Source organism: Onychomys torridus, chromosome 17, assembly GCF_903995425.1.
Source record: "Onychomys torridus chromosome 17, mOncTor1.1, whole genome shotgun sequence".
NCBI classification, from domain to species: domain Eukaryota; kingdom Metazoa; phylum Chordata; class Mammalia; order Rodentia; family Cricetidae; genus Onychomys; species Onychomys torridus.
In genome coordinates this window covers 39,935,606-40,079,784 of record NC_050459.1, presented here as the reverse complement: position 1 = coordinate 40,079,784, position 144,179 = coordinate 39,935,606, and the positions used below count along the sequence as shown (strand labels likewise).

The following is a 144,179-nucleotide window of genomic DNA, read 5'->3' as shown; positions in this document are numbered from 1 at the left end:
TCTTTTCTAGCACGTGCGTTTTATATGCTTTCTTGCCTTGGTGTAATCATGAGGACCACTCACATCATATCGCTCATAAGTGGTGGGAATAGTCTTTGTTACCTTCTTCCTCTGACATTAAGAGAAAGCCGGTAGATATGATGCTAACTATGGGTTTTGTTGGTTTTGTTTTTTGTTTTTCAAATTCCTTTGTCAGGTTTAGGATTTTTCACTCTGTTGCCAGGTTTCTGAAAGTTATCGTGTATAAGGGCTAGGTTTTGTCAAATTCTTTATATTTTTCTTTTGCCATCTATTTGAAATGATGTTGTACTTTGGAGATCTTGCTTTGTTGATGCTGATATTGATTGACATGCTCAGGTATGCTGCTTGATTTTCCAGAGTTGGACCTGGTCTTGCATTCCTGGGTTGAACCCCAGGGAATGTTATTCTCCTAAAATGAATTAGAAGACTCTCCCTCTGCCTCTCTTTACTTTTGTAATTTATGTAGAACTTACATCATTCCTTTCCCCGTGGGTGCCAAACAAATCCTTTCTTCCCCAAGTTGGTTTTGGTCAATGTTTCATCACAGAACTAGAAACCTGATTATGACAGCTGCAAATCAATTTCTTTATTATTTACAGTAGTAATAATATTTGCTCTGTGTCAGCCTTGATAGTTTTTAGAGCTGGGCTGGGCATGGTGGGGTACATCTGTGGGAGGTAGAGATCAGATGCTCAACATCATCCTCAGGTTCATTGCAAATGCAAAGCCACCTTGAGCTGCATGAGACTCTATCTAAATCAAAGTAAACAAACAAACAAACAAAAACTTAGTTTCTTTTCAGAAATTTGTCCAGGTGCCAACAAGATGTCTGGGTCAGTAAGGGCACTTGCCACCAAACATGATGGAGTGAGTTCAATCCCAACAGGAGAAAACCAAGGTGTACACACACACATACACACACACACACACACACACACATATATGTACAATAAATAAATACTTTAAAAATAAAAAATGTCCACCAGGTGGTGGGGGCCGCACGCCTTTAATCCCAGCACTCAGGAAGCAGAGGCAGGTGGATCTCTGTGAGTTCGAGGCCAGCCTGGGCTACAAAGTGAGTTCCAGGAAAGGTGCAAAGCTACACAGAGAAACCCTGTCTCAAAAAACCAAAAAAGAAAAAATAATAAAATAAAATAAAAAATGTCCATTCATATGTGTTATAGAATATTTGGGTACAAAGGTGTTGTGTAGTGGTATTTGCTCTGCCCATGACCTTGGGCTATAAGGAGGTGGTGCTTCCTGCTCTTGTATGTGACCTCTTATATGGGTTGGAGAAGGGTCACATGTCTCTTCTCCCTGCTTCTCCTTGCGAGGTGGATTCGCTCCCAGTCAGATCAGAGGATGGCTTCTGCTGTCTACTCTGTTCTGCAATCATGAGTGTATTTCCTCAATTTATATCCTAATAAATTCTGTTACCCATTTAATAGACTCATGTGGATCGATTGTAACAGTGTTGCTATAGTCCCTTATTATCCTGCTAAAGTCTGTAAGTTCTGTAATAACATCTCATCTTTCATTCCTGATATAGATAGATTCTCTTTTCTCTTCTCCCCACCTGACTCGGGCTGGTCTTGACTAAGTTTTTATGAAATTTAGTGATTTCTTCAATAAGTCATTTTTCATTGAGTTGATTTTCTCATTTTCTTTCTAATACTATTTGCTGAACTTCTGGTCTCTGTACCCTCCTATTTGCTTTGGTTTAACTTTCCTAGTTTAAGTGGAAACATAGACTATTAGTTGAGAACCTTTCTTCTTTTCCAGTATAATCATTTAATATACAGGATAAATCTCCTTTTAGCATGTGCATGGAGTATCCCATGAACTTTGACACATTTTGTTTGCATGCTCATTCAACTGTCATATGTATATATTCAATATGCCTTATAAGTTCTTTGACTAATGAGTTATTGAAAGTATTTCCCTTGATTTATTAATGTCTTTCTTTGAACCATTATACATTTTAAAAATTATTTGCTACATAGATGTTTAGTTTATTCTAATTAATAGACTGTCTCCTTTGCCAAGTTATCAAGTATCAACCTGTCAACACTGACAGATTAAATCCTCAAGTGTTTCAAAGATTATTTGTGACATGTTCTGAAACCGTAAAGAAACGTTTGCATACGCTTTGCATCTGTCTTATCAAAGTTGCTCCATTTCTTCATAACTGTCAGACTTTCATTCCTTTGTGAGAAAACTTGTTTTTCTTCTAATTAAGTGTTTCAGGATTTTCCCCTTCATCCTCAGAATTTAAGCATTTGTGTGTGTGTGTGTGTGTGTGTGTGTGTGTGTGTGTGTGTGTGCAGGTATGCACATACCGTGGCATGACAACAGAGGTTTGAGAACTTTGTGGAGTCTATTCTCCCCGCCCCCCATCTTTCTCTTTCTCTCTGTCTCTGTCTCTCTCTCTCTGCCTTTATGGATTTCTGGAGATCAAATGCAGTCTTTGTGTTTGCGTACCAAGCACTTTTCCCACTGATCCATCACTCAGGCACAGACACAATATGAACAGCTTTAGCACTCCAGATCCTTCCTCAAAACTCCCAGTCAGTATCTGCAGTGGACCACTCTGCTGAGTGCCACCGCAGCAGATTAGTGTTGCTTGTCCTTGAACTTCATGGAATCAAAGAGCCTGTATTTAAGGGATTGCTTCTAGACGTGAGATTTTACATTTCATTCTTGTAATTCATTCATTTTCATGGCTAGGAAGCATTCTGTTGTATCAACATATCATAGTACCTTCCCCCATTTTATTCCTGATGGACATTTCATTTTATTTTGCATTTTCATTTATCTTAAATAAAGCTATGGCATTTGCCTATCCTTAATTCTTCACAGTTTCAAAAATGAAATTACTGAATTATAACAGAAAACTCCATTGATGATGTTCTTATTTTCCATTTTACTTACATTCCTCTTAAATTTCAACCAGCTCTAAGTTTTCCTTTGGAGATTAATACATATGGAGATGGCCAAATTTCATGTAAATTACTTCCACATGCTCTGTATTGAGTGGAAAATTCCTCACAGATTCTAACAAATGGTGGTTTTATGTTTTGTTTCTAAAGTTACAATGACCTTTCATCTTTTTGTGAATTTTCATTAGTATTTTAGTAGGGCTTTGGGATTTAACTAACCAGACCATCTTGAACCAGAAGCCAAAGTGTTTGTCTTCTTTCCCTTCCTCGTAAATGTTTGATTCCTGGTGTTTCCTCCTTGGCTTTCTTCTCTTGCTGTGTTTTATTCCTCTCCAGACAATCCCAGCCACTCCGCTGGGGAATATTTGTTTACACTGTAAAGATGTGTTGCTTCCTAAGGCACCTTCTGATTGGCTTAATAAAGAGCTAAATGGCCAATGGCTAGACTGGAGAGAATAGGCAGGACTTCCAGGCAGAGAGAGAGAGAGAGACTAGGAGGAGAATCTAGGTGAGGAGACTTGGAGCCAGTCAGACATGCTGAACTAAGAAGAGGTGACCTAGCCACATGACAGAATGTAGATTAAAAAAAAAAAACAAAACCCATGGGTTAATTAAGTTAGAAGAGCTAGTTGAAAAAGCCTATGCTAAGACCAAGGTTTCATAATAATAAGCCTCTGGGTCATTTTGGGGGGGCTGGTGGTCCAAAGATAGTCCAATAAGAAAGCTTTCTACATCACTCACTTGGCTTCTGATAAAAACTCAGAAGTTCCATTTCTGATTGTTTTGCCTGGATATCTACCTGCCATTGGCACTGAAAACAGTCTCCTATTACTACAGGTTCATCCTTCTTGGCTGACAAAGCCAGTTTTGTTAGCATCTACTCTTTCTGGGATCCACTGTGTCCTAAGAACTCTGACTCTTAAATGTTCTCTATGTCCTCCTTTTCCTCCCATCCTTCCCTTAGCTCAGAATCTAGCTTACACTATTGCATTATCCCATTTACTGGCCCTCCTACTTTATATGACCTCCAATTCTCAGCACCATCCCTGCCCAGGCACATCTCTAACCTCCCTGCCTCTCCCAACTACCACCGCCAGTCTTCAATACCTCACCTCCTAGGCCCAAGGTGCACTAAACTGACTACTAGCACTTCTTTGAGAAAATTATAACATTTAATGATTTCATGTCTGCTGTTCATGCTACACACCCTATCCCGAATTCCTCCCTCCCAATGCTCCTTGTTGCAAGTAGATTTATGTTCCTTCAGAATTCCTAACAGACTTAAGTTTCCTCATCTGTACTTCTGGAAAATTGTATTTCACTTAAATATCCACTGTGTGTCTTATCATTGCTAATCTGCAGGAGCATAATGTTTTAGTCAGTGATCAAACTCCAGTGGCTGGAATTTTAATTTAAAAGGATGCTTGCTATTACAACTGGGTTGTTAAAACTTAAATGTTCGCCGGGCAGTGGTGGCGCACACCTGTAATCCCAGCACTTGGGAGGCAGAGGCAGGTGGAGCTCTGAGTTTGAGGCCAGCCTGGTCTACAAAACGAGTTCCAGGACAGCCTCCAAAGCTACAGAGAAACCCTGTCTCGAAAAAAACAAGATAGGAAAGGAGAATAAAATGTATTTGGTGTCACTGTTTGTTCCTCAAAATAAAAATGTTAGTCACATGTTTCATAAGTTCATATAGTTTCTTACATGTGTCTTAACTTCAGGCACTTCTCATAAGTTTTAAAGTTAGAGATTATATTTCTCATATAAATGTCTTAATAAATTTTGATAAAAGACCTGCTTTTCCTTTTATTGAATAGAAGGATCTTACAGGACAGAAAATATACTAGTTAAATAAAATAGAATCAAATTAGTTTTGTTGCACCGGTGCTTTTAAGCTATTAATAATCTCTGCCAAAAACAAAGAGGCATGGATTCTAGCAAGGCAACCTTTGGGAATTTGAGTCTACAATCAAAACATATATAGTTAAAACCAAAGGATAAGGCTATTAGAGAACTTAGATAAACCCTAGAAAATCTGGGGCTTGGAAGATGGCTCAGTAGGTAACATCCCCGCTGTGTGAATAAAAACCCTGAGTTTGGATCCCCAGCAACCACATAAAAGCCAGGGAAGGTGGCATAGTATGCCTGAACCCCCAGGATTAGGGTACAAACACAGGTAGATCTCTAGAGCTCATTGGCTAGCAAGCCTAGCCAAACAGATGAACACCAAGTTCAGTGAGAGACCCTGCCTCAAAAAATAAGGTAGAGAGCAGTCAGGGAAGATACCCAATGTATTGGTGAAATTATTAAGGCCACTCCACGTAGTTAAAAGGGAGGTTTATTTTGTGGGGTAACTTACAAATGAAGGGATAGGTTGTAGGGTCTGGCAAAGGTATGGCGCAGTCCGGCGGTGTTCTCTGGAGAACTCTGCTTGGTCTACCTCCTGCATCCAGTGTCCCAGAGCCAAATGAGAGCTCTCCTCTCGATCCTGGTCTTCCACTTCCTCCTTCAGCCCTGCCTTGTGGGTGTGACCATTACCGAAGCCTCAATGGGGGTTGGAACTTCCAGGACAATGCTGGAATGGCTACCTACTACACCAATGTTGACTGCCAGCCTCTGTGCGCATACCCACACACCTCGGTGTACAACACACACACACACACACACACACACACACACACACACACACACCAAACCAAAATTCAAAGAAGGAAAACCTGGAAATCACTACAATTTAAGCATTAGCAAGTAAGCACATAGTGTAAAGCATTTGTGACTTTTATGTCTTATTTAAAATTTTTCTACTAGAGACTGGATCTATAACTCACTAGTAGAGTTTACCACTTATTAAGCCCTTCATTAAAAAAAGAGAGAACCAAAACTACAAAAAGTATATACCCATAAAATTTGAATACTAATATTATCGATATCCTTAATACTTTTTTATGTTAACTGTTTGGCTTAATTAGGTTACTATATCATTAAGTAAATAGTAGTACGTGATAGAAAAAATTAATAAGTATTAAAAAATAGAAGCAGTTAACTCTCAGTTATCTATATGTAGAGAGGAAAAGGCTGGGTTCAAATCATTTAGAATTATTAATCCCTCCAGTTAGGCAGAGGCTATGATCCCACATCTAGTGGCAATGGCCCCAGATGTCAACCAAACATCTGCACTGCAGAGAACAGGTGCAATTACAAATAAATTACCTAATGAAAAAGAAATTTTCAAATAAAAAGAATCACATTTTTCAAAAAAACTGTAGCCAAGTTTTGATCTAACATAGAAATTTTATCATAATGTCTTCTGCTTTGCCCAGCTCCACAGATGGGGAACATGCACGTGTTCTATGAATGCTATGGAAACATGACTCCCAACCAGTGCATGTCACACCCAGAGGATGACATGTGCAGATTAGTTTTTCTCAACTTGACACAAACTGGAGTCACCTGGGAAGAGGAAATGTCAGCTGAGGACTTGCATGTGATTGATCAGTGGTTGATGAGTGAGTGCCTTGCCAACTGTGGGCAGTACCACCTCTAGACAAGCAGTCTTAGGCTGTATAGGTGTGGTGGTTTGGATGAGAATGGCATCCATAGGCTCATATGTTTGAATAGGTGGTCCCCTGTTGGCAGAACTGTTTGGGAAGGATTAGGAGGTATGGCCTTGTTGGAGGAGGTGTGTCACTGGAGGCAAGCTGAGATGTCAAAAGACCATTCTCTGTGTCTCCTACTTGCACTGTTGAGATGTGAGTTCACAGCTCTTCCTGCACTGTGTCTTGCTCTGCCATCATTGACTCTAACCCTCTGAAACCATATGCCCAGTTAAATGCTTTCATTTATAAGTTGCCTTGGTCATGGTGTTTTATCACAGCAATAGAACAATAATGAATACAATAGGAAAACCAGCTGAGTAAGCCATGGAAAGCAATCGAATAAGCAGCATTTATCCATGGTTCCTACCTCTCTGCGTCTGTTTGAGTTCCTGCCCTAACTTCCCTGAGTGATGGACTATGACCAGTACATACAAGCTAAATAAACCTTTCTTCCACAAGTTGCTTTTGGGCAATGTCTTACCACTCAACAGAAAGCAAACTATAACCACAGATTGCTGCACAGGACCCCAAATCCCTCCTGGTGTGTGCGTGGATTTTCTCAGCTGTCAGATACTTAGACAGTAAGAATTATCCTTTTCACACGACTTTTTTAAAAAACGATTTTAAGAGGTCAATTTCTCAACTCTGTTGTGGATCACAGAAACAAATTGAGCACAGTCTCTGTCCCTGGAATCACATTATCTACTAATTTTTTCCTCTGAATATCATAATGATGTTCCATGGTAAGTGAATCAGGAAAGCCGACTCCAATTCAGTAGAATTAGGAGGAGTTCCAGGGAACTTAAAGAAGCCATGGCTGTCTGTGGAGCTGTCTCAGTTTCTTTCCCAGTGCTGTGATAAGACACCATGACCAGGGCAACTTATAAAAGGAAGAGTCTAATTGGGCCTAGGTACCAGAGGGTTAGCCTCTATGCGTGCACAATGAAGGCAGGGGGATGGGCACCTGGAGCAGCAGCTGAGAAATGACCTACAAGCAGGAGTCAAAGAGCACACTGTGATTAGCATGAGTCTTTTGCATCCTCAAAGCCTCCCTCCAGTGGAATATCCCCTCCAACAAGACCACACCTTCTAGTCCTTCCTAAATAGTTCCATTCCCCAGGTCCACACATATGTGTACATATGCACGAGAATATGTAGACATTCATACACCATACATGTGCACGCATGTACACACACACACACACACACACACACACACACACACACACACACAATTACTAAACTTTTCAACGAAAAAAAAAAAAAAATGCCGAGACTGAAAGACAACTTAGTATTTAAGAGTACTTGCTGCTCTTGCAGAGGACCCAGGTTCATTTCCCAGCACCCACACGGTGGCTCACAACCATCTGGTACTCCAATTCTAGAGAATCCAAAACTCTCTTCTGGCTTCTATGAGCAGTAGGCATGCATGTGGTACACATACACATACATGCATACATACATACATACATACATACATACATACACACATACATACATACATACATACATACATACATACACACATACACACATACACACATACACACATACATATAGGCAAACATTCATACCCATAAAATAAAAATAAATACACCTTTTTTAAAAATGCCAAACATTAAAGATAATACATATGAAGGTAATTTATGTAAAAAAAAGTTTCAGTAGAATCAAGTTAGCAGATCCATACAAAGAGAAAATAATTTGATTTTATCTATTAAAATATAAACATGGCAAATGAGTCTGCATCCATGTCTTTAGCCATAATGTTTACTATGTGTCCTAATTTTTACAACTCTGGTTTGATGAACTTTTATGATTAAACAACTAATTATCAGTATTGATCATACCAATTAAGTAAGTTTTCACTCTATCCTTTATAAAATTAAAAATAATCTTTTGGAATCAGAAATTCAGACAGTAGAGCCCCCTAAAGGAGACAGTGATGCTGATTCCTGTGTTAGAAGGTTTGCTTAACTGCCACTTCCATGCCTGATTTTGCAGGAGTACTTGTTTAGGGTGACTTCTAAATACATGACAACAACAAATGAAAAATCAGTCTCACTTTTCCAAACTCTGACATACTGTCATGCCTCCCTGAAAGAGCGTCAGAGAAAGAACTGAATATATTAATAAACCAAGAGCCAATGTGAGTTCAGATGAAATACTGCCTTCATTTCCATAATGCATTAGTTATAAAATCTCCAGAGTCCTATTCTAAAAGCCTACGCTTTACCTATATCGATGATCAAGCCCTTGAGAGGGACTGTTGGATCCTGTATGTAGGAAGACCCCCTGAAATACAACACATGGAAATGTAAGTTGTCTGGCACCTCACCTTCTCCAGCGGTTTGAAAAATGCACATCTGTGCAACAATGAATTATCATGTTGCTCCCATCAACAGTAAACTTTGAAAAGGACATGAAGCCCTCAGAGAGCTGGAATTGCAGAGAGATACTCTTGTACATTGGTAGTTGGACAGTTTATTGCTGTTGTTTTCCTTTTATCAGACAGAATCTCACTATGTAGCCCCGGCTGGCCTTGAACTCTCAGAGATCTCACCACCACTGCCTCCTGGATGCTGGGATTATAGGTGTGAACCACCACAACCAGCTGTTGGTACTGCTTTCCCGGAAATCTGGTGTGATATCAAAGCTATTGATAATCTTTAACTCAGAAATTGGTTCCCATTGTGCACTGAGGCACAAATAATGACTTCCATTGTTTCCTGGTAAAATCAAGAAGGCTGAAAACAATCTGAAACTCAGCCAAAGGAACACATGGACATGTCATGATGCCACGATGCACCAACTGAATGAAATGTGCTGCCACAATTACGGAGGATGACTTCTCTCTCTCTCTCTCTCTCTCTCTCTCTCTCTCTCTCTCTCTCTCTCTCTCACACACACACACACACACACACACACACACACACACAAACACACACACATACACTGGACAGGGAAAAGAATACCATGGGATAAAATTCATAGTAAGATGTTAGATAGTCCAGATGTTAAATCCCTACTCCAAAAGGTTCATCCAAGAAAGGCATGGTCCCCTGTAAATGGAAGTTTTCTGTCATAACTGCCTGTTCCCAAATACCCAACAGCCACTTCCCAAATTACCACACAGAGGCTTATATTACATATAAATGCTCAAGCTTGTTTCTAGCCAACTCTTACACTTAAATTAACCCTTTTTTCTTATGTTTAGCCATGTGGCTTGGTACTTTTTTTCAGTAAGGCATTCTCATCTTGCTCCCTCTGCATCTGCTGGCCACTCCTGACGCTGCCCTTCCTCTTCCCAGAATTCATTAAAATGAGGTCACTCTCAAGTAAGGTAGGTGTCTCATTCTTTTTTGATGGCTGTGCTAAGACACCATGATCAGCATAACTTATAGAAGAGTTTATTGTTTCACAGTTTCAGAGGGTGAGTCCATCCATGACCATCATGCTGGGGAGCATGGCAGCAGACAGGCAGGCATGGGGCTGAAGCAGTAGTTGAGAGTTTACATCTCTATCTACAAGCATAGCACAAGGCAGAGGGAGCACATTGGGAATGGTATGAGCTTCTGAAACCTCAAAGCCCACCTCCAGTGATGTGCCTCCTCCAACAAAACCACACACATTCCAACAAGACCACACCTCCTAATTTTTCCCAAACAGTCCCATACAGTCCCCTGGTATACACAGTACAGCTGAAGAAGCCTGTTCATTATATCTGACTGAAAATGAAGAGCAACTGAGGTGTTCTGTGCCCTGTCTCTGTTATGTGGTCAGTTCGACTAAGGAATCACCACCTCTCTGCTTTGAAATCAGTTTCCTTCCAAGGAATTTGGGGATGAACTGGCCTATGGTTTATTCATACTTGACCAAAACATAGACTGTAGAGAGGAAGTGGGTGGCAGATAAAACAATGCTCTGGAGAACTCTGGGAACTAGGTTTTGCTTAGCTTGAGGCAAGCATTGTCTAAGGAGTCCCTGGGTGTGGCTGTCTGCAGAGGTGCTGGCCACCTGATTACCTGGGAAATAGTTTGTCTTATCTGATTACCAGGAAATTGACAATGGGACTTTTTCTTTCCTGATTCCAGAGAAGGCCTGAGAAGACCTTTTGGCCGTTTCAAATATAAGACCAGATAGAACCAGCTGTCATGAGTGGGTAACACAAAAACACCTCATCTCAGTTTTCCTAATTTCACAAGCCTTTGAAATTCTCCATAAAAAAATAAAATCAGCTAGATGATGGCTAATATAAGAAAGAGTGATGGGCTGTGCCCCCCCCATACCCCTCCCAGTCTCTTAGATAATTCCTTTCTTATTTTGCTATACATATTGTAGTTAAAATCTGTCTTAGGACTGTTTCTCATCATATTTAAGTTGCCATACAGTGGATGATACAGGCAGAGCTACATGATGCTTGAAGTTCCAAAATTTCGTAATTAGTAAAATAATACTTACATATTTTCCTATGTACATACACTGGAAGCTAAAAAGAAAAACAAGCAAACAGAATCACTTCTCCGTTTAAGAGACATAAGGTGAAAATATAATCATTATAGTTGAGGTTGGTAAGTATTTTAAAGAACACATTTCAGGTTTATACACCTGGTTACAGCCCTTGTTTGCTTGAAATCCTTCGCTAGTTTTTCAGGACAAAGTGTAGTATTCCTTTGGAAAGTATACCAGGTCCCTTATGGCCAGAGTCCAGAGCCCATTTGCTACCCCACCGATAACCCTCATCACCACCTGTAACTATCCTCTCTCCAACTGTCCAGGACAATGTCCTGTTTCTTGGAGGCACTCTGCCTTTCCACCACTCTTATCTTGAGGCAGGCTTTGTTCATTTTCTAGAATGTTCTTGGAACACACACTCATCCCCCACACTACCCCCTCTTTCTCTACATTTTATCAGCCATTACTGTATGGATTTCCCAACTTCTTCAGTTGACTTTCTGTGTTCACATTACCTCTATTAAAATACTTACCAATATTAATTATAATTATTATACTTTTCACCTATATGTCTCTTAAATGGAGAAGTGATTTTGTTTGCCTGTTTTTCTTTTTAGCTCCCAGTGTACATACATAGGAAAATATATAAGTATCATTTAACAAAACCAGTGATTGAATAAGTGATTGAAGTTTCTGGGGCATTTTCAAACCTATTGTTTTCACCTATTCATGATCCAGTTTCATCTTTCTCATGTACTATTAGTGGCATCTTGAATCCTGTGCAAATGAGGAAGCTAAGGGTCATGGAGAACGAATCTCTTGGCTTCAGCTGTTCTGAGGGTTGTGGGCAAGCTGGGGATTCTATTCACTGCAGAGCCAAGAGAGAAGCAAGCACCATGTGCAAACCTGGACAGAGTGTCAAGTGCATCTGACTTGTATAGCCATAGGCCCAGCAGTGGAACTAGAGTTAAGATGTCTGACCTTGCTGGGTCTCAGCTATCCTGTCTATAACACAGCAAGGTGACACTAAGTAAGGATTTCAAACAGTTTAGATGTTGAACCCGCTAATCTTTTTAATCCAGGGCTCCCTGAACTTTCCCGACTCCTAGTATCCAACAAAGGCTGGTGTCTCAGACTTTAAAATAACACCAAGCAGGGTGGTGGTAGCACATGCCTTTACTCCCAGCACTTAGGAAGCAGAGGCAGGCAGATCTCTGAGTTCTAGGACAGCCAGGGCTACACTGAGAGACCTTGTCTCAAAAAAAATATAATTAATTAATTAATTAATTAATTAATTAATTAACTCACAGTGCCTCTGTAAGCTTGCTGTTCCACTCAGAATACTAGGGCCCACAATTTGAGATTCTCAGACCTGATTTAAGAAGCTTCCTCGACAATCACAGAAAAAGGAAAAAAAGAAAGATTTATATATCAAACTTGTTTATGCAAGTGTTGAAAGTTGAGAAATCGTAATGGTGCTGCTGAAAGTATGTGTTAATGCTGTCTTTGAAACTTGGATGTTTCGATGAATAATCTGAAATACTGGAAAGTGTTGCTGAGAATAGAGTTTGTAATCATAATAGAACACCAAATAAGTTCTGCTCGTATTTACCTAAAAATCATAGCTCTAGCTGATATATGGGCGGGTAAATATATACATATTGTGATGGCTATTCACTGTTCTCAACTTGACTACATCTGGGATCAACTAAAACCCAAGTGGCTAAGTCCACCTGTGAGGGAATTTTTCTCAATTAAATCATTTGAAGTGGGAAGACCCACCTTTAATCCAGATCCTCCTGAGGTGGGGAGATCCACCTTTAATCTAGGCTGCACCTTCTGCTAGCAGCCTGTAGCGAGGCCATGGAAGAAGGAAGCTTGCTCTCTTTGCCTGCTTGTTCTCACTGGCAAGTCCATTCCTTCACTGGCATTAGAGACTACTTCTTTGAGATTCTAGTGTGTGAATCTGAGACATCCAGCCTTGTGGACTGAACAACCACCAGATTCTGGAATCTTCCATTGGTAGACAGTCATTGTTGGACAAATTAGACCATAGTCTGTAAGCCATTGTAATAAATCCCCTCATGAATATAGATATCCTATATTAAATATATAATATATATTTTTCTATCAGTTCTATTCCTCTAGAGAACCCTAATATACATAATATAATCCATTCTATTAAAAGTTGAAATATGGCCAGGCGGTGGTGGCGCATGCCTGTAATCCCAGCACTCAGGAGGCAGAGGCAGGAGGATCTCTGTGAGTTCGAGGCCAGCCTGGTCTATAGAGTGAATTCCAGGATAGGCTCCAAAGCTACAGAGAAACCCTATCTTGAAAAACAAAACAAAACAAAACAAAGTTGAAATATGCTTATCATTGATATTCAAAGGGATTAGTTCTAGGACTCCCCCCTCAAATGCCAAAATCCTCATATGCTAACATATATAACATGATGTAGTGTGTGCACATTAAGTGCATTCACTCTTCTGTACAATTTAAATCATCTCTATATTATCTATAAATAATAGTTAATACAAGAGAAATACATAAGTAGTTGTCCTGGTAGGCTGTTTAAACAACAATGACAAGAAAGAATTCTTATGTATTCAGCCTGGGTGCAATTTTTCCCCCTAAATAGTTTCTATCCAAGATTGATTGAGTCTCGGGTTTGAAACCTGAACATACAGAGAGTAATAACAGCCTCACAGAACAAAGTGACTGACACTCATTTTACAGACCATTGTCAACTCCAAGACAGGAAAGAAATTCATCACCAGGAAGCATATTCCAGTTGTCTGAGCCTCCTGCCAGGGTCCTGTAGCTGTTTCACTGAGCAGCAGCCCGTCAGCTGGAATAAAGCTGAGCAGGAACCGGAAGGATAACTCCAAGGGCTTTCTTTTTGGAGCTGTCATGGCATAAAAGACGTCTCCCGGAGCGAGGCTGTTGGAGGCGGGCCAAGTGCCGCGATGGTTTCTCATTAAATGTTCCATGTTGTCACCACTTTCAGCCCAAGCAATTGCAAACACTTCCCAAGCTGTTGGAGTGCTGATCTGGTAGATCAATTGGTGAAATCCCTCTTCTTTAAAGTTCCAAGCCGCAAAACATTTGTTACAGTGCTCGTGGGGATGAATGGACATGAGTGATCTCCCCGAAGACTCTATTTCAAGATTATCCGCAAAGAGAAACATCAGTGTCTTGGTGTCTCTTATGTGTTAATGGTTACCAATGCTAAGATGTCACACTGTATATAGAGTAATATATAAAAACAGCTACTGGAGGAATACGGACAGAGGAAGCAGCAGACAGTGAAGTGTGCCCTGTGTCCTCTGCAGAATACAGACTCTAAGTGGAGGAAGATAATTAGAAGAAACAGTGCTCAGCCATGCCTATTTCTCTGAAGTAGCCAAAAGGCCATACATAGTGGACTCTGCAAACAGAAGGTTGGAACAGCCATAGCATATGGGTGTAGAGCTTAAAAGAGAATTAATGTTCGCTTCACTCAAAAAGTAGATTTCATTAACTTTTATGTGGTTCTAATTAACTTGAATTTTGTTTTGTTTCTTGTCTTTTTGTTTGTTTGCTTGTTTTTTGTTTTGCTTCTTTTTTGGTTTTCGAGTTAGGGTCTCACTGGGCTGCCTAGAACTCAGTATATAGACCAGGTAAGTTTTGAACTCATGGAAATCCATCTACCTCGTCCTCCCAAGTTCTAGGAATAAAGATGTAAGCCACCACACTAATCCTTAACTTTTTAAATGTTTAATTAAATAAAAAATTACTTTCTTATGGTAAAATATACATAATGTAAAACTAATCATTATGACCCTTTTTTAAGTGAGCTGCCTAGCGGCATTAAGTAAGACCACATTGCAGCAGAAGCAACACCAACATCCATCTCAGAAACTCTGTTCCTATTAACAGCACTCCTTGGCACCCTGGCTCCCAGGACACTTGCAGCATTCTACTTCTCCCTCTAAGAACTTGACTATCTGAGCTAACTCATATAAATAGACCCATACAGTAACTGTCTTTTGTATCTGACTCTGTCACCATAATGTCTAGGTTGGCCCATAATGATACATAAAAGCTGTACATAGTATGGGCTACCATGTGATGTTTTGATACATGAATACATTGTATAATATTCAAATCAGGACAAACATGTCTATGTTCTCAATTCAAGACTCCATGAAGAACCTATGGAACCATGTCACCCACTGTCTTACTTAGGGTTACTATTGCTGTAATGAAATACCATGACCAAAAGAAACTTGGAGAGGAAAGGGTTTATTTCCCTCACAGTTCCATGTAACTGTCCATCTTCAAAAGCAGTGAGGGCAGGAACTCAAGCAGGGCAGGAACCTGGAGGCAGGAGCTGATGCAGAGGCCCTGGAGGGATGCTGCTTACTGACTTGCTCCTCATGGCCTGTTCACCCTGCTTTCTTACAGAACTCCGGATCACCCGCCCAGGAGTGGCACCACTCACAATGGGCTGAGCCCTCCCACATCGATCACTAAGAAAATGCCCTACAGGCTTGCCTACAGCCTGATCTTCTGGAGGCATTTCCTCATCTGAGGCTCCCTCCTCTCTGATGACTTTAGCTTATATCAAGTTGATATAAAACTAGGCAGCACACAATTAGGGTGGGTCTTCCCACCTCAATGGACCCAATCTAGAAAATCTCTAGCTAACAATCAATGAATTGTCACTTCTGTCCATCATCCCTTTTTTCTTAGTTCAAGGCTGCAAAAATCAGAATATATGATAGAAGTTAACTTTTTGCCAACATCTGTATCATCTAAATAAATAGTTACATAAAATGTGCCCTATTCTTCCACTTTAACAAGTATGCCCCAGTCACCACCTACAAAGCTGAAGCTGAATTTGGAATTCTGTGCCTCCTTGGCACCTACTCGAGAACATGGTGATAGGCAGAGAACAAGCTCCCAACCCTTCTCCATGTAGACACCCTAGTTTCTATCCAAGTTCTGTCCACCCATCCTGATACCCTTCAGATGTTCTGCCCTGGTGCCTTTTGGCCAATCACAGTGTGCCCTAGTGGAGGTGAACCCAGAGAAGAAGGCATGCAGTAGGCCAGGCCATTGAAATAGAGTACTGATGATGTCTGGAGCATGGGTCAGAGGACACTGTAAACCATAGGGGGAAGGACACACAGAGCAGAGGGCTAGAGAGGCACCTTTGAAAAGCACAGGATCCAGAATAGGGTTCCCCCCTTCCTGGGTCTGTTAGTCAATTGCTCAGTCCTCTAGCCCGACCACAGACGTCGTTGGCTCAGCTTCAATGTCCAATCTCAGCCATAGTAGACAACAGTTCCCTAGAAGCTCAGACTCCTGTGTTGCCCGCATCCCAACTCAAGCTAAACTTTCTGCCTTGGGGCTAGATCCAACATTGTAGGACTATGTCTGCACTCAAGTACAGCTCAGAAATACACAGAAGTTGGAGTATCTGAAGAAATCTACCAGCATGGGATAGCGGTGGGGGGCAAAGAGTCATGGGTATTTTTCCTTCTTGGCTGTCTCATACTTCCTGTTTCCTCCCTCCTGATGTTAATTCCCCAATAAACTACCACTTCCAAGTGTTCACTTCAAGCCCTGCTTTTAAGGACCCTCAAAAGAATGAAGGGAAAGAACTGAGAACTTGGCTCAGTTGGTAGAGTACTTGCCAAGCATGCACAAAGCCCTGGATTCAGGCTTTAGAACCACATAAAAGCCACCATGATGGTACTTGCCTATGATCTTAGCACTCAAGTAATAGAGGCAGGATGATCAGAAGTTCAAGGTCATCCATGTCTACATAGTGAGTTCAAGGCCAGCTTGGACTACATGAGGCCAAAGACTGAAAGGACAAAGTCAAGCCTCTGGCAGTTTGAATGAGAATGGCCCCATAGGCTCATAGATTTGAGTACTTGAGTCACCAGTGAGTGGCACTATTTGAAAGGATTAGGAGGTGTGGCCTTGTTGGAGGAAGTGCATTACTTGTGGGTGGGCTTTAGAGTTTCAGAAGCTCAAGCCAGGCCCAGTGTTTCTCTTCCTGCTGCCTCCAGATCTGGATGTAGAACTCTCAGCTCCTTCTCCTGCACCCAGTTGAATACTCATCTTTATAAGAGTTGTCATGGTAATGGTGTCTCTTCACAGCAATAGAACAGTGGCTAAGACAAGACCTTTCATTATTTATTCCATAGTCTATCTAATTTTTTTATATAGATTCTCACTTTCATGGCTAAAACTGCCTGTCTGCTCATGAAAAGAAGCTGAACAAAGGGAGAACTGTTATTAATTTTGATATCAGAGATTCTAGTGAAGGTGGGAGTGCACATAGGCCCTTGTTACAGTTCACCATAGATCTAATGACACATAGAACAGATTTTTCTAGACCAAAGTTTCTCAACCTGTGAGTTGAGACCTTTTCTGGGGGAGAGTCAAATGACTTTCACAGGGGTCACCTAAGACCATGGGAAACCACAGATATTTACATTATGGTTTATAGCAGTAACAAAATTACAGTTATGAAGTAGCAACAAAATAATGTTATGGTTGGGGGTCACTACAACATGAGGAACTGTATTAAAGGGTCGCAGCATTAGGAAGGTTGACAACCACTGATTTAGACAGTCCAGATTTCGTTATTTTGGCCTGATATTTGTAAATACATTATTATACTAGTTGGACTTTCATCAGCATTTAAGCTTCATAACAATCACTATGAAAAGAGAGGCAGGGTAGGGTCCTGAGAGCTCTTCCCCACACTCTGTTTTTGCCTATGTGTATCACATCCGTCACTCCTGACCTGGAGATAAACCTGCTCATCTACTATGTACCTCCACGTTGTAAAAACTAAGGGCTGGAAGGTGTCAGAGAGTGATTAATGGGGCGGGGGGGGGGGGGGGGGGTGAGAACATCAGTTTCAAGGCGGTGGTGGCGCACACCTTTAATCCCAGCACTCGGGAGGCAGAGCCAGGAGGATCTCTGTGAGTTCGAGGCCAACTTGGACTACAGAGCGAGTTCCAGGAAAGGCGCAAAGCTACACAGAGAAACCCTGTCTCGAAAAACAAAAACAAAAACAAACAAGAAGAAAGAGAGAAAGAGAGAGAGAGAGGTAGGGAGGGAGGGAGGGACGGACGGAGGGAGGCAGGGAGGGAGGGAGGAAGGAAGGGAGGGAGGGAGGGAGGGAGGAAGGAAGGAAGGAAGGAAGGAAGGAAGGGAGGAAGGAAGGAAACTTAGGCCAAACCTTCAAATGAGGCCCTGTCATAGAGTTATAAACTAAGGTAATCTACTGGGTAATATACTTGGGAAATCCAATGCTAAAACTACCATGTATATCACAATTATTTGTTATTTAATAGTACCTTTAGTGTTTAATGTAAAGCAGTGAGTTTTTCCTATATATTGTGAACATGAGGCTGACGGATTTGATTTTCTTATCTGTGCTTCCCCCTAGTGGTGGGGAGAAGATGCACATCCAAGTGGACATGCCAGCCGTGACAGGCTGACAGTTACCATACATTATAATCAATTTAATAACTTTATAGAAGTGGCTTTTCTCTTTAGACATTAGAATGTTGTCTCTATAGTCATAACTAACATTTTTTGTATAAATACTAGAAAAATTTAACCTCCATGTACAAGGTTGCTAAAAATATATTTTAAACATAATTCAAATTATTTCAAGATTATTTATTGAAAGTAATCATGTTAACTATGACCATCATCCCAGGACCTTTGTGTGCAAGGACCAGCACCCTAAATTAACTAATAGGTCATTTGCAGTGTTATATAAAGTGTGTTGTAATATCATTTTGATGTTCTGTTCTTTTCTATCTGCCTTCCTCAGCCCCTCTCCAGATGATGTAGGTTCAAAAGTTCAGTCAGGGAGTGGTGCCTCCTGACTGAAACCCTACCTCTTAAGAGACAGAGGGAGGTGGGTTTAGAGTTCAAGGCCAACCTAGGCTTCATAGTAAGTTTTCAAGACAGCTTGGGCTCTACAGTGAGATCCTATCTCAAAAACATTTTTTTAGAAAGAAGTAATCAGTTTCAAGACACTCCATTCTTTCTTGTTACACCTAAACCAACACCAAGTCTGCCACAATTTCTTCCTCACCCTCCTCTTTTTGGATGCAAATGCGGTTCTCTCTGTTTGTGGGGAATGGTCCAGGACCTCCCACTCCAGTGCATCAGATCCTGGGCTGGGGAATGGTCCAGGACCTCCCTCTCCAGTGCATCAGATCCTGGCTTGGCCAGGTCCCTTACATAAAATGGCATAGTATTTGCACAGGACCTTGGGATATCCTCAGACACGTTAAAGTGTCTCTGCATTACTTATACTAACTAATACAGAGTAGATCCTGTGTGGCTCATTGCATGGTTAAAGACTGATGCCAGTTTTTTGTTTTGTTTTGTTTTGTTTTTTTTTTTAAAAGCCAGTGCATGTTCAGTACAGATACAACATCTACTTTCAAATATTTTAGATATGATGTTGACTGAGCCCAGGAATTCAGAGTGTGAAAATACAGAAGGTCCCCTGTGCCCTATGAGGAATTGTGTCTTTATCAAATGTACCCTCTCTTGCCTGAGGTCAGCCTGAGGTGATAAAATTTAACACTCACTGGAAAATTGTGCCACATCCTCCAAAACCTGTTAAATTTACTCTGTGAAGAGCTTTAAATGCATAAAACCAAAAGCAAAGCAAATGACTTTCATCTTACTACTCACATATTTCTAAAAACACACAATACCATCACTTTATCCCTTTTCCAACGTCAGTGTAGTAACAATAATATTAATATCGTCAAACCCAAGAGATTATTAGGAAGAAAGATATAACCCAGGAACTCTAGGGTTTATCACATAAAACAACTACAGGAGTAAACACGGTATTAACAATAAGTCTCCCATCTGAGCACACCAGGCTCCAACCTGCTTAGCTTCTATTCTATTTTAATGCTATGGCTATGGCAAAGGCCATAGCCAAATGCCACAGGGGGAAAGGTTTTATTCTCCCTTGACCTTTGAAGCCAGGATTGCTTGTCATTTTACACAGCAGCATCGTTTCGGAGCAGGGAACCCACTCACAGCCAAGAAATGCAACAGAAATTAAGACGGATCACTGCTCCCTGGCTCATTCACAGTTTCACCCTTAGTTAGCTTCCTCACACAGCCCAGGACCACCTGCCCAGGGATTGATGCTGCCCACAGTGGGCTGGGCTCTCCTGCCTTAAATAACTATGAGATAATCCCTCACAGACATGCCCCCATGGCAATCTGATCTGGGCAATCCTTCCATTGAGACTCCCTTCCCAGATGGGACTCTAGGCTGTGTCAAGCTGACTGTTGAAGATGACCAGGATGCTGAGATCAGGTAAGATTGGGCATGTCCAGTGTGGTCTGGCCACAGACTCCAATAATAAGTTAACTGAAGTACCTCCCTCTCTAGAAGATGATGAAAAGGAAGAATGCCTTAGATTCCATCAGCTTTGGTTAAGAGGATGGACATAATCCTGAGCCCTTTGAAAAGACACTAACTGAAATGAAAGACAATAAAACTCAAGATTATATTTAATTTGGAATCATTTAGGAAGTGACAACCAAACCCAAAGATGTGACAACCAACCCAGCAGTGGTGGCACACAACTTTGATCCCAGCACTCAGGACGAAGGGACAGACTGATCTCTGTGAGTTCGAGGCCAGCCTGGTCCATAGAGCAAGTTCCAGGACAGCCAGAGCTACACAGAGGAACCCTGTCTTGAAAAAGTGAAGAGAGAGAGGCAGGGAGAGGAGAGAGACAGAGAGAGCAAAGGCCTGGGGATGTACCTCAGTGGTAGAGCCCTTGCCTGAACACACACAAAACCTCCTTTGATCCTTGGCCCTGAAAACAATCATGTGTGGGAATTGTATTTAATGTGGCTTATTTAATAACTTGTATTTGATGTGATAAGGCCTAGGGGGGTCTCTAAACATATGAGCATTCAAGGGCCGCCATTAAATAGTCAATAATGACTGTGTTAAGGAAAACTGTAATGTGGGGGAGATTGATCTTGCTGTAGAGTGAGGAGAAACAGAAAAGGCCACCAAAGGACGAGAACTCTAGATGTTTCCTAAACTAGCTACAAAGTGGACATATCTTGGTTCAAACAGCCAGTCACTGAGGAAAGACTGAAGTGATCATTTCACTTTGTTTTCAATGTAAGACTTTAGGGTAGAGTTGACAAAAATAAAAAAGACAGATATAAAATGAAAGTGGAGAGCAATCTGAGGAAAACCTGGCTTGCTCGTCAACCTCCACGTTCATGTACACACATGGATGGCACACCCGCATGCACATAAGCATACACCCACAAAACAAGCACACATAACACACACAATTTACCTAGGGAACTTTTTGATGTGGAATGTGTCATCACTTTAATATAATTGATATGATAATGAGCATGAAGGGTCTCTAAAACACATGTATGAATGCCTAGGACCTACCCTTAAAAATAACGTAAGTGGCTCTTCCATAATTCCTGTATTATAGGAAAAAGGGGTGCTGGGAAGGTTTATCTTTCACAGAGCAAAAAAGAAAAATCCTTGAAATGTTAGCCTCTATTTCACTTAAGTTCTTTCTAATAAGCCAAGGCTCTCGCAGAAACAGATGTGCTTAATTATACTAACTTATTTTTCCTCCGGTTTAGGCAATTTGCCTTGTGAGGGGACACAAATCCTACCAGATCTCGATATATATAAATGTTTCAACTTCTCATCTGAGCAAAGGAGAGTGTCTGGTCCATTTTCTGGGGCCCATAACTGAAAGGTATGTGGAAGTGCTGCTGCCTTGTGCTGGCTGGTTTGGTGTCAACTGGACACAGACTGAAGCCATCTGAGAGAAGGAAACTGATTAAGACAATGCCTCCACAGCCTATACAGCTGTAGGTCATTGTCTTAACTAGTTATTGATGTGGGAGCGCCCAGACCGCTGTGCGTGGTGCCATCCCTGGCCTCTCACTATGAACCTTGGCCTGCCTAGAACTCAGTATACAGACTGGGTTGGGTTTGAACCAATGGAGATCCATCTGCCTCTTCCTCCTGAATGCTGGGAGCAAAGGTGTGAGCCACCACACTAGGCCCCTACTTTTTAAAACTTTAATTAAAAAAAAACTTTTACTTTTTTGTTTTGTTTTGTTTTTCGAGACAGGGTTTCTCTGTGTAGCTTTGCGCCTTTCCTGGAACTCGCTTTGGAGACCAGGCTGGCCTCAAACTCACAGCAATCCGCCAGCCTCTGCCTCCTGAGTGCTAGGATTAAATGCGTGCGCCACCACCGCCCGGAAACTTTTACTTTTTTATGGTGAAATATACATAACATAAAACTAATCATTATGACCCTTTTCTAAGTGAGCTGCCTAGCGGCATTAAGTAAGACCACATTGCAGCAGAAGCAACACCAACATCCATCTCAGAAACTCTGTTCCTATTAACAGCACTCCTTGGCACCCTGGCTCCCAGGACACTTGCAGCATTCTACTTCTCCCTCTAAGAACTTGACTATCTGAGCTAACTCATATAAATAGACCCATACAGTAACTGTCTTTTGTATCTGACTCTGTCACCATAATGTCTAGGTTGGCCCATAATGATACATAAAAGCTGTACATAGTATGGGCTACCATGTGACGTTTTGATACATGAATACATTGTATAATATTTCAAATCAGGACAAACATGTCTATGTTCTCAATTCAAGACTCCATGAAGAACCTATGGAACCATGTCACCCACTGTCTTACTTAGGGTTACTATTGCTGTAATGAAATACCATGACCAAAAGAAACTTGGAGAGGAAAGGGTTTATTTCCCTCACAGTTCCATGTAACTGTCCATCTTCAAAAGCAGTGAGGGCAGGAACTCAAGCAGGGCAGGAACCTGGAGGCAGGAGCTGATGCAGCGACCATGGACTGCTTACTGGCTTGCTCCTCATGGCCTGCCCAACCTATTTTCTTATAGAACCCAGACCACCAACCCAGGTACGGCACCACCACAATGGGCTGGGCCCTCCCACATTGATCACTAATTAAGAAAATGCTCAGCCGGGCAGTGGTGGCACACGCCTTTAATCCCAGCACTTGGGAGGCAGAGCTACGTAGATCTCTGTAAGTTCAAGGCCAGCCTGGGCTACAGAGTGAGATCCAGGAAAGGTGTAAAGCTACACAGAGAAACCCTATGTTGGAGGGAAAAAAAAGAAAAGAAAAGGAGAGAAAAAAATGCTCTACAGCTGGATATCATGGAGGCATTTTGTTCATTGAGGTTTCCTCTTCTCAGATGACGTTAGCTTGTGTCGAGTTGACATCGAATCAGCCAGCACAAGGCTGCAGTACTTCCACATACCTGTCAATCATGAGGCGCCAGTAAGTGGATCAGATACTCTGCCTTTTGCAGATGAAGAGTTGAGTCAATTAAACCTTCCTATATACTCACTCCATCCTCCAGGTCCATCCTGCTTGCGTTCCTGTTCTGACTTCCTCGGATGGTGAACTGTGATGTGGAATCATAAGATGAATAAACCCTTTCCTCTCCACCCTGCTTTTGGTCATGGTGTTTCACTGCAGCAACAGAAACCCCTAAGACAAACCCCTAGTCATCAGAGGATCTCCTTGGAGGATCAGGGGTCACGTCACGGAAGCCCTTGGTCATGCACTTCTTGCTGTGAACATCATTGTGCATCCCCATAAGCTAGAGAAAGTGCTCCTGTGCCCACTACACTTTGAATGTGTGTAAAGCACAGGAAGTATGGGTGGCGTTCCTATGCCTATGCAGAAGCCATGTTCTCAAAGGCCCCAGAAACCCTTCTGGCATCGGTGCCTTTTAGAGGAGCCAATTTCAATATTCTAAAACAAAGCATACAATGACAGAGTAAAACAAGTAGAATGGCACTATGGTAGGGTTATGCTGCATTTTATAGAACACTATTTCACAGCAACAACAATAAATAAATTTGTGTTGAAATGTCATAAAGTTGGGACAAAATTAATTCAAAATGAGTAGTGTTGTTGTCATTTAGAACCAACATGTCTTTACACTCTGTGAATCCTTGGGCCCATCTCTAATACAGCCTAGCATAGGGATCTGCCACTGGCCAGCACAGAGCATGCCAGGCCATGTGTGGTAATGTTTATCTTTGTTTTTATCTGTATTTTCTCACTGAGTTAGAAAGGGAAAACATAACCTCTGTGAGTTGGTTGTTATAGCCCTAATATTTGGGGAGGTTTTTTGTTTTGTTTTACCTTGGGCTGTTTAACTGTCACACATACCCAGGTGAAAAGCAAATGTGTGAGAGAGGATTTCCTTTGGTGACTATCACCCACGGGAGCAGGGTCCCACTCAGAAGCACTTAAGTACTTTGTAGTTTCCTTCCTGAAGACAAGGTCTCAGGGATAGCCCCTAGGTCCAGGGACGAGTACAGAGAAAGTCCAATTTGGACCTGGAATGGAAAATCCCTTCCTCCCAATGTCATGACTCATTGACTCGACCAGAGAGCCAACGACCTGGGGTTGCTCAGGTCATGCACTGTTGGCGTTTGTGGTGGTTCGTGCATCTGTCTTCCTGAGCAGAATAGGTGGGCAGACAAAGGCCTCCTGGGAGATTTTCTGGTACTTTCCTATTCTAACAGGATAAACTTGTTTGGGGGTGCTGAAGAAGACAGCTGAGCAGAACAAGAGCAGAGGTGGACTCTCAGTAAGGAGGAAGCAGGTCTATTATTTAACCCTTGGTTTGGGGTTCTCTAAAGCAACAGAAATACATATGAATTGATTAGATCAGCTTGAGGAATATGGTTGAAATAGGAATAATAACTGTCTCATCCCTGAGAGGCCAGGAACTTGGTAGTTGCCCTGTGGTCCAGGGGACTGAGCGTCAGAGCTTGTGCATGCTGGGTAAGTGCTCTGCCGCTGAGCTAGCTCCAGCCTTGTGGTCACTCTTGGGACACACCGATGGGTGTGTTGGCCAATTTTATGTCAGCTTGACACAAGCTGGAGTCCTTTTGTAAGTCAATTGAGAAAAGTCCCTCTATAAGGTTGGCCCAGGGGTAGGGGTAAGTCTGTGTTGCATTTTATTCATTAGAGATTCATGTCCCATTGTTGATGGTACCATTCTTTGCCTGGTGGTCCTTGATGCTGTTAGAAAGCAGAATGAACAAGTCAAAACAGAGCAAGACAGTAAGCAGCAGTCCCCCGTGGCCTCTGTTCCTGCCCTGGCTTTCCTCAGACTTAGAGGTGAAATAAACCCTTTCCTCCCCAAGCTACATTTGGTCATGAGTTTGTTTGTTTTGATTTTGTTGTCAGTTCCGTTTGGTTCTAGTCCGGTTCTCTGGGCTACACAGCCTCTGCTTCATGTCAGTGTCAAGGGTGGACTCCTTCTCATGGCATGGGTCTCAAGCTGGACTGGTCATTGGTTGGCCGATCCCATAATTTCCACGCCACCAGCACATCTTGTAAATGGGATGAAATGTAGGTCGTAGGTTATGTGGCTGAGTTGGTGTCCCAATCCTTCGACTGGAAGTCTTGCCTGATTACAGGAGATGGCTGATTCAGACTCCATATCCCCCATTACTAGGAGTCTTATCTAGGATCCCCCGCATAGATTCCTGGGAGTTTCCATTGCACTGGGTTTCTAGCTCCACCCTGAGGTGCTCCCCAACTCCTGCTATCACTCCCAATCCTCCCTCCCACATCCTCCCCCAACCCATTTGATCCCTCCTGTTCCCATCCCCACCCACCCCCAGTTCCCCCATGATATCTATTCCATTTCCCTTTCCTGGGAGATTCGTCATTATCCCTTGAGCCCTCCTTGTTATTTAGCTTCCCTGGGTCTGTGGATTGTAGCATGGTTATCCTTTACTTTACAGCTAGTAACCACTTATAACCACATGGTATGTCTTATAAGTCATACCATGTGTGTCTTTCTGGGCCTGGGTCACCTCACACAGGATGATTTTTCCTAGTTCCATCCATTCGCCTGCAAACTTCATGATGTTATTTTTTTAATAGCCAAGTAATACTGCACTGTGTAAATGTAGCACTTTTTCTTTGTCCATTCTTTGGTTGAGGGTATCTAGGTTGTTTCCAGTTTCTGGCTATTATGAATAAAGTTGCTATGAACATGTCCATGTGGTATGTTTGAGCAAATGTCCTTGTGGTATGATTAAGCACCCTTTGGGTATATGCCCAGGAGTGGTATAGCTGGGTCTTGGGGTAGATCAATTCTTAATTTTCTGAGAAACCACCATATTGATTTCCAAGATATCTGTACAAGTTTGCACTCCCACCAGCGATGGAGAAGCGTTCCCCTTGCTCCATGTACTCACCAGCATGAGCTCTCATTTACGGTTTTGATCTTAGCCATTCTGACACATGTAAGACGGAATCTCAGAGTCGTTTTGATTTGCATTTCCCTGATGGCTAAGGATGTTGAATATTCCTTTGTTTCTCAGCCATTTGAGATTCCTCTGTTCAGAATCCTCTGTTTAGATCAGTAAACCCTTTTTAAATTGGATTATTTGGTTTGCTGATGTCTAGTTTCCTGAGTTCTTTATATAGTTTGGAAATGAGTCCTCTGTCAGATATGGACTTGGTGAAAATCTTTTCCCATTCTGTAGCCTGCTGTTTTGTCCTATTGACAGTGTCCTTTACCTTACAGAAGCTTTTTCGTTTCATGAGTCCCATGTAGTGGGTAGCCATTCCAGCCTTGACCTGGAAGTTCCAACTCCCATTGAGGCTTCAGTAATGGTCACGCCTATCCAGATGTGAGGGATCTCTTTTGTTCCTGGACCCTGGACGCTGGAGGTAGACCGAGCAGAGTTCTCCAGAGAACACCACCGGACTGCACCATACCTTTGCCAGACCTTACAACCTACCTATCCCTCATTTGTAAATTACCCCACAAAATAAACCTCCCTTTTAACTACTTGGAGTGGCCTTAATAATTTCACCAATATCTGGCACTCATGTGGGGCAAATTCCAAAGGCCTGGGCAGCTCCCACCCTCAGCCTCCTCCCCAGCTGGTGGGTACCTAAACCCGCCTGCAAAGTTCCATATAACCATGGAACACCTACACGGTTCCATTCCCAACCAGCAAAAACTGCTGTGACAGGCATTCATTCCCCTTCCTCCCTGAGTGCTGGCTCCCTGCCATTTTGGCTCCTGCCTTCAGCTGCCGCCAGCCAAGGTCGCCAGCAGGCCCCGCCTTGCCAACACGTTGGGCGCCATTTGTAGTTGGAGAGCCTTTCTCCAGGTCCCACTAAGCCCCAGTAGTTCCGTAGCCCATTTATAAAATAAACACACAGACATTTATATTATTTAAACTGCTTGGCCATTAGCTCAGGCCTATCATTGTCTAGCTCTTACCCTTATATTTAGCCCATTTCTATTAATCTATACTTTGCCACGTGGCTCGTGGCTTACCAGTACCTTACATCTTTCTTGTCATGGCGGCAGCTGGCAGTGTCTCCTTGCCCCAGCCTTCCACCTCCCAGAATTCTCTTCTCTCTTGTCCCGCCTATACTTCCTGCCTGGCCACAGGCCAAACAGCATCTTATTTATACAGAGCAATATCCACAGCAGTCCCATTTATTATTTTTTTTTTTTTTTGTCTTAGTGTCTGTGCTATTGGTGTTCTTTCTCCTGTTCCAATGCATTCAAGGCAAATCCCCACTTTCTCTTCTGTCGGATTTAGTATATCTGGTTTTATGGTGAGGTCTTTGATCCATTTGGACTTTAGTTTTGTGAAGGGTGATAGATATGGATCTACTTGTGTTCTTTCACATTCCAACATCCAGTTAGACCAGGAGAATTAGTTGCAGATGCTTTCTTTTTTCCATTGTATAACTTTGGCTTCTTTATCAAAAATCAGTGTCCATAGGTGTGTGGACTTATGTCTAGGTCTTTGATTTGATTCCATTGATCAACCTGTCTGTTTTTACACCAATACCAAGTTGTTTTTATTACTATAGCTCTATAGTAATCAGAGATGGTGATGCCTTGAGAAGAGGCTTTGTTGTACAGGATTGTTTTAGCTATCCTGGGTTTTTTTGTCTTTCCATATGAAGTTGAGTATAATTCTTTCAAGGTCTGTGAAGAATTGTGCTGGGATTTTGATGGGGATTGTGTTGAATTTGTAGCTTGCTTTTGGGAACTGGCCATTTCTACTATGTTAATCCTACTGATCCATGAGCGTGGAAGATATTTCCATCTTCTGATATCTTCTTCAATTTCTTTCTTCAAAGACTTGGCTCTGCTTCACCATGTGGCTGGGAACCCAGGCTGGCCTGAGTTCCAGTGTCTCAGCTGTTCAGCATGAAGCACCGCGGCTGTAGGCTGCTGCTGGCGACTCAGACCCTGTACTTTTCATTGCAGGGAGGATTTCAAAACCTCTGCTGCTCTCTCCATGCCAGGGCTCGTCCCGTCCCAGGTGTCCCATCAGCCAGCAGCTTCCCTCAGGTCCTGCACTGCCTCTGCCACAGTTCTGCCCTTGGGGATGCTGCTTGGCCTCCGCAGGCACCCTGGTGTTCCCGAAATGCACTAAAACTCAGAGGCGTTATCTCTCTGGCTCCTCTGGTGTGCGCCCTGAAAGCATCTTTCTCTGGAGGCTTTGTCTTCCACACAGCTGCCGCAGTACCTTCTACTCTTTCTCTCCAGCTGCCCACGCAGCTCTGCTCTAGTCGCTGGGGTCCAGAGTCTCTGCTGCATTCCCCAAGCTGCTGCTTGCTAGGCTTGCCAAGGTTGAGTGTAGCCTCCAGCCATATCTCTCCAGCTGGCTGACTGCATTCTCCCATCACAGCTCTTAATGATATCCCACCGGTCTCAGCTGCTGATGCCTGGCTGGGGCAGCCGCTCACACAATGCTGCTGCAGCTTTCTGAAGCTGGCAGTCTCTGAAGTGGCTTTTTGCTCTCAATCCCGCTGTTGGTGGTGGCTCTGGAGTCTCTGAAGCCACTTGGACTGCTAAGTTCACAGTGGCTGCTACTAGATCCTGGACGCTTCCTGCTGTGCTGTTGGGGTGGGCAGCGACGGGGGGGGGGGGGGGGGGGGTACGGGATGGGGGACTATTCTTACCCTAAGTGACTTTCTTCTTCAACCTTCACCGTATCCTAGACCTAAAGTTTATTCTACCCTAATATACCTAAGCCTAAACTTCACCAAACTTTTTACAACTTTAGAGAGAGAGAGAAACAGAGACAGAGACAGAGAGAGATACCTGCTGCGTGCAGCCTAACTTTACTTTGCTTTATATTTACCATTTTTCTCCCAAAGAATAGAATACCACCACCTCAACCTTAATTTATAACCAGATGTGTCCAACTGCTTACATGGTGCCCCCTACTCTCTCTGACTTATTTCCTATGCTCCCAAGTCCCTGTTCAGGCACCATCTGTGGGAGGCCAGCTCCCACCCTTCCCACCTTTTCTAGAGTTCTTAGGTGGAGGACAGAGGGATAAGAAAATATCAGATAGACAGACGTAGCAGACAAGAAGAAAGACAGAAACACAGGGTAGCTTCAGGAGGACCTGGGTCAATACCCAATGTCCTTTTCCATTTATTCAAAAGGGCTTTTTATAACAATGTCAAAGAGTGGAGCATACTACACAGCCAAGTGTAGACCCTTCCAAATACCTGGTAACCATGCCTGTGAGCAAATCATCCCTTTATGCAGCCCTGCTGAGTAAAGCAAGCTCAGATTCTCAGACCCTGAGTAATTTGGGCCTCCACAGTAGCTTATGTATACTATCATTTCATCTGTGAATAAGGATACTTTAACATCTTCCTTTCCAATTTGTATCCCCTTGGTCTCCTTCAGTTGTCTTATTGCTCTAACTAGAACTTCAAGCATTATATTGAATAGATGTAAAGGGAGTGGACAGCCTTGTCTTGTTCCTGATTTTAGTGGAATTGCTTTGAGTTTCTCTCCATTTAATTTGATGTTGGCTATAGGCTAGGAAATTGGCATCTCAATCTATAATTACCCCAAACCCAGATGCCTAGACACCAGTATAAGAGACTGCAGCACTAGAGAGAGTGGGCCCTGCATCTCACTTGGGCAGCACAGTAGAGCTGGCCCTGGTGGTGTGGGTGCCAGTGAGTGTGCCCCAGGGCATGAGAGCAGGAGAACTGGCCTTACCTCTTACTGTCTCCTGCAGTGGATGAGCTAGCCTGGACATTGCTGCTGAGCTCACCCTAGTGGTGAGGATGGGGGAGAGCCGGAAGGCTGATCAACTCAACTACCACCCAGGTCCAGATCCAGGGCTATGAGCTGGCCCAACCCATCATCCACCCCATCTATGAACTGCTGGTCCAACAGATCAAAAACTATAGGATCTCCACAACACAGGACAACAACAGGATATTCAAGAGAAGACCCAGGGAGGATCCAGTATTGATAGTGTCGCAGAAGCCAGAGGACTTCAACCAGACCAGTGACTCATTGCAATAAACATTTGCAAGTAAAGATGTGTGGACTAAAGGGATACTGTGTGACTCACTGTGACACACTACAGCTCCCACAATGAGTTGTTTTTTAATTTTATTTTATTTTGAGGGGGAGGTTACATGGGTTGAGGATGGATACAGAGGGACTGGGAGATTAGTGGGATTGGGGTGCATGATGTGAAATCCACAAAGAATCAATAAAAAGTTTTTTTAAACTACACAAAGCAAAATACACAAAAATACACAGAGAAAAAGAACGCAATCAACAACAAGCAGGGCGGTGTGTCACCAGCAGAGCCCAGCTATCCTCCTACAGCAAACCCTGACCATTCCAACACAGCTGCAGCACGGGAAAAAGACCCTAAAAGCAACTTTAAGAAGACAATTGAAGTCCTTCAAGAGGAAATGAATAAATCTCTTAGAGGGAAAAACAAACAATAGGAGGAAAAAATAAATCTTTTAAGAAAGCCAAGAAAAAACAGGAAAAGGAAATTCTTAAAGTTTTTTAAGACCTGACAATGGAAATAGAAGCAATAAAGAAAACACAAACTGAGGAAATTCCTGAGATGGAAAATCTAGGTGATGGAACAGGGACTACAGACGCAAGTATCACCAACAGAGTACTGGAGACGGAAGAGAAAATCTCAGGGGTTGAAGATACAGTAGAAGACATTGATAGATTGGTCAAAGAAAATGTTAAATCTAAAAAAAAAAAATTTCTGGCACAAAACATCCAGGAAATCTGGGATACCATGAAAAGAGCAAACCTAAGAATGGTAGGAATAGAAGAAGGAGAAGAATCCCAGCACAAAAACCCAGAAAATATTTTTAACAAAATCATAGAACATTTCCTAACCTTAAGAAGGACATGCCTGTGAAGGTACAAGAAGGTTACAGAATAACAAATAGATTGGACCAGAAAAGAAAGTCCCCCTGCCACATGATAACCAAAACACCAAACATACAGAGCAAAGAAAGCATAATAAAAGCTGCAAAGAGGAAAAGACCAAGTAATGTATAAAGGCAGAGCTATTAGAATTACACCCAACTTCTCAAAGCCAGCAGGGCATGGACTGATACCTTGCAGACCCTAAGAGACTGCAGCTGTAAGCCTAGACTACTAAAACCATTAAAACCTTCGATCACTATAGATAGAGAAAACAAGATATCCCATGGCAAAGTCAAATTTAAACAATATTCATCCAGCCCTACAGAAGGTACTAGATGGAAAACTCCATCCCAAGGAGGTTAACCACATCCATGAAAACACAGGAAATAGGTAATCTCACATCAGAGAAAAACCAAAAGAAGGGAAGTGTGTGCAAGAGCATGTGCACACACACACCACCACCACCACCACCAACAACAACAACAATAATAACAATAACAACAACAAAACAACAGGAATTAACAATCAGTAGTCATTGATATCACTCAGTATCAACGGACTCAATTCTCCAATAAAAAGGCAAAGGCTAACAAAATGTACTCAAAAACAGAATTCTGCCGCTTACAAGAAACATACTTCAACATCAAAGACAGATACTACCTCAGAATAAAGGGCTGGAAAAAGATTTTCCAAGAAAATGGACCCTAGAAACAAGTTGGCATCGCGGATGCTGGGAGTTGAACTCAGTCCTTGAGAAGAATAGCAAGTGCTCTTAACCCCTGAGCCAGCTTACTCCTGAACAAGGCCTTTCAGACAAGGTGTAAACAAAGGCTTTCCTAACATCTGCTGGTAGGGGTTTGCATAAGGGTTGCTTCTCCCTGACCTGAAGGAATACAACTACTAAGTCATAGATTTATAATGACGGCTTTCTAACTGAGACATGTCGAGTCTGCATAGCTGTAAGTAGCATTCAAGAGAAATGAACTCAGCCGGGCGGTGATGGCGCACACCTTTAATCCCAGCACTCGGGAGGCAGAGCCAGGCGGATCTCTGTGAGTTCGAGGCCAGCCTGGGCAACCAAGTGAGATCCAGGAAAGGCACAAAGCTACACAGAGAAACCCTGTCTCGAAAAACCAAAGAGAGAGAGAGAGAGAGAGAGAGAGAGAGAGAGAGAGAGAGAGAGAAATGAACTCTCTTTGTCTTTAAAGTTTTCACACCCTACATGGAAAAAACAGGGCTCTGTTGCACCACCCTGCAGAGACTAGAGCAGATTACTCATATCTCATCACTCTTAAAACGCATCTTTGATCCCTGTGACAGGACATGAGTCAAATTTGTTGGAAATGGGAGCAAATCATTTGGCAAAACCAAGTGTCCATCTAAGAAGATAAATCAGGCTCAAATCATGGTATTTTGCTGATCATTTTCCCCACTGCATTTGGGACTCTCAGAAAAGACTGGTTTTGCTTTTTTGAAAACAAGAGCTGGTGAAGAAACTCCATTGCTAGAGTACTTGCCTGGAATGGCCAAAGCCCTGGGTCGGATGCTCAGGACTACGGAAACTGGATGTGGTGGCACGTGCCCATAGTCCCAGCATTAGAGGGATAAAGAAAGGAAGTTCAGAAGTTCAAGGTCATCCTCAGCTTCATAGGGATGGAGTTTGAGGCTAGCCTGAGCTACATGAGACCCTTTCTCAAAACTAAAATTAAATTAAAATTAACATCAAGGGGTCTAGTCTAAGAATGAGGATCGGCAAAGAGTTGAGTCACAGAGCCAAGAATATCACAGCTGCAGAAGACAGAACTATTGTGATATGTCATCTCTTCTGGGAAGAACCACCCTGAATATTTTGTAATTGTCGTTAGTCATCAATTGCTCCAAAGGAAAGCTAGCATTCCTGGACAAACAGAATATATATATATATATATGTGTGTGTGTGTGTGTGTGTGTGTGTGTGTGTGTGTGTGTGTGTGTACACGTATATATGTGTGTTTTAAAGATTTATTTATTTTTTATGCATACAGAAGAGGGCACCAGATCTCATTACAGGTGGTTGTGAGCCACCATGTGGGTGCTGGGAATTGAACTCAGGACCTCTGGAAGAGCAGTTGGTGCTCTTAACCACTGAGCCATCTCTCCAGCCCCAGAATTATTATTATTTTTTTAAAGAAGAAACAATGTCCAGTTGAAGATGAACCAATGTTGCAGCCAGGGAATGCCTTTGCTGACACAGCAGGGTGGGCGGGATAGCTGCCTGATACTATTTGGCTAGAGTAGCTCGTAACTACTAGCAACACGTTCCTGTCTTGCTAGACTGCCCCCTTCTGGGTCCTTGACTAGACACGGGCTTTCTAAGGAAGGTTACCAGAGACACACGGTCGTCCTTGTCCATCGGTGTAACTTGCTGGCTTCTCCAACAGTGAGTCCAACAGGGGAGGCAAAAAGAAAACTGGGAGGGGTCGGGGGAGGAGACAGCTCAGTGCTTGTCTTGCAGACCTAAGGACCTGAGTTCAACCTTAGAATGCATGGAAAAGCCAGGCATGGTGGTAAGGGCTTACAAACCCAGACCCAAGGAAGAAGAGACAAGCATCCTTGGGTTCACTCCACCCAGGATAACTGTGTAAGTGAGACCCAAGCCAGGGAGAGAGACCCTGTCTCAAAAAACAAGGAATGTGGTATCTGAGAAACAAGAGCCAAGGTTGGTCTCTGGTCTCCATAAGTACATCCATGTGCACTGCTCACACACATGCAGGCAGGCACAGGCCTACACCACATGAATTAAGGAAGGGAGGGAAGGAGGGAGGGAGGGAGGGAAGAAAGGAAAGGTCATTTCCTGGGCTGCTCACTCCCTAACTGGTGTGTCTTCCTCTGCACACTTTCAGAATCTTAGATTTATTTTAAATACTATGTTCAGGCTTTTTAGACACACCTAGCAACAGGAATAGGGAGAATTATATCTACTCCCTTTGGGCCCCTATGACAAGTAGGAAGCCCATCAGAATTGAGAGGCAGAGTTTATGTCGTCTCTTGGACGTAAATTTTCATTTCTCTTGGCTAAACATCAAGAAGCAGAATGTCTAGTTCGAATGGCAAGGGCATATTTAATTTGATAAGAAACAAGTCCATCCAGTTCGGTTACAAAGTGTCTCTCCAACAGACTCTTGTGTTCAAACTTGACACATAGCTGACTGGCTGTTTGGGGGGGGGGGGGCTTCAGGAACCCAGCGTAGCTGAAGGAAGTGGGTGAGTCGTGAGTGATGTCGCTTCTGGTTACAGCTCCAGGTCCCTGTTTCCCAAGCTGTTTCGAGGTAACAAACCGCTTCAGATACTCTGTGAAGGTTTGCACCCCACAAGCCGCAAGCCAAGTAAACCCCACCTCCCTTGAGTCGTTTTTTGGTGAGGCATTAGTCATAGCAGTGGGCAAGTCTAATACCCAACAACATCTGGAGATGCTGCAAATTTTTACGTTTCTAGGAAGGGCACAAGGGGAATTCTGATGACTCCATATCCTTAGGCGTCCAGTTCCAATCCCTTGCGTTGGTGCGTTTCCCTCTGAGCTGGTATCAGGTTCCACAGAAGCACCTCTAATCAGCCGGGTGTTCACACCCTTTCAGCTCTTTAAACCTCCTTGCATTCAAGGCCAGGCCAGGACCACAGCACCATCTGACTCTGACATTCTGGAGTTCGAATACCACACATATAGTTCTCAAGCCCACCCTTGCCTCTTTGTGTTTATAAAGCACCTTTTCAATTTTTGGCATATTTATTTTATTTTGAGAGTTTCATGAATGAGTACTGTAGGTACACCCTGTCTACCCCTTCCTTGCTCCACAACCCCTCCAGTATCTGCCACACTCTCTCTCAAATTGATGAACTATTCTTCTTTAATTATTGTTACATATCTCTGTGTGTATATGTGTAAACACAACCTGCGGAGTCCATGTAGGGTTGCTCATATGTATCTATGTTTAGGGATGACCATGGGGAACTGGATAACCCATCAGGAGCTCATCCCCAAAGAAGATTGATTCCACGCCCCCATTCGCAGTTATTAACTGCTGTTGCTCACCATCTGGTTGGGCCTTGTGAGATTTCCCCCATCCACATCAGGATGTCAGTTGGTGATGTCACTGTGTAGGTCTTGTTTAGATGACCATGTTGTTAACATTTCATGGTACAGCTCCCTGTCATATACAGAAGACGCTGTCTTACAGCACACATCTGGGTTCTCTGGCTCTTAACAACCTTTCTGCCCCCTCTTCCATGATGGTCTCTGAGTCTTAGATGTAGGGATTGTGTTAAAGATGTGTCCTTTAGAGCTGGGCACCCCATAGTCTGTTGTTCTTTGCATTTTGACCATTTATGGGTATCTGTGAAAGTCTCCACCTGCTATTAAAAAAAAAAAGTCTTTGTTGGTGAGGGGTGAGAGCTACCCTTTCCTGGGGATATGTATTTAGAATAAAGTTAGAAATTATACAGATTTAGGCTAGCAGCAGTAGTAGGTTCTTCTCTAGGGTCCATGACCTCACTAGCCATGGATAGTTGGCTAGGTTAACAGTCCCAGGCACATCCTTTTCAGTAGGCCTTAAGTCTAATTAGATAACTGGCGGCTGCCCCCAAAATAAAAGTACCACCATTGCTCTCTTAGGGATATCTTATCTTGCTGGTCATTGTTGTAATTCATAGGTTTTACAGCTGGATAATTTTTTTTTTTTTTGGTTTTTCAAGACAGGGTTTCTCTGTTTAGTCTGTGCTGTGCTGGAACTCACTTTGTAGACCAGGCTGGCCTTGAACTCAGAGATAACTGGATAATTTTAATTGCTTTTTTCCCTTGATAGTTTGCATAGCACCTTTGAGTACCATGAGAAGTATTCCTCAGGAAGGGGCTAGCCTCACATTTTGTCACCATGAAAGATCCTTCCTTAAGAGAAAACTAATAGTGTTATATATTCTTTGGAAAATTCTTTTAAAAAATTCTTGGGGTTGGAGAGATGGCTCAGCAGTGAAAAAGCGCTTGTCCTTGCAAAGGATCCAAGTTCAATTCCCCAGAGGCCACATGTCAACTCACAACTGTCTGTAACTCTAGTCCTAGGGGATGTAACACCTTCTTCTGACTTCCACAGGTACCAGGCATGCACATGGTACACATATACACATGCAGGCAAACACAGACATACACATAAAATAACACAATAAATAAATCTACTTCAAAGGAAGTTTTTAAAGATTTAAAAATTCTTTATGTGTATGTGGGTGGGTCTGTGCATAGGCCTGTGAGGGTAAGTACCCACAGAAGCCAGCAGATGCTGTTGAATCTCCTGGATCTGTTGAGTTGTGAACTACTGATGTGGGGGCTGGGAACCGAACTTGGGTCTCCCACTAAGCACAGTGTGTGTTTCTAGTCCCTGAGCCAACTCTACAGCTCTGGTTGCCAGTGTCCTTGAGAAGCTCCCCCCGAAAGAGATGCAATGGTCACCGGGAAAGCAGGGAACAGTGGATCAGCCAGGTGTCAGCAGCCTGGAGAAAGGAAAACAGCCATTTTAGCCCTAGTAGACTTGAGAGCCTGTCAATTACTGTCTTATGGCAGCTAGGAAGATGAGATACAACAGCTTCATGGTTTTATTTGGTTTGGTTTCCTATTACAAATAAGAAAAAAAAATGTTTTATACCTAACAGCTACTCCTCAGTTCAGTTAATCAATCCAATCTCAATGAATTTTAAAAAAAAGAGTTTGTTTTTTTGTTGTTGTTGTTTTTGTTTTTTTTTAATCAACGTCTGTCTGTGTACAGTAATATTTACTCAGGAATTGAAAACCTTACACGGAAAATGCTCCCACCTGATCACACTGGCTGGTATTTTTCCGCTTTCTACCTGTTGCTCCTACACTGAGTCTGCTTACTAAGAATTCTGATCAGTTGATAAGTCTCTCTGTTGACTGCTAGGCCCCAACCCCTTTGGAATTCTGCCAAGAGAGCGCCACAGGAGGCCTAGAACAGCAGGCTGGATGTGTTAGGCTCCTGTCTGGGCATTAGTTTCCTGATGCTTAAATTGAAAATATTTCCAAATTTAGACCTCAGGCCCTTGGATTTGTGTTCCCAGGTCTGCACAACACATTAAGATGCGCCAAAGGACATAAAAAATGAAGGGCAGGGAATGAAGCGGTACCTACGTGGTTGAGAGTGTTTGCTGCTCTCCATGGCAACTCATAATCATCTGTAAGTCTAGTTCTAGGGAATCCAGTGCCCTGTTCTGGCCTTTACAGGCACCAGGCATGCATGTGCTCTCCATACATACATGCATGCAAGCAAAAACACACATTTTTCTAAAAAAAAAAAAAAAGAGTTGAAAGGAGTCTTCGATAGCAAGAGAAGATTCCTCCCAGGTACAACATTTGGATCATCTGGAATCTTTGCTGAAATGCTGTAGACTATACAAACGTGCCATGACAGAAACTCGCCTGGTGAATGTCCTAGGTGAATCAAGAGCTGAATCACAAGGTTGTTGTTCATGGCTTGCTCAGACTCAGTCCCCAGCATCCTTTGGAGCTCGGCGTGACTAAGCAGACAGCCCGCCTCTAAGCTGCTTCCTCCACACTCTACGACTGCATCTGAGCGCATATGACCAGAGCGAGCATGGGGTTGTGATGGGATCTCATGCCGGTGATTCGGTTAGTTCCCATGGCTATCCTGAGGTGATGTAGTGAATGGCTCTAATTGTATTGGTCAAACAGGAACGTATTCTAAGTGAGCACCACAGGGTCAGATAAACTCTCTAGGAATCCAGGAGGCCCCTGAAAGGAGGAGATATTTTGAGTGGGAGTCCTCCTGCTGGCCTGCAAGAAGCAAATAGCCATGTTATGAGTGGCTACAGAGCAGGACTCAAGGCAAGGGTGAGGGTGGCTCTAGACGCTGAAGTATAATCTTACTGTTAGTTGGACTGTTGCTTAGAGACAGGTTCAATGAGAAGCTAATACCTATAGTAATAACCCCAAGGAGTTCTTACCTCTAAAAAAGATGTATTAATTATCATTTTTATGTGTATGTGTGTGTGTGTACACCTGCGTGAGTCCATGTACACCACATGCATGAAGGAGCCTTTGGAAGCCAGAAATGGGCACTAGACCCCTGGGAACTGGTATTTGTATGCTGCCATGTGGGTGCTAGGAACTGAACCCAGGTCCTTTGTAAGAGCAGCAAGTCCTTTGAGCCGTCTCCAAGCCCTAATCCTTTCCCTTTTATAAGCTACAATCTTGCCATGACAGCTGAGAATGTCACGAGGCAAGCTGAGAATTTCCTTATGTGTTCCTGTCCACCATTTTAACTTTATGTGTTCCTTGAATTAAGCAAGCTCTAAATTGTCTTGACTTTTACTTTTTTAAGACTTTTAACTGACCATGTTCAGGAATATGCCTGAACCTAAAATAGTTTTCTACTGGGATATTTATGGGCTCTGGGAATAAAATTCCCATGATTCCTTTGTTCAAGGAAGGCACTGCTTTGGAAATAATGTCCATGTTTTCTCTACCTGCTACAGACAATAAATTGTTCCTAAGTGTTTTATTTCCAGTCATTCTTGCATTTGCTCTGCACGCGTTGTGATACTGTGTTTGCTTATACTACAACTATGAGGAAACGAATTCTGTCAGTAAACTCTGTGACCTTAGAAAAACTGTCTTGCCTCATTGGAGCCCAAGATAAGAACAGAGACCAACCCTTACCTTGATTCCAGCCTGGTGAGATCTTGAATCCTTCTAAAAACACAACAATATGAAGATGGCACTTTGGTGTTAGCAATGGATATAGGCAAAAAGGAAGATGAAAGACTTCAATAAACATAGGATGGCAAACCTAAATATCTCAGGGCTGGTGAGCACTGAGCTAAACCTGCTTTCATGGCTGCCATGCCTTCGGGGATGTTGACATTCTCCTTTCTCTACTTTTTAGTGGGCACCAGGGATCAACCTACTCTGGCCCCATGCTTTTCCTGTTGCCTCACTTTTCCCAGCAAGATGAACTTATTCCTCTGAACTGTGGGTCAAAATAAACCTTTCTTCCCTTGCATTGCTTATTGTCAAAATGATAAGACAGGTAAATAATGTACTCTCTTAGTTAGGGTTTCTATTGCTGTGAAGAGACACCATGACTGTAGCAGCTCTTATAAAGAAAATATTTAATTGGGGTGGCTTACAATTCAGAGGTTTAGTCCATTATCATTATGGTGGGAAGCATGGTGGTGGCATGCAGGCAGACATGGTGCTGGAGAAGGAGCTGAGAGCTCTACATCTTGATCTGCAGGCAAGAGGAAGTGAACAGAACATGCTTCCTCTAACAAGGCCACACTTCCTAATAATGCCACTCCCTATGAGCTTATGGGAGCCAATTACATTCACTCTACAGCATACACTGACCCGAATATTTAATATTGCACTGCACCTATGTCTGCAGATAACTTTAGTTCCACTTCTGTAGACTGGGACTGTCCTGTAAGATTGATAAAAGAATTACATGGTTTGAAATCACTTATCATATATGCCAGCACATAGTTGAGAGCAAAATATATGTTAACATGAGTTTTCTTTAGTCCCAATATTTTCAATGGTGGCAAATTTCAGTGAATGTTTAGAATAACTTACGCGGGTTATATAGCACTTTTCCAGGACATTTTTCCATTATTTTATTTTTAAACCTTATATCTTTAATACTTGAAAGAAGATATCACTAAATTAAATTTATGAGAGGCTATTATTGGTTTTGGTCAGAGGTCATACTATTAGGCACAAAGGAAAAGACTAAATCAGAGTGGAGTCATCCAAGCTAAGTGCTATGTCATCAAATTGAACTTTGAAATTGACCAGTTTTCAAAGCAGCATAAATATAAATAGAGCAGCCAACCAGAAGGGACCAGGCTTACCTGAGCCAACATGCTAAAGAAAGCCCCTCTGTGATAATCCCACAGGGAGAGGTAAGTTTGGAGGGAACAGCTTCCCATTTTGTTCTCTATTTCTACATTCATTGGTCCTTTTTTGCCTTCAAAGCCAACCTTCTCTGTTCAGCTTCTAGGGATGACAAGCATAGATGAAACACTGCACACCCATAAAACGAAATTCATCTTTAAAGTTTCTTTAAATGTAGTTCTGTCTTTAGACAATATCATTGGCCCCATTTCAGAGACAGAGAAACTAGTGTTCAGGTCCTGGGGGATTCCAGACCTGGTATTACCCAAACCACATGAAATGGAGGGGAAAGGGAGGAGAGTTAAAGACTGTTCATTTCTGAGTCAAAATGAACTGTGGGTATGGTTTAAAAAAAAAAAAAACAGGAAAAAATGTTTCTTAGTAATGGTTTATCTGTTAGTTTCACATGCTGAAAATATCTTGCCTGACAAACAATACAGATGGAAAAGAAGGATGGATGGATGGATGGGTGTAAGGACAGACAATGTAATGGCTAGTTTCAATAGTCAACTTGGCAAGATCTGGAATTACTTGGGAAGTCTCAATGTCTGGATTGGCTTGGTGTGTGGGAATGACTATGGAGGATTTTCTTGATTGGATTGGTTGAGGGGGGAAGATCTACCTCAAATATGAGTGGTACTGTTTCATGAGCTGGAGAGAGGGAGCTAGCTGGGCATGCATTCATGGTTCTCTGCTTCTGACTGTGGATGCAGTGTGACCAGCCACTGTGACTGCCCTGCCATAATGGATTGTAACCTTGAACTATGAGCTGAGATAAACCTCTTTTACCCTTACATTGCTTTTCTCGGAATAGTTCTACCTGACAGAAAAAGAAACAAAAATAGATAGATAGATAGATGATAGATAGATAGATAGATAGATAGATAGATAGATAGATAGACAGACAGACAATGGCACCTTGAAATTCCTTAGAATTTACTTACTGCAAGTTATACCTCTCTCCAGGGAAGTATGAGTGTTGATCTGAATTTGGTGACTTGAAGGGAAATTTATATCCTGGCTCAAGCATAAGGTTGAGGGGGCTGATGGCTTATAGATAAATATTCACAATAACCCCCTACCAGTGCCTTGTTGAGTTTTCAGAAGCTTCTGAAGAAAAACTGTGATAAGTCATCTTGAAATCTTAATAGGCTAAGTTTACGGATATGAATGTATTCATTGGCCTTGAGTTTGTAACAGTTGAAAGTTGACCTTTGGTGAAGTTATGTCTCTTCCTTTTGCCCAAAATTCTAAGTTCAAAATAAAAACCCATGTCTAAATGAGAAAGATGGTAAATGCAATTCTAAATATTCTTTCCTTAGCTTTCCAGCACCCAGAACATCTGCTGCATTAGGATACGCAAATGCTCCTTCTTAGGGTTCAGTTCTGTACACCAGGTAATACAAAACATGTGAATTACTAGTTCCATCAGGATGCTCCGCCTCATGTTCCAGTGGGAGAAGAAAAAAGAGAGACACAAGTGACTCAGCACATTACCTTCCCACCCCTGCTCTCTGCTCCTTACTGTAAACGGTAAAGCCTTCCCACCAAGTCTCATCATCTCCTAAGTATTGGATTTTGAGAGGTAGGTGGGTGGACCTGAGCATGGCAACAGGTTTAGTCTTGACTTTTTCACTGGGTAAACCAAAATGCTGTTTTGGGTCTATGGTGGTGTTTTATTTGTGCTGAAATGTGATTTTATTTGTATGTTAATAAATAAAAGTGCCCAGAGCCCAGCAGTGGTGGTGCATGCCTTTAATCCCAGCACTTGGGAGGCAGAGCTAGGTGGATCTCTGTGAGTTCAAGGCCAGCCTGATCTACAGAGCTAGATCCAGGAAAGGCACAAAGCTACACAGAGAATCCCTGTCTCAAAAAACAAACAAACAAACAAACAAAAAAGTGCCCAGGGGTCAGAGCTAATAGCAAGCCATAGCAGAAGTCGGGCAGTGGTAGCACACGCCCTTAATCCCAATCACATGACAGGCAGATCTCTGTGTGTTCAAAGACACCACCAGCAAGGAGACACATGCCTTTAATCTCAGTACCAACCATAGAGACCTGGAGGTCTGTATAGACAGGCAGTGACGAGGAGGTCATGTGGTTGGGTTTACAACTCATGAGAAGGCAGAACAGAAAGTCAGTAAAAAGAGAGATACACAGGAAGTAGGTCTCTTTCTCAGGGCAAAGACAGCAGCAGCAACAAAGGGTAAGAAAGGGATTTTTTAGCCAGGTGGTGGTGGCACACGCCTGTAATCCCAGCACTCGGGAGGCAGAGGCAGGTGGATCTCTGTGAGTTTGGGGCCAGCCTGGTCTACAAAGTGAGTTCCAGGACAGGCTCCAAAGCTACAGAGAAACTATCTCAGAAAAAAACAAAACAAAACAAAAGAAAGAAAGAAAGAAAGAAAGAAAGAAAGAAAGAAAGAAAGAAAGAAAGAAGGCGTTTTTAATCTCAGCTCTTAGCTACTGCTCTGACCTCTTGGGCTTTTAACTCTGCATTTGGCTCTGTGTTTCTTATTTAATAAGACCGTTACATCTACATGGGTCAACTGTTTCAACTTTTCTGTTCTGCTCTGGGTTTGATGAGGTGAGAAGGGACCCGCTGGGATGGGAAGAGGACTTGGATAAAGCAGGTTACAATTTTGCATTATACTGGATGCAAATGAAATACAAGGATATTTAAATGGAGTGAATATCAGAGATGTTTCCTGAGAGTTCATATTCAGTTATTTCTTCTTTTCTCTCTTTTGTTTGTTTTTTGAAGGCCTCTCTATATAGCCCAAGATGATCTTGGCCTTGCAATCCTCCTGCCTTAGTGTCTTTATTAGAAGTGTGTCCTACTATTCTTAGCTTCATATTAAATTTCTTTCTTTTTGGTTTTTCGAGACAGGGTTTCTCTGTGTAGTTTTGTGCCTTTCCTGGAACTCACTGTGTAGCTTTGGCTGCCCTGGAACTCACTCTGTAGCCCAGGCTGGCCTTGAACTCACAGGGATCTGCCTGCCTCTGCCTCCCAAGTGCTGGGATTAAAGGCATGCGTCACCACCGCCCAGCCTAAATTTCTTATATATGAAGAAACAATATTGAAAAACATTTTCTCAGATACATACCAAATGATCAATATTAATAAAGTGGTAGAAAATAAAGTTGGAAAAATGGAGTAGTGTGTGTATGAAAAGACTTTTAAATCATTTAATTTTTATAGCAGGCTGGGTTGGATCACTGTGATATGCACAAACCAGGAAAATTTTAATTATTTTCTATCCCATGGTCTCAAGCTTATAGCAGGAGTTGAGGGCCATGGAGGTGAGGGGAGGAAGGGAGAAGGCATCTAAGACGGTGCAGGAGTAAGGCATGGTTTTAGCACATAGACTGCACTTACCACTCACGCCGGCACTCGGTGAAGGCATCCCATAGACGATAAACTCTACAAACCACATGCAAATCTTGTTCTCAGTCCTTTCCTTCTGATTCACATCAGGGCATGGTTCATCTTCATTGTCAACTTGGCTGGGTTTAGCATCACCTACGTGAAATTCCTTTGTATGTGCTGTGTTGTAGATGAATTTCTAAATGGTCTTATTAAATAAAAAAACCACAGAGCCAAATATAGGGGTGAAAGCCTTAGATCAAGGAAATAGGGAAAGTCACCAGCCAACCTTACCTCATCAACTCTGCAGCTTCCAAATGCGAGTTACTTCCTGACTACCTGCAGCACAAATCTTAAAGAGTCTTATTAATTAAAATAAATCTGAAGCCAGGTATTGGGGTGAATGCTGGAAAATTAGAGAAGCCACAGTTTCCTCACCTTGCCAGTTCCTCAGCTGATCCTGTTTCCTCAGGCTGGATGCCTCTCAGCTAAACTGCTGCTCAAAGCCTAAATGCTTAACCAGCCAAATGCTTCTAGTTCCTGGTCCTCTTTTTGCTTTCTGCCGCCACTCCCTGGGATTAAAGGCGTGTGTCACCATACCTGGCTGTTTCCAATGTGGCCTTGAACTCACAGAAATCCAGAGGGATTTCTGCCTCTGGAATGCTAGGATTAAAGGTGTGTGTGCCACCATTTTCTAGCCTCTGTATCTAGTGGCTGTTCTGTTCTCTGACCCCAGATAAGTTTATTAGGGTGCACAATATTTTGGGGAACACAATACAACCACATCTACCCATGCCTTTATTGCCTTGCTGTTCTGCCCTCTTGTTGGCTCTCTTAGCCCAGCTACCTTACTTCCTCTTCCTACACAGCTCTGTCACTTTCTGTCTGTCTGTACAGACCTCCAGGTCTCTATGGTTGGTACTTGGATTAAAGAAGTGTGTCACCACGCTTGACTCTGTTCCCTAGTGTGACCTTGAACACACAGAGATCCTGCCTGCTAAGTGATAGGATTAAGAGCGTGTGCTACCACTGCCTGATTTCTTTGTTTACTTAAAATGACTTGCTGTTTCCTCTGATCTCCAGGCAAACTTTATTTATTAAAGCACAAATAAAATATCACCACAGTATGTGCTTCCAGAAAAGATGGAGGAAAAGATCCACCTTGAACGTAGGTGCTGTCAACTCAGAAACTAGGGGCCCAGAGTGAATATAAGGGGGAGCGGAGGAGGCCAAGCAGGCACTGGCCTTCCACTCTCTGTTCTTGTACATTTGTGTGAGCAATTGTAGACACACACCTAAGCTGCCATGGACTCTGCCATGCCCTCCTGCTGTGGATGTCTTTCTTCTGTATGCTGTGACTACTGATTGGGTGATAAATAAAGTTGTTTGGCTTATGGCAAGGCAGCTCAGAGGCAGGTGGGAAATCCAAACAGACAAAAAGAAAAAAGGAGAGGCAAGGCAGACGCTGTGAGCCACCACCAAGAGAAGCAAGATGCAAAGGTGTTGGTAAGCCACAAGCCGTGTGACAAAGAATAGATTTATAGAAATGGGTTAATTTAAGATATAAGAGCAAGCTAGCAAGAGGCCTGCCACAGACCACACAGTTTGTAAGTAATATAAGCCTCTGTGTGTTTACTTGGGTTCGAGAGGTGGCAGGAACGGGTGGGACACAGGAAAACTTCCAGCTACACCCTCTCCACCATGGACCTTGTTCTTTCACATCGTGAATCCAGATAAATCCCTCTCCCCTCAAGCTGCTTCTGCCAGGCACTTGGTCACAGCAATGGGAAAAGTAACTAACACCATTCTCAGCAATGGCTCTGGAGGCAGTGTTCAGGGCAGAGATACAGCAGCACTGGCCAGAAGCAGGAAGCTATTTCTACAAAGTGCATTTGGCTATTATGATGTTCCAATGAAAATCCAGAAACAAACAAAAAATAATTTGCTTTCTATTTTGAGTAGAATCAATCACTTTCTAAGTCCTGTAAGCAAAGGTCTTGGAGAGCTGGATGGTCAAGAAACTAAATGCCACAAATGAAAAAGGTACAGAGCTATCATGAACTCACTGAGGAGACTGCTGGGTCACAGGAGATGGGTATTCTCTAGAACATTAGGTTTTATCTGCTTCTTGTCACCATCTTTCAAATTTCCAAATCTCTGTTAATTTCACCAACTGTCACATAGGATCCTTTGTCCTCTGTCTCCCATCTCTGTGGAGCTAATTCTGCTTTAGTTGGTTTTCATCTACTAAAAATAAGCACCGTGTACACAGCCTAAAGGTAGATGCAGTCTTAGTCACATGACTTTGATATAGATGTGTGATACATTTAACTCACGGGGATGGTAGACATTGGCTTTCACATTTCTAATTTCCTGTGGGATGTTTTGTATGTCAAATGTGTTGCTCTGATTGGTTAAAATAAATAAAGTGCTGATTGGCCAGTAGCCAGGCAGGAAGGATAGGGTAGGCGGGACAAGGAAGAGGAGAAGGCTGGGAACCGGAAGGCTGGGAGGAGACACTGCCAGCCACTGCCATGAGAAGCAACATGTAAAGACACTGGTAAGCCACAAGCCATGTGGCAAAGTATAGACTAACAGAAATGGGTTAATTTAAGATAGAAGAAGTAGATAACAAGAAGCCTGCCACGGCCATACAGTTTGTAAGCAATGTAAGTTTCTGTGTGTTTACTTGGTTGGTTCTGAGCGTCTGTGGGCCTGGCGGATGAGAGAGATTTGTCCTGACTGTGGGCCAGGCAGGAAAACTCTAACTACACTAATCCACAGGTCTTTTTATTCAGCTTCTCTCCTCTTTATATGATGTACGGAATGCTCCTGTCCGGGTCTCCCTATATCACAAGAACCCACCGGGTACTAGGATGCCTCTGTTATCTTAAATGGGAAAATTCCCTTAAGCCAGAGAAGGAGGAAAATACCATCCTCATGGTTCATACTCCAGATCCCACCAAGAACCCAAAGGAACAGCTGTTCTTTCCTGTGAGCAGGCAGCCTGATTGTCCTGAAGCATGCAGTGCCCCATTTCCTTCAACTCTTTTCTTCCCAAGAAAACCTCTAATCACGCCAACAAGATTCCCAACTCCAGTATGAGAATCACGATCTTCATCCCAGTTCCTACCTACAGAGGTCCTAAGCTGCTTGAAAGGATAGGAATGACTTTTGATCTCAATAGCAAGCCCCATTAGCTAATGGTTAGGCAGAGCCATAGATAACCTCAATACAGGCTGCTTGGAGTGGTCTACCCTACCCCTAACCCCTGGGGAAAGTAGAGTTGCTGGGACCTGAGGTCTAGAAGTCCTAATGAGCTTCACTTTCCAGGTTGTTGAATAGATTGGGGGAGGGAGGGGAGGAGTGGAGGAGGAAGGATGGGGCACTCCAAGAAAAGGGCAATCTGTGCTCCTCCCCACCACACCCTGCCTTGTTTGCACATTTTTTTAACTGTATTAGCTAACTGGCGAACATAAGTAAAGTATGTTCCTGAGCTCTGTGAGCCACGCCAACAAATTATCGACCCTGAGAAGGAAGAGGTGGGTCTCTCAACTGAACACAAAGAAGGTACCATAACTACCTACCCACCTCTTTGATATGCACCTTCTTTTCCCAAGGCAACTCTCTCCTGTTACTTCCCAGCAAAATCCGCCTCCCCTGACTCAGACAACCCATTCCTGACCAGTCTCTCATGAGTCCTACTGTTTCACAACTCCTACCAAGGATTGGCAGGTGAGGAGTTAGAAAAGAGGTACCCACGGGGCATTATGGCTGTTTCTGGTAGCTGTGTCTCCTGTGTTAAAATGGAATGCTCCTTGGTGGCTGAACACCTTTTAACTGCAGTTGGCTTCTCCCCAACATAGCGGAAACTGAGTACCAGGAAAAACTTAACCCAACTGCCGCACATCCATATTAAGACAAAGGGTCTGCAGCCTCAAGAAACCCCAATTTCCTTATGTCATTTTCTTTGTGAGTTTGTCTCTCTTTAAGAGGATCATGGGAAGAGTTAGCCAAGAAAAGAGATCTGGTTCACCATGGTTTGGGAAGAGAAAAATAGTCATCTTACCCCTATGAATATGCCATCCATCTCACAAATGTTCATGCAACATGTCTTAAAAGTCCATAATACAAGCTGGGCAGTGGTGGCACACACCTTTAATCCCAGCACTTGGGAGGCAGAGGCAGGCGGATCTCTGTGAGTTCAAGGCCAGCCTGGGATACAGAGTGAGTTCCAGGAAAGGCTCTAAAGCGACACAGAGAAACCATCTCAAAACAAACAAATCCTTAACACATGCTAGACATGGTGATGCATGCCTCTAACTCCAGCATTTGGGTGATATCTGCCAGTCTGGAAGAGGAGGATACTCTAGTTTACATTCCTCCTTTTATGATGGGAGAAATTAAGCTCTTTATCTGGATTTAAGGCACATGTGCTCTTTCTTGTTCTTGGTCTATTCATATACTTTGTCCATTTTCCTACCGGGTTGATGGTTATCTTATGTATGTGTAGGCCAGTGCTTAACCTTGGGTGCCGTTCCTCAACTACTCAGCACACTGGCCTGGAGCTTGCTAAGAAGAGTAGGCCGATTGGCTTGTGTGCCTTAGGAACTCACCTACCTCCATCACTGCTAGAGTACAAACAAGCGTGCATCACCACACTTGCTTTTCAACATGCCTTCTGGAGATCAAACTCAGGTTCTTGTGTTTGCAAGAGAATCACTTTACCCAATTAGCTACTTCCCGCGCCATAGCCCCACTTCCCTTTGTAATATCTGAGACCCTTTTATATAGCCAGGAAATTAAAATAGGCTAGCTTTTTCTTAGAACATTATAGAGAACTACAGATTTTTTTTTTTTTAAAGATTTATTTAGAACAGCCACTGCTCTTAACCACTGAGCCATCTCTCCAGCCCCCAGGCACAGGTTAAAGAGGCTAAATAAAAAATATTCATGCCACTTTACTCCTTGGGAATAAGAGTTCCTTGATCCAGTTTTGTTCTTGATTTTATAGCAGCCGTGATTATATAAACACTGAAAGAGATAAACCCCTCCCTTGCTATATTCTTTTTCAGGGTTTAAATCATATCCATCCCCTCAGGTCTTGTCACTTGCCAACACCTCAAAATATTAATTAGGGCCCTGCTGCATCTTCTTTGACTCTCCTAAAACTATTTTAACTTTCATGTAGTTATCACAACACCAAAAGTATCGACAACAAAAACTCAAATACACTGATACTTTTTAATCTGAATTTATGTTTTAAAATAAAAAGGCAACAAACTTTTATAAAATTGATACATGGAAACACACTTTAGGATACCATCACATGCTACATTTACTTAGAGTTTACAGATCCAGTCTAAATAACAATCTACTCATCATAAATGTGAGTTCCTTCCTTTCTTTGAGCAAAAAGGAAGCTTATGTGAAATGCTGGACACATCAGGCTAGGCAGCAATGGCTCAGCATCTTCATGAATGAAGAAAAGCCTGGAGCACAGCCTCTCTGATGGGACTGGACTCCACTCTGCAGCTTCCCCTGTGGGCTGCAGGGTCTGTGACTAGATGTCTTCCAAGTCCTGTGTGGCATGGTCCTTTCATTTCTGGTGATAATACAAACATCACCATGGGTTTCCTTTTATTGTAAACTTCAACAGAAAACTCAGCATGCTTACAGACTCTGCACATGGAGTTCAGGGATCTTTCTCAAGACTCTGGGAAAGCCCTTTCTCAGAGAAGTTCCTGATCTGGCTCACTTTCTCACCGTGGTGACTTGGACCTGGTGGACATCATCCACATAAATGAGCACTCGTGAGTGAGCCCAGCTGGTAGTCCTTTCTGAAGCTGTCTCTGCCACGTCTCTGCTCTGGCTAAAACCATATTTCTCCAGTTACAGTAGATTCATTCTTCCTCACTTTACATTCTGTTTTATAGCTGGTATTTTAGTATGTTCCTGCAGAATTTCTTTATTTCATTCTAATAATCAACAATTGGAGGCTGTTCCATAACCATCCTCTAGATATTTTGCTGGTCTGTAAAACTAACCTGATTTATATAAGAACAAGTAAGGAACAAATGCTGGTAGACTTAGCACCTTGCCATCATGTCCACTACTGATGTATGGTAGCCTTCAAAGAGTCAACCAAATTCACTCATGTTTTCCTCTCACATAAATACTCAATTTTTTTTTTCAATAATGAAACTTAATTTTTTAAAAATAACAAATACATGCTCAGGACACATCACAAAACCAGCAGCTACAGTGAATGCTACTGGTGATATGCTTCGTTTCTATACATCACTTCCAAAACAAAGGTTCAAGCCTTTGACTCTGCCCACGGATTCAAGTTCCAAGACCTATCATTTGACACTATTATTTCTATAGTTTAACAAAAACTAGAATGACATTCTTAAGTGTGTATAGGGAGTATAAAATCATGTTTAATTTCTTCATAATTATTTGAAAGTTCATAGTATCAGCAAATCTTGCTAATTATAAAAAGGGTAAATTTGTAAGTTCCTCTATTATGATAGTACCATCACTGACATTTATTTGTTCCTAATTCAATTCCATTTCAACTACCTGATGTTGAGCTTGAGGTAGCCGTACTGTGGTTGCATTGGTAGGGCAGTGGTACGGCTCAAAGTACCAACTGGAACGTCAGATTTGATTTGAACACCTGAAACCGTTTCCCCATTTGGCATTCAAAATAAAACAAAGAGAAATAAACCCCCAATCGTTTCCTTAGTGGTAAAAGTACAGTTCTTTTGTGAGCATAGACACAATACAAGGGATCTGCTTCTTCGCATGGAAAGTGGCGTCAAGGGAGAAGGACTCGAATTCTGTCGCTACCTTCCGGTTCACGCGAGTAAGAATGTGCATAAACTCAAGCTTGTGGGCATACAGTTTTAGCATGGCACAAAGTGACTGGATGAACCAGGACCCGTCCTTTGAGTTTCTCCAGGAGTAGTAACCTACAAGGCAAAACACAAAGCACCATAGTCGCCATTACTTCATACCATCATGTTAGCAGACTTCATACATTTTTACATAGTCACAATAAAAATGTTGTAGGATCTTATTTTAAGGTGCATTGCTTTTGTTTATATTGCGTTTGTTTAGCTCTGTGAAGAGCCAAAAAACAAACAACAACATTCTGGTGTTCCAACGTGGGCCCTTATTTCCACGTAGGGCTGAGTCAAACACAAACAAACAAACGAACAAAAAGATGCGGCTCCTTTAGTTTCATCCGGACAGTTCCCGTCAGTCACTGAGCCCTTGAGCAGCTAGCACATTAAGTAGGAACAAAAAATTAAGTAAAAATTCCCACCACAGTGCAAGCATCAGCATTCTAGAGCTCTAGGAAGGTTGAAGCAGTTCCTGGTCAGACAAACCTCAATCTGCAAGTTTCATGCTTGGCTTTCACGACCAGAGAAGCAGGCCAAGCCAGGCAAAAGCCGCATGTGGAGGATCCAAGTGTACCCTAGTAGTCTGAAGTTTGCTAGTATGGTCCAAAAAGACTAGAGATCCGCAGTTAAAGAGGTCCAGACAGAAAAACTTCTAAACAGGTTACAGTGTGTTTAACAAATGTGTGCAGGCTTAAGAAAAGGTAAAGGGTATAATAATAGAAAAAAACCACATAAGATGGGAAATACACAGGTAGTCTGTATCCTGTATGTTATTGTGTTGACTTTGAATTTTTTTGATTGTTGAAAAGCAAAGGACAGCTGCAAAGAGACCTGGAATTGAAAGAGGAACTGTTGAAATAAATCAGCCTATATATTTTAGGAATGCCTTCACTTTTAAATTTAAAAAGTAAAAAAAAAAAAAAAAAAAAAGAAATAAAAAATGCTTTAGAGTTTTGTTTCCACAAGAGATGAGAGGCTGTGGATTCCTTCAGGGTTAATATGGATCAGGTTTGATCAGGTAAGACCTCCTGAATCTTGACAGGTGATATCTATCAGCAAAGGTTACTGCTGGTCTTCCCAGGAATTGGCCATTATCTGAAATTTTCTCTCTGGGACTCTAAAGATACTTCACCCACAGGAAGCAGGAAGCAGTTTAGAGAAGACTATGCCCACATTTCCAAGAGTTAGGTGGTGTGGGTGGTCTTTGGTTATTTGATGGGTTATGGATATTTATTATCATTTAGGGGAATATAGACTATTCATACAAATTTAAAGTTTATTTTGTTACACTGTATATATGTTTCTACTCTTGTTTAAAGGATTTTTCTATAATGTTAAAAATTTAAGGTTATTTTTGTTATAACATATTGTATATGTTTATATTCTTGTTTAAGGTATTGTACCTGTGCATTTAAAAATGTAAAGGTGAAATTCCAGTTTTCGAAAGCTGTTATTATGATGTACAGTATGTGGCATTTAAAATGTTTTGTTAACTTAGAGCTTTTCATGACAATGGTACACATATACTTCTGGCAGCACCAATTTAGTTCAGAGAAGATGATGGGCATTGAAGAAACTCTTTATGAAGTTTGCTCTCATTGTAGCAAGGTTAGCCACTGGGCAAAGAAACTGCTCTTGCCTTTGACTGATGACAATTTGCTGTGCAGACTGGACATGCAGGACACACAGGAAAGACTGCTGAACTTAGCCAAAACAAGGCAGAACAGTCCTTCAAAATTCCTGCTTCACAGAAGAGTCTGCCAGGGGGCTGGAGAGATGGCTCAGTGGTTAAGAGCATTGGCTGCTCTTCCAGAGGTCCTGAGTTCAATTCCCAGCAACCACATGGTGGTTCACAACCATTTACAACGAGATCTGGTGCCCTTTTATAGCATGTAGGCAGAACACTGTGTACATAGTAAATAAATAAATCTTTAAAAAAAAAAAAAAAGAAGAGTCTGTCAGATATTCTACAAGACACAGAGGAAAGTGAGAAATTTTGCCAAAACAAAGCAGGACAGTCCAAAATTCCTGCTTCATAGAAAAGTCTGCCAGATGCTTGGGCCTGTAGGCTGAAGATAGGTGCCCCAAGGCTGCAAAGGAACTTTAGGTGACTGATCAGACAGCCAAATGTCTCTGTTGTTAGATAATATTACATTCTTCTGGGTCTTTGATGGAGCTGAAAACTAGTTAGTTGCAGTTTTCCTTAGTTATGATAGAAAGCAAATTAGGTGTAAAATTTTGGATTCACTAGCTAGGATAGACAATGCATTATTTTCTTGGAATATGCTAACCACAAATGGACAGAATATTGTGAATGTAATCCTTACTTGATATTGTTATTGTATATAGTTTTACTATGTTTAAGTTAAAATCCTTTTACTTTTATTTTATTATTTTGAGGTGTTACTTTTGTTTATGTTGCATTTGTTTAACTCTGTGAAGTTGTGTTACGGTGCCTGTCTAAAACACCTGATGGTCTAATGAAGAGCTGATCAGCCAATAGCAAGGCAGGAGAAAGGATAGGCGGGGCTGTCAGGCAGAGAGGATATATAGAAGGAGAAATTTGGGGAAAGAGAATAAGAAAGAAGCCAGAAAGAAAGAAGGACTTCAGGGGCCAACCATCCAGCCACTCAGCAAGTCATGGAGTAAGAGTAAGATTTATAGAAGAGAATGGGAAAAACCCAGAGGGAAAAGACAGATGGGATAATTTAAGATACTTAGTGGATAAAAGAAACAAGATTGAGTATATTTTATTTATTTGTTCTAATAGATTTATTTGTTTACTTACTCATTTTGTGTGTATGGTTATGCATATGCCACAGTGCACATGGAACTAAAAGACAATTTGTGGGATTCAGTTTTCTCCTCTGTGATGACACATACATATATACATATAGGTCCACACCCAATACCTTCTGTCTCTGTCTGTCTGTCTGTCTGTCTGTCTGTCTGTCTGTCTCTGTGTGTGTGTGTGTGTGTGTGTGTGTGTGTGTGTGTGTGTGTGTCTGTGGTGGTGGTGGTGATTTGAATACTTGGTTCCTAATCTGTGGAACTACTTGGGGAGGATTAGGGGGTGTGGCCTTGATGGAGGAGGTATGTCAGGGGAGCTTCAAGGTTTCAGAAATCCATGCCATTCCCAGTTAGTTCTCTCTGCTTTGTTCTATATATATGCTTACAGATGTGCACCACACCTGCTTATCTACTGCCATGTCCCACCTCCCCTTTCTCTCCATGATAGTTATGGACTCAAACCCTTTGGGTTTTTTTGTTTTGTTTTTTAAAGATTCATTTATTTATTATGTATACAGCATATATGACTGCAGGCCAGAAGAGGGCACCAGATCTCATTACAGATGGTTGTGAGCCACCATGTGGTTGTCGGGAATTGAACTCAGGACCTCTGGAAGAGCAGTCGGTGCTCTTCACTGAGCCATCTCTCCAGCCTGGACTCAAACCCTTTGTAATGATAGGCTCCAAATTAAGCATTTTCTTTTCTAAGTTGCCTTGGCCATCATGTTCTGTCATGGCAACAGAAAAATAACTAAGACAACATGTTAGTTATTTTAAGGGTGTAAAAATCTTTGTGAGGGGCATATAAAAATCTTTTTTTTTTTTTTTTAAAACCGGAGCTGAGGACCAAACCCAGGGCCTTGAGCTTGCTAGGCAAGCGCTCTACCACTGAGCTAAATCCCCAACCCTATAAAAATCTTAATAGCCTTTAAAACACAGTCCTTACTGTTCAACTCTAAAGCTAGTCATAATGTCATTCATCTACAGTCCACACAGAACACTCCTTTGAAGCATTCTTACCAGGCGCTGTGGAGTAAGCATACAGGAAGTCGGCTTCCACGGGTATCTTCTGGCACGCCATGTCATCGTCAGTTCCGCTGTCTGTCTCAATGCCACAGTCCAGCTCCGTACCCCGGCAGGCCTGTGTTGTAGAAAACAAACTTTACTTTTAATAAAAACACAGTAAGTGAACACACAGAACTTACATCTGAAAACTGTAAGAGCGGTATGGAAATTGGTAAGTCTTTCTGATAGAAGAGCAACATTGAAATGTACTCCATTGTTTCCTAAGTGGCGGTTTAAATAAATACAGATATAACAGTCCTGGAGCCCCAGAACAAAAGGTAAATACTAATAAGTAAGTTAATCTCGTTTCAAGCAGGCATCGAGCTGCTCTGTGTACTACCTGGATGATGAAGAGTTTGGGCTTTCCAGTCAGGCTTCGGCAGTAGTCGCCTCTGAAGTAACTAGTTAGTTTTTTCAGTTCAATGGGCCCATTTGTTCCAAAAATGACTCCTTCATCGCCGTGGCTTAGAATCACACAAACAAAACTGCTCCTTTTGCTGTGGTCCTCTTTAGAAACTGGAAAGGCGTTTGGAAATAGCGTGAGACAAAGCAAAGACACAGACACACTATGCAAGTTTCACTTGAAACGTTAGGACACCGCCTGAGAATATGATGAAGAATCTGCAGCTGCTTGATTTGCACCCAGTTTTCTAATTGGACCAAGATGGTTTTGAATTCACGATCTCCCTTCCTGCCTTAGTTTCCTGACTTCTGGGGTTACTGATTTACACCATGCCCAAAAGAGGAAGAAATTGAGAATAGAATTATAAGATTATCCAAATCTAACAGAGGCAGAGCATATCTGGAACCTTAAGGGGGTGACATGACTAAAAAAAAAATTTTTTTAAAAACTTTTTCTAAAATATATAGCAGCCGGGTATGGTGGCACATACCTTTAATCCCAGAACTTGGGAGGCAGAGGCAAACTTTTATGCCTCTAAATATATAGATCTAATTATAGCTAGACCATAAAGTAAAACTGCCCAGTGAAAGTTGTCCTTTAATGTAGTATTTTTATTAATTTGAGAAGTCTATACAAGCGATTTGATCATATTTATCCCTACACATACACACCCCAACTTTTCCTGGATCCTTCCTCCCAACTTCCCAACTTTATGTTTTGTTTTGTTAAGTATCACGGAGTCCAATTTATGCTGGCCACATGCTACTGGAACGTGGTCAACCTATCAGGGACTACACCCTTAAACAAAATGGACTCTCCTTCCTCCAGTGGCCATCAAGTGTCAAGAGCGCCCCAGCCTAGAGGTGGAGACTGGTGAGTCCCTCTCCCTTTCATGTTAGAATGCTGACTGCCTTGACCCTGAGTAGGCAACCCCAACTGCTCTGAGTTCCTGAGTGTAGACTTCCTATCATGTCTTCCCTCTGGTCCTCCCCAGGCTCTGGCTCTTAATCTCTTTCTGCCCCATCTTCTGCCAAGGTCTCTGAGCCTTTTGTGTGTGAAGGGTTGAGGTATGGATGTGCCATTTCTGGCTGAGTTCTGCAGACATGTCATATCTGTCCTTTGATAGTTGTTAGATGCTTCCTTTATTTAACTCTTTTACTTAGTTCCTTCTTACCCTTATCCATCAATTCCACAATGTCTTCACGAGTAAGGTCATTCTTATTCCGGACTTCGTATTTCAGGCCCATGAATGTCTCTCTGAGTTTGGCTGCGTCGACATCAGTACCAGACCGAGAGGTCATTCCTTGGGACAGAGAGAACGTCTCTTAATTGCAATGTAAAAAAATAACTGCTTTGAGATTAAATGAGCTATTCAACAATTCACACAACCAATGAACTCTTCCTTTTCAATGTTAAGAAAACTATGTATTATGATCATGGCCACAGTCTGTAATCTGTTAGCACACTAGACACTTCTTTGTACTAGCTGCTATGAGCTGTCGCGTCGGGGACATTCTCCACAGCAGCTTCAACAGCGAAAACAAGAGGGGGCTTCAGATGCCCAGCAATAGAGGTTTTGCCTGATGAATTGTGATTTGTTTAGATGATGAAGCACTATGTTACCATCTGACTCACTCACTCACTCATTCATTCATGCATTCATTGGCAAAGTCTCATGCTGTAGCCCAACTTGGTCTTGAGCTCATAATAATCCTCCCAAGTGCTGGGGTTATAGGCACAGGCCACCAAGCTCAGTTCATGATGAATATTTTCTAAGACCATGGAGAAATGATCACCGATCTTTTTAAAAATCGCTAATTTATTTCATGTAACATGATAATATCCATTCTATAAATTTTAGAAAGATAGAAAAAAGTATGTGATCTTAGTTTTGTTTATATGACTTACCTCACAGACACTATATTTGATTCTAGGTTAAATCCATTTTAAGACAGTATTATTTGCATATCTTTTTTTTTTTTCTTTTTTGGTTTTTCAAGACAGGGTTTCTCTGTGTAGTTTTGGTGCCTATCCTGGATCTTGCTCTGTAGACCAGGCTGGCCTTGAACTCACAGAGATCCGCCTGGCTCTGCCTCTCAAGTGCTGAGATTAAAGGCATGAGCCACTACTGCCCAGCTCTCTTACACATCTTTTTTTGGGGAAAAAAAAAATCCAAATATTATCGGCTTAGTATTGCTAATCAGGTATTCTGCTATGTGGGTAATGTTTGGTCATTCCAACCATTACAAGATGCTTATTACTAGCTTTGTTTGTTCACGTGATGGATGCAGAACACAAATGAGCTAAAAATCTGCCCTTTGTACATGCATGCTTAGCAGGACAGATGCTTGGTTTTAAAAGAAAGAAGGAAGCAAATTTGTTCAATGTGATAAAGTTGGGGACCTTTCAGCTTGTTCAGGGACACCTGCTGCCAAGCCTGATAACTTGAATTTGATCCCTGGTATCCACATGGTGCAAGAAGAGGACCATGGGAAGAAGGGAAGGAGAACCTCTTATCGGCATCAAGGAGGTACCAATGAGGACTGCAGACCATCAAGGAGGTACCAATGGGGACTGCAGACCATCAAGGAGGTACCAATGAGGACTATAGATCATCAGTACAGCTCAGCCACACACACGGGACACTTAACTTCTAGAAGTAAAGATGTTGAGGTAAGGTTTGGTTTTGTTGGTTTTTGTTTGCTCTGAGACAGGGTCCCATTAGCCCAGGCTGGCATCTTTCTACTTCTTCCTCCCAAGTGCCAGTGATGGAATTACAGGAATGTACCATGACACAGGGTTTATGTGGAACTGGGGATAGAACTATGTCTCCATGTATGACAAGCAAGCACTCTACCGACCATTTTCTTGTTTTTTTTCTCTCCTCCTTTTCTTCTTTAATTTTATTTTTTCTTGTTTTCTCAACTAGTTCTTTGAGAATTTCATACAATGTATTTTCGCCATATTCACCCCTGTGCCCCCAACTCCTTCTAGGCCCATGACTCCTCCCTCTCCAGCCAACTTTGTGTCCTCTTTTTTAAAAAACCCATCAATGGCTGGGCGGTGGTAGTGCATGCCTTCAATCCCAGCATTCAGGAGGCAAAGACAGATGGATCTCTGTGAGTTCGAGGCCAGCCTGGTCTACAGCGTGAGTTCAGGACAGGCACTAAAACTATAGAGAAACTCTGTCTCAAAACACACCAAAACAAAACAAATATCATCAAGTCCACTTTCTGCTGCCCACATACCCTTGGATGTGCAGCCTTCCATTGGAGTGTGGTAGATCTATGGCACAACCCGAGTTATATCTTAACAACTACTCACAGGATTAGTATAAAACACCATTCCTTTTCCTGTGCATGCATTCTCGGGCTGGGATAAAGGCCTCAATTAAATAACGGTTGTAAACACAGAAGCAGACTGTGCCTGAAGCCAGGCACACAGACTTGCAAATGGGAATTGTGGCACAGGGTGGGGATAACTCAACAACCTCAAGCTTAAGATAAGAGGCCTGAATTTGTATCCTAGAACTGACTAAGGATGACTAGAATGACCTTAGGGTCACGTCGATTTGCCTGAGGCTGTGAGTTAAGGGCCCCTGCAAAGGATGCTAGAGACACTTTCTCAGCTGCCCCAGGGCAGAGGTGCCAGTCATTCATCTTTACCCTTGCTGGCTTGTTGCTTATGAAACCTTTTCCATCACTGTGGGGGGATCACCCTCATCTTTTTTCCCAGAGTACCCTTTGAGGAGTGAGGGATAAGAGATTTAGATAGATACAGTGGGGAGAGAGAGAGACAGATAGAAACACAGGATAGCCTTGGGAGGGCCTGGATCCTAATCCACTGGCCCCTTCTGTCTTTTCTAAAGGGCCTTTTAAAGGAATGCCAACAGGTGGGGCAAAAGACCTCCTCCCAGCACAGCCAAGTGCAGACCCTTCCCAACACCTAGTGACCATGCACATGGTCAATCAATCCCCTTATGCAGCCCTGCTGGGTAAAGCAAGCTCAGATCTCACTAGGAAACCTCTGTGGCCTCCCACACATCACTCAGCTTCTCAAGGTATTGGCTTTGTTGGATAGCAGCAGAATCCAACCTTTTGCAGTCACAGGAGAGGCAGAGATTCTGAACATGGACGAAGAGTTCATATTGCATGTGGGACCTGTAAGGTTCTAGCGCATCTCCACTTTGTGTGTGTGTGTGTGTTTTTCCCCCTGTATCAGTTTACTGACTCATTAACACACTGATATTGCTTTTTATATTATATCCAGTATAAATGGCATAAATATTTGAAAATTATGTTAGATACGTACCAGTGCTTTTCTGAAAGTTCTTATTATTAATTATTATACATACACCCATTTCAGGGTAATCCATTTTATAACTATTGTCCAGGTATATTCCTGAGTCCATTGATTTGCTTCCATGGATGGTCTTTCTGCATGGAAACCAAGCGACAGTTAGTTACAAAGGTAGAAATGACTCTATTACTACATTTTTTATGACTCATAGGAACAGTTAACATTTGTTTAAGGCTATCAATGTATCCAACTTCATGTTACATCCTTCCCTCATTCAAATTCCACAGCATGTGGATTTGATCCCAAGCACGAGGGGGGAAAAGAGCATAAATAAATACATTCACAAGAACCCATTTACTGATGAGGAAATGACCTGCCAAGACTAAGTAAGAATTGTGATGAAGGGTGTTCAGATCTTACATTGAAGGTTTTCCTGTAAAGCCCACTAAAAGTTTACCAAGTACATCTTTAAAAAACACTAGATAAAATAATTTATCCTTTGTGATAAAAGTACATTTTTGGTTGGTTTTTTTTTTTTTTTTTTTTTTTTTGAGACAGGGTTTCTCTGTGTAGCTTTGTTGCCTGTCCTGGATCTCACTCTGTAGACCAGGCTGGACTAGAACTCACAAAGATTCACCTGGCTCTGCCTCCTGAGTGCTGGGATTAAAGGCGTGCGCCACCACCGCCCGGCCTTTTTTTTTTTTTTTTTTTTTTTTTTTAAAGATTTTGGTTTTGAGCTGGGCGGTGGTGGTGCACGCCTTTAATCCCAGCACTCGGGAGGCAGAGGCAGGCGGATCTCTGTGAGTTCGAAGCCAGCCTGGTCTACAGAGTGAGATCCAGGACAGGCACCAAAACTATACAGAGAAACCCTGTCTTGAAAAACAACAACAACAAAAAAGATTTTGTTTTTGAAGCCATCTTCTTGCTATATGTAGCCTAGGTTGGCCCTGGGTGATCCTCTTATCTAATACCCCCCCCTTCTCTCTCTCTCTCTCTCTCTCTCTCTCTCTCTCTCTCTCACACACACACACACACACACACACACACACTACTCAGTCCTTAAACATGAGCTGAACCAATGGATAACTTATTAACACATGGATGAACCATCATAAATTCTGGAAAATACTTGTGTGGAAGTACTGATGTAAAATGTTAGCTAGGTAGACCAGAGCTCAGTGACTATTTTCAAGGCTAGATATTAATCTCTTAGGCTCACCAGCTGTCCTAGTAGAGACTCAGTTTGGCCAAGTGAAGCTAACCCAGAGCAAGATGCTCATAAAGGTGCAGCTGTGCTCCAACATATGCGACAGACTGGGCACAGACCTGACCCATGATGCAGGAAGACTCTAGAAGCACTATGTCTAGGAACAGCCAAGCAACACTGATTGATAAGGATGCATACCCAGCCTTAAGAGTATCTTATATTTTACACAATCCTAAAAACAATGAAGTATTAAAAGTAAGGGGGTCAAGGTCAGACAAAAAGAACCATGATTCACAGCTGGAGATAATGGCCCCATACTTTACAGAGAAAATTAGGTCACATAGGAACAGGCTATACATCCTATTCTAAAATCTAGACTCAGGAATGCTCTGAAATTAGAAAGTTTTTGAATGCCAACATGATGCCACAGTAGAAAAAGTCACAGCAAGCCCCACGTGACAGGTTACTTTTAAAACATAGGCACACTAAAAATATTATATCAAGTTAGCTTTGGGATGCGTGTCTAAAGCTTATATGAACAGAAATAGATTCACGGGTTTAAAATGTATAGGCCAGGGAGACAACTCAGTAGGTAACAGCACTTTCTGTACAGTCCTAACAGCCTGAGTTCAATCACTGGGAACCACATAAAAAGCTTTAAGTCAGTGGCTCTCAACCTATGGGTGGAGTGTTGAATGATCCTTTCATAGGGGTTGCATAGCAAATATCTACATTACAATTCATAATGGTAGCAAAATTACAGTTATGAAGTAGCAACGAAAATAATGCTATAATGGGGGTCACCAGCACATGAGGAACTGTATTAAAGGGTCACAGGGTGCTCTAAGTGGTGACACACACCTGTGTTCACAGCATTCCTGCTGCATGATGGGAGGCGGAGATAGGAGACTAGGTGGATGCTTGCCGGCTAGCCTAGGGCACTTGCAGCAGAAACAAGGAAAAGTTGGCCTCCGACCGCCACGTGTGCACTGTGGTCCACATGCACCTGCACACACACACACACACACACACACACACACACACACACACACACACACACTTGAGGTCCCAGCTCTATGCATTTCATTACATATATGTGACTATGTTCCAATCTGAGAGTCCAGAAATCTAAAATACTTCTGGTTTTAGTCATTTTGGATAAGGGATGCAAATCTTACAATCGACCACAGAACTGTAATTCCCACTGCCTAATGCTGATTCTTCACCATCTTCTGTTGCCCTCTTTACCAGCCAGGCACTTAACACAGTACCTAAACAACCTCCATGCTCTCAAGTCTTGCCCGGTCACCTTAGTTAAGATGAGATCAGAGGAATGCATTTATCTAAAGCCTCACAGCTGCCGGAGGCGGGAGGCAGCTTGCTCTCTGGCTTAAAGCCCCTTCCCCTCTGCTTCTCTATTCCTCAAAGCGGGATGTGGATGTGTTCCACAAACACATCTTCCTTTGACTCCACAGAATTCCATTTATACCAATTTCACCAGGCGCGGTGAAACAGAGGTCAGGAGCCATCACAGGTTTGAAGCTAGCCTGGACTACTGAGCTCCAGGTTAGCCTGGGGTAGGTGGAGAACCTGCCTTAAACAACAACAAATAAAAAGAAATAAATACTCACACTTCAAAATTATTAATGGATTTGGAATCCACGGAGGTTTCGTTGTTCTCCATGGTCACTTGTCTTAACTGGAATAGAGAAAAAAAGAGATGTTACCCATAACAAATCATTCTAGAGCCAGAGCAGTATATTAATTAGCAATGCTATGCTTTTTTCTCCTGGAGTTCTTGTTTTGTCTCCATTGCTATTGGCCCTGTAAGTCAATGTGTGGACGGACCATGATCCTTTGCAATGGTACCACAGTGTGTACCCCTTCTCCTTGCTCGCTCTTCCTTTACTGTGAATTATATATCAAAACAGAGTGTGCAGTAGCTCAGTCTTCCTTTTTCCCCCCATTTGTGTGCCCCCGTCTATAAAACAGATAACACCTTCTTTCCTTGGTTACCCAACGGAATCAGTTATTTACTGGAACTCAGCTTCTAGCTCAACACAACTAAAACGAAACCCAAACACTAATCACGTAGTAAGAACACTATGTCACAATGGGGAGGGTCCCAGGGACTTCCAAACCTCCAGAGTCTCCCACTCAGAAACTTGACTTCTAATACTAAGTGACATAGTGTCCACAAATACAAGACGTGTGCACCTCTCCTCATCTGCTATGCTAAAGAAGTCAGCTCCTTGCCTTCTAGAGTTCTCTAGAAGGAAAGACACTGCCATGGGAGTATGCCTCCCCAAATAAAGACAGACAAACAGAAATAAAACATAAACAAGTACTAACGAATCCCGAATGAATCTTCAGACTCTAGAAGGCCAATATCTAGGTCAAATATTTCAATCAAAACACAACTTTGAACCTCAGTCCTATGCTAAAATCAGAACTACCAGGACAGCTTCATGGAAGTCCCCAAATCTAAGATCCTACTATCTGCCCCGCTCCACCCCACCCCACACCCCAGCTTGGGGTGCCTTTGGGAACAGTTGGAGAAAGAATACAGAGAAGAGGATGTGACCCCTTCAGTTTAACCACAGAAGAGGACAATGCTTCATTCGTCTTCAAAAGCCAGTGGTTTGCATTCCTTTGCTTTCTACAGTTTTTATTCTGGTAGGCTTTCTAGAAAACCACAGGAAGACGTGAGCACAGTGGGATGTACCATGCTTTTAGTCAGCAGGCAAATATGTAGAGAGCATACACTTTGTGCCAAGTCTACCTTCAAGAAACTTGAATTTGGGCTGGAGAGATGGCCCAGCGGTTAAGAGCACTGGCTACTCTTCCAGAGGTCCTGAGTTCAATTCCCAGCAACCACATGGTGGCTCACAACCATCCATAATGAGATATGGCGCTCTCTTCTGGCCTGTAGGGATACATGCAGGCAGAACACCATACATATTAAATAAATAAATCTTAAAAAAAAAAAAAAGAAAGAAAGAAAGAAAAAGAAACTTGAATTCTAGAAAGAACCAGAGATGGAAACTAAGGTTTCAGCCACCGTTGGGACTGTGAGGAAAATGAAAAAGGATTAAGACCTGGGAGTATAAGCTACTTTAGCGAGGTGGTCAGGGAGTCATCTCTGAGGTGGCATTATAGAGATCTGAACGACACAGAGGGAGGCTGCCCCCGCCCCGGGGTGGTAAACATCAGCTAGATCCAAGGCCTGGGAACAATCTGCTCTACTCAAGGTACAGCAAGACCAGTTTGACTAGTGTTGGGGCAGGAAGATAGGAAGAGCAAGATCACACAAGGTCTTAGGACCATTAACGAAGCGAGAACATCGCCAAAGCTAAAGCCAAAGAGGACTCTGCACGCTCTGGCTGCTAAAGCACAGGGGCCAGTGAGACGTATTCTGAATAGTCCAGGGAGATGACAGAGGCCAGAACTGGAGCTGAACAGTCTGGGTATCCTGTGACTTAGAAGTTGGTTAGAGGAAGTAGAGTCAGCAGAAGAGCCGAGAGCAAAGCCAACTGGGTGAATGTGGTGTGCCAACACTCCCAGAAGCCTTTCGGGGACGCTCACCTTTTCCAACCTTGCCAGAAGGCCTACTTCAAGGAGGGCAGAAGGCCACTGGCTTTATGGAACATGTCATGGCCACAGTGCGGGTTGTAAGGACAAACATCCAAGCCAAAGAAATGACTAGATACCATTTCAGTGGGATGTTGGGTGTTACCCAGAGGACTCCCTAGATTATTGAATTCCCCAGGGCATGAGTCTTTTGTATAACTCACTACTGGCTAGGCCAGTTTCCAACTTTGGAGGAAATTAAGCCATAAAAAGTAGCAGCTACACAGTGATTCTTCCCATAACAAAACATAAATTTGTCTTGTATTGACACAACATATTTATACTTGATAAAAACACCAATCCTTCTAAATTATAGTTATTGCCTTATAGAAAGTAACTAGTTTCATAACGACCAGTAAATTGCTCTCGCCCCGGCCAGCTCTTTACATTTGCTTGTTCTTCCAATTTTTTTGAACTGGACTTAACATCTGATGATTGGTTCGACTCATTAGCTAGCAGGTGAATAAAATTCTGGACACAGGCTTATTTTCTGTTTGAGCGGCCAAGATTTCACTTTTTGAAAATTGCACTTTAAAGGAACCAGTGGTTGTCCTGGGTTGAGAAAAGCAACTGGATAAGCAACTCTTCCCGGTTAGTAGCAAAAAGTTCTTTCCTGCTTGGCTGTGAACAGGAGAGAAATGGACAGTAGCTGGACGGGAGGGAGGGACAGAGGATGCCTTTTTGTTAAGCCATACATACTTCCTAGGTCGGTGAGAACGGCATAGTGGGAAACGGGAAATTAGTAATTCAAGAGCGGAGGAGCACTGGGGTTTCTGAAGGAATGCCATGAGATGTCCAGCATACATGTGGAATTTACCTCAGGTAGGAACAGGGCAAGCACATCCACAGGAAAGAAAATGAAAGCAAAATAGTGTATTGACGTGTTAGGCAGGTGCTGGGGGTTGACCCAGGGCCTCAGGCACAAGTCACTGAGTCTCTGTCACTGAGTCACAGCTCCAGTACAAGGTAACAGAGAGGCCGGGGAAGGCAATAAGAGAAGGCCTTGGTACTGCTCACAGGATGGCACCCACTCCCTTTGTATTTAGAAGGTAAACTGTGGGTCAAGAAACTCCAAATGTCTTCAGTTTCCTGTGGACGTACCTCTAAATTTTACCAAGTAATACCCAAATGGGATCAGACACAACACCAGCAAGCGTGTGGAAGAGGCATTTTCATTCATACTGGGTAGGACATAAACTGATAAGACCTCCTGAAGGTATTTTGGGGGTTTCTCCCCATTTGCTCATAAAAACTGTGAAGTTTGAGGTAGCAAACTCACTCTCCTAAGAGTGTCTACAAATGCCCTCAGGAGTGGAGGAAGTAAGGAAGACTATGCATTAGTTATAAAAACTGAGAGTGTTAGCAGAGCAGTGCCTTTAGTGCCAGCACTCGGGAGGCAGAGGCAGGTGGATCTCTGTGAGTTCAAAGCCAGCCTGGTCTACAGATAGTTCCAGGACAGCCAGGGCTTCACAGAGAAACCCTGTCTTGAAAAAAAACAAAAAGACAAACAAAAAGAAATCCCTGAGTGTAAGTACAGAGAAATAACTGTTATAGCAAACCCATATAAGTTGCTGCTGCTAACTCCCTTTACAGTTTTCTTAAAGCCCTCATCAACAACATAAATGCCAGCATTATAAGGCTAAGTGAAAATAAATCAGAGAAACCCTGCATGATTTGTTTACATTTTACCATATTTATTAGCAGCATCTGTCTGAGTGGTAGGATGGCTGACCACTTACTTTGTAATGCTCTTCGATGTCTTCTAACTTACTCTTAACACATTTCAGTGTTAGAAAACAGTATCCAATATTATTTTATAAAATAAGGTCAACCATAGCCGTGTCACCGGGATCATGCTAGGCAACTTCAATCCCCAACCCTATTTCAAGAGCAAAGAGAAAAAATGGTGGAGCCCGGTGGCACACATGTGTAAGCTCAAAACTCTGGAGTCCAAGGCTGGAGGGCTGCTGAGTTTGAGGTTAGTCTGATTCACCAGGCAAGCTCCAGGCCAGGCTGCACAATCTCATAAAACCAAGTGTGAAAAACTAAGCATAATATGCTACTGAGAAAACAGTCACTCCTCTTTGCTTTTTTACCAAGTTTGGGTCTTTTGGTTTCTTCTGGACAACAAACATGTTGGTACTAAGAAATCTCAAATTTCCATGAACTAGAAATATCACAAAGATCAACTTGTCTCTAGCTGTAACTTTTCAAAGTGAGCAGACCGCAAGCTAAAATACTTAGCAATGTGTGGTTGAGAAACAAGGGGCAGCTAATTTGATTAACTAGAGAAGAGTACAGCATCACTAAGAAGTCTAGACAGAAGATAGAAAACCAAATGGTTTAATACACATTTGGGCCCAGGAGAACATAATCTTTCCAGCGGTCAACCAATGGGAAATGTGTAGTTGAAAAAAAAAAAAAGCCAAAAAACAGAAAGAGAAAGAAAGGAAGGAAGGAAGGAAGGAAGGAAGGAAGGAAGGAGGAAAGGAAGAAAGAAAGAAAAAGAAAGTGGGACTCAACAGGAAAAGAGCGATGTCAAAGAAGCGTGAGAGATGATGCTCACATCGCGCATCAAGAAGACATGGCGGACCATAACACATCATCACTAAGTCAAAGCGGCAGCTTTGAAAAGGCCGACAGTGCCATTTTCACCATCTAACCTTCTGGAAAAGACGAAAACATGGCGGGCCTAAGCAGACCATGGCTGCAAAGGGTTATGGAAGAGGAGGGAGAGCGTGGAGGGTGTCTGAAGACAGTGAAACCTGTCCCAGCTATGCTACAGAAGTGGATACAAGTTGTCATATGCTTACCCCAGCTTAAAGCAGACAGTGCCAAGAATGAACCTTACTGTGACCTGTAAGACTTTGGAGGACAATGATGTCAACCAGGCTCATCAGTTCTAACAAATGTACTACTCTGGGGGGGGGGGTGTTAATAATGAGGAGTCTGTGTGGACCAGACAGATAGGGGGTATGTCTTAATTACTCTAAACATTAAAGCAACTTCTATCAGAAACTAAGATTAGACAACTTCTGAATTTGAGTCTCTGCCAGTGTCCCCATGGTCTGCCTCAAATTAGCCCTCTGCATGAGCTTGCACCCTACAGAATTCAGTGTAAGCTTGAGAACCCTTAGTGTTTACTGGTTCCCGCCAACTATCATGGTTCTAAAAGTCTCTTTCCAAGAACTACAAATAGTACAGTCACTCAGACTGGAAAACTGAGTTTTAATGACCTTTTGTCTCACGCCAACTGTGGGATAAAACTATTCCCCCTTCTGACCGGCACACCCAAATACAAGCTTTATAGTAATCAGCTTCCAGAACTTTGTAACATTTGCTTCCTGGCCCTGGCCAATGTAAGACTTCAGCTGCATTTAAAATTTAATCTACTGTGTGTTTTGGGGCATGTGAGTATAGGAGGTCAGAGGCCAACAAACCTTGGGAGCCGTTTCTGGTTCTCTTGTGTACACCATGTGGATGCTGGGGAACAAACTCAGGTAGTTAGGCTTGGTAGGGAAAAAACCTTGTTGCATAGATCCTAAATAGACTTTTAATAAAAGCCTGGAGCCAGATATCAGGGTGAAAGCTGAAAGATCAGAGAAGAAGAGCAAGCCACAGCCACCACCTCTTACCTCACCAGATCCTCAGCCTGAGTGAGAGAGTTCCTGTCTCCTCCCACCTTGTATTCCTTTCTCTGCCCAGCCCTATCACTTCCTGTTTCAACCTTCCTAGTGCTGGGATTAAAGGTGTGGGCCACCACTGCCTGACCTCTGTGGCTAACTCTGTGGCTGGCTCTGTCCTCTGGTCTTCAGGCAAGCTTTATTTCCTAGATTGCAAACAATGTATCTCCACAGAACCTTACTTGATGAGCTATCTTGCTGCCCCCCCCCCCCCCAATGCTAGAGTTTAACTAAATATTAGGTGACATTTAAGTTGTCATTTCCTATTCATATACCCTGCCAGTTTTCTATAATCAATTAAGGAAAATTAGAAAAAAACTCAGACAGATGAGTCTTAATGTAAGGAACTATAATCACTTTGACATTAGCCATAAAACAACTGAATTTCTTTTACTAAAGTCATGAGTGGATGAAAGAAAAAAAATCATTTAGAACAGAAGTTAAAATGTTATCTTCCTATTTGATAAGGATTTCTCAGGAACAAATACCATAATATATAGTGTTTTTCATTCTTAACACTTGAACACTGTAGACTGTCTGTTATCAGCTCATCTTGATAAACTGCTACATTTCTCATACAAAATCAAAATCCTTCTAGCATGAGGCATGTGCACATTCACACTATCTGTCATCATCTGTTTTTTGCACGTGAGGTACCAAATCCACACTCTTGGGAAGGAGCTTAGCATTACCTCATCTCCATTAGCTAATACCCAGCTGGATACAAATTATTCTAGGGAGGGTGATCTCATCTTTGAAGGATTAAAAAAAATATATCTCTTCAGGGATGTATAGACTGTCCCTGATAATGGCAGGAGCTTAGGTTATTAAAGTAGGGAACAGAAACGGTGTTTTACAACAATCCATTCTGGCTCAGCAGCCAACTCACCACGACTGTTTCTGATTTGCTGAAGATCCCTGATTAGTTTAGATTCAAACGATTGGAAAAGTTCAGAAAACATTTAATGGTCACCAGGAAGCTATAGGTGGATGCCTTTGGCCTCCTGGCATTCTGGAATTTAGGGCTTTGATTGACTTCTCTAGTTCCCAGATCCCTTGATCACAGAAGCAACGCCGATCATCTGTTCAAAAGTTTGGAAATGTTGGCATACGTTTGAAATGGAGATTTAAACACCCTACTCTGTGATTGCCTTAAAGAATCAAGAGATTGGAACTTGTTTCTATTAACATGGGTGTTTGGCAGTCTCCTCTTGTAACCATGGAGGACACAGCAAGTAATCTTCGGAATTAAATAAAGCAGAGGAACAGAAGTTATTTCTAAAACCAAAAACTAGACAGTGAGGTATTACATATCAATGAAAACTTAAAACAAGACAAATAAATACCCATTACAAAATAGGTAAATGAGAGCTTGCTTGTGGTAGGGATTTGAAATGAGATGTTACATTAGTACAAACCAATTTTAGAGGTGGGTGTGTATGTGTGTGTTATATGCATGAGTGTGAGGGTGTGCTTGCCTACACCCTGCACAGGGAGGATTACACCACAGTTCGCCACCCTCAGTTTTCATGTGGGAGCTAGGGATCCGAACTCGGGTACCCATGTTCTGAACCACCTCCCCAGACTTGGTTTGGGGTGTTCTTGATTGAAGAAATTTGTCCCCTACCACTGGGCTGTTCCAATGGCTGACCTACGAAGACCTTATGAGCCCAGGCATCAAATCTGGTCTCTGTTTCCTCAATTTCATAATGACACACCAGAATCAACACTCCTCATCTCTGATACGAATGTTCAAAATTAGACTTAACAAGTAAGTGTTCCTCTTACTTCCAGTTCACACATGCTAGACCGGGCAGTGCACAAGTATTTCCAACTGGTCTTCCCAATAATTCCGACGCATAATGGTTCCACCTTACATCCGAGTTAAATGGAGCTTAGAAAGTCAATCATTTTTTAAGTGACAGAGTCACAGCTCCAGCTTCCAGGTAGCAAACTCAACTCTATAGTCTCTAAACTGCTCAACACAATATAGGAGTGTCAAAACTACAGTTAATTTCAAGGGAACAAAACCCCATAGGCCCAAGTGCTCCAATTAAGTAAGATTTGAAACAAATATGGCATGACAGAAACTGATTAAAAACTGAAATCAAATACACCATTGTTCCTCAGCACTCCTGGATGACTAGTTCTAGAACCTGCCTCAAATAGCAAATCCAAGTCCAAATCCTTTGTATAAAATGGTGCATTTTTTTTTTTTTACAGATAAGTTAAGCATCCCTACTACATTACTAATAATACCTAGTACAACATAAAATTTTCATGCAGTGTTGAACAGTGATTGATTAAAAAATCTGTACATTTCAATACAGATTCAATGTCTATTCTCTCATAATCCTAACTGTGGGTGGGTAAAGTCCACAAATGCAGGTCAACTATAGTGCACTTATTGCAATGAAGAAAATAGGAATAATGATTGTGGTATTGTGTTCCCCCAAAATATTGTGTGTTCCCCGAAATAAACTTATCTGGGGTCAGAGAACAGACAGCCAAAAATGGTGGCTAGAAAATGGGTCAGAGCAAGCCATAGCAGAAGTTGGGTGGTGGTGGTGGTGGTGGTGGTGGTGGTGGTGGTGGTGGTGCACGCCTTTAATCCCAGCACTTGGGAGGCAGAGCTAGGCGGATCTCTGTGTGTTCAAGGATACAGCCAGCATGGAGACACACGCCTTTAATCCCAGAAATCCAGCCTTTAATCCCAGGGAGTGATGGCAGAAAGCAGAAAGATATATAAAGCATGAAGAGCAGAAACTAGAAGCACTTGGCTGGTTAAGCTTTTAGGCTTTGGAGCAGCGGTTCAGCTGAGATCCATTCTGGATGAGGACTGAGAGGCATCCAGTCTGAGGAAACAGGATCAGATGAGGAACTAACAAGGTGAGAAAGCTGTAGCTTGTTCTGCTTCTCTGATCTTCCAGCAGTCACCCCAATAACTGACCTCAGGTTTGATTTTTTTAATAAGAACCTTTAAGATTCATACTACAAACGATTATGATGTTTTTCATGCCATTGGGTAATTTATTTATAAATGTAAAATATCTATTTAAGCATTCAGTCATTCAATGAAAGTCATTAGAATGTTTTCTATAGGTCTACCTACTTTCCTGTCAATAGGAAGGGGAAGCCACCATAGGAGTGAAGCTTCTGGAAGCCTACCTGTATCTATGCAGAACAATATGAGAAAGATCAGGATTGTATCAACTGCCTATCAGTGAGGACACAGCCTCACAAGCACTGGGACTTTCATATTAAGTAAATGAAACAGAAAGCGCCCGTTTCACAATAGTCTGGTTAAGAAAAGATTTCATCTGTAGTGCACCAGTGGCTTTTTGTTTTGTTTTTCGAATCTGTCCCACCTGGTCTCAGTTCATTTGGGGACACATTGAACCGTCTGATACCATTGAGCCTGATAAAGCCAATCTTTTAATGTTTAGAATAAAATGATGAAAGGGAAAAGATGCAAGCTGGGACGGGGAAGAAAATATGGAGAACAGTTCAGTTACTTAGGGACAAATACATGATCTTGTTTTCTTGTTTCTGGTATGGGCCACACAAGGGAAGCAAGTATGCTGAACCTACCTGACCTTGCGCTACAAGTCAAAAAGAACGCAGCACTTACTATCTTCAAAGGGTCTGTCTGTCTCATCCACTCCCAAATGAAACCCTCAGACCACAGTTTTTAGAGGGACAAATGAAAACAGCAAAACCCTTTCAGACCTTAAGACCCCATATGCTCGCTCTCTCTCTCTCTCTCTCTCTCTCTCTCTCTCTTTGGTTTTTCAAGACAGGGTTTCTCTGTGTAGCTTTGGTGCCTTTCCTTAAACTCACTCTGTAGCCCAGGCTGGCCTCAAACTCACTGAGATCCGCCTGCCTCTGCCTCTGGTCTACAGAGATCCAGGACAGGCATCAAAATTGCACAGAGAAACTGTCTCGAAAAAAACAAAACAAACAAACAAACAAAAGTGTCTGTATAAATTACATATAACTATATAATTTACTTATCAACCATATACATAAACTGCACTGGACCTTGAGTGTCTGAAGCAGGAGAAGAGGCAGACCCTATCTATATAGAGAGCTTTTATCCATGTTCACTGGTATTTAAAATGGCAGCAGGGTAGATGCTAGCCCATGTTCAGTTCTCGTTAGATAATTTTATTGTACTTTTAGCAGAATGAAGAAGCTCTATGGGGAACATTGAAGGTAACAAAAATGATTATGTAGAACCTCACACTTAACAAAACATTGTTACATACATTATTTCATCTGATCTTTACAGCAACCCTATGGATTGTATAGACTATGCCTGATTTATGAATGAGCTGGTAATCACCTTGGGATCTGGCTTCAAGATGGTCAGACACAGAGAGGAAAGTTTCCTCTCCAATACTTTAAAAATAAATTTGTTAAATGAATATATAACAGTACTTAAGGGTATAAGAATTTCCACATCTTTCTTTAAAAGCCCCATCATGGGTATAGAACTTAAAGTATTATCTAACTCTAAGACCAGAATTAATGAAAGGTCTTAGAAGAAAATAAGGAATGTGTTGTAACTTTAGAAAGGCCATGATGAAGTGTTCTTCATGAAGGGTTCTACATGATGTGTTGATAGGTTTGAAAGTGAAACAGAGTGGCACAGTAATTGCTTATATCAGATAAAGATACAGGGCTCTTAAGACGGCAGGAGGCAAGACCTTTCTTCGGAAGGACAAAAGCAATCTGATCTAATTAGGTGCAGTATTTCACTTGTTACTCTGTAACAAGCAGGTCCAGTGCTACATTTCAATAAACTGTCCACTCACTAAAACAGTCTTACTTTCCAATAGCCTTGTTCTGCTGGAGAGCAAATCAAAGCCAAAGCTTAAACACTGGGTTGTGACAGGGATGATTCAAGCTCTTGCCATGGCCACCATAACACACTGAAAGTGGCTTCCCGGTGGTTAGCCAAACCCCAGCTTAGCATGATCTCCTTCTGTTTTGCACACTCATAGTGTTACCGAACTTCACATTTCAATTCATCGTTTTTACTGGAATCAAACAAATGGATGAGCACTCTTGTGCAAAACACAATGAGGGGCACCATGCTCAACAGTGGTGTTTGCTCAGTTTTGTTGGGAAACAAGCAAAAGTAGAGGACATGACACATCTGCTTTCAGGAAATGCCTGCTGCTAGGGAAGAAACGGGAAGGTTTAACCCTGAATTGTTTACTAAGAACGGACACCTAAGGAGGAGTTCCTATTCACAAACAAATGTATTGGGAAAAGAGTATCAGCAGAAGAGCCAGGGTTTGGTGACTAAAAGCCTAACAGCGGAAGGAGTGGGGTCCGTGAGAGGTGACTGAAAAGGACGTTTCCTGGGTGACTCAACGGAGAAAGGGGCAAAGACCCAGCTGCTCAAGCCGGGCTTCTCAGTAGATCAATAATAAGTAACAATAACTGAGCGTGACCCAAGGGATGTCAACGCAGCTCCTACAGTGACGGACCAACAAAGGAATGAGCTGGGGTATTCACGAAAGGCTTCCGGATGAGAAACAGAATTGGGAAGCAATGCTCTCTGCAAGAACCAAAATCACACAGTGAACTCGAGAAAACCAGAGGTAGAGACTAAAAACACTCGGGCAGTAGACTAGGTCTTTTAGAGCTAGCCTCAAGGTCAGCATCAGGTTGGTCTCCAGGCCCCAGGGCAGAATTTTCTTTATCCATCCTTTGCTCCCGAGTCCACGCCTCGGCCTGGGGCTCTAAGAGCCCGCCACCTCCCGCCACCCGGCCTCCAAGCTCACTCACCTCCGGGCTCACCCCCTTCCTGCCCAGTTCCCGCCCCTGAAGCTCTGTGCTCGGGGCCATCTACCGATTCGGGCCTCCACCTTTTGCTCCTCGGCGCGGCCCAGGCGCCAGGCTCGGGGGTCTGAGCCCAGCCTCGGTTCACCCGGGCTCAGGGACACTGGCTCGGCCTCCCGGGTCTGGGCTCCCAGCTTGGGATCGCGCCCGCTGCGAGGTTTCCAGCTTCTGTGCCTTTGGTGCATGCCTAAGTAAGCCAGTAGGCAACACAAAGGATCCTCCACCCAGATCGCCCGCTTCCTCCACCTCCTCGAAGCAGCTGTACAACGGGCAGGCTGAGAACGCCGGCTCCCAGCGCAGGCCCGGGAAGGGGTGAGGGCAGCCAGCACTTACCCAGCCGCCCCAAGATCCACGACGCAGGACACCCGGCTTCGATCTCACCAGCTCCTGCACTGCAACCGCAGCTACCCCCCGCTGCCCTAGCCCCGCCTACGCCATACCACGCCCACGCCCCGCCCCGGCCCCGCCCCCAAGCCCCCACCTCGTGCGCGCCGGTCCGGACTTGTTTTCTCAGCTCGGGTCGGTGCTCCGCCCCCTGGAGCTGGGCGGCCGCAGCCCCGGCTCCCGCAGGCCCCGCCCCCCGTGACCCCGCCCCCACTGGCCCGGCCCCGCCCCGCGCGGGGGTTTGAAGCTCGGTTCCCGCCATCTGCAGCTCCTCCGGCCGACGTGCATCTCCCAAGAGGTAAATGTAGAGACGTCTTTAGGTCGTGCCCGATTCCGGGGACGCAAAGATGGGCGTTCAGGGCGACCCTGCTCCCAGTCAGAGCTCCGATCAGGAGAAACTAGGGCTGCACCCCTCCCTGGGAATCTCTTGTTTCCTCTCAAACCGAGGCCTTCCTTCACTTCCGCTCAACTCTCGGGCCCTCAGCTACCTTACTGAATGCTGGGCTGTTCGAGACCTGACCCTGACGCAGTGGAGCGTTTTTGTTTGCATAATAGAGCAAAACAGGAGCGCAGCACTCGGCGTCAGATTTCAGGGGCTCCGGATGCCCTGATGACCAATTTATCCCACGGGCGCAGCCACTTGTTTGCGAACGCTCTCACCTGGTTGGATGGGAGGGACTGTAGTATGCGTAGGGACCCAGGTGTCTACCATTTGTTGAGGGCACAGTGCAAAAAAAGTGCAAAAAAAAAAAAATCCAAGCCGGGCGTTGGTGGTACACGCCTTTAATCCCAGCACTCGGGAGGCAGAGGCAGGTGGATCTCTGTGAGTTCGAGGCCAGCCTGGGCTACAGAGTGAGTTCTAGGAAAGGCACAAAGCTACACAGAGAAACCCTGTCTCGAAAAACCAAAAAAAAAGAAAAAAAGAAAAAAAAATCAGAGGTTTAAAAAGGTTAAATGCTTTGCTCTTGCGAAGAGCAGAGCCACAGGTGCAGATTCCAGAAACAAACTGATTTATCATTTTTCCTCCCAGAGTGAGTGGTGATGATCAGTCATTTCCTAGTGGGATAAAGTAAGCAATAGGAAGCACTCTACCCGTGCGATGCTTCCATGCTTCCTGGAGGCTGTGGTTGACAAAGAAGGAACTGATTGAGAAATCCTGGTCTTGTGGCCCCTCACTCCTCCCTGTGCTAAAGGTTCTTAACAAAGTGATACTTTTAGATAAAACTTGGCAGCAATTTTCTGATCGAGTTCATTTGACTTCGACTAACGGCTGGACGTGATGATGCCTTTTGTCTGAGCCCTGTAATTTCTCTTTATAGCGGTGACCCAGAAGGAGCAGAAGGGGTTCTGGGTCTCCCCAGAGAGGAAGGATTCAGGAAAAGCAAAGTGATGCTTTCCAGGTGGGAGCAGCTGGAGTAAGAGGTCTACCGAAGTAGTGGAGGAGCTCGGAGTGGCCATTGCCTTCCGTTTGGTGAGAAAACTGGACTCGAAGTCTAGTATATATCTTTTTAGGGCCAGATTCTGTAGAGAAATTTAGACTTCATAAGATAAACTCCGTGTTAGTTAAATGATACTGGGAATCGTTAATCCCATCAGAAGTTGTAGAAATGGTGTGAGGGTCATTAGTCTGGGAGAATTGTGCTGTTTGTTTGGGTGGGAGATCGGTGCCGAGGAAAGGAAGCAAGAGCTGGCACAGTGTATCGTTACAGGCGTTCTTAGCTCTTCCTGTAGGTTTTGCAGACATTCAAACATGGCTTCTGTTCATAGGCAGAGTAACAATTGAGGGGAGAGGAAATTCAGTCGTTTATGTTTAATCTCTTAAGTTGTTATACATCCTAGAAAGTAAGCTTGCATAGTAATATGTTGGTAAGTGAATTTTAATAGCATTCCTTAAGGTGATGATTGAAGAGTGAATACCTAAGTAGTAGGAGGTGTTATGGAGTACATACCAGAGGAGCTGGGGAAATGGCTGAGTAGTTAAGAGCTCTTACTGCTCTTCCAGAGGATCCAAGTTCAGTTCCCTGGCATCCAGATCATGTGGCCAAGGCCACTTGTAGCTCTAGCTCCAGGGGATCCAACACCCTCTTCTGGTCTCCAAGAACACACACACACACACACACACACACACACACACACACACACACACACCAATGTACATTCACACAAATACACTCATGTAAATAAAACTTTAAAAGAGTTCATGAATGGGGTAATATGAAGAAAGGATAAGGAGTTGGGGGGATGGCTTAGTTGATGAAGTTCTGGCTGCACAAAAATGGAAACCTGAGTTGCGATCCCCAGCACCCATGTAAAATGCCAGGTATTGTGGGGAGGTAGAGACAGAGGGAGCTTACTGGCCATCCAGTCTAGCTCAATCGATGAGCTCCAGGTTTAGTGAAAGACACCATCTTAAAAAATAAGATGGACAGTGATTGAGGAAGAGACCTATCATCTTTGGCCTACACATTCATACACCTATACACATGTGCACACAAACACATGAATGTGTACATACATACAAAATATTGTTCAGTATTTTAAATAGAAGAACATCATAAACACTGAAACTAGAATATCTCCAGTAAACACAATACCCATGGATCTAATCTCCGGGTAGAGGAAGACGTTGGAGATGGAATAGGGGTTGATGGATGTTTAGACATGAAACTGGAGTCTGTATAGTGGCACACGCCTATAACACCAGTACTTGGGTGGCTGAAGCAGGGGGATCATCAGTGTGAGGCCAGGTTGGGCAATCATAGGAAGAGCCCATCTCATAAAAAGGAAAGGAAGAAGGAACCAGGAACTCGGCTAAGGGGAGCTTCAGGTATGCCCGTACACCTGCTTAGGCAGACTTCTCATTGCTGTGGTAGAGTGCCTGGCGGGATCACTTAGCGGAAGAAGTGTTTACTTGTGCTTTAAAGCTGTCAGCCCATCTCGACTGGGATGGCGGCGTGGTAGACCAGCAGTTTACATCAGGGCAGCCAGAAAGCAGTATGTCCATCTTCAAACTAGGCCCCGCTTCCTACTCTTCATCATCTCCTAATCATGCCATCATATCATGACTCCATCAAGGGATTCATGAATAGTAGGTTAGAGTCCCCATGGTCTAACTGCCTTTGAAGGTGACTTCACAGACACCCCCAAGAAGTACTCTTTACAAGTGTGGGCATATTGAAATCCAGTCCAATTGACAGTATTAATCATTATGGTGTGAGCGAATGGTGACTATACAGTACAACTTTCCACCCCTACTCCTTCCACCCCACCCCCAATCCAGTTGCTCTTGGGACCCAGGCCATTCACAGTCCTTAACAGACAAGTCTGTAAACCCAAGGATCTTGGTCAACCTTCCACTTTGATCCCGCTTTCCCCTTCTCCCAGTAATTGCTGTAAAATGACTAATCCCATTTTCTAACGCCAACACTTCCAACTGTAGGATCGCAGCAAACGTGGTTAAACACTGTTTTGGTGCAGAAATGAACACTGGAGCTCTTAAAGCCTGTGGTTTTTAAACTGGTACAAGTGTTTTCCTTTGGAACTTGTAGTCTATTACCAAAAATAGTCTCTGAGTGGAAGGGAGCTTTGGCATTTAAAATCGTGTAAAAGAACAATAGTACTCTTTCCACACCAGGGATTGGAAGTGTTTCTAATATGGTGTCACATTCCCCCAGAAGGTGGGGATGGGATATGATAGCCCCAGACCAGAAGGCCAGATGCTGCCTTGCACTCCATCTTCTCTGCCTTTGTCCTTCAGCACCCCCTGCTCGAATAGTTCCAGCCCCAGTTGTTCTCTGCTGCTCCAGCTGTCACCCATTTCCAGCTGTGGGAACAATGCAGGGGCATTTGCTTTCCTGTTCTTCCCTTAGCAGTGGTTCTTCAGCTGGTTTGGCACTGTGACTCCAAGACCTTCATTCCCACAGTCATACCAGGTTGTTGGAGAGAGAGAGAGAGAGAGATTTTAGTTTCACCAAATGTGAACATGTATATGGCCATTCTTAGTTACTTTTTTGAACCTATGATTCAGACATGATTGCATTCTGTTTGTTGTTTGGGGGCAACAATATAATAAATTACACAGAATAAAATTGATTCAGTTTTTCGAAATATAGCAGAATTTTGTCTACATATGAATCGAATTAAAGTAAACTGACTATGCAGGAATCTGTCTTCTCAATGTTTTTAGGGCAATTTTGTTTTTCTTTCCAGGGAATATGTCATTTGCTAATGAGATTCTGTCACTGCCAAGATTTCTGCTAAAACTGAAGACAAAGGCTTCCATAGGTAAATAATAATTTGCCCCTAAATGCTTTAGTATACTTTGTTATTTCACTTAAAAACTAATATAACTCTTTTCTGCATGAGTAAATAATAGCATAGATGATATTGACGAAGAACCCCAATTTATCTAATTTTGGGTAAAAACCAGCACAAAATTTACTGGTTTAAAAAAACCCAACAAATTAATTTTTTAAAGTGGATCTCTGGTTAAAGCTAGGCAGTTCTACAGTCTGCCCTGAGTTCACTCAGTTTTAATGTTGCGTGATCTGAAATGTCCTAACTCACGTATCTGATTGGCTATGGCTGGGATATCATCTTCATGTGGCCTTCATCCTCTAATGTGCAGTTACGTGGAAGAATGATGGTCCTCTTCCCCTTGCTAGGTTTATGATGCAGCAGTCTCAGGACAGGACTTCAAGATAGCCAAGTCTGATACAGAAGCACCTGATCTTCCATTTGTCAGTATGACCTTGGCCCAAGCAAGTCCCTTGGTCAAGCCCAGAGTCAGTGTGTGATTGAGCTTAGATGGCATCTCCTGCTGGGAAACGTAGCAAAACATAAAGTGTATAGTGGCATATGAACGTAGCTATGCTTAGAGCAGAATTGCCATCCCTCTGTTGTATTGGGAGAACAGAGGAGAACAGAAAGCTAAGCGTCCATGGTGCCTAGATGTGAACTGTGCACTAAGAAAATGGTAATGCAAGAGCAGGGTCCAAGATAGTGAGCATCAGCTGAGCCATAGGTTGGCTGTGATAGTCATAATGACGCTGAAAGCATTTACTTTATAATGGGCTTTATAACTCATAAGACATTTTCCTGTGTCTTCTCGCAGTTATTCTCAAGGTACAGCATAGAACGTTCTAGTCTTGCAATGGATTAAACCCGGGTTTTATGGAGCTCCATTAATCTCTCCATGGTCATCAGAGTAGTAGAGGAAGAGCTAGGATCTAAAGATTTGTGATGGCCAGCCCCATTCCTATTCTCTGGTGAGGCTTTGTGCAAAGAAGAAAATGTATAGCAAAGGACCACATACCAGTCAGGGAACCCGATCTGAGATTATACCAGGCAGAATGCAGTCTAAACAGAGAAATTAACATTTTTGTTTGTTTAGTAGTTGTTGATAGAAAGGTTTCCGAGGTTGGATTTAGTCTCTCCCTGCTTCTGAACCAACGATGAGGAAATGGGAAGCAACGCTGAAGCGGATTGAAGAGCGAGCGTCTCACTACGAGAGGGAGCCGCTGTCCTCCGTGTATCGACCAAGATTGTCCAAGCCAGAAGAACCGGCCTCCGTTTGGAAGCTATTCCATCGTCAGAATCAAGCTTTTAACTTTGTTAAGAGCTGTAAAGAGGTGCCTGCTTTATTTTTTTTAATTTCAAGTAACACTCAGGGTTTAAAAAAATTATTTGCTGTCATTTCAAATAAGATACTTTACTAAGATAACACAATAGTAATCTTGATGGCACATGACTTATAAAAATATCCCTTTGAATCCATTAATCTAATATATTTTAGTGATGAACAATAATGGCATTTCTTTTTAAGTTTTATTTTACTATGTGTGTGTCTTATCTGCATGTATGTATGTGTACCATATCATGCAGTGTCCATGGAGTTTAGAAGAGGGGTCAGATCCCCTGGAACTGGAGTTGCAGATGGTTGCTTAGAACTGAACCTGGGTCCTCTGCAGAAGCAGCAAGTGTTCTGAACCCCTGAGCCATCTCTTCGCCAAAGAATGGCATTTCTAGTCCCAATGATTTTTAAAAATGTGGAATGTGTAGCAACATGGACATGCGATATGCTGTGAGGAAGGACGAGCATATTGCCAATACATTAAGCAAGAGAGAGGAAGTGCTTAATGGGGGTCAGCCTTACACAGAGCATGGAGGTCAAACACAAAAGTAAAATAAATCAAGCCCTGGACAGTATATTGCCCAGTGTTTGCTGGTTGCACTCTTATGGAATATAAAGACAAATAAATGAAAAGGTAAGAGGAATATATAAAATGTAATGGGTCAGATGGCTCAGTGGCTAAAGGCACCTGCTGCAAGCCTTATGACCTGGGTTTAATTCCCGAGACCCACTTGGTAGAAGCAGAGAATGGACGACCTAAAATTGTCCCCTCTGGCCCCGACTTGAATGCCCTGGCGAGTGTACCTCCCCACCCCAAGCACCCCACACATAAGTAAATAAATATAATAAGAACATTTAAATAATTTAAACATATATTGTGATTCCAGTCATTGATTCTATGTAAAAATACAAAGTACTTCATATTGGAGGGAACTGGTTTTCCGAGTAAAAAGATGCTTATTTGGATTTCAACAAAATAGGAGACATTAAAAAAACACCTTCTTACTCATTTTGTATAAACCTAATTCAGGAATTAGGATTTAAAATGCTGTTAGAGTCATTTGAACTTGGTCCTTTCAAAACCAAATAGGGATATATGCTTGCCAGTCACCAGTGTAAAGTTTATTTCAGAAAGATTGTTTTTTCTATTCTGGGACTTGAACCCAGGTCCTCACATACGCTAGGCAAGTCCTGCACCTTTGAGCCTTATTCTCTGCCCCCAAGAGAGTTTTAATAGAGTCGAGCAACAGAGTCTTTGTTATGATTTCTCATTTATGAAAATAGGCTCAACAGCTACTTCTAGCTAGATGGACATACAAATTTTTTGTGTACACCTGTATTAGCAGAGGCTCCTCATGTGGCATATCCTGTATGCGTGTGTTAGCAGAGGCTCCTCATGTGGCATATCCTGTATGTGTGTGTTAGCAGAGGCTCCTCATGTGGCATATCCTGTATGCGTGTGTTAGCAGAGGCTCCTCATGTGGCATATCCTGTATGTGTGTGTTAGCAGAGGCTCCTCATGTGGCATATCCTGTATGCGTGTGTTAGCAGAGGCTCCTCATGTGGCATATCCTGTATGCGTGTGTTAGCAGAGGCTCCTCATGTGGCATATCCTGTATGCGTGTGTTAGCAGAGGCTCCTCATGTGGCATATCCTGTATGCGTGTGTTAGCAGAGGCTCCTCATGTGGCAGCTATGAATCATCCTGCTTTATCCAGGACTATAATAACTTTAAAAACTTTAATTGTGTGTACATTTTTATAGGAAGGGAGAATTTATTAATATATTTTAGTTGGAATAGTTGATAGTAATATGGAGGTTTCTGTAATTTTGTAAAATGAATCTAATTTCACAAACTAAGAGATGAAACTATCTTAGGTTGGATGAAGAGTAAGGGAATTCAGAATGGGCTTTCTCCCTTTTTTTTTTTTCTCATGACAGGGTTTCTCTGTGTAGGTTTGCGCCTTTCCTGGAACTCACTTGGTAGCCCAGGGCTGGCCTCGAACTCACAGAGATCCACCTGCCTCTGCCTCCCGAGTGCTGGGATTAAAGGTGTGTGCCACCAATGCCCGGTGACTTTCTCCTTTTTTAAATTTATTTTTAATCTGGAAAGTCTGTCTATCTTATGCATGTATCGTGTCACTGATTTAAAACGGGGGCTGAAGAGATGGCTCAGTGGTTAAGAGTTTCATGGGATCCAATGCCCTCTTCTGGCCTCCAAGGGCTCCTTGCATGCATGTGGTACACAGACATACATGCAGGCACTCATATGTACACATAAAATAAAAATAGATAAATAAAAATCTTACATTGTATGAGTATTTGCATCAACGTATGTGTACCGAAGAGGACATAAGAGGGTGTTAGACTTCCTGGGGCTGGAGGTACAGACAGTTCTGAGCTGCCATGTAGGTGCCAGAAATTGCACGTGCATCCTCTGGAAAGAGCAGCCAGTGCTTTTAACCATTGAGCCATATCTCCTGCTAATACATATTTTAAAAACATAATTTTGGGGGGCTGGAGAGATGGCTCAGTGGTTAAGAGCACTTGTTTCTCTTGCAGAGGACCCGGGTTTGATTCCCAGCACCTACATGATGTTTTATAAACATGCATAACTTCAGTTCCAGGGGATCCAGTGACCTCTTCTGACCTTTCTGGGTACCAGGCACACATATGGTATATATACATACATGCAGACCAAATACTTACACACATGAAATTAAATAAATAAATATGAAAGAAAAAATATATATAAATTTGGGATAGCATGGGTGTGGTGACTATCTTGGTTTTATGTTAATTGTTGATATTCCAAATTTTCCTATCTTGAATGGCAAAATTCTTTATGAGCATTCACTAGTTATAGTTGAACTTAGATTTGCATGTTGTGGATTTTTCAAAATGATTTTCAATTCTCTATAGAATGTTCACGTATTTGCTTTGGAGTGCAAAGCAGGAGATGGACGACGGATTTTCCTTGTAACGTCCTATGCTCAACTTTGGTTTTACTATAAGTCCCGGTAAGTAGCACCTTAAGCTCAAGTTGGGTTTCTGTTTTGTTGAAATTAATTCATGCTGAACTGATGTTCAGTTCTGGGCCACATGATTAGTTACTTGTTTTAGGGTTACTATTGCTGTGGTGAAACACCATGACCAAAAGCAAGTTGAGGAGGAAAGGGTTTATTTGGTTTATGATTCCATACTACAGTTCATCATCAGAGGAAATCAGGACAGGAACTCAAGCAGGGCAGGAACCTGGAGGCAGGAGCTGGGGCAGAGGCCATGGAGGGGAGCTGCTAACGGGCTTGCTTCCTATGGCTTGCTCTTCTAGAACCCAAGACCACCAGCCCCAGGGTATCGCCATCCACAATGGGCTGGGCTTGCTGGGCCCACCCTATCAGTCACAAAAATGCCCTCCAGGCTTGTCTGCTCACGACCCAATCATATGGAGGCATTTTCTCAGTTGAGGCTCCTGCCTTTCAGAGACTGAAGCTGTGTATCAAGTCGGCACAAAATTAGCCAGCACGTTCCTCTTTAACCAATCGAATTGAGTTCTGAAGTTCCTTTTGGAAAAGGTGGTTGCAGGACTCACAGGAGCTATCGACAGGTAATCATTGACTCCACCAGATGTCATATGAAGGTTCCATATTTGACATCATTTTTCAGTAAGTTTTCTTTTTTCTTTTTTTATTTTTTGAGACAAGCTCTCACTAGGTAGCTCTGGCTGGCCTAGAACTCGCTTTGTAGACCAGGTTGGCTTTTAACTCACAGAGGGAAGCAGACTGGATGCTGGGATTAAAGGTGTACAACACCATGCCCTGCACACATAATCTTTTAATCTTTAAAAAATTTTATTTATTTAGTTTGCGCGCGCGCGTGTGTGTGTGTGTGTGTGTGTGTCTGCGCGCGCGCGTTTATGTAGACACATGTGCCATGGCTTTGGGGATTTGGTTTGTTATCTTCCTTTATATGGGTCCTAGGGACCAATCTTGGGTCATCAGGCTTGGTAGCGGGCGCCTTTAACCACTGAGATATCTTGCCACCTGCAGTGTTGAGTTTGTCTCACTAAGTCCTGGGAGGCAGGAATCACATGCACATTTGTGTATTATAGATTGTCTTTTACAAAAAAAATTTTTGATTGTTTTTTTGTTTTTCGAGACAGGGTTTCTCCGTGTAATTTTGGAGCCTGTCCTGGATCTCGCTCTGTAGCCCAGGCTGGACTCAAACTTAGAGAGATCTGCTTTCCTCTGCCTCCCGAGTGCTGGGATTAAAGGCGTGTGCCACCACCTGGCTTAAAAGAGAACACTCAGCTCTACTGTTGATTATAAATGAGCACTGACCTTATTAATGATATACTAAAGGAATGCCTGGTTTTAGGTCATTTCAAAGAGGGCAGCCAGGGCTGACGCCAAAGACTGATGTTCTTCGCAGAATGCCCTGTTTACTCAGTAGGCTGTGTTTTCTTCAGGAGACCTAAAATTGTGCTATTGGAAAGTAGACACATGGTGCGAAGGAAAATAGATACAGATACCATCCATCCATCCATCTAACAGACCTGTTACATTCACCTGTCTCTCAGACTCGAGTTCCCTGTGGAAAGGAGAGTTAATTGACAGGACTTAAAATACTTTCATTATAATGTTATTTAAGTAGCTGCAGTTGCAAAACTAGTTTTAGTTATGCTTGTAGACATGGATATCAGTCAGGTAAATGCTTTGTTTGTTTGCTTGCTTGTTTTGTTTTTGTTGTTATTATTATTATTATTATTATTATTATTATTATTTTAGTATTTTTTGATAGGGTTTTTCTGAGTAGCCCTGGCTGTCCTGGTATTCACTCTGTAGGCCAGACTGGCTCAAACTCAGAGATCCACCTGCCTCTGCTTCCCCAGTGCTGGGACTTAAGGCGTGCGCCGCCGCCTCTAGAGCATAGAGGTTCTCAGTGCAATGTGACAGATGGTATTTTATTGAAACTAAATCTCATCTCGGACTGTAAATGGAGTGCTGTCAGAGTGTATATGATGGTACCCACAGGTACTATCTGCCAAGTGATGGTGCACTCCATCACTTTTCCTTTTTAAAATATTTCATTTGTTTTATTTTATCCCTGTTTCTGAGTATGTGTGAGTGCCACATGTGTGCAGGTACTGAGGAGGCCAGAAGATGTCTGATCCCCTGGAGCTGGTGTTACAGGTAGTTGTGAGGTACCATGGGTACTGGGAACTGAACTGGGGTCCTCTCGAAAAGCAGTGCACGTTCTAAATCAGGGAACCGTCTCTCCAGTCCCCACATTTCCTGTTTAAACTAACTAGAGACCCCTTATTTGTATATCGAGTGTCGTCTGAACTCGACGTATTTGTGTTTTGAATCAGCACCTGTTCTGATTTACCAGAATCAAAGTCATTCTTCCCATGCCTGCATTAATTGGATAATTATTGAAGTCTAGAGATTCAGATTTTTTTTTTCACTTCTTAAAAACTATTATTTTCAAAACAAGTTTATGGAGATAAGGTTTTAATAAAGATTTAAGCATGGGTGCAGAGGAGAGACCTAGATAAGAAAAGGACAATTTATACATCTAAAAGAGGTGGTGAAGGTGTCTCAAGAGAGAAATTCCTTTTTAAAACATTTAAAGAGGCTGGACAGATGGCTCAGTGCTTAGGAGCACTGACTGCTCTTCCAGAGGACTGGAATTTCAATTCCCAGCAACCACATGGGAGCCCACAACTGTCTGTAACTCTAGTTCCAGGAAATCTGACGTCCTCACACAGACATACATGCAGGAAAACACCAATGCATGTGAAATGAAAATAAATAAATTAAAACATTAGAAGTGTCTTCCTAATGAAAATATAGAATTAAAAATTTCCCACAAGATTCATGACTCGTGCATATGCGTGTGTGTGTGTCTGTGTGTGTGTGTGTGTGTGTGTGTGTGTAGTTCTGGGATTCCAATTTGAGAAAGAACATTCTTTTCTTAAATAATATTTGTTTCAAAATGACAGCAAAACCAAAAATGAAGACGTTATCAAGACCTTGTGAATAAACAGCACTGTAAGATCTGTAAGATTGGCCTTATTTTCCAGTTAAATAATTTCCTGACTGCAATTATTAACATTATTTTGTCAGAAACTCTTTCATACTGTGAGCCAGAGACTTACTGTTGGCTTATTGTCTTTATCCGCTTATTAATTCATAGTTATACGTTCATAAAACATAATGATCGCTGTTCTCGAGTACAGAATGAATCCATGGTTGAAAAGGTGTAAGATACATGGGCTGGGGAGTGGCTGAGTTAGTAAATGTGTTCACTGTGCAAGCCTGACAACGGGAGTTCAGTCCTTGGAACCCATGATGGCGGAAGAGACATGACTTCTGTAAGTCGTCTCTGGCTGTCACACCTCCGGTGTCCTCTCCCCGACCCCAGCAATAATAAGTTAAAAGAGTTACAGTGTACGATACAAATCTAGTAATCTTGGATGATCCAATTTAGAAAGACCCTCTTGCATTGCTACGAAGTTATTCCTGAGAATGCTGTGTGCAAGCTTTATTTTGATTTGGAATTTAACAAACTGGCCAACCCGGAAGCTGATGGGAAAAAGATGGTTGCGTTACTCATAGAGGTAAGTTCTCCTGCATACTTCCATTAATCACCGCCTCTACTCTAGGTCACATGTAGGTTCCATAGTTCTCATACTTTTTTTTTTTTTTTGCTATTCCTTTTGACATTTTCAGAGAGTAAATAATGAAACAAAATGAAAATTCAATTAATGCTTATATTTTTAAAAATATTACTATATCTAATTTACAAAGCTAAAATAAATGACAGTGTGATGATTTTCTGCTTTTGACCTACGTTTTAATTCTTTGACTTCCAGGATAAATACAAAAGCCAGGCAAAGCAAATTTCACTGTTAAAATTGGGCATTGAGATGAAATTCAGGGAAATTTTGACTAAAAGTAGTAACAGAAGTTTTGAACTGGTGGGAATTTTGAAAATTGTATCTGCACCTTTATGGATGAAAAAGTAAGACTGAAAGAGACCAGAGCATACTTGGACTCTAAAACAGATGGAAACTGGTCAAACCTAGACTACATATAGTTACGTCTGTTTTCATCTAAGAAAAGGGTGTAGTGCTAATGTTTATTTTTTTTATTTAGCTGTATCAGTAAAACAGAATTATATGGACTTATACATTGATATCTGCTTTTAAAAACAAGATTGTTTTGCATAAATTGTATGAAAATTGCAGTGACTGTTTGGCCTCAGAGTAATTTTTTTTTTTTTTTTTTTTTTGAGCTGAGGATCGAACCCAGGGCCTTGCACTTGCTAGGCAAGCCGTCTACCACTGAGCTAAATCCCCAACCCAAAATGTTATCTTCTTTTTTTTTTTTTTCCCCGGTTTGAGACAGGGTTTCTTTGTGTAGCTTTGCGCCTTTCCTGGAACTCACTTTGTAGCCCAGGCTGGCCTTGAACTCACAGAGATCCACCTGGCTCTGCCTCCCTAGTGCTGGGATTAAAGGCGTGTGCTACCACCGCTTGGCCAGAGTAAGTTTTAACATTTTTTTCTTTTGAATGTTAACCATATGATAATTTTATGAAAAGTAATTTTGTGACTTGAAAATCTATCTAAATTCAAATGTTTTTGCTAAAGGAGGTCTGCTAATTTCATTAGATCTTTGCATATTTGACTTTAAGTTAAATATGCAAACATTCTGACTTTGAAGCAAAATAAACTTATGTAAAACCCTCCTTAATTCTCCAAACGAAACATTGTTTTATTCTTAAAGTAGCCACTGAAGACTCAAAAGCAAACTGAAACGCCCTGTTTCATTGTAGCAGGTAAAGAGTATGGGTTTTTGGTGGTGGTGGTTGCTTGGGTTTGTGTGTGTGTGCTGTCTGTGTGTGTGTGTGTGTGTGTGTGTGTGTGTGTGTGTGTGTGTGTGTGTGCGCGCGCGCTGTCCTGAGCCGTGACACTCTCCCACACTTTGAGTCTAGAGTGCTGTGATTGCAGGTGTGTGCCACTGGCTTCGTTTTGACTTTATGTTTGTTATAATTCATCAGGATTGACTCTTTTTTCCTGGTTATGTGATATAGTTCAACAGTCTAATGGAGGATTTCTTACATAGATGGGTTCCAAAGAACTAAGATTCAGAGGCTTTCATTTCTACTTAAACATATTGCTACTATTAAACAAAGTGCTACAATGTGTTAGAAAGTAGAAATATCCCTAATGTAATAAACAGAGGATAAATTCCTGTGTAACAGATTTAATAAACACACAAAAAGATCATTTAAGGGTTTAATTTTTCCCTGTTAATTCTTTACATCTCTATATAACCATTGAAGAATTAATCTATATCAGGAAAACACAGAGGACATTGTAGAAATCTAACTTCAAATTTGTATAACAATTTTATTTAACATGTTTACTATTTGATAGAGCAGTTTGTATTAGTATTGTTTAAATATAACTGTAATTATGTTATAATGAATTTCATTTTAGTTTCTTTGTACATAACAACTTTATAATCTAGTAAATATGTTTTGAGTCTCATGAAGCTTAAATTAGGTTGGCTATTTGTTGTTTTCTTTTCACATGTAAACGTTATTTGTTGCTGGGCAGTGGTGGCGCGCACCTTTAATCCCAGCACCCGGATGGCAGAGGCAGCCGGATCTCTGAGTTCGAGGCCAGCCTGGTCTCCAAAACCAGTTCCAGGAAAGGTGCAAAGCTATGCAGAGAAACCCTGTCTCAAAAAAACAAAAAAAAAAAAAAGAAAGAAAGAAAGAAAAAAGTTCCTTGTTTGTTGTGCTTTGGCTTATGCATATGCCACAGTGCACATGGGGATGGGAAAGGACACCCTCCAGGAGCTGGTTCTTGCCTTCCACCATGTAGGGCCTGGGAATCAAACTCAGGTCATCCCATATAGCACCAGGTGCCTTTACTCACAGCCATCTTGCTAGTTAAAACAAGGTTACATATCTGTCAAAGGAGCCTCCACCTCACTGTGTAGCCATAGAAAACCCTCTGATCCTCCTGCCTCTATCTCCCAGTTAAGTGCTTGGATTACAGGCGTGCACCACCACACCCACCAAATTCCATTAGTTCTTATCTTTAAATGAACAGTTAATAAATAACTGTTTAATAACTGTGGATACCTTTGGGCTCAATGACTGAACTGATATGTTTCAATAAAGCCCCTCCTACGGATTAGGATGACTTCTGGTGCTAATGCATTTTCTCAGTAATGCAAATTGCTTAAGTAATCATGTGTTTTTAACCTCTAAGTCTTACAGTGTAGTTTCAGAGATAACTATAATTCTGTTTACAGTTTAACTTGGGAAATATAATTTAGGAAAGGTTGATACTAAAACTAAAGAGCCACTAAATTCACTCGCTGTAACTTTAAAGCACAGAAGTTTATTCAAATACCAAAAGCTTCTCAGCATCTACCGAGTATGGCTCTGTATGTGGACTACAGGAATGAAATGGTGAGTCAGAGACATGGTTTCTGACATTATCGACTTCCTAATCTAACAAAGAATAATAAATTAGGATTGAGTTAGCTGCCATAGAAAAGATCCAACACTTAAATAACTTAAACAAGGCCAGGTGGTGGCGGTGCACGCCTTTAATTCCAGCACTCAGGAGGCAGATCTTTGAGTTTGAGGCCAGCCTGGTCTACAAAGGGAGTTCTATATCTCCAGGGCTACACAGAGAAATCCTGTCTTGAAAAACAAACAAAAAAGCATCTTAAAGAAGATGGAAACTTATCTATTGCTCATATAATATCCAGGGTGACTCTACTATATTAAAAACTAAACTTGCTGCTTTATTTTTTTCCCAAATTATTGCCCAAAGCACATTGTTCAAGTTGGCTCACACTGCTGTGTCGACATTGTAGTCAGTAGACAATGGGGCAGGCCAGAGTCTGCTCGTTGTCTGTCATGGAGAGGGACAGATACCAAAATGGTATCAGTTGCTGTGAACTACAGCTGTGTGGGTACTTCAGAGAGATATCTAGGAGTGCTTGACATAGATGAGCAGACTGAGGGAGACAGCTGAGAAAGTGAGAATTTACTAAAGAGAAGTAAGCTCAGATACCGGTGGGACTGAGAGGAAGTAGTTATGAATTTGTAATAGGAGTCTAGTAATATGAAGCCATTGGCAGCAGGTGTAACTTACTGTGTAACTATTAGGAATTTAAGTGGTTGGCAAACACTTTTGCTAACTTCATGGTAGTTAGTTGTTCATTTTGCAGATGAGAAATCTGACAGTGACCAGGGAGAAATGACTTGTCTCGAGCTCCACAGGCAATGTTGTCAAGCAACGGCCTGCGTGCAGCGCTGTGCTAACTCTGCAATCTCATGCTCTCGTTCCTCCTTACCATACTCCAAAAGTTAGGTACTGTTTACCATCTCCTAATCCTCACGGCTGAGGAATGCCGGCATTCGATGTGATCATGGCAATGGGATCAGTGAGCGGCAGAGCTAAAACTGTCTCATCCCAATCTTGGTCTCCTAAGCCATGCGCTCTCAGGCTGTTCTTAGAGGTAGGTGTAGGTTCAGTGGGAGTGAGAAATGCTCTAATAATTGAAGTGATAGAAGGACTAGAACTAGCAACCATGACTCTCAGCTCCTGGGCTGGCTAGTGTGTTGTCAGCCTGACATGAGCCAGAGTCGTCTGGGAAGAGGAAAACTCAACTGAAAAGATGCCCTCTCCAAACTGACCTGTGGGCCATTTTCTTGTTTTAATGACTGATGTAGATGGGTCCAGCTCACTGTGGGGCATTGCCACCCGGGGGCAGGTGGTCCTGGGTGGTATAAGAAAGAAGGCTGAGGAACAAGCTGGGAGCAGCCTTTCTCCATGACCACTGCACCGGTTCCTGCCCTTCCTTCCTTCCCAGGATGCTGTGCTATAGGAGCTGTAAGAGGACATAAACCCTTTCTTCCCTGAGGTGGTTTGGTCATGATGTTTTATCATAACAGAAACCCCAACTAAGACGACAGCTGGTATTTTAGGAGATACTTAACAAGGAGCTTTTTACTATAGTTTTAGAGGAGATGCGTATATAAATTAAATTGCTTCTTCAGTCTTGAGAGCACATGAATTGTTTTTTAATATGTTTGGGACTTTTGCCTACATGTCTATCTGTGTGCCGTATGTGATCCTGTAGCTCTAACCTCTGTAGCTACAGAGGTTAGAAGAGGGAATCAGATTCCCTGGAACTGGGGTTACATGTGATTATGAGCTGTCACATATGTGCTATGAATCAAACCTGGGTTCTCTGAAAGAGCAGTGAATGCTTTTAACTGCTGAGCCATCTCTCCAGCTCTAAGAGAAATTTTTAAAAATTACTATTAGAACTTTATGTGTATGGGTGTTTTACCTGAAGGTATCAGTGCATGCCAGTACCCAGAAGACAGATGAAGATTTGGAGTTCTTAGAATGGAGGAACAGGTTGTGAGTTGCCATGTGGGTGCTGGAATTGAAACCAGGACTTCTGGGAGAGTAGGCACCTTAGACCCTGAGCCATTGCTCTAGCCCTGCCTATAAATTTTTGTCATAAACATATAATAATTTTAAGTGATGTATTTAAACTTATAAGTAAATTGGTAAGGCTGCTGTAATGTATATGTTCTGATGATAAGTCATCCACTTTGTAACAAGGTATTTGGATGGCTGGTAGAGAAATTTGGATTTTAGAATCAAAACTGTACATTATTTGCATGTGCTTGTATTTTTAGCATGTTTGTAAAGCACTTGTGGAGTTATACAGTGTTCACTGCTCAGCTGAAGATGTGTTCAACTTGGATTCCAGCACTGAAGAAAAATTTAGCCGACACCTAATATTTCAGCTCCATGATGTGGCATTTAAAGATAACATTCATGTTGGTGAGTACCTTTTAAAAGAGCTTAGTTATATTAAAAACTTGGATTTTCCTTCTCCTCTTCAGATTTTCTAGGGATTTCCTGCCCTTGATGGTTGCTTACCTGTTCTAAAAAGATGCAGTGAGTTTTCATGATTGGCCTTAGCTCTTGACCTGCTGTTCTAGTCCAGGAAGTTGAACCTGCTCAGGATATCTGTATTTTTGACCTTTGCTTCAGCCTTAAATTAGCCTTAGTTTGGGGACTTGGGCCCTTGGTCATATCAAGGAGGACTTATTGTCCCAGGAAGAACTTCAGAGCTGCCATGACATCTGGGTGGATACACCTGAAAGCGTAAGCAGAGTATTTGCCGCGGACAAATGAAGGCCAGGATATAAAGTGAAGTCAGTCCAGAGAACACGCAGATAGGCTAAGTGGGAACGCCTAAATCTAAGTTTAAAGAGAACCAGAAGTCCTGGTGTTCATCAAAGCAGTAGTAGCCTTAGCCTTAAAGAGTGTTGGCTAACGTTCTTGTAGTAGGCAACCCATTTCAGAGGTACAGGTGTCTTGTAACTTCACAGACACCTGGAATAAGAGGTATGAACGTGGTCACTAAAGGACTGGCATAAGGCTCGTGCTGGGTCACGGCGAGCTAGAGTGCTGGCTCCGTACCTCCCGTGTTAGGTGGCTCAGCCTCTGACTCTCTCTCATCCCTTCGCCATCGTCAGCCTTTATCCACTCTGTCAGCGCCTTTCCTGATCACCCATACCATGGCTACGGTGATCATCCACATAGATGACTAGGATCTTATAGTTAGCCCAGATTGCTCTAGACACCAGGTTCCTGCAGCAACGTCCCACCAACATTTCCACTCAACACGTCCTTCCCAAGCTCCCTCTCTTTCCCTAAGAACTTGCTCCTCCTGTGATGTCTGTCATTGAGTGACGTCAGTCACCACCATCCAGTGCACAGGTTGGTGTGGTCTTCAACCTCGGCAGATCTCCACCTGATTATTTGGTCAGCTAGCTAGAGTGGTGTGATTATGGCACCGTGCACCTCAGACTCTTCAGGGGTCTTTCTTTGCCCTCGGGGAAAACTGCACCCACGTGCACAGTGAGATGCACTGTACTCGGGCCTCGTCTCTCCACGCCATCCGTAACTTAGTTCCCACCCCAGCACATTTCCCTAGTGCGTAGGCCTTTGTCCTCTTTGTTACTGCTCTGAACTTAGTTCGGATGGTCTATGAGACATGAACATCTCCGGCCATCTGAGGAGCTGTTATGTCGGGCCCAGTGGTTTTTTTTTGTTTTTTTTTTCCAGAGCTGAGGATCGAACCCCGGGCCTTGCGCTTGCTAGGCAAGTGCTCTACTACTGAGCTAAATCCCCAACCCCGGGCCAAGTGTTTTTTAACTTGTAAGGTTTAAAAGGCCAGTGTTCTGGGTTGCAGCATCCAGTGTTACTATGTGAAAGCATTTACCACCACTTCCTAGGGCGGTTTCCTGTTTTCTTATCTCCATTCTGTGTAGTATGCACACATGTGTGGGTGTGTTGTAAACATGTCCACATGTGTGTGCAGGTGCACTCACCCTTGTGGGCACATGTAGAGGCCAGAGGTGGCATGAGGATGTCTTCCTCAGTTACTTTCCCACGTTATTGTTCTATGATAGGACCCGGAAGATTGCCGTTTCAGCTAGGCTGGCTGGCCAGCAAGCCCCCAGGATCTATCTGCCTGTTTCTGCTCCCCAGCACCAAAGTTACAGATGGCACAGCCATGCTTGGCCTTTCTTATGTTTTCTGTAGTTTCTGGGAATCTGAATTCAGGGCCTCAGGCTGATGCTGCAGATACTTTCCCATGGAACCATCTTCCAGTTCTGTCTAATGTTTCTTAATGGCAGGGACTGTTGTTTATTTCCTGTTTTCATTGTTCAGCACATGTTAATATTGTTACTAATAATATTTAGAATATTAACAGCAATAACAAATGGAAGTGGGCATTTGGTAACTGCTGAGTGAATGCCCGGATGATAAGCAGAGTCTGAAAACAGTCCTGAGGAGCTCTTTCTTCCTGCTTCCTCCTCACAGTCTGCTTTGTGACTGCTGACGGAAGGCTGCATGTTGAGAGTCTAGCTAGAGGACAATAGGTAGTACCCAGCAGCCTCTGCGGCAGTTGCTAGTACCCAGCAGCCTCTGCGGCAGACAGCTTCTGAAAGCAGATCACATTGTGTCTGAGCTGGGGGGTAGAATTTCCTCATACAGATGAAAGTAAGAAAGCCTTTCCTGTCACAGAGCATAGCCCCAGTGAGAGCAGTCAGACTTGACAAATAGGCTGCCATCCCAGGCCGTCTCTCCAGCCACAATGCAATTCAGGGGTTACAAATTAGTCCCTCTTTCCCCCTTATTTCCCCTTTCTTGGCGTTCCTCTTTATGAGACTTCAAGTTCCTGTTACTAGCCTTGCAGAAAGAGGAACTGGGTCAAAGGGAAGCGATTAGAGAACTTGATCTGTACTGGGCACTTCCGCCACAGATCAGAGAAGAGAAGGACACGGCAGGGTAGGCTCCGGCAGCCAGAGGGTTAATACTCAGGCTGCCTGGATGCCATCTACTCCTGCCATGCTAGCTTCTTCCTGCCAGGGTCAAAGGCCCAGTGCCTCGGTACCGCCCACGCAACCATTTTGACGACCCCTTCTCACTTAACTCAGCTCTGGGCTAGGCAGATGGAATCTGAGGTTTCCAGGACAGTCAGCTCTATCGATTTCGGTTTATATTGTTTCATAGTCCTTGGATACACTGTATACAATGTTACCTGCTGGTTTATGTTCCAGAAATAATCACACCTCTGTGTTTTGTTTTTTAATTTTGTGTTTTTTAAGCTTCTGCTTTCCTTCTAATGTTCTATTGCTTCCTTATTTATTTACTTATGTCTAGTGTGTGTGTGCGAACCTGTGCCACATGAGTGCAGGTGCCCTTGAGGCTGGAGGAAGGAAGGTATCAGATCCCCAGAAGCTGGAGTTGCACCAGTGGTGAGCTGCTTGCCACGGGGCGCTGAGAACTGAGTTCCGGTCCTCTGGAAGAACAGGAAGCGCTCTCCACTGCTGAGCCGCTCTCCAGCTCTCCTTTTGTTTGTTTGAGACAGTCTTGCCATGTCGCCCTTGCTGGCCTCAAACCGGTTCCTGACTGTTTCCTTCGAGCTGGGGTAGCATGCATGTGCCACCATATCCAGTTCTAATTTCTTTTAAGATGCTAAACGTGTGTCAGTCATGGTGACACAGGCCTGCAGTCCTAGAATGAAGGAGGCCAAGGCAGGATGATCCCAAGTTCAAGGGCATCCGGGGCTGCTTAGCAAGACCCTGCCTCAAAAAAGCAAAACAACTTGTATTTGTTTCTTTGCTTCGGAAAGTCTTGTCTTGAGTGTAAAGCATGTGTGTGTTATGACATAAAGATTCAAGCTTTTTTCATATTTAAAGTGGTAAGCCCCAATTTACAGTTCTAGAGAAGTTTCTCTTATGTTATTTTGTGTATGCAGACTTATGTACAGAACACCATAATAGCTGAATCAATGCTTGGTTTTGTGGTATAAAGAGTCCGTGTGAATTTGAGGAAGCTCAGTTGTCTCGCTGATTTTCCTCAGTGCAGGTAGGGCAGAGTCTGAGGGAGATGAAGTACAAAATCTGTGAATTACTTCCAGATGTTAGCTCTAGGGCCCTAGTTCACCTTGTGGGCAGTTTGAGGGAGGTGTGTGGTTGGAAACAGCCTTGGGACTCTCAGCGTGAGGATTCTTGGGGCATGGGTGGCAGCTGAATGGGAGAGGATGAAGAACTCAGCAGACTTGGCCAACCTGCCAGCTCGGGGGGCATGTGGCAGACACCCCCCCCCCCCCCACCCGTGTGCCGTCCCTGTCTCTCCTCATGAATGCCTCGTCCTTCAGTCACTGACTAGAAGTCATTCTGCCCCGTGTGGAGCAGCCAAAGTGGGCACTTCTTCTGGCAGCTCGGTAGGCTCTGGTTGCTACTAGCAACATGTAAATGATGTGTGTACAACTGCCCAGCGCTGAGAGAAGATCACACAAGTAGAAGGGTGTGGCAGAGGAGCCGACTACAGTCAACAGCAACCACTTGGGAGGAGCTTTAGTGCATAAAATTGTTGTTTGTAGATACGCATCTAGATGTAAGTTATAGTCTACAGAAAATAAGATTAGATTGAAACCTTAAAACTTTTTCTTCTTAGGTAATTTTGTGAGAAAAATTTTGCAACCTGCTCTTCACTTAATTACCAAGGAAGGTGAAGATAAGATTCCAGAGGCAGCGGGCCATGAAGCTTCCTGTTTTTCAGCTGTATCACTAAAACAAGAGATTTCAGGGGCCTGGGAGCAGCACAGGCCCGATCTTTCCTTTTTAGTTGTGAAGACTAACATGGGGGAGAAGTGTCTTTTTGTAGACTTAGGTAAGTAACATCAGCACCATCAGCTGCCCGAGTCCTTTGGGAAAGGCAAGCCGGTGCCTGCTTGGGCTATGCTTAGGTCCTGTAATCCATTTGGAATGGATTTTCGCTTGTTGAGTGAAAAAGTCAAGATTCATCTTTTACTCTGTGGTGTCCAGTTACCTCAGCACCATTTGTTGGGAATGGCTATCATTCCCTACTGCTCGGCAGGACCATTTGCCATCAGTCTGGAGTCTGCACGTGTTTCAGACTGTGGTCTGTCTGTCTGTTGTTCATTCTGGCTATCGTTTCTTGGGCTAGTACTGCTACGTGATAGGGACCCACGTTTCTTTAATAATTCCTCATTTCTTGCCATGCTTTATAATTTTCTTTATAGAAATCTTACACCATTTGTTAGATTTGTTATAGATACTCTGTTGTTAGTTAGTGTGTTTGTTTGTGTTTGGTTTTGGTGCCTCCCTTTCCCGGGGGTTTTCTGCCCCAGCTGTAGCAGCTAGCTCTCAATCACAAATGTTATTCCTGGCACTTTGTCCTGTTCTTCTGTTGGCTCTCCTTTGAGGAGCTGCTGTTCCAGAATCATTTGGTTAGCTCTCCGCCTGGGGCCTTCTCTCATCTTAGCTTCAGCTCATCTTAATTTGTATATTGCTTTAATTTTGTATGTGAGAAAGAATCATCTTTTCTAGCAACTCTGTAGAAAAATAATATTTGCTGACCACAAAACTAACCATGGAAACATGGATTCATTTTTTATATTAATTTTTGATGCAGGAGTTTATACAAGAAACAGAAACTTTCGAATGTATCAATCATCCAAGATAGGAAAATGTGTGGCTTTGGAGGTTGCTGAAGATAATAGATTTATTCCAGAACAGTCAAAAGACATTTCTGAGGAAAACCAATATTTCCTGTCTTCCCTGGTGAGCAATGTCAGGTCTGTAGAGCAGAATTAATCATCATGTATTTATGTAAATAGCATTGCATATTGCTAAAATATGAATCGTATAAATTGATTCTGCCTTAAGAAAAAGGAAGTTTGTTTTTAAAAGTCTCTTTTCCTTATGTCTGAAAAATAATAGCAAGAAATGTTTCTAACAATTCAATTTCCTCTTTATGATTTTTTCCTTTTTTATGATTATATTTAATGTATTCTAAAGTTCCAGTTAGTCTAAAACTTTATAAAGTAGAAAATAATGACATTTGCATTGTGTTTGAAAGTATAATTACCACTGTCTCAATTTCTTTCTACATATACACATCTACATTTAGAACTTACAGAGCTCCCTAATCAAAAACTCTCTTGCCTTGGGTCTAGCTAGCTCATGGTTATAGCACTTGCCTGGAGTACTCAAGGCCGTGTATTTGACCCGCTGCACCAAGCCCCAGAAAATACGTTTTAACTTGGATCATTGCTCATATGGTTTTGTCACATGATTTTTTTTTCTAGTCACCCTCCTGTCACAAATATTTGCCAAGTTAATAGTTTGCCAGCAATCATAACTAAAATGTATCAATGCTGTGAGCTTCCGTACCACAGTGGCATGCCTTATTGTCAGGTCTGGTGTACATTAGGTTTCTATGTGTCGGTCACTCCTTCCACTTTTGCTGGAGTGGCAGTTCGGTCTGCTCAGAATGTGGTTAGTACCCAGACCCGTCTTAATTCTAGCTCCTGGGAAGTGGACTTGTAAGGACAAGGAGCTCAGGATCACCATTGGTTACACAGTAGGTTCAAGGCCAGCCAGACTACATGAAACCATGTGTTCACCCTTCATCACCCTGCCCCCCAAACCAACAAACACAAGCAAAGCCCTAAAACAAACAAAGCTAACAACTAGACTAAACCACATCAACTTACTAGGTTGTTTTTGCCCTTACCTTCCTCACGAGGTTTTGCTTTGGGGTTTTTGTTTTTTAAGACAGAGACTCACTGTGTAATCTGGTGGGCCTGGAATTCATTATATAAACCAAGAGGGCCTCAAATTCACAGAAATCCACCTGCCTCTGTATCTTCCCAAAATTTTTTAAGGAAAAAATTCTGTAGAAATTAATTTTAAGAATACATATTAAGTTGGGTGTGGTTGCACATGCCTTTAATTCCAGTACTCAGGAGACAGAGGCATGCAGGTCTCTGAGTTCAAGGACTGCCTGGTCTATAGAGCAAATTCCAGGACAGCCAGGACTACAGAGAGAAAACCTGTCAAAAAGCAAACAAACAAAAAAGGAATAAATATTAAAGAATTTTTCTCTAGGAAAAGTTATGTGTAGTAGGAAGATACATTCCCTCTTACCATATATCTCTATTTTGTTTGGGTTCCTTTGATACTTCTCAAAAGAAAGATCTAAGACTTGTAGCCCTGGCTGACCTGGAACCCACTCTGTAGACCAGGCTGGCCTTGAACTCAGATCCATCTGCTTCTGCCTCCCGGGTGCTGGGATTAAAGGCGTGCACCACCACAGACCAAAGACTTTTAAAGTGGGAATACTGACCTGCCTTCCCGGTTGTTGAATTAAGTTTGGAACACACACATAGCACGCCCCCCTCCGGTGGCCGCTCGCATTGGGGGCAGTGTCTGTCTGCACTTGTGGATGTGGTACAGCAGTGCAGTTGGTCTGAACCCTGTGGAGTTCCAGTGCAGCTTCACAGCGAGAGGTTCCCCTCCTGAGACCCCTAACCCGTGCTTTGCACAGCCACGGGAATGCCAGGCATTTCTCTTCTGGAGTGGAAGGAAGGCCAAGTTCTTGGTGGTTAGTGTAAATTTTGGCCACCCCCCCCATCTCCCCCTCCCATGCTCTCATTACCCTTTTCTTGCATATTCGTGGCTTAAAAATCTTAACAGAGGGGCTGGGGAATTAGGTCAGTGGTAGAGCGCTTGCCTAGCAAGCACAAGGCCCTGGGTTCGATCCTCAGCTTAAAAAAAAAAAAAATCCTAACAGAAAGTTCAAAGGTCTGTGTGTTTGGGAGTAGAACTATACTTTCAATCATTTTGGTTACCCTAGAAGCCTTGGATTACTCTGTAAAGAAATTATTTTAAACAATCCCCAAAGACTTTTAAAGGCCATGGTTGTTTTTTTTTTTTTTTTCTTGTTTGTTTGTCTCTTTTTCTGTTATGTTTTATGTGCATTGGGGTTTTGCCTGCATGCATGTCTGTGTGAGGGTGTCAGAAGCCCTGAGACTGGAGTTACACACAGGTGTGAGCTGCCATGTGGGTGCTGGGAATCGAACCCTGGTCCCCTGGAAGAGCAGCCAGTGCTCTTAACCATCTCTGCAGCCTCCAGGAAACTGTTCTCATTGGCGTAATCTTACATTATGAGGTAAGACTGGCGCCTTGGGGGTAACAGTGAAGGCACGAGGGACTGCTTCCTCTACTTTAATTCTAACGTAATGTGCCTTTCTTTCTTTCGCACGTTCTCTAGGTTCTCAGACACGTTACGAATTCTCACATGTGACGCGCCTCAGACTGAAAGAAAGCGGGCTGAGTATTTGAACAGCACCGGCACGTCAGGTAACTTGAAACAATTTCACATTCAAATTTAGGCACCTCAAATCTGTTTTGCTTTAAAAATCTTACATTTTAAGTACCCGTATCTGCTGATCATTTTAAAACTAGTTCTTCTAGATTCCTAACCAGGTTGGACATATTATGAGAAAATTTTATAGGTGTTTATTAGTTAAAATACCTGATTTTCATTTTGTGGTATTTAGATAATACATAAATAATGCATTTTATACAGAACAAGCACATCAAAATATGAGCACATAAGCTTTCACCCCATTTTTAAAGAAGTATTTTTGTGGTGGATGTTTTGACTGCATGTTTGTCTATACAAACCGTGTGCATGTCGGCGCCGATGGAGGCCGAAGTAACCACTAAGTCATCTCCCCAACCCGGCTCTCACCCTCTGCCCACACACAAAGAGGGCTCAGGCTAACAGCATTTGCCACCAAGCCTGACAACCCAAATTCAGTCCAGGGGCCCATGTGGAAGTCAAAAATTGACTCCCACAACTTATGCTCTGACCTCCACACTCACTCTGTGACACACGTGCGTGTGACACACACACACACACACAGACACCCCTAAATGAATGTATTTTTTAAAATTATAGGTAACTGCTACCATAGTTTCCTCTTTAACTTTGCACTCCTGCAAAGGTGTTCCACATATGACTTTATCGTATTTTGTCCATTCCTGTACTGAAGAACATATAGGGTTTTTTTTTTTTTTTTTTAAGACAGGGTTTCTCTGTAGCTTTGGAGCCTGTCCTGGACTAGCTCTGTAGCCCAGGCTGGCCTGGAACTCAGAGATCCACCTGCCTCTGCCTTCCGAGTGCTGGGATTACAGGCGTGCGCCACCACTGCCTGGCGGGTTTTTTTAAAGTTTCTTATATAAAGCCTCCAATAAGTACTTTTATTCACATATGTTGGTATATCATTAGAATAGTGAAAAACTCCATTCTAAGTATACAACAGAATTGGATGACCTACTCCATAACTACAAAGTTTAGATTTGTAAGGCCTGTATAATGTGGAAGACACATTATGATAAGAGAAAAAGTAAGGTCTAAAATTACAAGTATAGAGCACTTGCCCTGGGTTCAGTAGGTTCCCTGTTGCTACAACAACAACAACAACAAACACACACACACACACACACACACACACACACACACACACACACACCATATGATTACAAGCCTGTTAAAAACATGGGCAACATTTCCTGTGTTTATTTCTTCTGATTGTTTAAGATATATTTCTAGACATTGTCTGGGAGTTTTTTCCTCATTTTTACACTGAAATATTTCCTAAAATGTCTCCAGCTATATATTTAACTACTTTAAGTGAAATTACAACTTCATTTTAAGAAAACTAGATTTTTCTGTTATTAAAACCTAAATGAGGGGGGTAGGGGGTGGAGGGGTGGCGGCGCATGCCTTTAATACCAGCACTCGGGAGGCAGAGCCAGGAGAATCTCTGTGAGTTCGAGGCCAGCCTGGTCTACAAAGTGAGTTCCAGGAAAGGCTCCAGAGCTACACAGAGAAACCCTGTCTCGAAAACAAACAAACAAACAAACAAAAAACCTAAATGAATTTGTGATCGGATCATGCTAAGTTATGACAGTAGATTCTGAGATATAAAGTTAGTGCCTTCCAGTGAGAGACCCAGGAAACACACATTGAGTTCATGATTTCCTAGGGGAGATGGAAGGCCTTGGGGTATCTCCGTAAGGTGTTGATGTCTTACCTAGGAGGAGGCAGCTTGGAGGAAGACTTATACCACTATGCTTGATAAAGCACAACAGTTGCTTGTGGTAGGCAGGGTAGTAGTGTCTGGCCAATTTTGTAGTGTGGGTGTTCCTGCTTACTCCCTGCTCAGACAAGATGGCAGAGAGGTCTGTTTTTGTCTTGAATCCTTGTGACCTCAGGATGGCCTCAGTATCTACCTACTGAAGTCCTGTTAACAGCCAAACATCAAGGCCGAAGTAGCAGTCAGGCCGGCCACCTGGAGGCAACACCCAGGCTCAGCCAGGAGACCTGTGGCGCCACCTCTGGGCTGAGGGTCCACCTCTCCTCTTTGTCTTTTTAAAAACTAGCCAGCATTTGACCTGGTTGAAGTTTCAGTCTTAACTGCCTCCTTCTGGCACAGCAAGAGCCCAAGAGCGGACAGTAAGGCAGCTGGGAAAGAGGGAGGGACGACCCTTGGCTGTGTGAGCTCATGTGATCAGTGTGGGTTCAGCATTTAACCGTTGTTCCCGTTTGCACATACTTCTCTGTGGCAGTTGAGTCCATTGAAGGGTTTCAGTGCTCCCCGTACCCTGAAGTTGACCAGTTCGTTCTTTCTTTGGTGAATAAACACGACGTCAGAGGAGGTAAAGCTTGGCTTACTTTTCACTAACTCCCACATGACAGAGCGATAGTTCCTTGAGCAGCAACCTTTGCATTTCAGGAATTCGGCGTTGGAGCTACTTTGTCCCCGAAGAATTACTGGTTTATGATATTTGCAAATACCGCTGGTGTGAAAACATTGGAAGAGCCCACAAAAGTAATAATATTATGTAAGTAATATTGTTTATTAATGGCTTGTGCACCTTTAACATATATTTAAAATACTTATAATTTTAAAAACAATGTTGACAATATAAAATCATGTTTATAATGTGTAAATGTCTGCCCTGTATAAGGTGTAAAAACTATATACTTAGCACTGGCTGCTCTTGCAGAGGACCCAGGTTCAGTTCCCTGTGGGGAGATTTAACGCTATGCAAAAAAATATTTCAAGTTTTATTTTTATTAGTTAGAACTGTCGAGTTTCCTCCTGACTTTGACGTTTGCTCAGTTTGGCATATTTCACTGGTGCTGTGGAGGCTGGAAGGCATCGGCTTCCCTGGAACTGGAGTTACGAACAGCTGTGAGCTGTCGTGTGGTGTTGGCAGCAGGAGCTGCATGGGCTCTGAACTGCTGAGCCATCCTCCAGCCCAAACTAATGCATCTACTTCTTTTTTTAAGATTTGTCCATCTTACCCAAATTGTCAGAGCTTAGTTTTAGTATGTGTTGCATTTACTGCCTAATAGTATTGGATCTGCTTTATTTTTTAATCAATTTGGCAATAATTTAATTAGTCTTTGAATTTTTTTTTATGTTTTCCTTTTTTACTATTTCTTGTATTTTATTGTTCATTTTCCAAGGTGTCATTAGTCATTTTTCTTTTGTAACATAAGGTATAAAAACTATAAATTATGGTTGGGGATTTAGCTCAGTGGTAGAGCGCTTGCCTAGCAAGCGCAAGTTCCTGGGTTCCATCCTCAGCTCCACATACAACAACAACAAAAAAAACTATAAATTTCCCTGTAAAGATCACTTTAGCTGTTTTTCACATAATAATGTAGTATTTCTGGTTGCACTCAGGCCTACACATTTTAAATTTCCATTGTATCTACTGAAGCTATAGGTTATTTAGAAATGTTTTTATTTTTAAATTATGGGTTTCTCTAAGCCACCTTTTTATTTGCAAAATTGGCCTTGTGGTTAGAGAATGTGTTATATATAAACCAAGTCATTTAAGATTTATTCATTTTTACTTTATGAGTGTTTGCCTGCTTAGTGTATGTGCACCACATATGTGCCTGGTGCATGTGGAGGCCAGAAGGCATCGGCCTCCCTAGAACTAGAGTTACGGACAGTTGTGAGCTGTCATGTGGTGTTGGCAGCAAACTTGGGCCCTCTGCAAGAGCTGCCAAGTGCTCTGAACTGCTGAGCCATCCCTCCAGCCCATAATAATGCACCTACTTATTTATTTTTTTTAAGATTTATTTATATTTATGTGTATGGTGTTTTGTTTTTGTTTTTGTTTTTGAGACAGGGTTTCTTTGTAGCTTTGGAGCCTGTCCTGGACTAGCTCTGCCTACTGAGTGCTGGGATTACAGGCGTGCACCACCACCACCCGGCTTATGTGTATGTTTATGTGTACCTGGGTGAATTTATGTGCACCATGGGCATGCAAGTGCCCTCAGAGGGTAAAGGATCCTCTGGAACTTCAGTTACAGGAAGTTGTGAGCCAACTGATATGGGTACTACAAACTGAACTGGGTCCTCTGCATGAGCAGTAAGCCCTCTCTAATACTAAGTCATGTCTCCAGCCCTTAAACTAATCCTTTTAAATTTGAGGATGCCCAGAGTATAGCTAGCGTGGAGTCAGTCTTTATTAATGGCTTGCACATGATTACAAAGAGCTACTTCAGATCCAGTTTGTTAACTGCATTGATGTTGTTTTATTCATATTTTCTGCATCTTTACTGGTATTTTGGTGGTTAATTTATCTGTAGATTTCTAAGAGAAGACGTTTTATCAAATCCTTATCAAAGAATTTGAGAAGTTCATACAATGTTTATTTTTTCTTTTTACAAATAAATGTGTATAGTGGGCGGTGGTGGCGCATGCCTTTAATCCCAGCACTTGGGAGGCCGAGGCAGGCAGATCTCTGTGTGTTCGAGGCCAGCATGGTCCCCAGAGTGAGTTCCAGGACAGGTACCAAAGCTACAGAGAAACCCTGTCTGGGAAAAGAAAAAAAAAGTGTATTTTTCTTTTATTGAAAATAATTTTTTCCTCCCTTAATATATCCTAATTGTGGTTTTCCCTCCCTCTACTCCTCCCAGTTTCTCCCCACCTCCCTCTCTTCTGGATTGACCCCTTTCTCTCATTAGAAAAACAAATAGGTAAGGGGTAATAATAAAATAAAATATAACAAGATAAAACAAAAACACATTGAAATAGGTCAAAACAAACTAACAGAAGGAAGAGAGAACAAGAGAAGGCACAAGAAGCAGATGTAGATGCAGAGACCCATTTGCACACTCAGAAACCCCATAAAAACACTAAACTAGAAGCCATATGGAAAAAATATACATGTAGGGTGTCTTACTTAGGATTTTATTGCTGTGAAGAGACACCATGACCATGGCAACTCATATAAAGAAAACATTTAATTGGGGTGGCTCACTTATGGTTTCAGAGGTTCAGTCCATTGTAATCACGATGGTGAGTATGGTGGCGTGCAGGCAGATTTAGTATTGGAGCTGAGAGTGCTACATCTTAGACAATAGGAAGTCAACTGATTGTCACACTGAGGAAAGCCTGAGCAAAAGAGACCTCAAAGCCCGCCCCCAGTGACATACTTCCTCCAACAAACCATACTTTCTAATAGTGTCACTCCCTTTGGGGGCCATTTTTCAGAATGCCATTTAGGATAAAAAGAGAGAAAAATATATAAAACAAAAATAAAAGATAAAAAAAAATTTTAAAAAGGAGGAAAAGCCCTGACATGACATTATGAGACAAGGAACCTCCAAAGACACTGTTGTTCATTTTCTGTTGACCATCTACTGCTGGGCATGCAGCCTACCCTTAAGAGTGCTTTGTTTCCTCTTTGAAACTTCCTTGGAGGAAACTAAAGTTTCATTTGTGAGTGGTTATCAATTGGTGATAGCTTCTGGGTTAGGGGTGGGAGCACGCGTCCACTTCTTTTAGCTCTAGGATCCCATCTGGTGCAGAACCGGTCAGGCCTGAGCATGCTGCCTCAGTCTCTATCAGTTCATATGTGCATCCATCCTTATACAATGTATTATAATCAATCATATTCACACTAATTCCTTCCCCAAATCCTTCCAGATCAACCCTCACCTTCCTGCCTTCCCATATGTTTCTGAGTTTGGGGTCATCTGTTGGAGTGTAGTTGACCTACCAAGAGCTACACCCTTAAAGAAAACTGACTCTTCCCTCCTCCAGAAGCCATCAACTGTCTGCATCCCTCATTTAGGGGTGCCAACTGGTGAACCTCCTGCCATTCCATGATTGAATATTGACTAGCTGATCTTGTGCAAGTTTTGTGCAGGCAACCACAGCTGCTGTGCGTTCACAAGGGTCATGGCCCTTCATGTCCAGAAGACAGTGTTTTGCAGCAGTGTTCCTGACCTCCAGCTCTTGGTGTTTCCACCCCCTCTTCTACAATAGTCCCTGAGCCTTGGGTGGGAAGTGAGATACAGACATTCTGTTTGTGACGGAATACCCCACCCTCCCTGTCTCTACTGATCTCTGTGAAGAGATTTGTCATCCTCACAGCGCTGGTCACTCTGGTTTGGTTTGGTTTTCAAGGCAGGGTTTCTCTGTGTAGCCCTGGCTGTCCTGGAACTTTTGTAGACCTAGCTAAACTCACAGAGATCCCCTGCCTCTGCCTCCGAGTGCTGGGATTAAAGGTGTACACCCCCCACACCTGGCATGTTGTCCACTCTTGCTAGTGTATTTTGAGGCTATATTATTTTGATGGCTATAACTTGAAAACTTCTGGATCTTCCTAGAGAAATGCCCTGCTTTTTTTTTTTTCCTATTCAGAAGTCCATTTATATAGTGTATATATTGATGTGTGCACATGCAGGTAAGTGCCTATCTGTGGAAGTCAGAAGACAAAAATTTTTTTCCAAGACAGGGTTTTTCTGTATAGCTTTGCGCCTTTCCTGGATCTCACTCTGTAGTCCAGGCTGGCCTCGAACTCACAGAGATTCGCCTGCCTCTGCCTCCCAGAGTGCTGGGATTAAAGGCATGCACCACCACTGCCCAGTGACAAAATTCTCAAGAGGGTCTCTTCACTGGCCTAGAGCTCACCAATTAGACAAGGCTGGCTGGTCAGTGAGTCCCAAAGATCTGCTTGTCTCTACATCCACCACTGGGATCACACGTGTGCCACCACTTGTGGCCTTTTAAAAAAATGCATGTGTGTGTATTGTGTGTTTTCTGTGTTTGTGCATGCAGGTGCCCTCAGCCTTGCATGCATGTGCAGACTACAGATTATCATCAAGTGTCTTCCTCTACGCCTTCCATCTTGTCTTTTGAGATAGAATACCTTGCTCAACCTGGAGCTCACCATTTGGGCTCGGTTGGCTGGCAAGCTCCTGGGATCTTCCTGCATTCCCCCTTCCCAGGTTCCCCACTCCCACACTGGGCGCAGATGTGCCTGCCCCGTTTTCATGTGGGTTCTTGGGATCTGGACTCAGGTCTTCAAACTTGGGCAACAAGTGCTTTCCCCACTGAGCCGACTCCCTAGACTCCTGGTTTGTTTTCACATGGATTCCAAGGGTAGAACCCAGAGCCTTGTGCATAAGCGCTTCCCCATGGATCCTTCTCAGCCCCTGTGTTTCCTTAGCAACCTGTTTTCTTTTGATTAGACATGTTTATTTTCATCCTTTAGCTTTTTAAGCTTTCTCCACCTTTTAAGTTGTAGGCATATCTCTGGCAAATGGCATATATCTGAACTTTATTTTCTATACAGTATGGGTATTAATGCTTTCTTTTCTTTATACATAAAGGATTCTGGTTGACCTGAAAAATGAAGTTTGGTATCAAAAATGCCATGACCCTGTATGTAAAGCACAAAACTTCAAATCTAACTGTGAGTTATTAATTTTTATAGTGAATTTTATATTAATTTCATAAAGTGAAAATTAGACATCCACCTAAAAATATTCCATCTTTTTGATTCAGGTTTCCCATTACCCACTGAAGTAAGTCTCCTGTTTCTTCTGAAAGAGGTGAGTGTAGCTCTTGGCCTTGTGTTTTGGTACATAGCATAGTGAACTATGGCCATTATCCAGTGCAGATGGCCCTTAAACACAGTGTGAGGCACTTGTGTTCACTGTGGGACACATTAATCATCTTCCCCCCTTGGCCTCTCATAAGATGGACCGCTAGGTAATAAAGTGAGTAGTCAGTTTAGTCCCAGGCATGTAAGTTTCTTACGTTTTGCTTTATAGAGTAAACCAAGGTGCTTCCTGAGTGTCTGTCTGACCGACAGTATCTGTAGGTTGGATTTCTATCTGTACAACTGTGTCAAAGGGAATACACAATTTTGGTTTTGTATATTATTAGCTTGCCAAACCAACATTTAATCCAATTCATTTATTTAGTGTTTAAAAAAAACCATAAAAAGCAAAGGTGAGTTGGGCTGGGTGGTTCATGTTGCAGAGCACTTACTGCTCCTGTAGAATAACTGGGTTCAGTTCCTAGCGCCCACATGGTGACTCACAACTCCGGTTCCATGGGGTCCAGTGCCCTCTTCTGACCTCCGCAACCTCCTGCATGCATTTGGCATACATACATCTACACAAAAAATATTAAAGAAAAAAAAAAGCAAAAAGGTAAAAACCTTCACACATAATTTGGCCAAACTGATATAAAGATTTTAGCATGAGTCTTCCATTGTTTACACTTGTGTGTACTCACTTTGTTTCTAAAGTCGTAATGCATGGAGCTAGGTTTCTTTCTTTTTTTGAGCTGAGGATCGAACCCAGGGCCTTGCGCTTGCTAGGCAAGCGCTCTACCAGCGAGCTAAATCCCCAACCCTAGGATTCTTCTCTGAAGTATCAGAAACATCTTCATTACGTGCTGTTGCCAGATTGCTCCATGAGATCCTAGGCATTGAGACTGTACAGATGTTGATGAAAGCACCTGCTGCTAAGCTGGCCACTGCTGAGAGCACCATCAAATCACCACCAGCCTGGAGACAAATGTCAGGCCACTTTCCATTCGTACTTACTGATGAAGCTGTGTTCTTTTTAGGTTATTTCTCTTCCTCTTAGGAATTTGTGTCCATTTTCCTATGACATGTTAATATTTTTGTCATGCATTATTTACATTTTTTATTTTCACCCATATCTATCAACACCCTCTTTCAGATTGCCATGGTTAGAATAAATGACCTGCTATAAGCTGAACAGTGCTTACATTTATATCCTAGAAAACTGGCATCTTTGAAACCTACATTTAAAATCTCTTCTGAAAACATTTTTTATTTTATGTGTATGAGTATTTTGACTACAGGTATGTCTATGCACCACATGTGTGCTTGGTACCCAAGGAAGCAGAAGAAAGCATGGCGTTCGCTGGAACTCTAGTTACAGATGGTTGTGAGGCACCATGTGTGTGCTGGGGAATGAACCTGGGTCCTCTGGAAAGGCAGCCTCTTCACCACTGAGCCATCTCTGCAGACCCAGCATCCAGGTTTAAAGGGAAAATGCCATGAGCTGGCCATAAAGAACTGACAGGCAGACCCTCCCTCAGGCAGACTGCCAGGCTTACAAGTGCTAGAAATAACTAGGAACAGGTTAAAAATCCTAAACTGTCTCCTGAAAGGGTAATGTATCCTTGTTTGAGTTTGAGTGCTTTCATTTCTTTTGCAGTGCTGGGAATTGAACCTGGGGCCTCATCCATGGGAAGCAAGTGCTCTCCCCTGAGCTACATTCCCAGTCACTGATTTATTTTGGTGACTGGTTTTGGTGGAATTTTTTTCTTTTCTGATACCCCCAAAATGCCACATGAAAGTATTCTTGGTGTACAATATTACCATTATTTGAGCATAACTTAAATGTTTATTATTTAGGAATAACTCTAGAAATAGTGCCTTTCAAGTGAACAGTTAACATTGCCATTCCCCCTCATCTTTATAATATATATACATATGTGTGTGTGTGTGTGTATATATATATACACACACACACACACACACACACACACACACACATTTTTATACATACATATATAGAGATATGCATTTGTGTGTGCTCATGTGTGTGCATTAGCACACACATACAGGCCAGAGGGACAATTTTGGGTGTCTTTCCTTAGGAGCCTTTTGGTTTTGAGACAGCTTCTGACTGGGCTGGTATTCTCAGGAGGCTTGGCTGGATGGCCACTAAGCTCCAAGCATCCATCTCTTTCTACCTCCCTAGCACTGGGATTACATGCCTGGCTTTTTTACATAGAGTCTAGGGAGTGATTTTTGTTAACTTAGAAATGTATTTTCACCAGGCAGCAGTGACACTTAATCCCAGCACTTGGGAGCAGAGGCAGGCAGATCTCTGTGAGGTCAAGGCCAGCCTGGTCTACAGAGTGAGTTCCAAGCAGCCAGAGCTGTTATACACAGAGAAACCCTGTCTTAAAAACAAACAAACTAAAAAGAGAAAAAGAGAGAGGGAGGGAGGGAGGGAGGGAGGGAAGGAAGGAAGGAAGGAAGGAAGGAAGGAAGGAAGGAAGGAAGGAAGGAAGGAAGGAAGAAAAATGTATTTTCCAGCTTGTCTCCAGCTAGCCTATCTTCCCATTAGGAATTTACATCTACCTTTGCTATACCCCTTCTGGGGATATTGAAATGCATCTGCCATGAACTACAGTTTCGGCCTGGGGTTTCAAGTATGCCTACATTACCAAAGCAACCATGTTTGAGCTAGCTTACCCTGCCCCATGGGGACGGTTCTTGACAACAGGAATCTAGCATGCCATTTGACTTTGAAAAACTGGTTATCGCTTCATACCTTAACTCAACATATTTGGAGTGTGTAGTGAAGTCACTTATTCTGACTAACCTTGATTCTTCTATCCTCCGTCTCTTTTCAACAAAATAAAGGAGGAGTTCACTTCTGATGAGGCAGATGAAACCAGCAACTCACTGACCAAGAATTCTCAAAACCCGCCATCCAGTAACCTGTCACCCGGCCAGTTTTCTGATGCTGACTGGGATGCCAAAGATGATGTCTGCTTCCTGGAAGCTACAGAAGATGCTGAATTCGCTGACGCTGCAGACAAGAGTCTTCTCGGCTACAGGAGTGTGATGGACGACATTCCCGATGAACTAATTGCAGAAGCATTACAGAGTGCCTAACTATGGACAGGGCTCACCTAACAAGGCTACAGTTTGCCTGAAGCCTGAGGGTTGATGACATAAGTGTTAAATTAGGGCTGGGGCTACAGCCCAAGGCTAGAAGGCCCTGCATTTAATCCCCAACACTATAAAAAAATTAAATTATATTTGCTTATTACTAAACCTGTTTATAGCAACTGTTTTATCACTTGGTTTTCTAATAATTTGCTTTTTACCTGAGCCAGTTTTATTGAAGATTTTTTGACATACTTCAGTAACTGCTCCTAATCAAAATTATTCCATGCTTGCACTGACATCATTAAAAAGCTTATTGTAGGTTAAAACTCGTATGCCTCTTGATGACTAACATGTCAAGAAACCGAAATTTATTAACAATAATCAGAACTAAACTATGGCTTCTGAAACCGTTAGACAGTTGAACTGGTGTAATTTAGTTTGAATGACAAATGGTAATAAATTCTGATGAGTAAGCCACACTTATTATCAGAGCGGAAGTTTGGTTATCAAGAGTGCAGTTTCAGGAGATGGCAGCAGGGGGCTGACTCAGCGAATGTCTTCTCATTCCTGCTCAAGGAGCTTCCCCAGCTGATAGTTGATGGTTTTCAAGTGTTTTTCGGCTCCCAGAATCGTTCTTGCTTTAAACAACAGAGCTGGAAGGCTAGATGAACCATACTGTTGATAGAAAACAACAAAACTATTTAGACTCACAAACAGTGATACTTTAGTAATTTCTTTAGTTCATAACCCTACAGCCAAGGCCATTTTTGAGTTTTCTCACTCCTTGTGTTTAGCTAAGATCAGTAGGAAACCATATTTCAGTCCACCCCATCTCTTCAGAATGTGATGTCATATAGAACCACTCAACAAAGCTGGAGCAGATCTCTGTATCCCAGGCAGGACCAGCTGGCTCAAAGAGCTGTGGCATCTGCATGACTGAAAATGGAAAGTCATGCCTCAGACGTGGACTAGGCAAGTGTGTTAGTGGTATGTGGGGTCTGCTTGATCGCAACTGTTTTAAACAGAAATGTCTAGATCAGGTTTCCTTTCGCTGCAAGAACTAAGGGAATGAGAAGAATGGCCTGTTAGAGTCTATTTAGGAAAGTTACTTATTGGATCATTTCAGCCTTAAGGTTCCCATTCCAAACGTAAGGACAAAGTTAAAACATAAAGCCAGCCTAAATTAGAACTCGAAATACAACTCATGACCTGGGAATAATTAACAAAGCCAAACATCCTGTTGCAAACTATCTGAGGGGAATTAAATTGCACTTAAATAATTTACCATACTTTTGGCAGCTTGTTGATAAATGTGTTTCAAAGGTATTTTTTCAGTGATGAAAACTGAGCAGCAAAGCTGCCAGACAGTGGTGACCCCTCATAACAATGGATTTGTGTTCTGCCACACACATACCATGTTATTGGAGAATTCAACCAAACAGATGTAGGAATTGCCTACGCTCAAGACACCTCAAGCACCCACTCTCTAAGGAGTGGGAAGACTTCACTTGGAGCTGTTGTGGGTTTAGGAGGAGGTGTGACATATCCAGATGTCCCAGGAAAAAAGGGTAAGTGCCCAACAGTAACAGTACAACAGGCACTGAAGGTGCACTGCCTCGTTTGTGAGAGCACTGTATTCCACAGTTACCACAGCCTGGTGTTCAAGTCCTGGGGTAGATCGGTGAGCATTTGCCTTGAGTGCAAAGAGTGGTCTTGGCTTAACTGAGGACTATGTTCAGACTGGGGCAATGCTACCATTAACTTTCACAAACTTAGTAATCAAATCCCTAGAATAAAGTTTAGGTACATTTTAAAAACTTATTTGTGTAGCTTATAGATGAACAGTTCTTCAGCTCAGGAAAACTTAGATCAATGCCAGATCTTAAAACTGAATTCAGAGGTGAAGAATACAAACCTGATCGTTAGGTACTCAGAGACATTGTGTGTAATTATGTATTGCTTTCTATACATAGTTCTACACACAATTCTTAGTGTAATTCTATACACATTTTTTTTTAAGATTTATTTATTATGTATACAGTGTTCTGTCTGCATATATGCCTGCAGGCCAGAAGAGGGCACCAGATCTCATTACAGATGATTGTGAGCCACCATGTGGGCGCTAGGAATTGAACTCAGAATCTCTGGAAGAACAGTCAGTGCTCTTAACCGCTGAGCCATCTCTCCAGCCCTATACACAGTTCTTAGTGTAATTCTATACACAATTCTATACATGATTCTTAGTGTAATTCTATACACAATTCTATACATGATTCTTAGTGTAATTCTATACACAATTCTATACATGATTCTTAGTGTAATTCTATACACAATTCTATTGGTATAATTCTATACACAATTCTATTGGTACAATTCTATGCACAATTCTGTTAGTGTAATTCTATATACAATTCTATTAGTATAATCATAGTCTTCTACTAGGTAAACAAACTTACAATTTTTTAGCAAGCATTTCTATTCATCTTAATTAGGTGTCATAGCAAAGTCCCAGAAGCAACTTCAAAGTGTATTAAAACAATAGAAAGCTACATTTTCCCAACCTCTCAAGCCAGTCCTGCCATTTCTGTGGGAGAGCTACGAAAGCATGACCATGGGCTGGACAAATCAAGGCGGCTGGTCGTTACAACCCATGTGAGAGAGCCGAGCATTGATGGGAACTCATAAAGCCGAGCGTAGCTAGCTGTTCAACTGAGAGTTGAACACACTGCCCTCCCACACGGCCTCCAGGTGCAGTTCTCTGAAGGGGGATGTGGGAGTAACAGGGATCCTTCTCTTCATTAAGTAGCTAAGGGTGGTGCCGTGATCTTGCTGACTTATAGTGAGGCTGCCGGTTACCTTTCTTCAAAGCTCCGGGCACTCTGCAAGCGAATGCCCGCAGCATCTCCTGCCGCACAGTAAAGGTGAGTGGGACTCACCTTCTCCTTCTTCTTTGGCTCTTTCTCTTGGACATTCGAATAGTCTTGACACAGCTGCTTTAAATTAGATAAGAAAAGCAGGGAATTCTTCAGGGATGACTCTCTCTCCTTAAGGTCGTCATATTGTTTCTGTAGTTGTTTCAGTTGTGGTTCTAATCTAGACAACAAAAAATTGTGAAACTCTTAAAAGAAACTGGGGGGCTGGGGATTGAGCTCAGTGGTAGAGCGCTTTCCTAGCAAGCGCAAGGCCCTGGGTTCGATCCTCAGCTCAAAAACAAACAAACAAACAAAAGAAATTGGGTAAAGCACAAATTAATAGAAATATATGTGTTGTTCATGGACTGAAAATATTAAAGTGCCGATACTATAAAGAAGAACAGAAACCCAAACCCAAAATACCATTTTCTCCCACATAAATGACATATGATAAAGTCCAGCAGTATATAGCACATGAGCATCCTGGGAGAAGAAGGAAGAAACGGGGGTGGGCTAAGTGACCTGTGCTTGCCTCTCAGCTTATGAATGTAAAGGATCCTACGTTTCCGTTCATCTCAACTATGATACACAATTAGCAGTGACGGCCGAGAACATGCCTCACATTCAAGTCGTCCAAGTCCCGGAAACTACTGGACTAAATGTCAATCTGGCCAACAGGCAGGAGTACAGGCATGACAGTTTAGCCAGGAGGCCATGCAGAAAGTTCCCTTATAAAAATCTCCTCCAGCTTCCAAGGCCAAACGGAGTCAACAGAAACGCAGGCACAAGGCCTGGATAGGAAGATGTGTGCACACATCACCTTTGGGCAACAGCCACCTCTGGGGCTGATTTCTCCACCTATAAAGAAAAGGGGTAACTTGTGGTTTACGGTAGGAGAGGAAGGAAGGCTGACAGTCTCATCTTGCAAATAAAAATATACAAACCAACTATTCTCAAATGTAAGAATAGTGCATCTGAGCCGGCGGTGGTGGCGCACACCTTTAATCCCAGCACTCGGGAGGCAGAGCCAGGAGGATCTCTGTGAGTTCGAGGCCAGCCTGGGCTACCAAGTGAGTTCCAGGAAAGGCGCAAAGATACACAGAGAAACCCTGTCTCGGAAAAAAAAAAAAATAGTGCATCTGTATGTGTGTTTCTCATGCTTTTTCTTTGGTTTCTCTGTTGGTTTGTTTTTATTTGCCTATTTGTTTTCCTAAAGAGAAGGCAAGGCGTTGGATGGGTGGAGAAGTGGGGAGGATCTGGGAGATGAGGGAGGAGAAACCGTGACCAGAAATAATAAAAAATAGAATAACAAGAAATAAAAAATATTTTTTAATTTAAAAAAAAAGCTCTTCACACTGAACAAGTGCAACATTTCTTCAGCACATTCCAGACTGGACTGGTGGTGGTGGCCAGAGGTGTGGGATTGCATTCCCTGTCTTTCCTGAGGGTGGGACTGGCTGAGATGAAGTGACTCCCCTGTGCCTTAGGCTTCTCATATGCAAAACCATACCATAATTTTCTTTACTACGTTTTTTCATAATGTCTGGCCTCCTACAATGGCATCTAGAGAAGGCCCTAAGGAGGCCAGTCCCAGCACATTTCAACAATCTCACGTGGACGCCAAGGCTAACCAAGCAGAGCCTTATTAAGCTCTTTTAAAGCATCTCAAGAGTGGACAGCACAGCCAGTCCTCCATCACTTTAGGCTCTGTCTCACATGGCACTCCATACCTCAGAAGGCCAAAAGGTACGGACAGACTGCCAGACTCAGGTGTGAACACTAATGCACGGGGACCGCCCCCAAGCCTAGACCTCAGGACATGGGCTGGCATGAGTTTCATTGTAGAGAGGATGTTTCAACAGTAACTAAAGAGCCAGCCTGGGCTACGTAGCAAGACCATCTGTCAAAAAACAAAGCAAGCAAGAAATAACCTAAGCAGAAGAACCATCTGCATGGGTCGCTGCCGAGAACCCTTCCTAGGCTTACTCAGCGGCTCACACAACACCCTGAGGAACAGTTATATCCATATACTACAATTATACCCACGTACTGAGGCACTGGGAAAGTCAAGAACTCACCCCCGTCTGCAGTCAGTGGTAGAGCCTGATTCAAGTCCCAGACAGTCTAATCCTGGAGTCTACTCATTAAATCTGCAATCAGGCTGCCTGAGGCCAGACCAGACATGCTGGGAGACCGAGCGTGCTGACTGGGCACCAGAAGCTGCCGCCACTGACTGTCCAAGTGTAAAGGAAACGGGCTTGTCGTGGGTCACAGTCACGGCAGCAAACAGCACTCCCCTAAGTGACAAGCTCTCCTGTCCTAGCAGGAGTGGATGGTGGTATCTTACCGAAGCAGTTCGTCCTGGACTTCAATCAAACGCTGCCGCCTCTTTTCCATGTCGGAAATCATCTGAGCAATACAGTAATTAAAGGTTAACACTGGAAGTCCCAGCACTTAGGCACAGAGCAGGAGAAACAGGCAGACGGTGCGGCTCAGTGGGCAGCTCTGAAGACTCGGGGGCACAGACCCTCCTTCTCTTGCTTCTGTTTGACTCACTGAGCAGTCTCATTTCACAACAGGCCCCAAAGGTAACGGAGCCACAAGTTGTGGACCAGCACTTCCCAAACCGAGCCCAAATAACCTTCTCTCTTTATAAGCTGATAGTCTCAGGTGCGGAAGGATAATGACCGCACACTAACAGAGATCCCCGTTCCTTAGTCTCCATTAACATTACAAAACCAAATAAAACCCTGACCCAAACCACAAAGCCCTTACACAAACTGTGCAGGTCATAAAGTAAAGCAGGTGTTACTTCCTCCCGTTCCCTACCCGAGACCCGCTAAGAGACCCCAGGTCACCTTGGTGTGCAGGGTATAAGCTACAGCAGGTGTCATTTCCTACCCGAGACCCGCTAAGAGACCCCGAGTCACCTTGGAGTTCTTCCTTTTCAGAGCTCTCAGCCCCTGGGCTTCTTTAAGCTACAAAGACAACAAACACACAAGCATGTCTAATTTCCCAAAACTCAGTGTTTCAAGTTCCACGGAAGAAGCTGCTGGGAGACACCAGGTGATAAACTGCCTGTCGGGAAGGCGTAAGGACCCGAGTTCAGATTCCGAGCACCAGCACGTTTGGCCTCAACAGGTGCTGGTGAAGAGGGCAACTCCTTGGAGCTCACTGGCCAACTGGCCTAGCTAAATCAATGATCTTCGGGTTCAGTGAGACCCTGTCTCAAAAAATAAGTTGTATGGCAACTGAGGAAGTTATTTGGCATGGGCCTCTGGTTTCCACATACATGCATATGTGCAAGTCCACATCCGCATACCCACAAAAAGAAAAAAGGGTAGTTCTCATGTGTTTACTGCCACAGGGCCAGAAAAATGCAAGCTTTTCTACAACCACGGGATACTTTCCAAACTTTACTTTAAAAAATTTGGAGCAGCCAGACACAGTGGTGCACGCCTTTAATCCCAGCACTCACTGGAGAGGCAGAGGCAGGCGGATCTCTGAGTTTGAGACCAGCTTGGTCTACAGAGCAAGTTCCAGGACAGCCACAATTATACAGAGAAACCCTGTCTTGAAAAACATAAATAAGCTGGGCGGTGGTGCATGTCTTTAATCCAGGCACTCTGGAGGCAGAGCCAGGCGGATCTCTGTGAGTTTGAGGCCAGCCTGGTCTACAAAGTGAGATCGAGGGATAGGCACCAAAACTACACATAGAAAACCTGTCTTGAAAAACAAAGAAACAAAAAAAAAAAAAAAAAAAAAGAAAAACAAATAATTTTAAGCAATATAATTATGTCAGTGAACTTACCATTCTGATGAGTTCTCCTTTAATTTTAAAATAAAATTTGTTGATGGCTTCATTACATCTTTCAGATTTTACTCTTGGTCTGTAAATTGTTATAAGAAAACCGAAATAGGTATCATAAAGGATTCTGAAGGATGCAATTTATTCACTTGATATGTTAGTACATATAATTTGGCACATATTGTTGAAATACCTAAGATAGCAATGTAAAACCTATAGCTTTTTCTCATACTTAACCAAAGTGGGAATAAGAGAGGGTAAGGGGGCTGGAGAGATGGCTCAGTGGTTAAGAGCACTGACTGCTCTTCTGGAGGTCCTGAGTTCAATTCCCAGTGACCACATAATGACTCACAACCATCTGTAATGAGTTAATGAGATCTGCTGCCCTCTTCTGGCCTACAAGGGCACATGCAAGCAGAATACTGTATACATAAATCTTAAAAAAAAAAAAAAAAAAAAAAAAAAAAAAAAGAGGGGGGAGACAGAGGAGAGGAAGGGAGAGAAGCAGGGCAAGAATAGGAGAAGAAACCCATGGACAGACTCTGGGAACCTCGGGACAGGATACAGGAGCAGCTTTTAGGTCTCCAGCCCAGGACTGGAAGGAGATGTCAACTGACACACTAGGTCCTTGAGCACCTAGCAAAGCACTTGACCACTGAGCCACACCCCCAATCAGGTGGCTTTATCAGAGTTTTCAAGAGTTCTTTGTAAATTCCGAGTAACAGTCCTTTTTCATATACATCTTTTAACAACTGTTTATTCTCTTATAGTTTCATGCACACGTGTTATTTGATCAAAGCCCCTTGTGATTCCCTCGTCTTCCCTTCCTTTCCTATCATCTCTTCTTTTCAAGTTCTCCTACTTTCCTGTCTTTTTTTGTGACCCACCTAAATTGCCTGCTCAGGCATGGGTCGGTCGGGAACAAGTAAGTGTCTTGCAAAGATGCTCTCCCATGCTGTGGACTATCTCTTCAGGCTTGGAAGTATCTTGCATACAGCAGAAATGATTAACTCTTGAAGTCCAGCTTATGAGCCTAGATGGGTTGTGTTCTCGCTGTAGACAGGTTATTATCAAATGCAAGGTCACCTGGGGTTTCCCTTATGTCCTCCTTTAGTTCTTCAGGTTTACACTTAGGTTTGTGATCCAATCTGGTTCAGCTTGTTAAGGGGCGGTATTGGTTGTTTATGGATGTCCCACTGCTGTAGTACCTGTGTTTTATTTTTGACACAGGGTTTCACTATGTAGCCTTGGCTGGCCTAGAACATGTAGACCAGGCTGGCTTCTGCCTCCAGAGTCCGGGACTAAGGGTGTGCAGCAGCACACAGCCCACCTGCAGCACCATTTGTTTCTGACCGCCTCCATTGTTCTGTCTTTGCTCCTTTGTCGATCAGCTGGCTCCATGTGGGCTCCCTGCTAGTCTATTATTCTCAGCAGGACTCCAGCGCCCCAGCACCACTGCTTTACAGTGAGTTCTATTCTTAGTCCTTTCCTCTGTATGAATATTAGGATTCATCTGTTAATACCCCCACCAGACTCTGCTGGGATTTTGAGATTGCCTGACTCTAGAAGTTGAGAAGAATGGACATACGGACAACATTGCCTTTATTTAGACACAGTAATCTTGCTGCATTTGGGAGCTTCATCTTTGATTTCTTCCCACAGCTCTTATGTAAGTATCTTATTTGCGGCATTACTTTATGTAAGTGGCGCTGTTTTCAATTTCGGATTCCACTAGTTGACACAATGTAATGGACTGACTGATCTTTTACAGTCTCGGTACGTTTCAGTTTTTCTCCCTTATCTACCATGCCAGCTAAGACCTACGTTATCACGTTAGACTGACTTCTGAGAGGGGCAGCCTTGCCTGCTTCCTGATGCTGAGGGGAAATCCTTTCGAGTTCCCCATGTTAAGTATGCTAGCTCTAAGATCCTTGTAGATAATTCTTTATCAAGTTAAAGAAGCTAGCTCCAATATCCTTGTAGATAATTCTTTATCAAGTTAAGAAGTTCACTCTATCCTAAAAAATCATGAATGGGTACTGGATTTTGTCATATACTTTCCCTGAATCTAACACATGATCTTGTTAACTTTTCATCTTTAGTTTGTAAATATTTATTTTACTTCCAAAAGTTGAACCAGTCTTGCACATATCTTACATGAATCTCACTTGCTGGTAGTTATTTATTTGTTTTTAATACACTGTTGAAATCAACTTACTAATACTGTGCTGAGGATTTTGCAACTATTTCTTATGAAAGACAGATACAGATCTACTTGGGTTATATTTTTCTTTGTGTGTATGTTTTGCCTAGTTGCATCCACTTGACCTAAGTACCTCTGAACAGCAAATGCACAACCAAAGCATGAAAACGCAGCCCACGGAATGCAAGAAAACATCTGCAGGCCATGTATCTGATAGAGGAACAATGTCCCAAATATATTTTAAAATGACTCAACCACATGTACAAAACAGTCCAACTTAAAAAATTTTGCTCGAAAGTCTTTTGCTCAAAAGACTCGAAAGACATTTCTCCAAAGATAGAGAAATGGCTACCACCCACAGAGATATTCAGCCACTGTAATCACGAGGGAGACAAAAGAAGGCTACAGAACAAGTTTACATCCACTTGCACATGTGTGCGTTAAATATCGCCCCCAAAATGGTGGAAAGGGTGTAATGTGATGGGGAGCAAAGTATGCACATATATGTGCTTTTGCAGGGGACAACAGGTCCCCTGCTCTACCACTCTCCACCTTATTCCTGTGAGCCTGGGTCTCCCACTAAACCAGGACCCAGGCTGGAGGCAAAAGCCCCAGCTATCCTCCCGTCTCTAGCTGCACAGCACTGGAGTGACAGCCATGCACGCTTTTTAGGTGGATGCTGGGATCCAAACTTGAGTCCGTGTTCGCACAGCAAAGCGTCTTCTCTACTGAGCCGTTCCCAGTCACGAGGAAGGAGCTATAAAATGGTGTGTAGTTCTCAGAAAGACACTAGAGACAGTTAGAAAATAAACAAATACCATGTGGTCCAGCAATTGCACTTCTGGCTATCTACACAGAAGTAACTAAAAGGAGGAACCAAAATACACAAATATCCATAAAACTATCTGCTGAGGAGAGGAGAAAGTGGCCAACTATTTTAATGATTGCAGATTTCAGTTCTGCAAAATGAGTAAGTTCCAGAAGTGTGCTGCACCAAATGCAGACAGTTAGCCACTCTGCATTTTAAAAATGGTCCATGGTATATTCTGTTATGTGTTTTTACAATGGTAAAATTACTTGTACACTTCACAACTACCAGGAGAGCTGAAGTAGTACTACTGCAGGGGTGACAAAGCATCTCTCTGCTCAGAGGATGGGTTTCCTGGGTAGATCGCCCCACGGTTGACAGCTTTAGAAAGCTGGCAGCAGAGAATGGGAGAGGGCAGGGGACAAAGTCTGGGATGAGGGTTGGAGACAGGCTAGGATGGTTAGCTTTATCAATCACACAATCCAGAATCACCTGGGAAGACCATCCCAATGAGGGAAAGTCTAGGTCAGGATGTCCTGGGGGCATGCCTGGAAGGACTGTTCCAGCAGAGTTAACCGAAGACCCACCCTGAATGTAGGTGGTGCCATTCCATAGGTGGTGCCATTCCATAGGTGGGGCCATGGCTGTATGAAGTGGAGAAAGCCCAGCAGCAAGCTTGTCTGCACTCATTCTGTCTGCTCTGGACTGTGGATGTGACTAGCTGCTTCAAGCTCAGGCAGCCAGTTCCCTCATGATGATGTACCACAACCCGGAAGTGTGATCTAAATTAAACCCCTAATCGTCCTGAGTACTTCTCAGGGTATTTTACCATAGCAACGGGAAGGAAATAACAGAGTGGGGCAGAGATGCTTCTGGCAACAAGCAGCATCCAGAGCAATGGTAAGAATTCCCCCACGAGCTGCAGAGAGCAGTCGGCCAGACTTCACAGGTCCCCTTACAGCTATCCTTTAACACCCTTTGTGAGCTCTAAGTCCAAGACCAGATGTCAGTGGTGGGCCCACGGGGTGGGTCATGCAGGAAGGGGCATCCCTCCTTGGACATAAGCCTGCCTTCCTAGACATTTTCATGACGCCTTTCCCTTCTTTCAGGTATTGAGTGTTGGGCAAATCTCCCACAGCAGCATGGGGGGGTTTCTACAGCCCTTCAGTTTCCGGCACCGTGTAAGCCCCACCCTCCGCAGCCCTTCCTTCCTTCCGGCACTGTGTAAGCCCCACCCTCCGCAGCCCTTCCTTCCTTCCGGCAGTGTGTAAGCCCCACCTCCACAGCCCTTCCTTCCGGCATGTAGCCTTCCCGCATCAACCCCATCTCCAAAGCTGCTAGACCTGCATTTTGTGGACTCCATGTCCTCATAGAGGTTCCCACTCTCTGACTATTGTCTGAGAAAAGCCAGATGCATTCACAGCTGTGGGTGACTACTACTCCATGTCTCTCAGACCCACTCTGCCAGGCTGCATTTTAAAATACTGTCGTTTAATGTCTTAAAGTTTATGAATCACTCTCTTCAGGAAAGAACAAAACTGGGCTTGTGCTCAAGGAAAATGAGTGAGACCTGACGGCTTCGGCCGCTTTTCCAACTTTCCCCACAAACCCCAGGCTGGAGGAGACAGCCAGAGGCCCGTACCTATCTTGATACCGCTCAGAGGGGTGTTCTAGAATATTACTTCAGTGATGTAAAGGTATTACATTTGTTTATGCTGCATTTGTTTAATTACCTAATGATGGACTGCTATTTTAGCTTGCCTGCCTAAGGCACCTGACTGGTCTGATATAAAACTGAATGTCCAACAGCTAGGCAGGAGAGGGACAGGTGGGGCTGCTGGGCAGAGCTGTTAAGCAGGAGGAGAAATCTAGGCTAGAAGGGAAAATGGAGAAAGAATGAATGAAAAAAAAGAGAGATGCCTGGGGCCTGACAGACAGACACAGAGTAGGACATACAGAATGAAAGAAAGGTAAAAAGCCCCAAGGCAAAAGGTAGATGAAGGGAAACAGAATATATTAAGTTATAGGTGTTCTGGTGGGAGCTCCCCCTCAGCCCCGGCACCCTGGCATCCCTACACTCAAAGAGTCTGGAATGTTCCGATGGAAGCTCCACCTCAACTCCCCTCCCCCATCTCTTTCCCCAAAGCCTGCCAAACACGGCTCCTCCCCCAGAGATGCTCAAGACCACTCCAATAGGGTATATAAACTACATCCCAGAAAACAGACACGTGGTCTTCTGGTCTTTCGTCCCAGGCTCCTCTTTGCGGGGATGGAGAATCATCTGGGAATGCTTTACCCTTTAAAACGGGGCTTTTTCTAACTCAGTCTGATTTGGTTTGAGTTGGATTACTGCATCGGCCTATCGGGGTGCAAAAACCTTTCAGCAAGAGCCAGTGGGACAAGCAGAAGGCAAGGCCGAGCATTCATAACTAATAAGAAGTCTCTGTGTCACAGTGTGGGGGTGGGTTGGTGGTCCAAAGGAGAGCCTGCTGCAGAGGGTGTAAGAGTGAAGCCCTGACGAGGAAGCGGCTGTTCTGTGCCAGGAGTGATGCCAGGAGTGACGGAGGCTTCCCCATCCCGCCTTCATGGAGCTGGCAGGGACTGGAGTGTGGCCATACTTGGCACACACTATCTGACTGAGAAAAACTAACAGCACCGGGGGAGACCCTTATTTCTAGATTCAAGTCCATGAGAAATGTCTAGAATAGACAATTCAATAACTTGAAACTAGCCTAATAAATGTATGTACAAGGATTATAATGCAAATGTAAAGACATCTTAAATGTCATAATACTGAAAACTAGGATGAACCCACGGGTGCTCTGAGAACAACTGATCAGGTCCAAGCATTACAACCTCAAAGGACTTACTTATACTCCAGGAAGGTTTTCTCAAACGCAGACAAAATAACATCCAACTCCATGATGTCACCACGTCTCTTTCCTTCTAGACACCAGATGTGCATATTTTCAGAAGCATCTAGAATGGTAAGCACATGTCAGTTTAATAGACTCATTCTCTGTAACCTGGCTCTAGGTCCAGGGCTCTGAGCCCTGAACAACAGGAGCCCTGCCAGGGTGTAAAAACAGCCCAAACCACACTCATTTCTTCCTGTTCCAGGGCAGTCTCACACTCTCTTCCTGCGTCTAGAGCTTGCCTTTGGAGACAGGGTCCACACACTAATGTGCTCCGCAGTGGGGTCTCCTTTCAGCTACACTGAACTCTATTACACTTGTTCACATGACATTACCATTTCCATTTTTAGTACCATTTTAAACTGTGCAGCATAGGGCAGGAGTTTACAACGACTTGGGAAATTGGGATGTGTCTATCTTATGACTCAACAACTTCACGCTCTATTCCTCCAAGAGAAATGAAAACTTGTTGATACGATGGTGCATGTGAAGGTTCACGGGCAGGAAGCCGTTCATAAAGGGGCTGGAGCCCCAGCTCCATGTGCTTTCCTAGGGCAAGCAAGGCCAGGAGCGCAATGGCTAGCACCGCACGGGTTAAAAAATGAAAGAAAGAGGGAAGAGAAAACAAGAGGGGGTGCGGCGGGTCACCAGGCTTTATTTATAATAGCCCCGTGGTGTGCAAGGACACGGTCCAACAGTATGAGTCCCTTCTCAAACAGACTACCGCGCGCAATTCCATCTACACGGGACTTTATTATGTGTAAGTGTCTGTGAGAGTGTATGCAGGTACCCGTGGAGGCCAAAAGAGGGCACGCGTGCCCTGGAACTGTTGTACACTGCCTGATGTGGGTGTTGGGAACTGAACTTGGGACATGTAATAAGGAGAGGGTAGAGAATGGGGTTGGATTTTATCAAACTCTATTATGTGCATGTATTAGTATGCATTATTAAAATTCAAGATAAAATGATAAAAAAAGAAAAAATACTACTCCAAAGTCAGAATTTCTTAATCAAGTGGCAGTTTTAGCCAAGATGGTGGTGTACGCCTTTAGCTCCAGTACTCTGGGGGACAGGGGCAGATGGATATCCAGGAGATCAGGCCAGCCTGATCTACACAGTGAGCTCCAGGACAGCTAGGGCTACACTGAGACATTATCTCAACACCACCATCCCCCAAAATACAGTTTGCTCTTTCAACACCTCGGACACTTAAAACCAGGAACGTTCAGAGAACTCTCCACAAGTGACAAGGATAAAGCACCACTGTACCCGAGTCTGTGGCTTTGCTTCCTGGTTTCTTCCTTCTGCCAGGAGACAGCCTCACTTCCTTCCGAGTTTTCTACCAAAAAACAAAATAAGAAATGGTACAGCTATTGAGGGAAATTCTTTTCTCCAAAATGCAAAGATTAAGACGATATTATTAGCTCCAGTTCATATTTCGTTCTTAGGAAAGGTGAAAGACAACCTTAGGCCAAGGGTTCCAGTACACGAGGCCACACACACCACACTGAGGTGCTGAAGTCTCCATCTGTGTGAATGCTGACGGGAATGTGCCTAACAGAGGACAGCAACGGAAGCATGCTGGGCAGCACCTGTGAACAGGACAGGATCTGTTCCCTGGACTCCATGTGTGGGTAAGAAAACACTGTCCTAACTTGCAGAGTCTTGGGCTGGCTCTGCAGATGTGGGCACCGTACTTCAAGGGCCACAGAATAGCATCTGCAGGGATTGGGAGCAACCTCAACCTCCAAAAAGAGAGAAATGAACTCGGTGAACTCAACTCTATCAACAACTTGAGAACTCTTAAGGAGAAATCCAAGCCTCACCTGAGAGGTTGGTCCTGGACAGCCCTTGACTTCAGCCTTATACCATCCCGAGCAGAGAAGCCAGCTAAATTGAAGCTGGACTCCCAGCCTTCAGAAACTATGACATGATAAACGTATGTGTGTAAGTAACTAACTCTGTAGTAATTAGTTGTGAAGCAATTATAAACAAATAGAGAGACTGAGTGTCACTAAGTTAGATACTGGGAAAATATCTTAGGCTTTCTACACACTCACCCTAGCAAAGGATAAAATCAAGCCTGTAACTTCAAAACAGCAGGCAAATGTCAGGCTGAGTTCAGGATAGCCAGTCCCGGGACAGGACACAGAATCAATATCTCCAAACAACAGGGACTACATTTCAAGTTCTAGTCTAAAATGGACACACAAGAAAATGTGACCCTGAGTCAAGACAAAAACAGACTGAAGAGATGCTGATCCAAAGATGACCAGACAGTGGTTCAGGAAACCAAGGCTGAAGCGGTGGCCATCATGTCTAGAAGGGGACAACAGTCTTAGCAGAGAACCTCCTTGGGAACGGAAGAGAGGCAGTCAAGATTACAGGCAGCCCCTACCCCCCAGCCCACCCCCACCGCCGTCCCTGTCCCCAGCAAGGGGTGTGGGGGGATGTAAAAGCATTCTTTGGCCACTCCAGATTCCGGGGCCGTGACTGGTGCCATGGATGTTTCACCCACCCTCACATCACCCTCTGTGTCTAATCTACATCTCTCTTATAAAAGTATCTATGATGACATTCGTGATTACACATATAATCACAAGGGTGTATCTCTGGCTACCAATATAAGCAGGATTATTTATCTAAAATATTCAACCAAATAAGTTAATAAAATATATAAGAATATGAGCCAAAAGATACTATATTTCAATGACCTCAAAAACAAATTATGACCCTATATCACTTCTTCATAAGGAAATGAATCAAGAGAGTATATAAAGACTTTGCTACAAAGAAATCCATGACTGAGCAGGTTGTACTTACACACTGAGGAAAACACACACACACACACACACACACACACACACAAGCAATTAGCAAGGAAAGAGGCCATGTATTTGAAAAAGAGCAATGGGGTTGTATCGGAGGGTTTGGAGGGAGGAAAGGGAAGGGAGATGACGTCACCATATTACAATCTAAAAAAATATAAAGAAACTCATCCAAGCACCAAAATTGCAATGTCCATCAATCGATACTGTGGGTACCCATGGAGAGAGTGCAAACACTGGTTAAAATGATGACATGGAAAGACTACAGAGCACACACCAAGACACAGATGTTATTCTGTAGATAAATTTATCTTCCTTTCTACATCTTCTATGTTTTCTAAAGGAAATATTGCTTTCTGTAATAAAAGCTCTATACTTATCTTAAAATTTTTATTTCTTCCTTAATCTTTTTTTGTTCTTTTTTTTCTTTCTTTCTTAAGATTTATTTATTATGTATACAGTGTTCCGTCTGCATGCATCCCTGCAGGCCAGAAGAGGGCACCAGATCTCACTACAGATGGTTGTGAGCCGCCATGTGGTTGCTGGGAATTGAACTCAGGACCTCTGGAAGAGCAGGGAGTGCTCTAAACCTCTGAGCCATCTCTCCAGTCCCCCTTAATCTTTTTTTTTTAAGATTTATTTTTATTATTTTTTAATTATGTGTATGGGGGGGAGGGGTGTGTGTGCACATGCATGCAAGTGCCCACAGAGGTCAGAGGTGGCAGAGCCCCCTGGAGCTAGGGTTACAAGCAGCTGTAAGCCTCCTGATACAGGTCCTCAAGAAGAGCGCTGAGCCATCTCTCCAGCCCTCCTCCTCCTCAATCTTTCTAATGAACTTTCCTCTCTGCGGGCCGGACAGCAAACACTGCTCACCTGCTGCCTTTGTATTGCTCGAGTCTCCTCTGCAGCAGAGGGCCGAGTGCTGGGGGGTCTTGTCCTCTTAGGAGTGGTGCGTTTGGCTCGCTTCACAGGGGGTGCCGAAGACGCTGCAGGAGCAGCCTGGTGCTGCTCTCCTGCTCTCTCCAGGGACCCCACTCTCCTCCTTATGTCGTCTTCAGAGCTCTCGGACTCGTCGCTGATGGGATCCAGCTTTCTACTCGGCTACGAAGGAAACAGCACTGCTAGTCTCGAAAATGCAAATCTTGGGATTTTCATAATGTCACGGAATCCCCATTTATAAACATCAAAACTGCACATAACATCTAGAAGAGAGCATGATCAGAATGCCAATGGGTTCTCTCTGCCTCTTGTAAGCCACGAGCTGAGCACATTATCAGAACGCTGCAGAAACTGACTGGGTAAGTAGAAAGCTGAGAACTCCTTCGTAACACTTCAGACAGAAAAATAGTTTTCCTGGGCTAGTCCGAGAGTGCGGCAGGGAACGGCACTTGCCACCACGTCTGAGTTCAATCCCTGAAACCCATAAGGTCGAAGTGAAGAATGGACTCCCACGAGTTGTCCTCTGACCTCTAAACACGCTGTATCATGTACATGCCCACATACATACATACACAAAATAAATCAATATACTTTTTAACCTTCCTTTATTATAAAAGGAATTTCTCAGACATTTCTGTATAAGAAAATACTGCTACCGGACATTTTTCTCTGTTTGCATCTACCCCAAGTAAAGTATGAAGTTTCTTACAAACAGAGACAGAAGGAAACACACCCCACATACCTTTTTTGCACTCATCTTTACAGACTTGTTTCCACTTGCTTCGTTTGCAGAAGGGTCCACACTGCCAAACAACAAGCCATCATTATCCTGTACAGAACGTTTTCTATAGGCTGCTTCAGCGTGAAAACCAGTGGGATGTGAGGAGGTTTCTCCCTGCCATGGCAGCTCTGTCACCTTTCTAGATTTTCTGGCCATTCCTTACATCTGCTCGCGTCACGTTTCCCTAAGCGACTGAGTAATCATGGGCCAATGTGATCCGGTCACCCAAGTCACTGGGCCCATGGCCAGGTCCCCGCCTGCTGCGTGTAGGACACAGAAGGCCCTGTGCTAACCGGAGCCTTGGGTAGGTAGATGCAGACAGGTGGAGGGTGGAAGATTTTGCAGCAACACCTAAACCTAGAAGCATCGGATCCAACAGAGGTGGTCTCAGATGCAAGGCCTCCCCATGACAGACCAGCTAGGCAGGATGCTGGGGGCTAGGGGAGAGGGAAGGAGGGGAGAGGGAGGGAGGAGGAGGGGGGAGGGGGAAGAGTGAGGAAGGAGGGAGGGGGGAGGAGGAGGAGGGAGGAGAGGGTGAGGGGGAGGAGAGAGGGAGAGGGGAAGGGAGGAGGGAGGAAGGGAGGAGGGAGGGAGGGAGGAGGGAGGGGGAGGAGGGATGGAGAGATCCAAGAACAAAACAGTTGAACAACTTAGGGAGAAGGTGCCAACTGTCAGTGAGGCCTCTCGGGGTCCTGGGACATGCTAAGCTCTCCCCATGCCTCCCTGACTTGCTTTTGTACTTCTATGTAAACCCTGCCTTACTTCCTAAGTCCTTCCTTTGGCAGCAGGACCATTAACCCCATCTAGCTCGTGGCCATGAAGCAATCCCAGGGCTGCCTGGTTGGCCACCCTCCTCCAGCACCAAGACCTACTGATGTGCTTCTCGACTGTGCCTCAGACCCATCCACCTCCCGCCATGTCTGAAATAACCACCCCACCCTCCCCACCCCAACCATGAAAGCAGCTCACAAACTGGTCTCTCCAATGCCCCCCTCTCTCTCCTACTCACATAAAAAGCTGGCTACAACCCCAGTGCTGACTGGGGGGGAGACAGGGGGTCCCGGGGGCTCCTGGCCTGCCACTCTGGCTGAATTCATGAGGTCCAGGTTCAGTGACAAACTATGTCTCACAAAAGTAAGGTAGAAAGTGGCAGAGGAAGACACCCAGGGTCATCCTCTGGCCTTCGTGCACATGTGCGTGTGCGTGTGTGTGTGTGTGTGTGTGTGTGTGTGTGTGTGTGTGTGTGTGGTGTAAGAAACTGATAGCTTTCACACATATTAACTACAACAGATAAAATGGAAGATCCTATTTATAGTAACTGCCAAACAGACAAAAATATTGATAAATAACCTTGGAATAAACCCAAGAAAGAGTCAGAATCCTTAGGACATCACCAAAGGATGCAGAGCCCTTGAGCCCAGGAGCAGACACTGCAGTGCTCATCACCACAGATACCTCTCCTCTGTCTAGATCTTCAATCTGCCACCCAAGCAAAGAGACGGCATGCTAAGGCACCTAGGTGCCAGTCATAGTTACGGCAAGTAATAACAACTACAGAAAGTCAGGTTTTGTGGGGGGGGGGGTTTGTTTTGTTTTGTTTTGTTTTTTGAGACAGAGTTTTACTGTGTAGCCCTGGCTGTCCTGGAACTTGCTTTATAGATCAGGCTGGCCTCGAACTCATAGAGATCTTCCTGCCTCTGCCTCCAGAGTGCTGGGATTAAAGGCTGAAAATTACGTTTTTATGCAGCAGTTTTTTTGAGGAAAATCATAACAGGCTGGTTCAAAAGATTCCAAAATGACTTTAGGTTTTTCGTTTGTTTGTTTGTTTTAATATCTATAAGAAACAACTGCTTAAGGGCTAGAGATGACTTGGCAGTTATGAGCACTTGCTCTTCCTGACAACCTAATGTCAGGTGACTTACATAACCATCTGTAACTCTGTGTGGTAGTTTGAATGTAACAGGCCGCCATAAGCTCATTAAGAGTGGCACTATCAGGAGGTGTGGCCTTGTTTGAGTAGGTGTGGTCTTGTTGGAGGAGGTGTGGCCTTGTTTGAGTCAGTGTGGTCTTGTTGGAGGAAGTGTGTCAACTATGGAGGCGGGCTTTGAGGTCTCATATATGCTTAAGCCATGCCCAGTGAGTCAGTTCACTTCCTATAGCCAGCATATCAAGATGTAAAACTCTCAGCTACCTCTCCAGCACCATGTCTGCATGCACACCGTCATGTCCCACCATGATAATGGACTGAACCTCTGAACTGTAAGCGAGCCACCCCAATTAAATGTTTTCCTTTATGAAAGTTGTGATGGTCTTCACTTGGTGTCTTCACAGCAATAGAAACCTAAGACACTCTGGCACCTGGGGATCCAATGCCTCTGGATTCCTTGGGCACCTGAGCTCACTTGCACATACCCACACACATAATTAAAAATAATAAAAGTAAATCTAACCCTCCCGAAACAAAAGAAACCAACAGAAAGCCCCAACTGCTTGAGATGGCCCCGTACCTTCTGCCCTCTTCTCTTCCATGAGTGGCCGGAGAGGCAGAGGACCCGCAATGTTTGGACAGTTCCTCTTCAGCATAGATAGCAGTACTGTGCAGTGGAGGGTCTAACAAAACAACACAACACAACACAACACAAAACAAAACAAAACAAAACAGCAAATTTAACGCTGGCTCTTTGGGGAACTAAGTTATAATCCCTGACAGTGGGATACAAGGCCATCTTTGTCTAAATGGCTGACAAAGTCAAAGTCTGTTACACAAGGCACTTCCCAGACAGTGTTTATCTCATACCCCAGCAATAGAAAACATAAACCTTATTGTCAATAAAAAACACGTTTTCTGGGGATGAAGTGGCTCAGGGGTCGAGGGCACTTGCTCTTGCCAAGGACATGGGCTTGATTCCCAGAATCCACAGGCAGCTTCTAACCTTCTCTAACTCCAATTCCAGAACATCCAATACCCTCTTCTGCCCTCCATGGCCACCAAGCACGCACATGGTACAGACATACATACAAGCAAAACACTCATACACACAATATCATAGGTAGAGCTGGGAGGCCACTGCATTAGTTACTAACTGCTTGGGTTTACAGTGTGCCCCTCTGACTTCATCACTCAGAGTGCTGAGCCAGCATTTAGAGGGCACTGGGGAGGGTGCCTGTCCTCTCTCACTTCCCTTCCTCTTGAGCTCACCTGGACTGCAAGAACCTTACACTAGAGCAAAGAGTGAACCTGCATGAGGATGCAGGAGACAACGGGGCCTTAGTGGACAGGCGGGGAAAGGAGACGCTAAGGCTGCTCCTACTTGGGGGGCGGGGGATATGGTAGGGATGGAAACCCTGAAGGGACAAAAGAGGTGACCAGTTCCAACAGACTTAATTGCTGCAAGGGGAACTGGGAAGAGCCAAGCGACCACTTTTTTTTTTTTTAAGTGTTTAAATGTTAGCATGATGTACAAACTTAAAAACTTTCTTCCCAAAATAAATAGCAGCTTAAATACTGACTATGTCAAGTGCACGATTTTAAGATTGATAATATATTCCATGATGCCCTCGACTAAGCAACGGGATTTCTTTATTCTGCAGCTGGGGCTGGGAGTCATCCGCGGATGCACAAAGACAGATAAATCAAAGCTGAACTTCCACAAGCAGTCGACTTCACTGAAGGTTTACAGCAGGTCAGGAGCACACCGAGAAGACACTTGACAGCACTATGGAGATGCACCTACGACCATTAGATACATTCCCATCCCTCAGATAACTGTAACCAGGAAGAGAGGCGAGAAAGAACGGAAGGAAGAGGAGAAAGCCCAAGCTAGCAAGTCTGGGTCAGCCAGGAACTGAACCACACACACCAATGTGAGACGGAAGCTGTGGCAAACAGCATGGAGGAGTCCTCACACACACAACCCTACAGCTTTGTCCGACACACACCCCAGTGCTCCTACCCGTGGGCGCCTGCACAAAAGTGGAGTGGGACTCCGGCATCTGCACACCAAAGCTCCATGGCAGATGAGTGGCTGACGAAGTCCTCTTTCTCTCGCCGCTGTGTTTTGACAGCATGTTTGAGCCATGCAGCCCACGCTGTGTACTCAAGCTTGACCTTCGACTTCTGATCTCACTGCCTCCACCTCCCAAGGACTAAGACTACAGCGTGCTACCACATTCAGCTGGAATCGGGTTTACAAAGACAGTCAGTCCTGTGCCATGTGCAGGATCCTGGGCCCATCCCCAGCACCGACCAAAGGCGGTTCGGACACATGATGAGAATAACAACCAAAAGGCAATAGCTGAATGAAACTAGCCAGGGACAAGAGGACAAGTGGGCTGGCTAGTTTTACCACAACTTGACACAGGCTGAAGTCATCTGAGAGGAGGGAGCCTCAATTAAGAAAATGCCTCCATAAGACCATGTTTGCGAGGAAGCCTGTAGGACATTTTCTTAATTCGTGGTGCCATTCCTGGGCTGGTGGCTCTGGGTTTTAGAAAAGAGTAGGCTGAGCAAGCTATGAGGAGCAAGCCAGTAAGCAGCACCCCTCCATGGCCTCTGCATCAATCAGCTCCTGCCTCCGGGTTCCTGTCCTGTTTGAGTTCCTGTCCTGACTTCCTTTGATGATGGACAGTGATGAGAAGTGCAAGCCAAATAAACCCGTTCCTCCTCAAGTTCCTCTGGCCACGGTGTTCCATCACGGCAGTAGTCACCATAGCTAAAACAGCAAGCATTGGGCCTGCCTATTCCGTGAGGTTCCTAGAGTTGCCTAATTCACAGAGTAGTTGCCAGGGGCTGGAGTGTGAGAGCAGGAGCTGTTTAGTGGCTGCAGAGAGTCTGGGTTAAGGAAACTGAGAGTTCTGGAGATGAATGGTTAGAGATGGCTACTCAACAATGTGAATGGACCTATCTGCCCCAGGCCTACATGTTTAAACCAGTTAAAATAGTAAATGTTGTGTTGTATATCTACCCTCTGTGTATACAACACCACAATGAGACATTATTTTATACTCACTAGTCTGGCTAGAATAAAAACATCAGAATGTTAATACCAGAGTTGCTATAGATTCAAAAATTCTCCTGGGGTTATGTCGGAGAAAACTGAATAGGCACGCATGCGCGCGCACATACATACACACACATACACACACACACACACACACACACACACACACACACACACACACACAAACTTTGACCATGGATATTCATAGCAGCATTATGATCAAGAAAAGGAGCTGGGTGGTGGTGGTGCACACCTTTAATCCCAGCACTCAGGAGGCAGAGCCAGATGGATCTCTGTGAGTTCGAGGCCAGCCTGGGCTACCAAGTGAGTTCCAGGAAAGGCACAAAGCTACACAGAGAAACCCTGTCTTGAAAAAACAAAAAACAAAACAAAACAAAAAAAAAAAAGGAAGGAAAACCCAAAGCCAACTGAGCATTATAACTGAGCCATCAGATTTAAGGATGAAGTAAACACAGGCTACAACCTTGAAAATATGCTAATTCAAAGGAGCTCACTAGAACAGGAATCATATATGTTATATGATTCTATTTATATAAAATGTCAGAAGAGACAAATCCATAGAGATTGGAACTTAATTTATGGTCTCCAGGGACCAAAGGAAGGGAAAAGGGGCTGACGGGTGTGGGAGGTTTCTTCTAAGCCAACAAAAATGCTCTGGATTTAGATAATGGAGTTGACCGCTCACCTCTCTTGTTAACTAAGTCCTGAATAGGAATGTAGAATACTAACCAAAGGTTTCATATGGTTCCTCTTCTTCCTCCATTTCTTCCAGCATGCTTGAGACATCAGAATTATTAGGAAAGTCAAACACGTCCTTAGGCTTGTGCTTTTGACCAGCTTTCTAAGAGTGAATAAAACCAGTCACTGAAATGGAGACCATGAACGTTACCACACTCCTCTCCTAAGGACCCTCTAGCTAGTCCCACAGTCCATGAAAACAGTTTTTTGAACCTCAGACTACTCTGATGATCCAAGGCAGGGACGGATAAAACATGTCTATGGAGGCCAAAGAGTAGACACTAGGTTCTGTAGGCCACTAGACTTCCTTACCCACTACCAAGCACAGCCATTACACACGGGAGCAGACACTGACAAGCCAAGAAGGAAGGCACATGGCTGTGCTTCAACAGAACTTGACTTCTGGGCACTGAAAGTTCCTATCATTTTCACAGGTTAAGAGGCATTTTCATTCTAGGTCATCTTTATTTTTTGAGACAGGGTTTCAATGTATTCCAGGCTGGCTTGAACTCAACTCACAGGAGTCCTCCTAAGTGCTAGAATTAGAAGCAGGTGTGAGCCATCGTGTCCAGCTTGTTTAAATCATTTTAAAATACAACAAACAAGAACCATTCTTAGTTCACAAGGCTGTACAAAAACAAATGGCGGGCTACATTTGGCCCACAAGGTATCGTTTACCTAAATCCTTGATGTAGGGGATGCTACGAAACAATCCCCAGAAAAAGGGCGCATACTCAAAAGCTCATAAGCAGTTTCGACTGCACACAGGCTAAAGCTGCCTTCCTACAGGGCAGAGACCGGGGCTTACAATTCAATCTAGTTCAATACACAGATTAAAGGCTAAATCCCGATGAAAGACCGAAATGAGATAATCTCCTATGGTAGCTTACAAAATACAAGAGGATGTTATTATTACAGATAAGAAAAATCTGGAAGATATAAAGGATATGCAATAACACTGGCAGACAAAACTCGGAGCCTCAGGGAAAGCCTCATTCAGAGTGTTATATGGAGAAATGCCAAGATTCGCTTTCAAGCCAAAGAAGATTCCATCCCATGCAAGGCAACTACCTCCCACAGGGAGGACCTGAAGGCCGAGAAAATCCATTCTAGACACTGATTTCCAACAAGAAAGGCTGGAAAGGGTCTATAGTGAGTAAAGAACCGCTCCCCCACCCCCTCACCCTCACGCCCAGAGCACAATGGACTAAACTACTCTGAGCAGTGGTGGACAGGAAAGCTGAGCAAGATCCCCTGGACGTATGCTAGATTCACCACAGTGAAGGAGCATGGCCCAAGGTTAGAGTCAGGGCAGCAGGGAGCCTGCCTCAGACGGAGAAAGCCAGGACAGAGAAGGTGGCCAAAAGTGCTCTGAAGAGCTAGCCCTAAACTTGAAAAGCAAGCACCTTCATAACACTAATTTGAAATGGCAATGGATATTTCGGAACTGGCAATCAAGAGCGTTAAACAAATGCACTTGCCTTTAACATACACTTCCTGTAGAAAAATAAAACTATAACACGGATCGAGAGGAATACCATAAGCCCACGTGCAGCTGTTAAAAAACCGTAGCAGGGAAATTACAAGAAGTGAAAAATGACAATACAGAACATTATACAACTTTCACATGATGTCAATTATCTGAATAAAATTAATGTCAATCTAGGCTCAAAAAAAAAACCAACCAATGGTTCTAAAATATTGACGAAGTATGGTCCTGGCTGTCCTGGAATTTGCTTTGTAGCCCAGGCTGGCCTAAAACTCACAGAGATCCACCTGCCTCTGCCTCCCTCCTGGGTGCTGGCATTAAAGGTGTGAGCCACCACTGCCCAACAGATAAAGCACTTTTTAAAGCAATCATTTTTTAAAAAAAAGTTTGTCAAAAGAAGGCTACAAAAATGCGATCCCACAAAATGACAAGTTTTGTTTTTGAAGGTTAAAAAAAAAAAAAAATCACATGAACAAAGATTACTTACGTGTTTCCTGGAATGTGCTCTTCCCAGAGCGTTCTTTGAATGTTCTGCACTATTAAAACACAGACAATAAGTTAAAGGGGGAATCAGGAAATGTTTTAAGTAATCGGGGAAAGCGCTATAAGCTATGATTATTCCCAGGCAGTCCTTTGTTAAATTCTCTTCTTTGCTTGCTCACCCAGCAGAGCAGAAGCTATGGCAACAAGGGAAGCAGAATGGGGGAAGGGAGCACGCAAGACACACCACCTGTAAACCACCTCACTTGTGGGTGCTAGGTTACAATAAAAGGTACATCTTCCTATGAGTTGCAGGAAAATGCTTTTAAAAGGCTGCGCCAGGCCGGGCAGTGTGGCACATGCCATTATTCCCGGCACTCGGGAGGCAGAGCCGGGCAGATCTCTGTGAGTTTGAGGCCAGCCTGGTCTATGGAGCGAGATCCAGGGCAGGCACCAAAACTACACAGAGAAACCCTGTCTCAAAGAAGAAAAAAAAAAAAAAAAGCTGTGCCAGGTACAGAATTTTCACAAGACTTCTCTGTGCACAAGTATCCCCCTGTATTCTAACACCTGCTGACGTCAGAACCACATAAAAAGCGTGGACGTGGGATGCAGGCCAATGGTGCCCTTGTCCAGCACACATGGGCCCTAGGTTTCATCTACAGAACTGAAATGGGGTGCTAAACACTGCTGCTTTACCTAGGTGGCTTGTTAAAAACAAGCTGCCCGAAGTCACTGCATCCCCAGCATCCGATACCCCAGAAACTCTGGACTGAGGCCGAGATTTCCCACTTCCGACCAATCCCCAGCTTTAGTTGACCTCAGACCTGTAGAACATCTGCTTTGTGATAACTACAGACTGTAATTCCGGGGTTCAGAATGCTTAAGTGACTTCTGAACTGTTTCACGTGTGGGTATGAAAACCAGGTGTGCAAGCTGCTTTAGCCTGAATTCTTTCCACCTTTTTCTTGTCTATGCTCCAAAAAACACAAAGCCGTTTCCTTCTGGCTTGGGGCTGGAGTCCGGGAGCAGCTTCCAAACGATGGAAATCTCTACGATAACCATTTATACAATCTCTGTTGTATGCGCCAGTGTTTTAGGAGTGAAGGATGAACAGATTTCACTAGTCTCAAGCCTCAAGATGTTGAAACAAAAACCAGTGGCTTAGCAGATCAAGCTTGGAACATTTCTCTCTCCTCACTGCTCACCGAGTGTGGATTTCCCACTATCTGTGTCCTGTCGTAGCTACAAACACCATCTTCCATCCTACCCAGCAGCGGAGACCTATTTACCCAGATCCCTCCCAGGCTTTGGATGCGTGCCAGACACTCCCAGAAGAGCCTTCACCAGATCCTAGAACCAACCTTTCAGAGCACAATTTAGTGGCTTCTTTTCAGATGCTTTCTCTAAATACTAAAATACTAAAAAGATGCCTGACGCGCCCTGCATGTCCTTTGGGCATTTAGGCCATCCCAAACACTAAACAAGCGGGCGCTTGGACCCTCGCTAGAGATCTGGTTGGTCTTCAGGGTCCGTGTTGCCCATTACGAAAACAGCTGGGTCTTGGACATAAAAAAAAGCAATGACCACCAACCCGGAAGGCTAACTATTCGCTTGTCATGCAAAGCAACGCTGGTGTCTGAGGTCCTCTCCCACCCAGCTTGACTCCTGAGACTAAATCCCCTCCCCACGACTCTAGGACCCGGAACTGTGGGAACCGGTGGGCGAGTCTCTGGGACAAGTTGAGCCCGTCCAGGACGCCGTGCGGGGCGGCAGCACTTACCCCGGGGACCCCGGGTATCTTAAACTTCTCCGTGTTGCCATCCTACCGCTCCGGACTCCTCGGGCTGCCAAAACTCGCGCCAAGCTTGCACTGTTCAGAGCAGCCAATCAGAGCCTAGCCCTCTCTCTGCTCCGCCTCTTCCGGGGCGGGCCCAGAGGGCTTCCAGAGCAAGAGCATGATAAAAATCCAGGCCGGGATAACGCGCTGCAGCGGAGCGGAGCCCCGCGGCGTACCGCTTAGCTGTTCCCGGCTGTCTGTCCCTCCGGCCCGGACGCCGCTCCAGTGTTCCGGAAATTCAGAACTCACGAGGCCCCGGACCTGACCCGGAGCTGGTGTGGGTGTGGGTGGATCCGAGCCAGCCGCCAGCGCGTCCAAACGCCTGGGCTTCCGGGAGGCTTATTTGCTAGTTTATGGACAACTGTCAAGCGCCTTGCATGGAGAAATGCAGGCGCTGCTTTTAGTTCCCTGCAGCAGCTAACTGTTGGACTTAACATGTTATTTATATTTATCTTCCATTCCAGAATCTTCCGTTGTAACCTGGGAGGGTCCCTTCTGCATGCATGCTCACGATTCTTTCTTCTTCCTTTTTTTAAAAATGTCTTTCTTCCTTTCTTTTTGTTTTTGTTTTTGTTTTTGTTTTTTCGAGACAGGGTTTCTCTGTGTAGCTTTGTGCCTTTCCTGGAACTCACTCTGTAGACCAGGCTGGCCTCGAACTCACAGATCCGCCTGGCTCTGCCTCCCGAGTGCTGGGATTAAAGGTGTGCACCACCACCACCCAGCTTTTTTAAATTTTTGTGGTGCAAAAGAATGAAAAATGAACTTCAATAGATCAAAGACGTAAGGGCTAAAACGGCGAAACTCAGAAGAAAACGGAATCAAAACACTGGACTTAGTAATGAATTATCATTTATTCATTCATTTGTTTATTTATTTAGGTTTTTCGAGACAGAGTTTCTCTGTGTAGCTTTGCACCTTTCCTGGATCTCGCTCTATAGACCAGGCTGGCCTCGAACTCACAGAGATCCGCCTGGCTCTGCCTCCCGAGTGCTGGGAATAAAGGCGTGTGTTACCACCACCCAGCAGCAATGAATTTTTTAAAGATTTATTTTATGTGTGAATGTTTTACGTGTGTGTATGTGTGTGATGTGCGTGAATGAATGGCCCCTGTGGAAGTCAGAAGAGGGCATCAGATACCCTGAAACTGGAGTTTCCAGACGTTTGTGAGCCACTAAGCGGGTGCTGAGAATCAAACCTGGGATCTTCAGCAAGAGGCTCTAAACCGCTGAGTCATTCTCCACCCCTAACAATGATTTCTTGATTAACTTAAAGCACAATGGCTATCAGAAAGCTAGGGGCGGGGCGGGGCGGGGGTGGAGATGGTTGTACAAAAAGGACATAGTTAATTCCAAGCTATACACTTAAAAATGATTAGAATGGAAAAAAATGGAATGTCCAACTTTTAAAATATACTTATCACAATAAAAGAATGCATACAAAAGAACATAATAATGTAAAGATAAAACACAAACACCCATATTACTGAATTAGGACACAGAAAGTATAGTTTTCAGACTCTTCTATGAATGGTGTCATCTTCTCAACCATAACTATACTTTTTATTTTTAAAGCATTTTAATGTTTTTCAGCCTTGACATGCCCCTATGTATAATTATTGCATTGGTATAAATAACGTTTGATAGTTGTCTGCAAGTACCCTTACCAAAGCCATAATTTTGAAGTGTCCACATCTGCATGTGGCTGTAGTTCATGCTCATTGCCCTTGGAATTCATTAAGTAAATACTTCTATCATTTTTATACTCTTGCTCTATGGATACTTTCGTGCCCTTTGCTGTTCCCAACAGTGCATCACTACACATTCCCGTGTATCCCAGGGCACATGTCCGTGAGTGTCTAGAGACAGAGTCAGTAGAGATGCTGCTCTGGGAGATATAGACATAATCAGCTTTGCGTCATGCCAGTTTTAGTACACTGTTTTGTAAACTGTAGACTGTTCAGGTTACGCACCCCTTGATTCCACATGTGTGATAAGGTTTTGAGATGAAATGTTTGCACTTATAATTTGCGTTTTCCTCAAGCAAATCATCCCCCCACCCCATTGCTTACAGTTCATTCCTGTTTCCTCTTCAGTGAAATGTGTGTTCACAACTACCCAGAAATCCTCCGGGTGACTGTCGTAGAAGGATAAATCACCTTGAGGGTATTGAAGGAAGTTCCCCGTGGATGGGTAGAAACGGGCTTCCTGGAACCACTGAAAACGGGCATGAACTGGAGAGAGGCAGTAGCTCCGTTTTCTGGGAAAGGGGGTGGGGAGAAACCTTTTATGCTTTGTGGTTCTGGAAAAAAAAGAAACCACTCAGACACTAAAACAGGAAAGGATTCTTCCCTCAGTGGAAACAACTAAAACTCAACCCAAGTAGGTTGAAATTATTAGTGGAATTTCTGAGTGTGTGTCACTGAAAAGTCCTGAGACTTTTCTCACGTTCCGGTCTCCGTGATCCAAAGGTTTGAGAAGTCATTGGAGCTCTGGGGACACTTTCTTGACTTCCCTGTCAACCTTATCCTCAGACTGGGTTCTACCACCCCACCCCACCTCACCACCGCCACCGCCTGGATTTACAGACTAAGTGCTTAGTCTCTGTCAGCTCATTGAATGCTCTCCATACCCCTGTGTGGTGGGCACTATAACCCCATTTTACATCTGAAGACGCTCAAGAGCAGCCCCATCAAAAGCTAGTGGATCTGCCTGCCCTTGACGCAGGGGTCTAGATCAGGTCTGTAACTGTCAGGTATTCTGCTGTGTTGAGACTTATCTTCCTCATAACCCTGAAGGGGAAGAAAATGAAGGGGTGGTTTGAATTCTACCATTCATTCAGTGCGAAAGCCTAGAATTGAATGCTCAGGAAAAGGCCTGACATACATGTGCCTATCTATGTTGCTCAGGCTTTTTCATAGGATCTGCCTTCATGCTAGGCAAAGACTCTACAATAGCGCTGAATCCCAGCCACCCTTTTCCTTTTGAGACATAGTCTCACTAAGTTGCTCAGGCTGGCTTTGAACTTGAGATCCTCCTGCCTCGGCCTCCTGACTAGCTGGGTTTCTGGGCTTAGGCCACCAGGCCGCGTCAGAATACTAACTGAAATGTTAGTTATAAACAAGCAATGTTTATGGACACATAAACATTAACAGCCACACTACTCAACGCCAGTTCTTGTGGCTGGGGATAGACAATATATACTCCCTAACCTCCTGGAATCACATGGATTCCCACCGGAAATGGGGTGCTAGGTATGAAAGGGGAAATGGATGCTTTGAGACAAACAGTTCAAGCCTACTTGCTTACAAAGCTGGTCCCAGGAACACGAAGACTTCCATCTAAGTATTTGAACATCTGAGCTCAACTTTGCTCCATCCACTCTCTAGTGCTACTTTGCTTCAACATCGGCAGAGTGCAGTAATTCTCGGGCAGAGGGAGCAGAGAACAGAGGGCGGGAGATCGTAGGAGCTGTCTAGGTCGTAGTGGCATGACCAAAGCAGACTGGTGTATAACACAGACTCCTGGTTAGCTCTAGCTGGTCGTCCGTGAGAGCAGGCATACCAGTTCAAACCTGAAAACACAATTTCTAAGTCTCTGTTGGCTGTCTGTATTGACGCTGGAAACCAGGGTGCCCACCTGAGCTTCCCAAGAGGTAAAGCTACAGCCTAGCTTGGGAATGGGAAGAAAAGAGCAAAGGAGCTCACTCATCCTCAGGCATTAACAGAAATGTGGGTGCTACCAGGTGGCCAATTAGCAGAAGGGTCAGGAGAGGGAAGGGGCAGTAGACAGGAGACACCAGGGCCAAGGAGGATCCGGCTGTGAGAAACATCGCAATAAGAGAATGGTGGGCTGTACCTTTCCACCACTGTTTGCCTTTCGTGAATGTTGGCTGAACTCACCGGCCTTGAGTCACTTGTACCTCATAGGGTGGTAATGGATGAAAGTTCATGTTCATGGGGGAGAAGAGTGGAAAGGGGCAGAGGACACAGTCCAGGGTGACCTGGAACAATGGCAGCGAGGACTGGGGAGCCGTCATGACATCTGAGAGCAGGTTATTTCAGGACATGGGTTGTGGGGATTTAAGTTACATATGATATTTTCATGTTTAGAAAGCTGAAGGAAAAGCTACTGCTATTATAATTCAAAGGAGAATCCTTGAAGTCTCCTGGTTCGTGCTTGTTAGTTCTAACAGTTGAGAGTCTGGAGCAGGAGAATCTCAAGCCCTTATGCCAACCTGAGCTACATAGCAGGGGGATCTCAAAAAAATAAAACCAGCCAGGCGTGGTGGGGCATGCCTTTAATCCCGGAACTCAGGAGGCAGACAGAGGTAAGTAGATCTCTTTACATTCAAGGCCAACCTGATGTATATAGTAAGTTCTAGGTCACCAGAGGAGCTACATAATAAGATCCTATCAACAAGAAGAAAAAATAACAAACAGTCAAAACCAATTTTAAAAAAAGCAAAAGAAAGCACCATAAAACCCACGGACCAGGGCTGGAGAAATGGCTTAGCGGTTAAGAACACTGACTGCTCTTCCAGAGGTCCTGGGTTCAATTCCCAGCACCCACATGGTGGCTCACAACCATCTGTAATGAGATCTGGCGCCCTCTTCTGTGTACTAAATAAATAAATTTAAAAAAAAACAAAAACAAAAACAAAAACAAAAAAACACGGCCGGCTTGGGATAAACTGAGTGGGGGAGTAAGGGATACTTCCCTATAAGAACTTCTCTCCCCTGTGGAGTAGTTTAATGTATACATTGATCCATATCCTGAATTCGAAGCTGATGTTTAAATGGGGGTATTGTTACTTCCCTTTCAGGACTATGAAGAAGAGAAGAGATCAGGACCCTAGATAGTACATGGTATGGCTTAGCACTCCTCACCAGGCTTTTTCTCTAGGATCTGTTCAGCAGTGCCCACCAGAGGGCAGAAAAAGAAAGGGACTGGAGACTTCCAGCTGTCAGCTGGACCTGAACTGCTTCATAACAACACCTGCCACATCATAGATGTCGGTTTGACACGGGGACTGATGTTGCTTACCATGTCCCTCCCCTTTTGTGTGAATTCTAGTCTTCCATAGCTTGTGAAAGACATTCCGGCTACTGTCCCTTTAAAACGGTCTGACTTCCCTTCCTTCATTTTATCTTATATTACTTATAGGGTTTAATAGAGCCCAGGCCAGCCTTGACCTCACCATGTAGCTGAAGATGACTTTGAGGTCCCCATCCTCTGGCCTCTGCCTCCCAAGTGCTGGGATTACAAGCATGGGCCACCATGCCAGTCTCAGAGTCTGGTTTCATACCGTGGAAGAGAAGATCTCCAATTTTCCTGCTGTTATTTACCTTCCTACAACACTTAGTCAATGTTGTGTAGACACTAAATTTCAATTTCACAAATAAAGGTCGTTATCTGTTTCAAACAGACCAACAGTTGTAGCTGTAGCTGTGACATTGCAAAAACCAAATTGCAGTCCCCAGGAGGGCCAGGGAGGGAGGGCCACTTGCTCTTGGTCTGGTCCCTTTAAGAGGCAACGAGACCCAGAAAGGAAGCGGTTACATTCTGTGTCTTTTAAAATTAGAGAGCAGAGAGATTTTTTCCATTACACCCAACAGCCGGGACATCAGATTCCTTCTGTGTCACATGCTTTCCAACAGTCCCTTGGCCCTCTCACCAGAGGACTAAACTTACTTGCTGCTGTGGAACTAATATTGGCCTACTTTTTCCAGACCTGCCTGGCACTGTGCCAGCCCAGGCGGCTAAAGTTGTCAGACCAGCACCTCATGAGTTTGCAACCTCACATGCTTCAAATTCCATTCCCAGAGCCCTGAAGGGCTGAGGGACAGCGGATGGAACCCAGGCGGGAGCAACCCCACCCAAATCCAGGGTTTCTCTAGCCTCGGAATAGCCTACTCACCGGCTTGGGACCATTTTATTATAATCCAAACTGATATAAAAAAATCAAGGAAGGGCAAGACTGTCTTAGGGAAATAAGAGAGAAAAGCAAAGAAGATCAAAAAAGAAACTCTCTACAGTAGAGGGGTCTCCACAGTACTTCTGCAAACAGTGGTTAGAACCTTCTGGGTTGTGGGATGCAGCTCACCTAGAAGGCACTTGTCTAGCGTGTACAAGGCCCTGGGGTCATTTCCTAGTAAGCAAAACTTACTAGCAAACACACTATTTCACATTTTCAATAACCTTGCTCATTCTGACACAACTTTTGATTAGCCTGAGAATATGCAAAGTTGCAAAGCCGGCCCTGATTTGATGGTTCTTGGCAATGGTCCATAGTAACTCTTTCTGCAGCCAGGCCTCGTGGTGTTCACCTGTAAAGCCAGGACTGGGAAGGCAGAGGCAGGCAGAGCTCAGTGAGTTCTGGGTCATCTAGAACTACACTGTGAGCTCCTGTCTCAAACCCAAACAAACCGCTGAGAATGGGAATAGCTGGATAGCCAAAGGTACTCTCAACAGAAAGTATCCATCAGGTGGCTTCCTGGTTGACACACCACCCTCTTTGTAAGATCTTCTCTAGGACATAGCGTCTTCCCCTGCTGAGCTAAACCCCTCACAGCCAGCCCTCACAACCCTTTAACCTTGTGAGTATAAATGAAGATCACAATGCCCTTCCCCCTCACTAGGCCATGAGCATCACTTTCTCTGGGCTTGGAAAAGTGCAGCTTTCCTGGAGGAAGTGACTCTTAGATCCTACTGAGCTAATGAACCCTGCTAGGCCAGGGTTCGAAAAAGCATGGCATGCCCAAAGGGTGGGCAGGAAGCAAAGGTGTGATGCATTTGGGGAACTGACGTAAGTTCAGCATGGCTTGGACAGTGCTAACGAGAGGCAGAGGACGAGGCTAGAGAGAGACTAGTGTCTCCAATTTCTCTACTCCCAAAGTGCAGGGCAGAGACCAGCAACATTGTCACTGGCTGTGCACAGATGTGCAGAACTATTGGCCCAACTCCAGACTTCATGCACCAGAGTCTTCAAGTCCAACACGTGGTGTGACGTTCTGTACAGTCTGAAATGCCCTCCTCTGAGGGAAATCACATAATACTAACCATTCTTGCTAGAGAGTGGGTCAGCAAAGACCCATAGAAGGGACAAGTGGGCAGCTAAGGCTGGCATAATTGTCTTGGCAAAAGATGGCTTCTGCCCTTCTTGGGCAGCGGGCATGAAAGACAGAAGCAACCAGAGTTGTAGATAATAAAGAATTTATCGGGTTGGGGATTTGGCTCCGTGGTAGAGCACTTGCCTAGCAAGCGCAAGGCCCTGGGTTCGATCCTCAGCTCAAAAAAAAAAAAAAAAAGAAGAAGAAGAATTTATCACTAGCACCTGGTAGGAGGTAGGCCTGAATTTTTGCCAAAGGCATAGCT

The 144,179-nt window shown here is 43.4% G+C and overlaps 3 protein-coding genes across 6 annotated transcripts; 1 reads left to right on the top strand and 2 right to left on the bottom strand.

Annotated features, from left to right (window-relative positions):
• Window positions 1-48,912: 48,912 nt before the first annotated feature.
• Casp3 (caspase 3) lies at window positions 48,913-74,059 on the bottom strand. 3 transcript variants are annotated; one of them, XM_036166951.1, is made up of 7 exons: window positions 74,010-74,059; window positions 61,994-62,061; window positions 59,168-59,292; window positions 56,031-56,159; window positions 54,794-54,969; window positions 54,409-54,529; window positions 48,913-50,664 (listed from the first exon to the last, which is right to left on the bottom strand). In XM_036166951.1, the coding sequence occupies exons 2-7, from the start codon at window positions 62,044-62,046 to the stop codon at window positions 50,435-50,437; spliced, it is 834 nt and encodes a 277-aa protein (XP_036022844.1). In that variant the 5' UTR covers window positions 62,047-62,061; window positions 74,010-74,059; the 3' UTR covers window positions 48,913-50,434. The 3 variants fall into 3 exon arrangements, with proteins under 3 accessions (XP_036022844.1, XP_036022843.1, XP_036022842.1); XM_036166950.1 differs by lacking the exon at window positions 74,010-74,059 and adding an exon at window positions 73,862-73,943; XM_036166949.1 differs by lacking the exon at window positions 74,010-74,059 and adding an exon at window positions 73,475-73,733.
• An 82-nt stretch (window positions 74,060-74,141) lies between these two features.
• Primpol (primase and DNA directed polymerase) lies at window positions 74,142-110,513 on the top strand. Of its 2 annotated transcripts, XM_036209198.1 has the most exons (15): window positions 74,142-74,210; window positions 75,232-75,383; window positions 78,122-78,196; window positions 79,305-79,542; window positions 82,466-82,563; window positions 86,036-86,165; window positions 91,292-91,439; window positions 95,637-95,852; window positions 96,618-96,780; window positions 99,261-99,349; window positions 101,627-101,716; window positions 101,794-101,902; window positions 106,704-106,786; window positions 106,879-106,925; window positions 109,793-110,513. In XM_036209198.1, the coding sequence occupies exons 4-15, from the start codon at window positions 79,366-79,368 to the stop codon at window positions 110,045-110,047; spliced, it is 1,605 nt and encodes a 534-aa protein (XP_036065091.1). In that variant the 5' UTR covers window positions 74,142-74,210; window positions 75,232-75,383; window positions 78,122-78,196; window positions 79,305-79,365; the 3' UTR covers window positions 110,048-110,513. The 2 variants fall into 2 exon arrangements, with proteins under 2 accessions (XP_036065091.1, XP_036065092.1); XM_036209199.1 differs by lacking the exon at window positions 75,232-75,383.
• Window positions 109,450-136,820, bottom strand: Cenpu (centromere protein U). The gene is made up of 13 exons (XM_036209200.1): window positions 136,750-136,820; window positions 134,974-135,022; window positions 132,989-133,100; window positions 129,746-129,848; window positions 127,200-127,260; window positions 126,392-126,619; window positions 123,960-124,029; window positions 122,646-122,754; window positions 116,768-116,846; window positions 115,887-115,934; window positions 115,304-115,365; window positions 112,981-113,137; window positions 109,450-110,719 (listed from the first exon to the last, which is right to left on the bottom strand). Exons 1-13 carry the CDS (start codon window positions 136,788-136,790, stop codon window positions 110,606-110,608), a joined length of 1,233 nt encoding a protein of 410 aa, XP_036065093.1. The 5' UTR covers window positions 136,791-136,820; the 3' UTR covers window positions 109,450-110,605.
• Between the last annotated feature and the right edge of the window lie 7,359 nt (window positions 136,821-144,179).

Coding starts and splice junctions, on each gene's coding strand:
- Casp3 (XM_036166949.1), bottom strand. CDS start 73,534: ATGGCCCCGAGCACAGAGCTTCAGGGGCGGGAACTGGGCAGGAAGGGG. Junction 62,062..73,474: donor GGAAGGGGGTGAGCCCGGAG/GTGAGTGAGCTT, acceptor TCTCTATTCCAG/TTAAGACAAGTGACCATGGA. Junction 56,160..59,167: donor GAACTTTCAGAAAAGCACTG/GTACGTATCTAA, acceptor CTCTGTCCCAAG/GAATGACCTCTCGGTCTGGT.
- Primpol (XM_036209199.1), top strand. CDS start 79,366: ATGAGGAAATGGGAAGCAACGCTGAAGCGGATTGAAGAGCGAGCGTCT. Junction 95,853..96,617: donor GTGTCTTTTTGTAGACTTAG/GTAAGTAACATC, acceptor TTTTTGATGCAG/GAGTTTATACAAGAAACAGA. Junction 101,717..101,793: donor TAAACACGACGTCAGAGGAG/GTAAAGCTTGGC, acceptor TTTGCATTTCAG/GAATTCGGCGTTGGAGCTAC.
- Cenpu (XM_036209200.1), bottom strand. CDS start 136,790: ATGGCAACACGGAGAAGTTTAAGATACCCGGGGTCCCCGGG. Junction 133,101..134,973: donor GAGCACATTCCAGGAAACAC/GTAAGTAATCTT, acceptor ATTCACTCTTAG/AAAGCTGGTCAAAAGCACAA. Junction 110,720..112,980: donor AGCCAAAGAAGAAGGAGAAG/GTGAGTCCCACT, acceptor TTCTATCAACAG/TATGGTTCATCTAGCCTTCC.